Here is a 144,179-nt window from a genome sequence, read left to right as displayed (position 1 = left end):
CACAAAGATCACATGAAGAGACTCAGCGCGCTGAATAGTTGCCATGTGATAATTGAGTTTGCAGTGGCCGGTTAAAGCCCTGGTCAGCATGCCGCAGTGGAGCTTCGAAAAATGTAAGAGATTTTTCGAAACCACTGGGCATGGTTGTTCTAGAAACGCCTTTGTTTGGCGACACGTTTGTAGATTTCTCCAATAATTGCGGTGCTCGGACGAAGCCCAGGACCGTATTTTTTCCCGTATCCAACTTGTCGAAATTGGCAGCGCGGGCTCAGGACCAACGAAGTCAATCGCTGAACCTGCCCTGGCCAATTCGTCAGCCCATTCATTTCCAGTAATACCGCAATGTCCGGGCACCCAGACAAGGTAGATAGTATTGACAATGCTTAGTTCTTCGATTTGGATTCGGCACGCGATCACTAGCTTGGACCGGGATTTGTCTGAGCTAAGGGCCTTGATTGCAGCCTGACTATCGGAGCAGAAATTTATAACTCTGCCGGACAAACTCAGTTGAAGGGCCGATTGCACCCCGCACATAATCGCAAAGATTTCTGCTTGGAATACAGTACAGTATCTACCTAGTGAGTGAGATTGTTCCAATCTCATTTCACGACAGTAGACACCAGCACCGGCACGTCCCTCCATCAGAGAACCGTCAGTGTAACAGACTACTTGCGTTTGTTGTTGTCTTTCCATAAAGCCAGACAACCACTCCTCTCGAGAGGGAATCTTCACATGGAATGTCCTGTAAGGAAAACTACAAGTGAGTGTAATGTCGCTGGGAGCAAGAATATCTTGACCCCATGTAACCATTTGTGACCACAATCGTGTATGACTGGTAGCAAGATCAACATGATTACTGTTCCAAAGCCCAGTAACCTGCAGTCTGTATGCACATGATAGTGCTTCTTGTTTTAAGTGTATGTGTAATGGTTTGATATTTAAAAGTGCCTCAAGAGCAGCAGTCGGAGTCGTGGTGAAAGCACCAGTCAACGCCATGAGCGCCATTCTTTGCAGATGGTTTAGCTTTGACTGGACTGTCACCACCTCTCCCCTCTGTCACCACACAAGGCATCCGTATGACAGTATTGGACGTACAATTGTCGTGTAAATCCAATAGATGTATTTAGGTTTGAGACCCCAGGTCTTTCCAAAAGTTCGTCTGCACTGCCCGAAAGCCATGCACGCTTTCTTGACTCTGAACTCAATGTGAGCAGACCAATTCAGTTTGGAATCCAATATGACTCCAACGTATTTGACTTGATCTGCACACAGTAGCTCAGAATCAAAGAACTGCAAGGGACGAACTCCGGTTGTTATTCGCTTCTTCGTGAAAAGAACCATTGAAGTTTTGCTTGGGTTAACTGATAGTTTAACCTGTCGACACCACTGTTTGACGGCTCTTAATGCCTGTTGCATTAAGTCAAAGATTGTTCCGATGGAAAATCCAGTAATTAGTATTTGGTAATCGTCAGCAAACCCGTAGGTTGGAAATCCAAGCTCATTGAGTTTCTTCAACAAGCCGTCAGCTGCTAAGTTCCATGACAAAGGTGACAGAACGCCGCCCTGAGGACAACCGCAAATACTCAACTTCCGTATCTCAGCCTGTCGCAGTAACGAGCAAAGTATGCGGTTACTAAGCATTGCGTTTATCCAACCCGAGATACATGCAGGTATCCCATGACCGCGCGTCGCTTCCAGAATAGACTGGAAGGACACATTGTCAAAAGCACCCTCAATATCTAGGAATACACCCAAGCTAGATTGCTTGAGCGAGAAGGCTTTCTCAATGTTGTAAACAACATCGTGAAGCAGAGTGATCGTGGATTTCCCACACTGATATGCATGTTGCATTTTGTGCAGTGGATATTCAACTAAACTAACGTTCCTGATGTGATGATCGATTATCCGTTCCAAAGCTTTCAGAAGAAAAGAACTTAAGCTGATAGGCCTAAAACTCTTGGCTTCTTCATAGCTTGAGCGCCCCCCTTTGGGAATAAATCTAACAGTTATTTCTCGCCATGCTTTCGGGATATACCCGGTAGCAAGACTGGAAAGCAAAATCTTTTTCAAGACATGTTTAAGAATATCAAATCCCTTTTGCAGTAGCACGGGAAGTATTCCATCTTTTCCGGGTGATTTGTATGGAGCAAAGCTGTCAACTGCCCACTTGACTGATTCAGTGGAGACCAATGTGCGTGCTAACGCCCACGAGTCCGAATCACCAGAATGAGATCTGTGAACATTGTTCAACTCCGGATCGATACAACCTGGAAAGTGTGTGTCGAAGAGACAATTAAGAACATCTTTTTCGTCCGTCACATAAACACCATCTCTGGTTTTTAAGGAGTTCATCTGAAAATCATTCGATTTGGAGAGAATTTTATTTAATCTGCTAGCCTCGTTCAGACTAGAGACATTAGTGCATAGGCTTTGCCAGCCAGCCCGTTCTGCAGATCTAAGACATTTCTTATATGCACTACGAGCTGACCTGAAAGCCCTGGAGTCATCACGCTGACGCCGGTTCCAAGCTCTTCTCATAACTTTCTTCATTCTTTCAAGCTCAGCCCTCCACCAAGGGGTTCCCCTAGTCGATTTAACAGTACGAAGTGGACAAGCTTCTTCGTAGGATGCTAATATGAATGAGTTTGTCGTATCCACGACGTCATCTAAGTCGTCTAGTTGACTAATTGTTGGAAAATATCCATGAAATTTAGTCGCCAAGTTTTCCAAAAAGAGGTCCCAGTTTGTAGATTTAGGATTACGATATGTCACCACATTGAAGGTGGCATCAAAATGATCGAAAAATATATATTTATGATCGGATAGAGACGGTTCAGTTTCATTTGGAACCTGCCAATTTCCCAGTTCATGCAAAATTCTATCAGAGCAAAGTATTATGTCTAACACCTCCTCCCTCCCAGACCTCGCAAAAGTTGGTCGGTTTCCCACATTCAGAATATGGAGATTTGTACTACTTATGTACTCCATCAGTTCAGAGCCTCTTAGATTGATGTCCGAGCTGCCCCAAATGATGTGATGAGCATTCGCATCACTGCCGATAATGAGCGGAAGCCCATTTCTGCTACAATATGATACAACGCTTTTGAAATCATCAGAAGGAGATGATTCGTTATGCGGTAGGTATGCTGAACAATATATATATTTTTTGTCTACGTTTCCGACAGTCAGTGTAACTGTGACAACACAGATATCGCGAGTTGTGAGCTCTGATATGAGACACGCGTCAATAGCCTTATTTGCAAGAATGCAAGCACGAGGCATTTCACGTGGGTTAGTCATGCCTGTCTTGTTGTAAGCAATGAAGGCAGTGTTAAGTAACTTTCCAAAATAGAAGTTTCCTTTATGGAAATACGGTTCTTGAACCAATGCTATGGAAGCTTTACCTTCCTGCATTAGTCGAGATAAATTCATAGTTGCTGTACGTTTATGTTGGAGATTGATTTGTGCTATTCTAACCATTGTTGATTAGAGAACTGTACATTTCATCTCCAACACAAATTGCACAACAACTAGAGGACACCAAGCGAGTTGGGATGTTAACGCATATAGCGAGCCATATCAGGTTTAAATGGGACATGATCATTTAATTCCCACGATTTGCGAAGAAAATAATGGTCCACTGTGTCAGAGATTCGCATAACACAGTAAGGGCAAAACCCAAAATGCTCCGTGCGCGACTGGCATATTTTAGACCCTCCAGTCATTAAGTCCTCGGCACGGAACTACACCTTGACTTAGGGTCTCCTACTTTCAGTCGCCTCCTACGACATGGGAGCAGGACTCCAGTGGCTCAATTCTAGGCCGGATACCACACGGCCTCTGGGCAGGTTCATCTGTACACATCGAAATTTGATAATCGAAACTCAACAAAACTTCACCGAACTACAATCAGCTGAGAGTCTAAGCAAACCCCCAGCCAACAAAAATTCGGCAAAATTAAGTGGATCATCGGTGAAAAAAAATCGGTGTGTAGAGTGAACGTTCCGCTGCGTAATGCAGCATACTGGGGAGTTCGCCCAACTCTTCCCAGGCTCCGTTCGCCATTGAGAATGTTTTAAACCCCCTCAACAATTTTACCCATGGCACGGGTCGCATGACACTATTCCCTGTTTGGTAGATTTTTACCACTGAAACAGGTAGTCCGTAATGTAATGCTTAGCCGGTTGAAGCAACCACTACCGACACTACACGGCTTATCTAGGCTGTTCGGTGAAAGAAGCTGACATTGAAGAACAGCTTCCATATTTAGATGGGCAAACAGCCGCAGAAGGAAGGAAGGATAACGGGTGGAGAGGGATTTGGGATTTGGGCTAAGCGCTTATTTAAAGGCGGCGCTGGCTCGCCTTGTCAGGGCTGCTTTAGGGCATGTGGTATTTAGGCCTAGAACGTATAGGGCCCACTACCTCGTCCTACCACACCCGCAGTCAGCCCCCGCTGCTGGTTCGGGTCGCGAATCACAACTAGTTGCTATCGCGATTAAGCATTATCCACCACCTATGACCCGCCCGGTTGCTTGTAGCTCAGCTTCCCACGTAGCGTTCCTCCACCACCACGGGGCCCGGGATTGCAAAATAATATTGGGTAACGGGTGTTCAATAAAAAATTAAAAAAATTTCAGCCATGTAGTAAAAAAAAAATTCAACGAATTCAGTATTTTTTATTAAAAACATAATGTTTATTCATCAAAAAAGGTCAATGAATATTGGAGAAGGGGCCCTGGTCAGCCGTACGATGCAACTTAGTCGTGATGCTCTCACAAGTGCGCTGGACGGCACTGACGGTATCTTTTTGTCTGCTCAAGATACTCCAGCGTCTTCTTGACGTGATGGGAAGACGCCTTATCCGGCCAGAATACGTACTTCCCATCCACATGATGCTCCTTTAAGAACGGCGGAAGAATATTCTCAAGACACATCCCTGTGGTACACTTGTTGATTGATGGCCAGACCGCTCGGTTTGAATCACGGCTTTGAAATCCCTTTGTCCGATATGGCGATGTACAACATAACTTTTTTTCAAATTTATGCTTAAACTTATAGTTTTCTTCAGGGGGTGTGGGCGACTTGTCGCTGGAATAGTAGCTGTCATTTCCTGGAATGTTGGTCTTCGAGAGCAGAAAGTAACTTTCGTCGTCGCGCACGAACGACGTCCCGTGGTATTTCTTCGTCATCCACCAGCACTGCGATTTCACGATCACTATCTGCTCGTCCGTGTACTCGGGGGACCGAGTCTTCTTCCGACAGTGGATGTCATCCATCTTGAGGGTTCGGTGAATCAAGGTATGGGAGTAGTGATATTTTCGGTCGGCGTCACGCAAACTCGTTCCGTTCTTGTTGTTGAACAGCCCTTTCAACGCTTCCTTCTTCTTCTTCGTCATTATCTTCGCCGGATGGCCGCTACTGCTCAGGGATGCCAGGATCCGGTAAACTTTACTCACGGGCACGTTTTCGTCTCGAAAATGGTCGACCGTAAACTTTTTTCCACGATGACCATGCGTTTCGTAAAACCGCACAACACGCTCGCGGAGTGCTTGCTGTTTCGAGGCCAGTAATTCTCTTGGAGAGAAAAAAAATTACGCTCTTCTCTGTACTCTACTTACAGAAAGGTATTGAAATCATTCTCATTTTTTATTGAACACCCGTTAAATAATAATTTGATTTCTAGAGAAAGTTGTAGGGTTTTTGGGTTTTACCCAAAAATCCCTCAATCATTCCCCGCGCGTGATACGGCATCGCTAGACATGTTGTGTGCAATTGTATCGAAATAGTCAGCTTGAACATATTCGAACTGTTTTTTGATGGGTAAAACATTACTGGTTATGCAACTGTCATGTCGTAATCATAAAAGTGCCGACAAAAAACCACGTTTTTCGATAGTCTGTGAGTGGGTTAATGGAATTACTATCGAACCATTACTTAATGGACCAATATTGCTACGGAAATATATTGGAGTAGAATAGTAAAATGCTGAGGAATCAGTACATTAAAGGAAGTATAGAAAAAGCTTAAAAATGCGTAAAAGCTTTCTGAAGTCTCTATGACCAAAATGGGGCCAATATGTCGCACCAGCTTTTTACTTCAGTTGTTTGTCAGTTTGCATATGCTTCAATGCAATAAGTTGGTTAAATCTAGCACAAAAGAAGGCAACATATAGTGCCCTACGGATCTAACCTTTGTCGGTACTTATCGGAACACTTTAACCCTTTCATGTCCAACTTTTTTCGAGTGCACGTAGGGTTTTATAGAAAACACTTCCTTACCGATTCGTTATAGTGAAGACAATGAATCTTTATTTTCTCTACAAATAATAGCCTACTACATCTCTACTCTAATTTAAATAAATTGGGACTTTAAATTAATTTTTACTACATCTATAAACTTCGTAATCTTTTAGATATGACGGCCTTCGATGTTCTCTATTTTTCTATTCCCGAGCAAACGAAAATCCCATAATACCCCCATGGCCATGGGGTTTGATATGGGTGTGAATTTTGTCACGGACCATATTTAAAGTCTTTTCACGGGGCTATGTGGTGTTTAAACACATGATTATTTGCTCGGGTTTAACATGAGCTTTGTCCTAAGCATTGCTTTCAGATTTAGCTGAACACGGTGGAAGCATTAAATCAATTAAAGGTGCAAATTCCTCATGGGGCTTGTATGGACTACTAGATATAATCCGCTTAGCAAGGTTCACGTGGCGGTCGAGTTCGGTTCCACTAGAAAGGTTTTTCAGTTTCAACCTTGTACCATTCTTCTTAATCAACACGTGCGGTTGAGGGTTGGAGTTCGTCGTAAGCTTAGTTTTCTTCACAAAGTTCTTGATAGCTACATGGTCTCCTACATCAATTTCAGAATGCCTGGCACGTCCACGTTTATCAGTATATAGTTTACCCTTTTCCTTCCTTTCTTCATCTTCTTTTTTAAGTGCTTCGAACATTATCTTGTTACCATCGGTTTTTCCAGTCTCTGCCCATTGCAACACTTATTTTTATGGTTTCCAGCAGCGTTTTATTATATCTTTCCACTAGACCATTCTGGAACGGTGCGTAAGGTACTGAGTGATAGATCTCGATATCAAACACTTCACAAAATTTTGTGAATTCTTCAGATGCAAAAGGTGATCCGTTATCACATACCAACTGTTCCGGTAAACCAAACCTAGCATTAACATTAAAGGTAATTGTAAAATTGTTGCTTTAGCAGTTGTAGATGTCATAATCGCAACATCAGGATAAAATGAATCGTGATCAAATTTAATTGAAAATAGTTCATTCATTTTCGAAGCGTTACCGTGAAAAATAATCAACTACGGCCAGTAAATGTATGCTATTCAAAATTTCGGTAAAATCAAGGGCTAATTTCTTCCATGGGGCCTTCGGTAAGGTTGACCTATTCATTGGTTCAATGTATTCTTCAACCATTCAATCAATGAGAGTCCACCAAACTTTGGCTCTTAAACTCTCTTCATAGCTTCTCCACCAAGATGAGGTTCATGAGCTAGTTTTAAAATCTTAGACTGTAGTGATCTTAGTATTATAATTTTCTTGTTCTTAAGAACAATTTGACCGTCAGTTGAAAGATCGTTTGCTATTAATTTGTGTCTATATAAAGGTTTTGGCCATCTTTTTGGTGGATATGACATCCACTTAATTAACTCTATAAATTTAATATCTTCTTTGGTGGCCTCAACAATCTGTGTTATTGGCATAGCAATTGGGCATGAGTCATGAGAACCCAGTCTTACTATGCGTTCTAATTCTTCATCAAAACTTTTGCTACAAGGATAGCCATCTTGACATAACCTAGACAAATCTCCATAATTACATACAAATCTGATCTCCATAATTACATACAGAATCTTGAGATCGCAAGCGATGATCGGGCTTTTCGTGACGCTTGAACATCATTTGTCGAAATATAAACCTTTCGTATCACATAGACATCATGGGAGCGTAGTAATTGTCCAATACTTCCATAGCCAAGCGATATTCGTTATCTAGAATTTTTGTTTCACTAGCAGATACATTTTAAGTCACTTTCCGAACATCTGGGCCTTCGAAATACAAGAGCGCTCCATATCTTTCGTCGTGATCTTCTACTCCCTTCATCGCTAAATAAGCGACAAACTGGTCCTTCCATATATGCCAACGCGTGCTTGTTTGTCCATCACCATTTTCACAGAAGTACGGAATCGTATAATTGAGCTGAAACCGAATTTCATACTTCAGTATACAGTTCACTGTTATTCTGTTGCCATGGTGATAGCAAACAAACTTTCATTTTTCCATTGCAACTATACCTAGCAGACAGAGAAAACGTTATGTAATCTCTTCTGTATTATATCAGAAACGGACTGGAATTGATCCCTACGTTTCTACAGAGAATAGACTGAATTTTAAATAAAATTCCTATATTCACGTTAGCGAGCTCAAAAACCAGAAATGGACTGGAATGAATCCCTACGTTCATATCCAGAGAATAGGCTAAATTTTAGACAAATTCCTATATTCTCGCGAACTCGTCACAGTTCAAATACTGGAAACGGACTGGATTAAACTCTACGCTTCTATATCCAAGACATGGACCGTTCTTTCCATTACATTATTCCGAGTGGACTTGAACGTTTAGTTCACTACGCTTTCACATTTCAACTTGACTCTTATTTAGTCATAAACAAGTTAGAAAATTACTTGTGCTCCGTGCTAGAACCACATGTTTAATATTTCCATGAAAAGATGGACTCTTTTGCCAAATGAGGAAATACGTACCACCGACATTTTGATTTTTTTTTCCACGAGTTTCTTCAATTTAAAATAATTCGATCCGCGTCGCCCATGTAGAAAACACTTCCTTACCGATTCGTTATAGTGAAGACAATGAATCATTATTTTCTCTACAAATCATAGCCTACTACAGGTTTCAAAACTATTTTTCCTTAAAAACGATGTGATCAAGCAACACAAAAAGCCTTTTTTCAAAAAGATAGATGCGTCCCTCGCAGTGCTGGAAACTGCTGGGATTGAACCCAAACCTAGATGAGTGAGCAGTAGTAACATATACCACCTAACTACCACAGTAGCATTGAAATTCGGAAGCGCATAATGTGTTCACAAATTATTTTATTTGTTCATTTAATAACTGACCCTTTAAGGTATGAGGAGATAAACTCTGCTGGAATGATAAAAATGCTTCACACTGCTGACCCCGGCATATTCTTTATAGCCTAACCGGTAGATAAAGAAAAAGTGAAGAAAGGCAAATATTCCCACATAAAAACCGCGCTATCATCTACCTTTACACACCATTTACGTATATGTTAAATTGACTGAACCAGACGTCTGGGGTAAATGATACAGTACCGCTAAAATAACTGATGGAAAAAGTCTAGCACACACATATGCGAACATGATCGGAAAGTATTCTCCAATTCTCAACCATACATTTCGAAGTTCAGTTCTTTGTAGGTTTCAGAAGACAGTTCAGTCTCAAATAACCTTGATTGCTGTAAATATTATTTTGGCCACATACACACATGAACGAAAATTTAGAGAGCAAAGAACTTCGATAGTTAAAAAAGTTTTGCTCAAAGGTCATCCCCGTACCATCCGGATCGGTCAACCAACGAGAGGGAACAAATTTATCGCAAACAGATTATTCCATTTATGACTTTGTGTCAAGTTTGTGAAAATATGTTCCCGCAGCTCTTGCGTCCCCAACCGACCGATCCGACTCGGAAACACAGCAATTCAATTTTGTTCAACTCGTTTTCGTTTTCCCCCCAGCAAGGCGATACTTGTTCAACAGATGTTTCGTCCGTGCAACTTATAACTGCACTTCCAATTCGAAATCTCGGTAAGGGAAGGTGGGGAGTTGGGAACAAAGTTAACATGTTAACCATCGTGAACATCAATAGATTTTCTATGTCACAACAGGAAAAGTACAACTGGTAAATAAGTTATAGAAATTCATAACTCTCCGAGCTCTCGATCGAAGCAGTTCGTTTTCTGGTGCTGTGCATAAAGTGAACAAGAATATATATTGACAGTGAAGGTCAACTATTGTTTGAGGCAGTCTTTGTTCGCCGGTGCCCAGGCTGGTGAAGTGAATACCAGAATTGCCGGACACGCCGCTATATAAGCTAAGTATTATTTTTCTTTCTTTCGTTTCCCTTTCCCCGATCGGTCTACTTTTCCCTTTACCCTGAATACAAGTTTCATCTCTCGTTTACACCACGTGCTATCCTCGTGCCTAAATGGCCGAGGGCGAAGGAACATTGGATGGGAATGATATTCCCATGGATTTACCGGATAAACCCGATATTACTCCCTCCCCTGATCCCCCCAGTCCTCCCCGTATTAAAACATACCCAGCCAGTTCAAATGGACCCTGGGTGGTGTATTTCCGGCCCAACACGAAATCGCCCAATATTCTAGAAATATCACGGGAGCTGACTGCTAACTACCCGGCCGTAGCTCAGATAACACGTGTTCGAGCTAATAAGATACGCGTTATAGTAAATGACCTCGATCAGGCAAACCAGATTGCTCGCAGCGAGCGTTTTACGAAACAATTCCGAGTGTATGTGCCTTGTAGGGCAGTGGAGATCGATGGAATAGTCGCCGAACCGGGTCTAAAGTGCGAAGACCTGTTGAAGTACGGGGTTGGCTGCTTTAAGGACCCTTCACTTCAAAAGGTGAAGATTCTGGAATGCAAGCAATTGTATTCCGCAAAAACAGAAAATGATAAGACGATTTATTCTCCGTCAGACTCGATTCGGGTGACTTTCTCCGGGTCTGCTCTTCCCAACTATGTCCTCCTGGATAGGGTTCGCTTACCCGTTCGCCTGTTTGTACCGCGGGTAATGAACTGCAGCAATTGCAAGCAACTGGGCCACACAGCCACTTATTGTGGCAATAAAAAACGGTGCGGCAAATGCGAGGGAGAGCATGAGGATGACGCTTGCGGTGGAGAAACTGAGAAGTGTATTTACTGCGGGGGCCCTCCGCATGCTCTTAAGTCATGCCCGGCGTACAAGCAGCGCGGGGATAAAATTAAGCGCTCCCTTAAGGATCGCTCGAGGCACTCTTATGCAGAAATGCTAAAGAATGCTTCGCCATCTGTCCCTTCCGAAAATTCCTTTGCTCTTTTGGCTGGCGTTGAGCAAGAATCTGACGACCCACAAGAGGGAACATCATTGGTTAACCCAGGGGAATCCAGGAAGAGGAGAAATCCAGCCTCCCCTACATTGCCTCGTAAGGGTGCCAAGGTGTCGTCCACTCAGAGTGCGCCATCTACAACCAATAAATCCAACGGAAGTGATGCACAAAAGCCGAAGCAATTTGCTCCAGGACTTGGAAATATTAATTCTAACAAGGAGTACCCACCACTTCCAGGGACACCAAAAACCCCAAGTGTCCCCGTTTTTCAAACAGATACTCAGTCCAGTAACGGACTAATGAAATTTTCTGACATAGTGGACTTAATTTTCACAGCTTTCAATGTTACTGATCCTCTTAAAAGCCTTCTGATACGTTTTCTCCCTATAGTGCAAACATTTTTGAAGCAGTTGACTACTAAATGGCCCCTCCTTGCAGCGATCGTATCCTTCGATGGCTAAGTCATCAAACGAGGTCACCGATTCGATCACTGTTCTACAGTGGAACAGCAGAAGTATCCTCCCGAAAATCGATTCCTTTAAATTTTTACTAAATAGTTTAAAATGTGATGCTTTCGCATTATGTGAAACTTGGTTAACTTCCGATATAAATCTCAACTTCCACGACTTTAATATAATTCGTCTGGATCGAGAAAACCCCTATGGAGGAGTACTTTTGGGGATCAAAAAGTGCTATTCTTTCAACCGAATTAACCTCCCTTCAACACCAGGCATTGAAATTGTCGCTTGTCAAGTTTTAATCAAAGGTAAAGACCTTTGCATTGCTTCCATCTACATTCCTCCTAGAGCCTCGGTAGGGCACCGAACGCTTTGTAATATCACGGAATCCTTACCGGCACCGCGGCTAGTTCTGGGAGACTTTAACTCGCACGGTACGGTATGGGGTTGTCTTCATGATGATAATAGATCAACATTAATCCAAGATCTTTGCGACAATTTCAACATGACCATCTTAAACACGGGAGAAATGACGCGGATTCCTACACCACCAGCACGCGCAAGCGCGTTGGATTTATCGCTTTGCTCGACATCGCTACAGTTAGATTGCATGTGGAAGGTGATCCCTGATCCCCACGGTAGCGATCATTTGCCTATCGTGATTTCAATTGCTAACGGTTCAAGACCATCGAAAACAATCAATGCCTCGTATGACCTCACACGGAACATTGATTGGAAGAGTTACGCGACCGCGATATCCGTTAAAATCGAATCCACTCAAGAACTTCCTCCGGAGGAAGAGTACAGGTTTTTGGCTGGCTTGATTCTCGACAGTGCGAATCAAGCTCAGACTAAACCAGTACCCAGCGCGAATACCCATGGACGGTCTCCCACACTGTGGTGGGATAAAGAGTGCTCAGATCTGTACGCGGAGAAGTCCACTGCATATAAGGCCTTCCGGGAAGACGGGTTACCCGCTAGCTATCAACAGTACGCGTCGCTAGATAGGCGAATGAAGAGTTTAATGAAAGCCAAAAAACGCAGTTATTGGCGCCGGTTCGTCGACGGGTTAACGAGAGAAACAGCGATGAGCACTCTTTGGGGTACGGCTCGACGTATGCGTAACCGTAATAGTACCAACGAGAACGTGGAATATTCAAACCGTTGGATATTCGCTTTCGCCAAGAAGATCTGTCCGGACTCTGTCCCGGTACAGAAAACGTGCCGCGCCGCGTCTCCTCCCGATACCGCGAACGAAACACCGTTTTCGATGGTGGAGTTTTCACTTGCTCTCTTATCATGCAACAATAACGCCCCAGGGTTAGACAGAATCAAATTCAACTTGCTGAAGAATCTGCCTGACACTGCAAAAAGGCGCTTGCTGAACTTATTTAACAAGTTTCTTGAGGGTAACATTGTCCCTCATGACTGGAGGCAAGTGAAGGTCATCGCCATTCAAAAACCAGGAAAACCAGCCTCCGACCACAACTCGTATCGGCCGATTGCAATGCTGTCCTGTATTCGGAAGTTGTTCGAGAAAATGATCTTGTTTCGCCTCGACAATTGGGTTGAAGCAAATGGCTTACTGTCAGATACACAATTTGGCTTCCGCAAAGGCAAAGGGACGAACGATTGCCTTGCGTTGCTTTCTACAGAAATCCAAATGGCCTATGCTAACAAAGAGCAGATGGCATCAGTCTTCTTGGATATTAAGGGGGCTTTTGACTCAGTTTCTATCAACATTCTCTCAGAGAAGCTGCACCAGCATGGTCTTTCACCAATTTTAAATAACTTTTTGCTAAACCTGTTGTCTGAAAAGCACATGCACTTTTCGCATGGCGATTTAACAACATCGCGATTTAGCTACATGGGTCTTCCCCAGGGCTCATGTCTAAGTCCCCTGCTCTACAATTTTTACGTGAATGACATTGACGATTGTCTTGCCAATTCATGCACGCTAAGGCAACTTGCAGACGATGGGGTGGTCTCTGTTACAGGACCCAAAGCTGCCGACTTGCAAGGACCATTACAAAATACCTTGGACAATTTGTCTGCTTGGGCTCTTCAGCTGGGTATTGAGTTCTCCACGGAGAAAACTGAGTTGGTTGTTTTTTCTAGGAAGCGTGAGCCGGCGCAACTCCAGCTTCTATTAATGGGTGCAACGATCAACCAGGTTTTCACATTTAAATATCTCGGGGTCTGGTTCGACTCTAAAGGTACCTGGGGATGTCACATTAGGTATCTGAAACAGAAATGCCAACAAAGGATCAATTTTCTCCGAACAATAACTGGAACATGGTGGGGTGCTCACCCAGGAGACCTGATCAGGTTGTACAAAACAACGATATTGTCGGTGATGGAGTACGGGTGTTTCTGTTTCCGCTCCGCTGCGAACATACACTTCATCAAACTGGAGAGAATCCAGTATCGTTGCTTGCGCATTGCCTTGGGTTGCATGCATTCGACCCATACGATGAGTCTCGAAGTGCTGGCGGGCGTTCTTCCGCTAAAAAATCGATTTTGGGAACTCTCATATCGATTGCTCATCCGATGCGACATTCTGAACCCGTTGGTGATTGAAAACTTCGAGAGGCTCGTCAAGCTTAATTCTCAAACCCGATTTATGTCCTTGTACTTCGACTACATGGCACAGAGCATTAATCCTTCTACGTATACTCCCAACCGTGTTCGTTTCCTAGATACTTCTGATTCTACTGTATTCTTCGACACATCCATGAAGGAAGAGATTCGTGGAATCCCGGACCATATACGCCCTCAAGTGATCCCCAATATATTTTATAATAAATTCCGAGAAGTCGACTGTGACAAAATGTTCTACACTGACGGATCAAATCTCGATGGGTCCACTGGCTTCGGTATCTTCAACAATACTATCACCGCTTCATTCAAGCTCAATGATCCTGCTTCAGTTTACGTCGCAGAGTTAGCTGCAATTCAGTACACCCTTGGGATCATCGACACTCTGCCCACAGATCACTACTTCATCATTTCGGACAGCCTCAGCTCTATCGAGGCTCTTCGTGCGGTGAAGCCTAAAAAGCAATTCCCGTATTTTCTGGGGAAGATACAGGAGTCCTTGTGTACGTTATCTGAAAAATCTTATCATATTACCTTTGTTTGGGTCCCCTCTCATTGTTCTATCCCGGGCAATGAAAAGGCCGACTCATTAGCAAAGGTGGGCGCATTAAATGGTGACATATACGAAAGACCAATCTGCTTCAACGAATTTTTTAGTATTTGTCGTCAGAGGACACTCAACAGTTGGCAAACCTCGTGGAGCAATGGTGAACTTGGACGATGGCTACATTCGATTATCCCAAAGGTATCAACGAAACCTTGGTTCAGGGGGATGGATGTGGGTCGGGATTTTATTCGTGTAATGTCCCGACTTATGTCCAACCACTACACCTTAGATGCACATTTGCGGCGTATTGGGCTTGCGGAGAGTAGTCTGTGCGCTTGTGACGAGGGCTATCATGACATCGAGCACGTTGTCTGGGTATGCGCCGGGTATTTGGACGCCAGGTCTCAGTTAAAGGATTCCCTTCGGGCCCGAGGTAAACCACCCAATGTCCCAGTTCGAGATATGCTGGCAAATCGTGATTTCCCCTATATGTCCCTTATTTATACTTTCATAAAAACGATAAATATCCCAATTTAGCCCCTCTCTTTTTATTTCTCGTTTTTAGAAGTTTCCTCTTGCCGTGTGGAACCGATATGCTTCAGACTGCCACTATATAACCGCCGTCGCCCTTATCACTACGGAATCTGAAGCGAGAGCGACTCGAGGTCCGAAGGATTCCCTTTGAAGGATTCCCCGCGGGTCCGAAGAATACCATCCGCCAATCCGACCTACTAGACTGAGGCGCAAATTTGTTTCACTGATCTCCCGTTTGCCCGAAAGTTGCAAGTTTTGCTCTTCTCTACCGGTCACCATCTACGCCTTCTCTCCCCTGTCCTTGATACAACTACTTCTACAACGATTTTGGAAATGACCAAGCATAAGTATCAGATAAAAAATCAAATTTGTATTCCGTATTCCTAGTTTTAAGATAGTTGCAAATTCTACTCTTTGTTAAAACTATTGTCCCCCATCTTGTAAATAGAATTGTATCCCTAGTTTTAAAACATCTGTGAAATTTTTCATAAATATTTGTTCCCCCTTTTGTGTACCAAACTATATTGTTAGTTTTAAGATAACTGTAAATATTTCCTAAAAAACTATTACTATTGAATTCCTTGTTTTAAAATTTTTCATAAAAAAAATCCTTTGCCCCCTCTCTTATATATAGAATTTTTTTTTTCTAGTCTTAAGATAGCTGTAAATTTTTTCTCTTTTATAAAAAAAATATTTCAACATTGTAACCTCCTAGTTTTAAGATATTCAAAATGTAAAAACAAAAGAATTCGGCACCGCCAAGCTAACGCATTTGTGCCTATCAAATAAACGAAATGAAAAAAAAAAAAAAAGTTATAGAAATATACCAAATTGTGGGATTCGCAATGAATGAAGTGGAAGTCGATCTGCGCAAAGTCGCCAACAATCGGATCTTTAATTAAAGGACGTTGTGTTCATACACCAGTGTAATATGAAATGCTATGACATTTGTCGGTAGTTTGCAAAACTACGCATACAGAAGAGGTCTACATCTTCCTGCTATCCCCTACGTGTATGAACGATAGTGAAAGTTTGTCGAAGCATATTTGATCATTTGGCTTCCCCACAATCTGTCTGACTTAGGACCAAGATGTGCAGACAGACACATCCACTCAAATACTCCTTTTAGTAAAAGAAAAATTTCGTTAAAATTTAATTGATTCTTTTAAATGCTAACATGTATTTCAAAATCTACACGAATAAAAACTCAATTTTGTAAAGCCAAATTATAATTTGCCATATATCACTGATATCGCGTATCCCACTGTCCGCGCCACTCGCTCCAACTATGTAATGAACTTCAAAGTTAATTATTTCAAATATAATGTAAATTTTATAGTATCCAGCTCAATTTTCACCCCACACAGGACACCTCAAATAAAGACCAATTTCTACGATAATGCCGTCAACATCGTTACGTTAATGGTCCCGATCTATCCAGCATTAACCAGACTGCTATCAAATCCGTTAAATTGTCCTCTTTTATGGCTATTTAATAGATCAATATCCTGCTATGAGCACAAAAGTGACATCACTGCTGTGAGCATCCAGGAAAAATGGTGATGATGATGATGATTGCCATCACCGAGAAATATATTGGAACGTGGGGTGTAAACATTCCCGTATTGAAAAGATTTGGAATGACGAAGAACAAAAATCCAAATCACCGCCACGAATATCACATCTACACAAGTATCATAAGGACGAAAACTGCTACGTGAAACATTCGCAATCGTCGATTGTTCCTCACATGTTTGAACCCATCTGAATTCGCCCCCCCCCCATTTCCATCTCGTCATTGATCCATGCTCGGTGATGCGTTCGGGAAACACGCGTTCAGCTCGTTATAGATTCCGTGCATCAGGTTGAAGATTCTTCTCACGTTATGCGGCTTTTCAATGGGCACAACCTCTGCGATACATACTCCACAGACGTGTAGAAAAAGTTACCACCCAGAATGCTCCCCCTGCCTGTATACAGATTGAACATAGATACAGAAGACCCCCCCCCCCCCCCCCCATCCCCTCCGTTAAACATACTCCATTCACACATTCACCTCCTGCACATGTGGTGTCTAGCATATGGCACGAAAAGAAAAATGAGTATCGTTAGGCACTTGACGCTGTGCTTAGCAAGAAAAATGATACGAGAAGGAAAAACTGCTTCCGCTGATTCCTTCATCGCCTGTGCTGTAAATGATGCTATTGTCAATAGCAAAAGTGGTTGAGAATTGAGGACGAACTGGTTCAATTGCACATTGTTCGATTGCTACAATCGTGGGTATTCTAGGTTTCATGCAGAATTCGCGCTAGTATGGAGGATAGCTAGAACCGGTTTTCGATGTCATGTTATAAAACAAACACTACGTGAATCGGAAAATTTCTACGCGAAGATTGAGACAGACAGAATCATATAATTTTATCATAAAAGAGATTTTGCTTTTTGCTAATCGATTGTACGTGATTATTTGTCACAGCTTTGGCACTTACGGTGGTAAGCTCTAATTCGACTAATGCCGCATTTTGGTATCATTCTTAGTTTTAAGTACGAGTTTAAAAAACCAATTTAAATGTTTAGTATCTGTCATCGCAGCAATGGTGGCATCTTGCTACACTGCAACCTCCATTTACGAATTAAACCGGGAGTTCGTAAATTGAATTAGTTCGTAAAAAAGTGTTCATTATTTGGGATTTAGTTCGTAAAAAAAATTTGCTCCACATTCTTATTAAAATTCGTTGGTTGGTTGAGCAATATTCACGAGAACCCTAACAAATATGGGTATTTTTGGGCTTGACAAGTATACGATGAAAATGGATCCTTTTTGAAATCCATGATGGCGACTTCCGGTTCAGCAATATTCACGACAACCCTAACAATATGGGTATTATTGGAACGGGCTTGACAAGTAGATGATGAAAATGGACAATTGGAACCATTTTGAAATCCAAGATGGCGGCTTCCGGTTGAGAAAAATTCACCATAACCCTAACAATATGGAAATTTAAACCGGAATTCGCTATCTTAAGCTTAACATTAACTTCAGATATCGATTTTTGTCATGTACTAGTCAATCCCGTGCCGAAAATAACCATATTGTTGATGTTTTAGAAAATCTATCTAATCCGGAAGTCGCCATCTTGGATTACAAAATGGCTCAAGACATCGATCCCCGTCATGCACTCGTCAACCCTATTCCAAAAATACCCATATTGTTGAGATCTATCTAAACCCGAAGTCTCCATCTTGGAAAATTCATAATGACTTCAGACATCGATTTCCGTCATTAACTCGTAAACCCCATTCCGAGAAATACCCAACTTTTATTAGCAACAGTTAGCTAAAAATATGTAAAATTGTATGTAACTTCTTACTCAAACTTTTTTACGAACTTGGTTCGGTCTTCTCGCCTACTGCAACTTGGGGGTCAATTATTTTTCTATCGTCGCTCAAGTCAATGTAATCATCGCTAATGCTGCCTTGGTGCTCACGATCAGATGTTCTGCCTTACCTATTGCACTTACAGCTCATGAACGTAAACCTGCCGTTATTGGTGTTAACTTACTCACTGAATCTGCTGGGTGTTGATGTTGAAGCACTAATTACTGCTGTTTCAGTTGTCATTATACTCTAAACAGTTGCCACGTTTGTGCTTCAAGTGCCCAAATTGATCGGTCGTAGATAAGTTGGCAATCGATTGCGATTCAGCATCTTCCCCACAAGGTTTTCCGTGGTGTGTCCTCTTACTTAAGTACTTGCACGTAGGAATCTGCCTCTCACAGGTGGATACCGTGGTTCGTTAAATTTTGGTTCCGTTATGTTTGAATTGTACAGTTAAGTAGGAAATTACAGGTCTTCTTACCCGCATCCTCACCACAACAACACCCTTTTCTAATCCACGGAGATAAGTTTTTCCAAATACCAGCTGTCATGGAATTCCACTTCTCCGAATTGCGACATGCTTTCTGCAATTGGCTCACGGTGTGCGGGGGTATTCTAGGTTGTTCTGCAAAAAAAAAATCTTTCTGTTTAATGATAACGAGTATTATATTATTATACGGCATTGCTTGTACTGAAGATAGGTCACATGCTCACTATCAAAAACTATTCCAACCGACGAAGTTTCTGTCGCATAGATAGAACAATATGACATGTGAAGTCAACGATAGCGGAGTTGGATCGCAGTATCTCTTTATCGTCAACTTTACTCATAACTGTAAGAATAATACATTTTTTGATTTTTTTTAGATATATCAAATTAAAACGAGAATCTTTCGACCTAGTATTTCTGTCGGCTTAGTGTCCCTTTCGGCCTAGTGTCCCTTTCGGCCTAGTGTCCCTTTCGGCCTAGTGTCCCTTTCGGCCTAGTGCCCCTTTTCGGCCTAGTGTCCCTTTCGGCCTAATGTCCCTTTCGGCCTTGTGTCCCTTTCGGCCTAATGTCCCTTTCTGCTTAGTGACCCTTTCGGCCTAGTGTCCCTTTCTACCTAGTGTCCCTTTCGGCCTGGTGTCGTTTCAGACTAGTGCCCTTCCGGACTAGTGCCCTTTCGGACTAGTGTTCTTTCGGCCTGAAGAAGAATCCCAAATCTGATAGCCTCAGCAATCACAACATATCTAAGCATTGGATCTTTGCTTCTATTATGCCTTTTGAGAGGTTATTTTTCTGCAGCACAGTGCAAGTATTTTGAGTACACTACCTGTGACACCGACGGCTGGTTAATCTTTAGGTTGCATTGGTCCTTTGCATTTCACACATGTAGTTATCTTTGTGCAATTTTCAGAGGTTAACAAATGCGTGTTGATTCGAAAAAAACACCTCGAAGCAATTTGCAATATTTATGTCCATCCCATTTAGCCTACCGACTGTAATCTAATCAAACAAAGTCAAATCCAATTGAATATCTGTCCGAATAACACACATGAGTAACTTAAACATCTATGTTGTGCAAATAATGCCACTATTTTATTTTTGCTTGGCCTTCAACTCACCTACTCCCAGTCTGCCATGGCATGAGCAATCATCGATTGGAAACGGTCATGTGCCAATGCTATGCTTACGGTAGTGTTTCGTCACGCGATGTTCTATTTTTTCAACTTTTTCTGAGTTTTTTTTTTAAACAAGAAATGCGGAACGATGTGTCTGGCTGGAAAAATTTCACACCGATTTTGTTTTCTGTGGCTGTTTATGTTATCAATTTAGCAGTGACGTGAATTGAGGAAACTATCACTCAAACTGTTTGTTTTCCAGGATTGCTATATTTTTGTCGGAAACGGAATTAGGGAAAATACTAATGCATGAACATATTTGGTATACTGAAATAACTCTACAAAACAATAGAAAAATGTTCAACTCACTTAAATGAGAATTCGATCGGCAAATTTCAATCATTATGTTATTAGATAAAGAAATCACATTATCAAACAAAAAAGACAACGCCCGTACAACCTTAACCGTTTTTTGAAACATAACTTGGGAAGAGTTTAGTTTAGATATTTTAATAACGGGTAATTCGAAATCAGTGGCACTCTCATAAGAATCTTAAATTGAGAAGTACAGTAGTTAACTTTTTGTGTTAAATTTTGGTTCACTCTCAGTAAATGATAAGAGCGGTTATTGAAATTTAAAAAGGTTGTACCCCAGCTACCCTGTCAGACTCATCACTGTAAACTATAGTTTCGTTTTTCTAAGTTGCCACAAAACCAATAAAATTATAATTTATATGCAGAATATTCTTCTGCAGAAAATTCTTAACAAGACTTAATTTTTTCAGCGCTTCAAAAAATTTATTTCATAAAAATTATTAGTTGTAAAACTTGTAAAACAAAATGACTTTTTGTAGGCACTGCGGGTAAAACCGACACCCCATAGCGGTAAGATCGACACCCCCTTTAATTTATTTTCTCTCCACTTTATTAAAATCTTTATCTTTATTATAAATGAGATATATGCGTGATTAATGAAGGGTGAGTTTGTATGATGCAAATATGTGCTTTTTATTGCTTCATCATGTGGTGAGGGAAAGAAAGTTCGAAAGCGTAGTACTATAAATAAGAGTATTTTATGCTATAGGATTATTTATTGATATGGCTATTTCCAAATAATCCTTGCGCACATCATTGCAACCTTCAGTGTCATTTTATTTCGTAAGAGAAGATTTTCAAGCGTTCTACGTTCTACTAATTGGATTCATTCACTTATAAGTAACATACGCACTTCTTAGTTAAACTATCTTTTTCAGATTTGATTTTTCGGACTCTGATCATCAACGATCTATTGTGGTATACATGAGATCATTGTCTCATTGTGATAAAGTTCGTCTATGACAAACCAAGAGAACACTAGAAATTCGGTTTGATGAGCTTTTCGCAGAAATAGCAAAAGCTTCGATAGAATCAACTAAGCAAAAATTCCAATTTTTGATTAAGAGAGACTTACAAGAAATAAACACAATAAAAGTATTTCTGTGGATTTCTGCTAATACTATAGTGTTCTAATAGGCTAATTGAAGTGTCACAAAGATCCCCAGTATTTTGCAATGAATCGCAAGTATACACAACCATCTTAACAGCGCACAGTGGCTGTAGGCTGGCCAAAACCTCAAAAATTTATTTTTGAAATATTAATGTTTTATATTTTTCCTAAATTTCTCATGTATTGAATGATGTATATTCAAAATTTTATGATCATTGGAAAAGAACACGATTTTTAACATGGGTTTAAACGTAGCAAAGTCCGGACTTTTTAATGATTTTCATTTCCGAAACCACCATTGCTCTGTTCACTCCAAATTCATGTTGCTCTTTTGATTTTGGTCCGATTTTAGCACTACTAGTTTCATTGTGTAGAGGAACGAAAGAATTTGGTTAGTGAATAAAATACATTTGGTAAATTTGCTTGGAACTATGACTTTTTAGTTTAAATAGGTTTGAGGTGGTCAGAACAAAAATACTTTTTTCACTAATGTATTCTGTACAAATTTCGGAATCATTTCGGAACGGTCACATAGTATACATTCTATGGTAAATAACCTCTACTTTTCGAATATCATGGTCTCGTTCTGTGCCTAGGTGCGCAAAAAGGTTTAAGGAGATTTTGAAGCTTTGTTGCTGATATGGAGGCGCATGGTTTTTTGTGTAAAATAGTTAGACAATCTACAGTAAACCAACACGTTATACAATGGATTTAAAATAGTGTTCTTCATTTTTTATGATATTGCTGACATTGGTGAACAGTAACGGAAAATCTATCATGAAAACGGGATCATAGTTATAAGAAAGGTTCAATGACACTGTATGGAAAAATGCATTTAATATTTTACGACTTTTGACATCAAAAATGAGTTCAGTATCTCAAAATTTGCTTAAATTGTGATTTTCAGCCAAATTAAGTAACATTTGAGGTTTTGTCCGACTTTTGTTTGAAGACCCGCCACTGTGCAGCGTGTCGGTTTTACCCTAACCATAGGGTGTCGGTTTTACCCCAACGGCGCACATTTTTTTAAAAGCAATTAAAAATATTGAATTTCTCAAACTCGTCTTCAATGCCCCTAGTTGATCATAGGAAAGGCCAATAAAAATAGGTACTGAAAAATGTGGTGATTTGAAAAGCTTTTGTTCGGTTAAAACCTTAAAATCTACCAACGATATTTAACATCCAGACGAGTATGAACGCTATTGTCGTATTTGTTTATTTTTATGACATTATTTTTATGACATTCGGCGCACTAACTTAAATCCAATTTTTCTTGCTCTACATAAACGTACTAATAATAATGTGTCATTACGAAATGAATAAAAATTTGATTTCTAGGAAAAGTTGTGGAGTGTCGGTTTTACCCACAGTATCGGTTTTTCCCACAATTCCCCTACCCAGAAAGAAGTTTCTCCAAATATTAGGTGTAATGAAATCTTCCTTGTATTACAATATGTATTTTGTTATTGACTCACGGTGGTACGCGGTGTCAGGTCATGTATCATACCCTCTATATTGTCATGTTCCATGTACACGGGAATCTTAATTCCAACGCTTTTCCTTTCAACCACGTGTTTTAGATTGCTTTGAAAAACGAAACCTTCTGCTTGGCCTAACGAGTTGAATAATAACAGTTGTGCATAGCGCAGATGATGATTAACATGTATTGGACCGGGATAGTGCTTTTTGAGTACAGTTTTAAATGTAGTGCTCACATTCCGTAAATTTGGGGAAATGGCTAAATACCTTGCTTTCGAGAGTACCTGATATTTACCATCAGAGATAAATTCAATATCGCTGAAAAATACCAAAAAAAAAATATTTGAAATTGCGCAGGGCTTTATTGGTCTGGCAAGCAATCTACAGTGGCGGCAAATGAAGTCAGATTTATGTCACAACCGGTATTATGAATCAGTGTAGGAAACTTACCACATATAATCAACGTCGACTACCTCTGCTTGACCAAAGTGGTTCGTCGTGTGTGGCCTGTTTTGGCCTGATTCGACATCGTGCTTTTATGCAAAGTCAATTCTAAAGCTTTATATATTTATTAAGATAAATTTTGTGCCCAAAAACTGCAATACGCCAAACTGCTCGGAACTTCAGTAAATCTAAAGATACTGGGAAATTAGGTAGCAGCAACTGAAAAACATCAGTTGTTGCTAAAAATGTGATTAAGGTAGAAGAATGCTAGAGAGAAGTTACAGATAGTAGTGTGTCAAAGTTCTTAATTGACATGTATGATTGTTTTTTATATATTACATATAACAAAATTAATCTTTTTCTTAATTTGGACAATTTTTAATTTTTGGCCACGAATTCTAAGTGCATAGTGCAATAATTTCGTGGACAACCTTTATATGCAAAGCCAAAGAAATGTAATATACTAGAAGTGATGATATAAACTACATCAATACCACTCAGTTGGATGCGTTTTACTGCGGACTGAGCTAATTGAAAACAGAAGTGCATGTGCCGAGAGTTCGTTTGTCGGTTCCGTCTGGCCATGCATTATAATAGGGCTGACATAACGACAATTTACGGAAACCAGGTTACAGTATGCCAATAAAATTCAACTTTTAAACGAATGTATTACACAAAAAAGATCAAAACTACTGGGCTTACAAAAGTGTTATACTTAACATATTGAACGTTGAGAATCAGTAGCACGTTACTGATCTGTTAAAATTGGATATAATGTGGCTTCAGAAAAACCTCATTTTGTTTTCAATACGCATTCCACTCCGCTAACAGAAGGTTTTGAAATCAATCAATATAGTGTTGGTGAATCCACTTCAGATGATATAGAATCAGGATGATTCTTTTTCATGCTTCGCATCCCAGAATGCCCACCGAAATATTATTCGAAGCAAATAAAGATTGAATCGCTCTTTTCTTTTGAAATTCGGCGGACCAGTACAGACAGCTGGTATGATTTTATGCGCATATCCTCATCGCAGCTAAAAGCCCGACCCCCCTGACCTGGACTCTGTAAGCCCATGCGTAAAGACAGTACGGATTTTATCGTCTATTACGTTTGGATAAATCGTTACACCCAGACGACGTCACCTGCGAGAATCAAGTGTAAGTTTGAATAACCGCACGGAAAAAAATGTTCCTAAAGTCGTGAATAAAGTGCCATGAATTCTGGAACAATCACGTTTTTACGTTACGAAAACAGGATCATGAACAAAAATCGTGTGTTTTATAATTAGGTTCAATTTTCCACCATTAACGCCCGCATAACGTTTTTATTAGTGGAAATATGTTTTTGTTTTGTGAATTTCAGTCACGGTTTTCGCCAATTTTTACCACATCGATTTTCTGTACGTGAACTAGTTCACAACTTTATGAACATTATTCATAAAACCAAAGGTTGGCTCATGATGTTATTCATAAATTTGGGAACATTATTTCACAAAATTAAAACATTCTGGATATTTTTTCGTGAACTATTTCACTAAACTTGGAATTTTATTCACGAATCCATTCAATCCTCGTGAACTAATTCATGACTCACAATATATTAGCCACGATCTAATATCCGTGCTCGTGAAATAGTTCACAAAAGCAAAAAATATTATCCATGAATTCGTGAAACTACCTAGTATAAAAGTCACGACTTACCATTCATGATCGTGAAATAGATAACAAAATCATAAAATATTATTCATGTATTCGTGAACTGATTTTTTGATTCCTAGTATAACAGTCATGACTGACTGTGCATGCCGGTAAAATAAATAACAAAATAATCATGAAATAGTCCACAAAATCATAAAATATTGTTCATGTATTCGTGAACTGGTTCATGATTCCTAGAACAATAGTCACGTCTGACCATTCGTGCTCGTCAAATAGTTCACAAAATCATGAAATATTGTTCATGGACTCGTGAACTAGTTCACAATCTTAGTCCATGATTTACGATTCATTTTGTGTGTTTGTAATATTTAGAATATATTCCTAATCATTTTTGATTTCATGCAATATGGTAAAGACATTTTCAAGTCAACTCTTTCACAAATAGTAGGGTAATAGTCGTGAAATCTTTTTGTCCCATGCACTTTTCCATGAAATGTCGAGCTGCTAGCGATGAGTAGTAGGTACAAGAGGTCGATATAAGAAAACTATTCTGACCTCAAACATCGTTATTCATTTGATAAGGTTCAATATGATGTCTTGACAGAAAACGAAAACTGCATTGAGCACCACAAATCATGTTCGTGATATAGTTCACAGAATAAAACTGCTGATATCATGAACATGTACTTCACGTGTCAAATTCAAAAGTAAGCTCTAGAATAAAATATCACTATCACGTGAACAGTAATTACAAAAATCGTGACGAAGATCCTGAAATCATGAACATAAAACACACAACTCGTGACAAAAATGTCAAAAATCGTGAAATTATGAACATAAATAACCACAAATCTCTAGTCGTGACTAAAATATCACGACAACGTGAATAGAAATTACGAAAATCATGGGAAAGTTTCTGAAATCATGAACATAAATCACATTACTCGTGATTAAATTACCAAAAATCTCGAATAAGATCCTGAGAAGAATAGAGCTAATAGAAATTATGAAATTCGCGACCAAGATCATAGAATCATGAACATAAATCCCACCCAATCTGACAAAAAAAATCCGATAGTAAACTCATGAATAAAATAGGACGGTAACGTGATAAGAAACACGAAAATCGCGAATAAAGTTCTGAAATCATGAACATCGTTTGACTGTTGGCTGTGTATTCTCAAATTATGTAATTCGAATGTGATGCATTGTATATATTCGGGGCGAGCTAGTTTTTTGGAAACACAAATAGTTTCATGAATACGAGGTTTACTATTCGCAATCTCAGGAACTTGGTCACGATTTTCGTAAATCGTTTAGTTCACGAAATCGTGATCTATTGTTCATGGATTTATGATTGGATTTTTCTCCGTTTGTAAGAAGCCCTAGACAGTGTCTAACGGCCTCCTTTGCTAGCGGGATTACAAAAAAATCGAGCAAGACATTTGTTTTGACTACGCAAGGACTGTATCGAATCAGTTCATAATATATTGTCCTATATGGAATAAAGAATTGCTTTCTTAACAACAAACAAAGTAAAAATTCAATAAAGTCAAACGTCTTTACTTAAATCGACATTTCTTACTACAAGCACGTAAGTGCTTTAGATTAATGCTAATCAAATAGAGAAAAGATACTCAAAAAATCAAATAACCTTCCGCGACGTGTTTCTCTGGCAAAAAGAACCTAATTAGCATATAAATTGATGTTCTACAAGGCAAGTCGACGTTTGTTGTCGATGTGATATGCTTCCAGCTCCCGTTTTTCACGAAAGCTTCTTCTCCCTAATACTCTCCACTGCATGAGTCAAAAGGTCTGCCACAGCTCGTATCTACGCTTTTTCACCAAACCGACAGCAAAAAAACCAATGCCGTAAAGATTGATTTCACTAGTCTTTCTGCGTTTCTGTGCTTTTTTTTTGCTTTCAAACTCCGTTGCTCGGTTGTTACAACGAATTTCCCGTTGCTGCATTTGGTTAGGTATACAATTCTTTTGGGTTGAGTCGTGATATCAAAACAGCAGCACACGCGGAGAAAGTCAGATTTTAAATGGAGTCATTACCGGTCAAAATCGGCTCCATGGGAAATAAATAAATGGCTTTAAATAAATTTGCCGTCCACGATTTTTCCTTCCGAGTGGTCACAAAAGAACCGGTGTGGTTTTCCTTTGCTCCAATGTGGCGGTAGTAATGATAGTGCCTCTACCCCGTTTCACAGTGATTAGTCAATTTATGTATCGGCATTGCTATGGGAACACAATAAGATTAACTATTGAATATGGAAACTAGCCGATTTTCAATAACAGTATTTACATGATGGTTCTGATTCCCGATATGCTGGTTCTGAAAAAAATCCTTCCAAGCAAAGACTCATACGTTAAAAAAATCGAACGTTCCCTGTATCGCCCTCAACAAACCACTCCGGTGGGTGAGTGTGTAGTGCGCTCCAGTACACATTGTTCGGCTACACTTCCGTTTGCATAAAACCATTTTCCGACCGCGTGCAGCTGAAGCAATTTTTCCTTCTTCGCCAAATTTATTTGTTAGTCCCCGAAAATAAAACGGTACTTACCCACTTCAGACGAATGCTATTTTGAATTATATTCCCAAACACAACAGTGCGAGTAAACAAAAAAAACCAAAACTTTGCACTGGGCAAACGGTGAGCAATAATTTAAAATCCTCTTAGCGGAGTGACTAGTTAGTACAGAAAAAGTGTCATTTGAGGTTCACTTGCCATTATTCTTCCCTGCCCGGGCAAGGGCAAGAGTCGGTTGTTTAAGTTTTTTTTTGGTTGGAATTTCCTATTTGAAAAAGTCACTCTGGATTCGGGTGGGCTGACAGAACATTCGTTCCACTTCGTTGCAAAGCATAGCCACGATTGTTGAGCTTGGGAGAAAAAATCAACGCCAAAATGACTTTCCGTCCGAGTCAATTACTCTTCTTACCGTACAAAATGTACAATGATTGGGTAGAGCTGAGGGGGTAACCGAAAAGAACAAGGATATAAGCTTCCAAGTGAAAGCGAGATTCTGACGGTGAAGGAAATGGATTTCCCCACATTTGTGTTTGATAAACTACGGGGGGTTTTTTCTCCCGACCAGGCTGCCGCTCTGCGAATTCTGATGGGAGGCTAATTTAAGCGGAACTGATTTGATTGTTGTCGGAGAGGTAATATCGGCCGCAGTGAAGAGCGAAAATCTAAAGGCGTTAACTCAATTCTCCAGAGGGGAGACCATTTTCCGACAGCCCTGTCAGTATTATTTCGGAGGGAAGGCACATTCAATCATTTGCCAAAGTGAAAAATGAGCGTATCAATAAATGTCAATCCGGAGGTGGTTTGCGGGAAAGAGATTTTCATTTTCCATTGAGAAATAAGATTCCATTGTATTCAAAGGACACAATGGAAAGCAAAGTTTCTCCGCTTTGTTTTATGCAATGCAACAATTCAATCAGTATGCGAAAAATAGCAGAACGAATAAGTGGGCTTTCATGTTGTTGTTTATATATTCACTTATTGTATGATATCCAGTTAAAGTTATGTATTACGGTTTTAAATCTGAATTGATTATATGTTTTTCACTATTTTCCATTTGTTGGAATTTTTATTGTGAGTATTTCATAGGCTTTGCTGAGTCAAACTTTAATTTTACCAATACAATTTCATGAGATTTTGGTTAAAATATTTTGAAATATTTAGATTAGAAATAACTTGTAGTGGAACACATTAGATCTTGTACGCTATCGAAACCTGATCATGTCAGTAGAAATATTGTGAGTGAATGTTGAGAAAAGATCTTAGAAAACAAGTAAGATTTAGAAGGTACAAACTTTGACGGGTTACGGTTGAATCACCTCAACGCTCAAGAAAATGTCAACTGTTTCATTCATCATTTTTTTTATTTTTGACGTAAGTGCCAATACCTTAATTACGGCTTTTTGGTGGCATCCAACGGGGGAAACAGATCGAAATAATGAGTTAAACGAAAGTAATTAAAGTACTAAAAAATTTAATTCCTGCCTTTTTATGATAAAATTCCGTGTAATAACTGCAAAATGATATACATCGGTATGACGAAAAAGCACTTCACCAACCCACATTAACAATTATAAAGAACGGATAGAAACAGAAGTGAAGAACATAGATACCTATATGATTAAACTTGGAGAGAAAATTGCTCACTTTGTTTTGTTTGTTTGACACGACTCATTGCGTTATTATAACTGAGAAGAGGTATTGAGTGTTTTATATATTTACAATGCGTATATTATAAGATTTTATAGTCACCGCAACTTAGAAAAGTCAACAAGTCCATGAAATCAGTACGTACATTATATTTTATTTTTATATCGGATATATGATATAGTTATGTAATTTTATTACAGAATTGATACTTATTCACAAGGCAGCCAAGATCCGTCTACCAAGACTTCAGATTTTCGTAACACAAGCAATAAAAGTAAACAAAAAAACCTAAATGTTACCATGTTTATTTTTCTCCAGCCTCCTCTCTACTGCCTACTGCCACTAATTCTGGCTGGGTAATATTTCTTCCTATATGATTCAATCATTTTCACTTCACAGTCGTTTTACAATGCAATTGTACAATGGATACGCAACAAAGTGGTAGGGTAGAATTGATCGTTTGCTTAACTTATAGCTAGAGGGGAGCAATTTTTTGCTTCCGCGCTAGATAAGATTAAAAGGAAGACTGTGGCTGCTCAGATTTTACACAGTATCCCCAAACACCATCACTGTACAATGGATAATTAGACCAAATAGACATTAGATCAAATAGACATAAGACCGAATGTCTAGAAACCGAATGTTGAACAGAGAGAGGCAAGAGAAATAGAAATAGAAATAGAAGCTGCGGAGCTTTCGGGGTTTCTCGGTTTGAGTTAAATTTTCATATCTCTATAAGATCTATTATTGTTATTATTCTATCTATTATCTATACTATTCTATCTATTATTGTTTTATTGCCTGGAAAATAAAAATGTTTTCAATTCTTCCGAATTAATGCTGTAAGTTTGATTTTCGTTGCAATATATAGGGTGATGAGCCCATTTGCGCCATGTTTCTATTATCACCCTACCCATTTGACGTCGTTGGTTAGAGCAGTGTCTGCCATCTTTGTTCACCGCATTTATTCAAATGGTAGCGCAACAATAGGGGCACTCGATTCGAGTTTTCGTTGCATTCAAACACGATAATTTTACTGTTTTCAGCGCATTTGTGTTACCAAACTGGTTCTTAACAACGAAGCAAAGCTGTTGATGTCAATTTTTACGCATTTCATTGATTGTAGGCCGAAAAATTAATGAATTAGTGAGGCACCCTGCTTAGTATGGTGAAAATAGGCACTTTACCCTATGCTGTGTCAATTACCAAACATGCCAAACTAGTGTGCATTTCACGCGAAACTCATTTATTTATTTATTTATTTATTTATTTATTTATTTATTTATTTATTTATTTGTTTATTTATTTGTTTATTTATTTATTTATTTATTTATTTATTTATTTATTTATTTATTTATTTATTTATTTATTTATTTATTTATTTATTTTTTTATTTATATATTTATTCATTTATTTATTTATTCATTTCATGGCGGGCATAGTGAAGCTGGTAAAGCGCTTGCCCTGTACGCAGCTTACCTAGGTTCGATTCCCAACCCCGCACATAGGATTAGAGATTTTCCTAAAGAGATTTTTCCAACCCGAAATAGAGTCGAATGACCCCAAGCTTAAAACCTCTAAAGACTAAACAAAGAATATTTATTTGTCTTTTTATTTAATTTTTATTTATTTATTTACTTATCTAATCATTTATTTATTTATTTATTTATTTAATCATTTATTTATTTATTTATTTATTTATTTATTTATTTATTTATTTATTTATTTATTTATTTATTTATTTATTTATTTATTTATTTATTTATTTATTTATTTATTTATTTATTTATTTATTTATTTATTTAGAGGAACTGTTCGGGTCTACCTAGCAAAACGCTCCTTTAGGTGGATAGATATGAAAGAATTTATCGGTGAAAGGTTCTAATTGTTAGTTTGAAACCCCAACTACATTTTGGAGCCATAAAAATCATTTGCATCACTCCATGGCAGCGCTAGGCGAGCATTTGCAAAACTGTACGTTTTTCCATCCTTTTACAATGTTGGGGTAATTCGGACGAGGCAATTTAGTCCGCCATTTTTTTATTTTTAAAATAAATTTTGCAGAATGAGATTCATCTGTCAAAATTAATGTTTCACAAATATGTACGACAGCCAGAAAGTATTACGATTTTCTGAGAAATAAAGGAGATCTGAATTACCCCCATGGTCTTTATTTATTTATTTATTTATTTATTTATTTATTTATTTATTTATTTATTTATTTATTTATTTATTTATTTATTTATTTATTTATTTATTTATTTATTTATTTATTTATTTATTTATTTATTTATTTATTTATTCATTTATTTATTTATTTATTTATTTATTTATTTATTTATCTATTTATGTAAGGAATAACAAATCAAGTTTCCTTGGCGCAAAATTGTTCACAGTAGCAGTTTATTGACAATCATGGATTAAATATTCGCTGATACGATCAACATTGGACATGCGGGGCTAATCGTTTGGATTATGAAGCGTCATATATTTGAATTTAACTTATCACAAAAACAAATTTACTTGGAGACAGGATTGTATTTAGACAGCTTTAGAACGGCTCTTTGAAGCAATAAAATCCTATTCCGAGCCAATTTTTTTAGATAATCTTTTATCGGGTTTTATTCAGTTTATCAATATAAATTCTTAAAGTTACATGGTTTTTAATACCATTATATGCAATAGAACACTTGTTTGTCAAAATATATGATATCAATATTATATCAAATTTTAATCTCATTTAGCTGTGCATCCATTAGAGCAGTGCTGCCAGTTTCAGTTGACGATGAAAAATGAATTTTGATTTTGTTGTCTTGGAGGATTAGTGAAAACTGTTAAAACCAATCAATTTGCACTATCTTAGACTATCTTTTACAAGCAATTGAACCATTGTAAATATTCTAGAAATATTATATTCAGCATCGGAAGGTAAAAATTTAGCAACTTCCAACACTCCGAGGGTAAAACATAACTGGATCTAAATAGGTTTTTCGTGTTTCTTGTCTACAATAATCTTACGCAAAGGTAGTTTTGAAGCCTCAAAGGCAGTAGAAAAAAGTTTGGCATGAAAGGGTTAAACTGAATGCTTATTTGACTTTCAACAAAATATTTCAACACATCAATGAGTTTTTCTCTCACTGGTAGCAGATTTCTGTTGATGTTAGAAAGATGTCACAGGACTAATTTTCTTGATTTTGGTTTTTACCGTTAAAACGACCAAAACGATAACAACCTGAGCAATCATTGCCAGAAACATCACATCTAGTTTAGTTTCATATTAGTTTTTGCTGGAGTTGCCAAGCTTTAAGATAATATACCTCTCACATTTAGAGCTAATAAGAAATGGAAAAGAAATGAAGTTGCCATTATTTTCAAGGTTCATTACATACAATAGCTAAACGATTTTTGTATTTTTGTATACGATAAAATTAAATAATAATAACGGACAAACATCCTTTGGGTTATTTTTGCTCAACTATCCAACCTGGAACTATATTTGTGTGGGTTCCAAACACTATGTATGTATGTTAGACCTCTGTAACTGTGGTATTTATGAGACGATTTCCTTTGGGCGAACCAAACCTTCAACCTTAACCATGTTCAGAAAAATGCTGACCACCCAAAGAAAGCCTTCATCAAATCCAAAAGCCTGGGTATCTCAATGTCGAAAACACGCAGCTCATCCTGGATGGCCATAACTTCTGGATCCTCCTGGAATGATTAAAGACAATATATCCATAAAACTAAACCTTCACAGTTAATCCAGCACTTACAAAAGTCTCTGCAAGCAGTTGCTGATACTCCATTGAATTCACTTTTTCTGTCATCTCTTTATACAACGGATTCGTGTTCTCTTTCTGTTCATTGATTGGTTTCACTTCACTTGAAGTTACCGCTTCGATAACGGCATCGATGAACGAATTCACTCCACCTCTCCTAAGCTTGATAACTATAAGATGAGAAAAGAACATATTAGTTATGGATCGTTCCCATTTACCCATCAACAGCACATCTTTTGCTGAGTGGCTTCCTTGGCCGTTCCGCCCCAACGAAATCAGCAAACAGATTTAAAACCTCATCTACGGGCAGCTCGGCATCCAGCAGGAACGACAACAATTTCTGGGCTTTAGGCGTAAGCAGAAAATCGTTCCACGTTGCGGAAAATTCGCGCGATCGAACGTAGTGGATCGTGCGCCGAAATTCTGCATCTTGAACTAGATACTCTATGAATAGCCGGGAAATGAGGTCCATCGGGACGTGATTCTGTAGATCGATCAGCTCATCCCGCACACTGGTTGGTGCAACGGAATGTAGCGTTGAAATCAGTAGCAAAACAACAAGAACCTGCCTCATGCTGACAAACTGTATCTAACCGAAGAGTGATTGTGAAGAATGCATGATTTTGCTGCTATATATACGGTCGATGAAAACAAAGCTTGTTCTGTAGCACGGCGATACTTTTGTTCATGAGCATCCAAATGGTAGTCTGCATACATACAGCACAGGAATGTGTCCGGCAATCACTGAACTAGCTGAATGATCAACTGCCAAGTAGGATTTGAACCTTGCTGATGTTGAGCAAAGAAAGAGAACTGAAATAGGATTCGTACGTTTTACTATCAATTTGTCAATCATTTAGAACTGTTTGCAAACGTTGTGTTTTGAGTTATAATTAAAGAACCATCCATAACTTATGTCACATTTTTAGGCTTAGATAGGGTTTGACAAATTGTGATATTTTGTGTCCAACGGGGGAGGGAGAGTAAACTAGAAAATGAGGTAACGTGGTTTTACTAGTTTTTTTTAAATAACATACCGCGGAATTAAAAAGGGTCAATTTAGAGCAACACATTAATCACTTTTCAAGCAGAATAACGACACCAAAATGGTTCAGTAGTTTTCAAATTATCTGAACCCACATAGTCTACATGAACAATGTTATAAATATATGTGATGTAATATTTCGAATCTGATATGAGGTTTCATTTAAGAAATCAGATTTAAAAAAATACCTTTTCTTCTACTATGGAATCTCAATCTCAGTCTTATCGTGCGATTTTCATCAATCTATTGTTATTGTACCACCCTGAAGTTCGTTATGCTAAGCAGTTCCCCATTTACCACACCAAAATATTTCCCATGGTTTGTTCTTCCATCGTTTCTCAAGAGAATCTTCTGATCCACATAAACATGGAATGATTTATCCACCTGAACGCACTGCCCTTTACTTCTGTACGAACTCTTCAAAAGCTCACACACAGCATGACCCAAGTCTCATCGCTCAAGTGACCATGTGTCCGTCTGTTAGTGATTGTACAACTTTTATGTGATCGCATAACGATGATGATGATGATGATGACGGAAAAAGATCGCATATGTGAGAGCAAGCCCGTTTTTGTGTGGGGTGTGGTTAGGGGTGATGAACATTGCCTCCTCCAGTAGGATAACCCCAAAGAATAGCCCATCGTTATCTTCCAATGAGGCAGCAAAAACTTGGTCCGAAATAGTATCTCAGTTTCTTTTGCGGTATTCCGCACTATGGTAGAAAGGGAAACGTTCTCGTATAGGTGAAGTGTTTCGGAATTTCTTGTCGAATTTCCTTTTCCTTTCTCTCTCTCTCTCTCGTCTGATATGCTATCCAAACTATGGATGGTTTTTTTCTCTGCAACGTTTATCTATGACTGCTTCTCGCTTGTTAGTTTTTTCCTTGTCCGAGCGGAAAATTTGGGGGGATGGAAAAACTTTGTTGTGTTACACACACACAGCGGAAAGGAAAAGTTTGACGGTCGTTAAATTAAACGACATTTTTCTTTCTTTTGCCTTCCCGGCAAAATGGGAGGTCACAGCGGAAAATGGGTAGCACATGTGGCGATTTTCCGGTTCACTTTGTCGGGTGATTTGAGATCATTTCGGTTCGTGTAAGAACATGGTCATGAATCGAAAAGTTGTATAATATGCATTTGGGTTAAAATAAACATAATTCTCGGTATCAATAAAATAAGTCAAACGGCAAACATTTCAAACTGCAAGCAAAACAATCCCATCAAACCCCTTTGCTACTTTATTCGAATTGCATATTGTTCCGGTCCTCTTTGATGAAAAACTGCAGGCAATGCATCGCAAAACTGGTTTCACCGTAGAAAGTTAACAAGTAGGAAGTTGAATGTTTAACGATAAGCAGCTCACAGTACAAAATATAACTACTTCCATTATCAACAGGGCGCATATAGCACAAATAAACGTTTTTATCAGCGTGTTTTACGCATATTCATATTGGAAATGAAGTAGTTGATGAATAAGTGCATCATTTCAAAAGTTTGAAACATCAATAGCAATGTGTTATTCCGAACCAACTTTTTAAAATAATGGAAATATCGAGTTTGCTAAAAAGGTGTGTAATGAAGAAAATATAACTGTAAGTAATTTAAATATTCCAAAAACTTCTTCGCATCCACAACAGAATTCGACTGCAATTTTAGTCTATTGCCAAAATTTTAATCGATTGAAAAGCCCAGCCAAAATGAAAGAGATCCAACAAAAAGTAATTTCATCTTCTTTTAATATAATTCTTGGAACAGAAAGTAGCTGAGATGAAAGCGTAAGAAGCGAAGAAATTTGCAAGAAAAAGTCTGGAGGAGGAGTCATTATAGCCTTAAACGCAGACTTTCCTTCAGAAGAAATAGCAACCATGAAACATATAGAATTTGAACATATATGGGCAAAAGCAGTAATATTAGGAGAAGTGCACATATTCTCCTCTGTGTACTTTCCTGAAAATGCTCACAAAAAATCATTTGAACTATTTTTTCAAACTGTAGAATCTATCATGTCAAACATGGAACCTGAAGTAAAACTGCATATTTATGGCGACCTTAATCAACGTAACACCAACTTCATCGTAGACATTGAAAACGAATCTGTCTTACTCCCAGTCGTAGGCGAAAATGAAACAAAATATCTGAATTTGGCCTGCCCCAAATCAACCATGTAAAAAATAGACAAAATTCATATTTAGACCTCTTATTCACGAACTGCACTGAAAACTTCTGTGTTACTGCATCTTTAACTCCATTATGGAAAAATGAAGTATATCACACAGCAATCGAATATTCAATTTTCTTTCATCCAAACTCTTCCCCGAACGACTTGGAGTATGAGGAAGTGCCGGAATACCATAAAACTGACTTCGAAGAAGTCAAACGTAGACTATGTAGAATAAATTGGCAAACTGTATTGAGTATAGAAGGAAATTTCAACGAAACAGTGAATAAATTCTATTTAATTGTAACGAATTTAATCTCTGAAACAGTACCAGTAAAAAGAAGAAGAAGAGCTCATGGCGGTCAACAGCCAGTGTGGTTCAACCAACATCTAAAAAATTTAAAAAATAGAAAACAAAAGGCACATAAAATTTACAAGAAAGAACACAGCATTACAAATCGGCAAAACTAATTGGATATTTGCTACCAACTCGACGTAGCCATTAACATCAAAAGGACCAGGACCGAACGGAATAGCACCAATATTTTGAAAAAAATCTAGCAGAAGAATTCACTCTACCATTACTACATATTTTCAACATGTCACAGAAAAATGGAACATTCCCAGAAATATGGAAATCATCCTTTTTAGTGCCAATTTTTAAATCAGGCGCTAAATCGGACATCCGAAACCATCGTGGGATTGCCATTATATCATGCATTCCAAAATTATTCAAAAAACTAGTAAATGACAAAATATTTCAGCAAATCAAAAATCAAATCACAAACGAGCAGCATGGCTTTTATAAAGGCCGCTCAACAACATCAAACCTTTTAGAATTTGTAACATTTACTGTAAATGCAATGGACAATAGCAACCATGTGGAAACACTTTACACAGACTTTAGTATAGCATTCGACCGTATTGACATACATTTATTACTCTTCAAGCTGCAAAAATATGGCATGGAAAATAAACTATTGAAATGGCTCGAATCATATTTAACGAAACGTGAACAAACAGTTCGCTTTCAGAATATACTCTCGGAACCAATTTCTATGACCTCTGGCGTACCCCAGAGTTCCCACTTAGGTCCTCTTCTTTTTATTTTGTGCGTAAATGACATTACCTTTATACTCAAATATCTAAAAGTGCTTATATATGCAGATGACATGAAACTTTTCATGGAAGTAAGAAATGTCAAAGACACTGAAATATTCCAAAACGAAATCAATCTATTCTACACGTGGTGTAGCAAAAGTCTACTCCAACTTAACGTAAAGAAATGCAACTTAATAACCTTCAGCAGAAAAATTTCAAATGTGCCCATAGACATACACTTAGGCAACCAGCATGTAGAAAAATGCAAAATTGTACGAGATTTAGGCGTAATCTTAGACTCCAAGCTCACATTTGTGGAACATTATAATAAATAATAAATAAAGTAAATAGTATGCTGGGCTTTATTAAACGTTTCACCTACAATTTTGAAGACCCTTACACAATAAAATCATTATACAATACATATGTCAGGCCAATTTTGGAATATTGCAGCATTGTATGGAACCCATACACTGTCCTGTTCGAAGAACGCATCGAATCAGTCCAAAAACAATTTATTTTGTACGTACTTCGTAAGCTAAACTGGACGACATTTCCTCTTCCATCGTATAAAGCACGTTGCATGCTCATTAATATACAAACACTCAAAGAACGCCGCGAATTCGCCATGCTTTGTTTTATCAACGCCATTATTTCTCAACGTGTACAATCCGCATCATTACTTTCGCAAATAAAATTTTATGTACCTAGCCGACAACTAAGAACTCGTAATTTATTCCAAAAACAATCTTTTAAGACAAACTATGTCAAAAATAGCCCCATCAATAGAATGATGCGTCATTATAATGAAAATTGTGTAATAATTGACCTTTCCATGTCGAGAAAACAAATTAAATCTGAACTAAACCGTAGAAATAATGTATAGTATATAAGTAAATATTGTAAAACTGTTCTATGTAGTCTACATATGTTACTATGTTTTAATTGCCGCAAGGTTCTACTGTATCGATTTTGTTGGCTATTTTCGGCAAATTTGAGACTAAGAGAAACGAAAGCAATGAAATTGAAAGACGGATAGGTATCCTAGAGCGAATCAGTTATAAACTTAGAACGGAAAACTAGAGCTAGGCAGGCTCATGTGGGCATGATCGAAAGGAAATGTGAAGAATTCTTTGCCTTCTGCAGAGTAGGAGTTGGGCGTTTCACCCAAGTCTACCGCATAGTAACTCATCATCATGTTTTACCGCCGACGCCGGTCTTCACATTTCCTTTCGATCATGCCCATATGAGCCTGCCTAGCTCTAGTTTTCCGTTCTAAGTTTATAACTGATTCGCTCTAGAATACCTATCCGTCTTTCAATTTCATTGCTTTCGTTTCTCTTAGTCTCAAATTTGCCGAAAATAGCCAACAAAATCGATACAGTAGTCTACATATGCTTGACGAAAATAAATAAATAAATAAAAATGATAAGATCAGATTATTTTCTTCATTCATTTATTTATTTATTTATTTATTTATTTATTTATTTATTTATTTATTTATTTATTTATTTATTTATTTATTTATTTATTTATTTATTTATTTATTTATTTATTTATTTATTTATTTATTTATTTATTTATTTATTTATTTATTTATTTATTTATTTATTTATTTATTTATTTGACTTTTAGAGCTTAACAAGACAAATATTATTTGTGAACGCAGATTTGAGATAACTCAAAAGATATGAGCATTTTAGTAAAAAAACACAACCATTTCAATTGGTGATATCTCAAAATGGAGCAGGTGAAATTGAATTCTTCTTTTTGAATTCGGAACACCACAATTGGTTTTACTTAGTTTTAGGTTGAAGCTTAGAAATCAAAGAAGAGGTTAAAATATAGATTTTCCGAAAAAAAACTTTTTTTTCGATTTTATGGGTTATGGATTACAATTATCTGTCACGTTACAACTAGAATCAGTCATGTTACAGTTCTGTATTTTTGTTGAAGCAAGGATATCAAGACAGTCTTACACAAATCATCCTTGATATGGGAACTGAGTATTTACGGGTGTATGATACATAACAAACAAGTAGACACCACAAATACCCACCCAAAATAGATTCAAACCATTACCACTGCTTATATTGACCAAGTGCGAGTTCTCAGAGAATTATTTTATTCAATTGGAGCGATTTTAAATCAAATTTAGATCGACAAACTCGATGAGTAAACTCCGTAAGTTATACTGTCTCATTGCTACCAAAATCCATACTATACGATCCCCCAAACTATGATATGTCCCACAGTGAAAACACCCGATATTAACCCTCTCAGACCTGACAGTTTCTCGTATGCAAAATGAACCGTGACATTGTCGAATATTGTCGAGTGAGTAGCACTTCGCGAACATTATGTTTTTATGATTATTTGTGTAATACATGTAATACAACAGTTACTTTCCGCAATAAATTAGAAGATCCCAACTACGGATCGAAACGTCGGCGAGGATAAGTTAGAATCGACGCAAATTCTTACGTGACCGCACTGCTGAAAACATTTCCTGTTGCTCAAAAAAGGTTGTACTACAATTTTGTAGAACACTCTATTACTCTGTCTCATCTTATTTTAAACATAATTTCCAGATCATGCAAAAGATTAGTGTCATCCTAATGTCACCTATCTCAAAAGATGCTTCAATCGGTCATTGTGGATCAATCAATATCCTAAGGTGTAATTACCCACTCAAAATTTTAAACCAACCTATATATTTGAGAACTGTCACGCATGTATCTCGCTCACATAAAGGGTGTACGGAATTAAATTGCATCACTTTGAAATAGCTATAACTGTATTTTTCTGTTGAAATTGGGTGAAATTAGCTCAGGGAATTTTTTTCGCTGCCGTCAATTTTGTTCCAAATAAAAATTCTACTCATGAAATAAAAGAAAATGTGGCCATATCCCTGAAAAGTGTACTTTGACAGTGAAGTGAATTGTGATAAACAGCACAATGGATTTCTTCGTTGTAAGCTTTACTACATTTGTGCTCGAAGAAATTCAGACGCAGCCATCGATAATTGAAATCGCAATGCTTTGTTGTATCTGGACGGGTGTCCAGATACAACAAAGCAAGTGGTGTAGCTTTGGGCGACTAGGGTGTGCTATTGTGGAGCTAAGGCAGACTAAAAATTGAGCTTCTGGAGCTCCGTTCGTGCACAGACAGATTGTCGTGGATATCATCTGGTGAGATATTTCCAATTATTCTTAGTGAAAATGATGTTCTTATGTAATTTTATGTAATCTTCGTAAAGTCTATAATGGGATCGTGTTCTGTAGTAGTCTTATGAGTTTTCGCAGTGGCGTAAGAAGGAAGAATACTTCGAAGTATCGGAGAAATGTGAAACTGATGGATTTCATTTTGGTCATTTTGGTTGTTTCCTTGTTCCAGCATAGCGCAGTATTTAATAACATACAGGGTGTTTGGTTCATGGTTGGGACCCTCTAGAGGGATGATTCTCTGTCATATTTGAAGAAAATTCGAAAGAATTTTCATTCTACACATGCCTTCAAATCTCAACCATTGCTAGGTTATTGAATTTTTGTGTTAAAAACTTAATTGTCTTAAAATGGCTCTGACTCAAGAGGTATACTTTGTATTTCAAATCTTTTAGAACCATTGGATAGACGAGAAAATTTTCCATTGAAAAATGTCCTCAAATATTTCAGCTAATGAGGTTAAGTAACCTTTTCACAGTAATTTATTTAAAATTTAACAATTTTGAGCGATTTTTCGCTCATTTCGCGAAAATCTGAATAGTTAACATCACCATTTTAATAATTCAAATTTTTAGTCTTGAAGAGTTGCATAATTTGTTCTTTGACATGTTACACTTATCTTTTCTTGTTTTCATGTGTTTGGGTTATTGAACTTGGATATTTTTATCTCATATTCACTTATACCAGCTCTTATTGAAAAAGTATGGCACTTATTGTACCTTTTCTTATTTTTATTCGAAAGCCAGGAAAATTTTGTATAGAAAAAGGTATTAATACCTTTCAGCTATGTGAATTTAGCATTCTTTAAGAAGTTAATTAGTTTAAAGTTAGTGTTATTATTAGCATTTTCGTTATTTTTTAAAATAGTAAATAATAAACAGGACCATTATTGTCATGTAATTAATGCATCTCAGCAAGTTCTACAATTCTTTCTTTGGCTTTATTCGAAGCAAATTCATTTTGATCACCTCGTTCCATATGCAAAAACAACGATTTCGAATCCACAACATTTGTGATGAGGTCATGCTGTGTTAACTATTAAATTGCAGCCAAATGAAAAGCAATAGGGATAAAGTGTCAAATAACAAGTTATAGATAATATTAAGGAACACCAAATGAATAATAGTTTTTGCCTTTTGTCTTTATGTTTAGCATTAACTAACCGTTTTGGCCAATTTTCTCTATCATTATTTCAGAGAGCGAGTAAAGGCGCTATAACCTTGGCTCATTAGCCAGGACAGGGCTAATAACCTCTGCCCCATCCCAGGAACCCGGAACCAAAGGAGTGACATTAACCCTCTTAGCCAAGTCACTCTCAACGATTTATCAAACCCCTATCAAATTGAAACGGTTGTGTACGGTTGTCCACATTTCTTCATTATTCAAGGTTCAAAATGATTCGTTGATTAAATTATTCATTAAATGAATAGTTTGATTGCCGTATAATTTTGAATCATCTTCATTTTGTACGCTGCACAGTTGGCCTGGCCGCTTTAATGCTTGTGTCATATTCCATATGTGCCACAACCCGATCAGAAAGAAATAACAAGATTATAACAGAACGCAATTTTTGTAACATATCGTGTTATAAATTAGGTCTCGTTAGTAGTTAAAATAACAGAAATTTATAACAAGTAACAATGCGAGATATAGTTTTGAAATATTTCTGATCGGGAAACGTTAATAATGACAAGAAAAATTGTGGACGAACGCCTGCAATTTTCCAGGATCCCTACATGTATTGGCTGTGTATGTGTAGACTAGACTAGACTAGACTAGAAATTGGGTGAAATTAGCTCAATGTCAAACTCTAAGCTCGTCGTATCATTCACTACTGTTTACTTTGTCGCTATGAGAGAAGATTACTCCATCCAAAGAAGTACCGTCTTTGCGAATAGACTTTTAGGGCCATAAGCCCCGGACTCTGGCGGACCCCACGCTCAGAATATCATCGCAAATGGATTGCAAGGGGCCAATACAATATCATTTGTTTTCAAGTGATATAAGATTCGGCCTTTTGTAAGCGAAGTGAAATATTCATTGAGAAGCAAAACGAGACTAGCAGAAAAAGATTAGTTTCTTTACATCAAAGACATTGTACTGCTCACGTTCATGTTCAGAATAACACTGTTGTAAGTTCGGTTCTCTAAAAATAGAGAACGATCCTTGTGAAATGCATTCGGTATAGGACGTACAAAAGTTTAATTTTACGAACTTATTTTTACTTGATTTTCTAAGATTCTCATTCCAAATCACCGCATACAGGGCGGTCACAGCCAAATTTCGTTGTGTTACCGCTCTTTTCATTAATTTCTTTGACGCAGAAGAAAAATACAAAGGACGCGAATGAGGACTATATATATGATTTCAAGCCGAGGATCGATTTTATTTCAACATCCATTTCAGCGTGAGGGGAATCTTAGCTAAGGAAAGCCATTCTTGAGCGAGCATAGAACATAAACAGAAATGAAGGAATCGGAAATAGGAATGAAAGAGCACGGCGCTTAAAGCGAGTGAAATGGATTGGATAAAAAGCCGATTAGACCTACTCTTGCATGTGGCTTCAGAATAATTTTGAGTTTTGTTTGAAATGTCCTACTTCAGTACACGCGTGTTTAATTTAATTTTGAATTATCGTTTAGTTGCCTTGGTTTGACAGGTCAGAGGATCAGACAGCGATCTCATAATTCCCTGTTTTGTAAGCGATCCGTTTAAATATATTTTGTACAAAGTAAATTAAACTCGACATTTTATCTGTGGTTAGTTGTCTAGTATCCACTCGCACTATCACTGACGCCAAAGAAGTGACTCCACCATCTGTACCCAAAAATCGGCCCACCGACAGCAAAGACCGAGATCAACGGCTGACGTGAGCAGAGATTTTTCACCTCAGAAAATTGTAACGACCTGGGATAGAACCCGAACTCACTGGGGTGAGAAGCAGTCACGTTTACGACTCAAACAACGACGTTAGTGGTCCGAAAAGGCGTTAAAGAGCGTACACTGGATTTCGATTTTTTCGTGTATTCAATAGTGTTTCATGAAACTTGATTACGTATCTAAATCGGTTAGCACCTCAAGTTCTCTTAAGGGAGTGCTTCCATTTTTTTAAATCTTTTTTATACAACAACAAAAATGTATTTTCTTCTTTAAACCCTCCTACTCATTTTCCAGTAAGGAAGTTAATTTTTCTACCAGTGCATTTTTTCGGAATAAGCTTGCAACGATAAAGCATGTTGACAGTTACTAAAGGGTGTACGGAATCAAATTGCATGACTTTCAAATTGTTGTGACTCTTTTTATTACAGATTATCTATTTAAATATTAAGTGAGTTTAGTTTAATTCATATTGTTTACATTGTGTAAGTTTCGCCAAAAATTTTGCACCCATGGCGAAAATGAGTCAGAAGATCATCAGCGGTGTAAGCATTTTTTGCGCATGTACCTGGGAACCAGGGATGCCAGGTGCACAAATCAATCTAAGATTTTCAAAGTGCTGCTCAGATTGTTAAAACAGCGCAGATTCCCCCAGTTTTCTGTTATAATGCGCAGAATAGAACAGATTCCTCAATTTTTTCAATGTTTGACCTCGTGCTAAAACTAAAAAAAAGTTGCGACTTATTGTTTTGAGCCAAACTTTTATGGTTTCCCTTACACAGATTTTCACAGCAAGAAGACGGGAATGGTACAATTTACAGTAAGTTTTGCTTTGAAACGGTATAACGAACGTTTTACCGTCGATACGGAGGAAAAGTGGTCAAAATGGATCTTCGTACAGTGAGAAGGGTCTCAAACGGGTCGTCTAAGCTTTCAGGAGGAATCCCAATAGTTCAGTGAGTAATGTGAGGCAAAAACTGCCTTTAACCAAATCTTTTGAATAAGACACAAATGTGCAGGACTACACACATACATTATTCAAAAGGCACCGAATGGCGATAAACGAGAGAATACTGTGAGGAAATCACGTGCGTGGTAACTCTACACTAAATTGTTGATGAAACCGTAGGGCCTTGTTATGATTGACGAGACTTATGTGAAAGCAAATTTCCGATAGCTTCCATTTCTTTACAGTTCATCATAAGTTCCAACATTCTAGAGGATGCTGGAAAGCAAAAGTTTTTTAGTAAGCTTATACAAAGGCGACCCCCACTTTATGCTTAAATTACTACCCACTCGGGCTAAAAGTGTAACGCCGACCCTGAGAACCAGTAGTTTAGTCACAAATGGTTTTGTCATTCTACATTCTGGATATGGACCACTGTGCATTGACATATCCCACTTACATTTTTTTTACAATACGCCATCGATTTTGTCCGGGTTCTTTCAATAGCGTTCATTGATAAACTTCAAAAATATTTTAAAAAAAACAGTTCCGCCCCTAAACTGGTAGCAAAATGTATCGCCCTGATAGTTTGCATCGAGCATAGAGGACGAAACTTAAAAAAAAACAAATTTATAGGTCAGTTTGTTGCATTTCGAGGCCGGCATTTGCATGTACAGAACATACTCTGTTTACATTTGTAAGTATCGACTTTTCGCAAAAAAACAATTAAACTGTCGTTTTAAAATGACATAAGCTAATAGAAACTTGCCGCTAGCCGGCGCTACAACCGGTCAGCAAACTTCCTGTAATCAGTATACGGACCTTCCGTGCAAACTTGAATGCAGTGGTTATGAACAATTGAGTGCGATGATAATTTGTAATGTATGTATTTGTAATTATTCAAATTTTGACACAGGTTTTTCGATAAAAAGTGTTCAAACTTCACCAGGCCTTAACGTTACACGATCTTAGCTTGCCTTATTAAGGGTTAATGGAACGTTATTTTCTGATTTATATAGAATCAATAATTGCTTATCACACACTTCAGGGTATTTCACTTATTGAGTACTGATTGAAAGTTCTTTTAAATAAGTAAATGTAACGGAAAATCTATGTTCTCAAATAAACCAGACCATGCTGCGATCTTTTGCATCTATACAACCGCAGTGGGTGTCTATTCAGTACAGGATTAATGGCAAAAGAAGTGTTTGATTTTGGAGAACAATCGTGCACTTATCGTTTCGTAGTAAATTGTTAGTATAATCAAATAGTCTACGCACAACAAGACCAGATTATTGTAGCAATCACACAACCATAGACTCCGACCTCGTGGCACAGCAAATCGCGCTCCGTCCACCCACAGATGCGCTGACGTGGAGAACATTCGCTGCGGTAGCACATGGCGAACGTTCGATGATCACGATTCACACACGTTGATACAAAGAATCCGTATAACTCGAGCCAAACGAACAAACTTTTTCTACACGAAGGCCACAGTTGTGCCAAGTTTCTGTACGTTGGGCTTAAGTAACTCGGATACTTCCTATTTCGTTCGTTGGCGTAAACCATTGTGTCGATTGATGTCACTCTTCACAGTGGGATCACGTGCCCCGGAACCACGCGGTATTGACAACGCACTAGTTACTGAACTGCGAAACGGCACCGAGAACATTAAAACCGTTTAATTTTTAGGCACGAGGCACGACTTTACCGATACTATCCATATTGTGGCTGACTACTGAATGAAAGTAAGAACGAGTGATATTTTAAATTTATACAAACGTGTAGTCTTATCAAACAAATGGGTCTATAAAGAGAAAAGTATCGCCTTATACAAAGGTGTAACATTGATCGGTCGAAAGGCCCGATGAGCGCACACACACACCAAAGTGATGCGTTTGCATTAATTTTCCGCTTGACATTTTCCTAAACACTTCCTCTGCTGTACTCGTACGATATAGAAACTTCATCTATGCAGCATCTTTTGCCTTTTGAGACAGAATCAGCTGTACGACAGCTTTGACTCAAGTCGGTTATATAGATGTCCAATGAATCTATGTGAATGCCACGCCAGCTGTTTTCTCTTATAACCATAGTTAATGATTCTAAATAGCACAAGTACAACTGGCAGCAGTTGAAACTACACAAAATATTGTCTTCTCGGTAACCATGTTTACTTTTCATCTTCTCTGTTTGAACTAGATTCTCGAGTTCATCTACTATTTCGCTTAAAATGAGGACAATGCACGTTCAACTACTTATTACGTTGTCCAACATAACTGCGAACCAATCAATATACTGAAATATTATCAGCTAGATCCGGATGGAATTCCTGCAAAATCTATTCAAATTTTAAAAAAAACTGATTACGTGCTACTGCGGGATCCAACACCGCTCTGTTCAAACAGTGCGCCTAATGGGTGTCATCACTGGAAAATTATTATTACGTGACAACGACATACATCGTACCAGTACCAGGCAGTGCGTTTCCAAACTTTGTCTTTGTTTGGACAGTTGGGTTGCGTTTCAAAATAACAGTTCATTATTTTATGCGAGATACACGTTTACGGCTGTGTTAGGTCAGACAGTCTCAACTGGAATGGTTGAACAAAAACATTTATTTCTTAGGAACTTGCATAATTTATATAAACTATACCAGGAATATTTAGTGTTATTCGAGTTAACATTTGTTCGGTGTTAAGTCAGACCGGACTAAGTGACAAAATATTGATTTCGAGAAAAACGAGTTTAAAGTTTGAATCGCAGCATCCTTTACATTATGACTGGAAATTATTTTTTGCCATAATTCTTGTTTATTGTTCCATATTTCAAATCTGGCAAGTGTCGAATGTAGCTGACGAAATTCTTTATCCAATGCTATAATTATCTCATTTTTTGATGTTTTGCGACTTAGTCCGGTCTGACTTAACACCGACCATTTCACCTAAGTTAAACCATATTATCAATTTCATGATCGTTATGGGAAGTGGGGATAAATGAACCACTTTTTTGTTACTTGCAATAATTCTTTGACCTTTTTAAAGATGCAGTATTCTCTGTACATGAATTTGAAAGAGCAAGCAATGCCCAAACCACTCCAGAAAAAAAGTTGAACCATTCTTCCAACAAATATAAAAACACGTAGTCTCATATGAAAAACTATCGTTTATCCTTTTGTGTTTTGTTTTGAAAGTACGAAATATCATTAAATTTGTATGTTGTGGTATGACATCCGAAATGAAAAATATTCATAGCACCTGAAAGCGTCAACAAACGTTTGACGTCACAAACGTTTGAGGTTACCGAAAGAACCAACAAGAAAAATAATATGGGCGTAAAAATCATCAGGATATGGCGTAGTATACTTAGTGGTTCACCTACCCCCGTAGTTCATCTATCTCCCCTATTAAACGTTATGTCTCCGACAGGGAACCCGGGAATCTTTTCAAAATGTAATCCATAAAACTCTAATGTCCTTTCCCAGGCTTGAAATTGATGCCTCTAAGAGGCCACTAAACATGGTTTTTGGAGGAATAAAATTAATGATACTGTAAGCGAGAAAGAGCTTCTGGATTGTTTTCCCCTTTCCTCTTATTAGGCCAACTGGGTACTAGGACATCGCAATTTTTTTTAATTCTCAAACCCCCCTTATTGTGACAAATATACAAGTAAGCTCAGATGCCAAATTTCACATTATTTGGACAATTTTAGACCCCCGCCCACTTTACTTGATATATTTGAAATTGGAACTGTACTCAGAAAATTACAATATACAATTACAATTCATACCTGTTCTTAAAGGAAATAATCTTAGTATTTGAATGGCGATATTTTTGTTTCTTAAAAAATAAGATGAATTTGGGGTACTGGGTTATATTGTCTCCAAAATTCCCTATTTTCAAAAAAAATTCCGCTCCGAGCTGCAAATCATACATGCAGTTGTTCTAATGTGAAAAAATCTCAGAAATCAAACGGTACCTTTGCGACCTTTGTCCGAATACGAGAAGTTGGGGTTATAGAGCCTTTCGTCATTCATATTTTTTCATCCGTATATCTCTATTATATTATATTCTTCCATCAATTTTGTTAAAATGTACCTTATTAGGAACAAAATAAAAATAGAATCGTCAACGGTAAAATTCAGAAACATCATATTTTTTGACATTTAGTCTCTATTCCAGATTTTTAACGATGAATTGCACATATAAGCTCCATTTAAAAATAAATCACATGGAAAAGTTTCATTTCTGAGAAAATACAGGAAGTTGGGGAATTAGAACATTTAATGAAAAAATGTGGTATGTAAAGTTAATGTCATGTAAATTGATGTTTCTGAATTTTACCGGTAACTAATCTATTTTTATTTTGTTCCTAAGAATTTTCCACGTTAAACCAGATACGATTTATGAAAATTTATTGAAGAATAATAGAGATATATGCGTATGGGAACTTGGAGAATTCAAAAATGAGTGATTTCTTGGAATGTCCTACTGGGTACCCGGTTAACCGCAAAACTGAAATGTTCATAAATAAACAAGAGGGTAAATGTTTTGACATTTCTTTAAAAATGAATGAAGCCAACAGAAGCTGGTTTCCTGGCTCGGCTAGCTGCCAAAAATGGCAGCGAACGCGCTTTAAACAACGGTCACATCGCTACGAACCAATGTTGTTAACTCGACCTGAAACTTATCGAATGAATACAAACTTCATTTTGATGTGCTTACCGGGTACTCAGGTGATAAAAGCGTTCGGATTTTGTGGAGAAGAAGCGATGCTAGAGAAAGCATCATTTTTCATATATTGTTAATAAATACTTGTTTTGAATTCAACTTTTATTCAATATTGTACAGTTGATATGAACAGACCTTGAACATTTGAAACGTACCTAGCGCTACTGGCATTTGGTGGCAACTTCAGGAAACAAACAGTTGTCACGCGGCTGTAAATAACGCATTTTAGAACAAAAGAGATTATAACTACTAGAGGGAGCATAGCGCTGGCAACTCTGAAAAAATATAGGTTACGTATATTTTTGCTTCGCCGGGGTAATATATGTCAAATGCTTTGTGTTTACGAATATTTCGCTACGAGTGAATGAAGAAAAATTTCAATCATGGTGAGAATTTGCTGCGTACCTAATTGTCGAGTTAGTGAGCGGAAACCCGGACCGGGAGTGTCATTTCACAGGTAAGTTTGCTCCGCTTTAATTAAACGTGATCTAACTTTATTTTTATTAGAATTCCAGTAGAGGATACACGAAGCGCAACATGGCTATCGGCTTTGCGAACAGACGGAGTGAACATGCATTCTTTCGCCCCGAAATCAACGATATGCTCGCTGCATTTCCGCAACAGTGACTTTTTGCTTACGGGGAGAGGAAAATGTCTTCGTTCAGCTGCTATTCCTCGTATGTACAAGATTCCGGTAGATACGGGGTATGTATTTCACAAACAATTAGCTGTTTTTGTCACAATGTAATTATATTCATTTCAGCAAACATAAGGGTAACGGAAAAGTCGCTGCTTGTTCCGAAAATCATCCGGATATATTGAACAAGCCCACTCAGTTTTGTACTGCGTTGGCTGATGTCACAAATCACCAACATACCGATTCCACATCAAACAAATACCCTGTTAGAGCTTTACGATCAAATGATGCACCGAGAATAGATTCATCTTTCTTCGAAGAACATCATTCAATTACAGATGTTGCGGATAACCAACAGGAAAAAAATGCGTGTGTACTACAATAAGTAATGCCATCTGAATTCGCTACATTTTAATTTGTTTATTTTAGTTTACACGACATCTCCGAGCCTAGTTTATGCATACCCGGAGAAGCAAGCGATAAAATGAAACCAGCTATTCCCAAGCCACTGCTCATTCGGTATCCTGGCGATGTTAGTATGGAAAACTTGCGAAATCCTGTTTTTTCACAAATTTCGTATTCGCTAACTTATCGGAAATTAATTGAAACGAGAAAATCGAAAGAATCTTTAAAACAGCAGAACCAACGTCTCAAAAAAAAAACGGAAAAACTAGATGCCGATTTGAAGGCCGCACAGCAACAGCTTTCTGAAGCAAAATCTAGTTCTCAATCACTGCAGGTAAGCTCTTCATAATGATGCTGTTTTTTTCTTTTTATTATCAGTTCAAATTTTAGGCAATTAAACAACATAAGCCAAACGTTGTGTACAGGTTGGCAACGAATACCAAGGATGGATTACAATATAGCAAGGAGATCAGATCTTTTGCAATGGGCATGAGTTTTCATTCAGCGGCCGCCTATGAATACGCCAGAGAGTACCTCAGTGGTGGAACTGATCTACCACATAAGAAAACTATTGCTAAATGGTATAATATTGTAGATTGCGGTCCCGGAATTTCAGCAGCTGCTTTGAAATTAGTGGAAATTAGGGTGAAAGCGGCAGAGATCAAACAAAGAAAGCTTTATGCAAATTTGGTGATGGATGAAATGTCCATCAGAAAACAACTATTTACCGAAAATGATGGAACGGTTAGTGGATTCACTGACCTGGGATTTAATACGGGCGAAACGCGGGAGCTTGCCTCCGAAGCTTTAATGTTCCTAGTGACTGGTATCAATGAACACTTCAAAATCCCAGTGTCACATCATTTTTCTGCTGGTCTGTCAGCTGAAAAGAAAAAAGTCGTCGTAACTCAAGTCTTAATGGCTCTTTACGAACACAACCTCAACGTCCCTTCAATAACGTTTGATGGCACAAAAGCGAAGACTCCATATCAAGAAGACTGATATCTCTTTCCTTCCCCCATACAAACGAGAAGCGACAGAGGTTACAGCGCCTCTATTGGAAGAAGGGAGGAAGCTTTATGTAAAAATGTATATGTGTGTGTGCATCACTATGGAAAGTACCACCTTTACCCGCAAGTGGCGTTGCTGTTACTGTCTCCTGATTCTGGACAGAGTTGCCAGTCTTCTTGATATGGAGTCTTCGACAAAAGTAAACCTATCATGCATGGCTATGTTTGGAGCTGTTCTCAAAGAGCATAATATGCGTACAACTTTTCAACATCCAAGTGATGTCGGCATAGTATGCATTATAATGGATGTAGTTCACATGCTGAAACTTGTACGAAACACATTTGCTGCAAAAGGAGAGTTGCGAGATGACAGAGGACGCCTGATAAAATTTGAATATCTGATAATGCTAGAGCAATACCAGCAACAAAAGGGACTGCGTTTGGCAAACAAACTAAGTAAGTTACATATTGAGTTCAAGAAAAATAAAATGAAGTCGAAGTTGGCCATACAAATGTTCAGCAATAGTGTCGCCGATGCCATTGATCTATTAAGAAAGCAACACGTAGAGCAGTTTCAAGGGTCAAGTGCAACAACAGACTTCCTTCGTACATTTAACAACCTATTCGATATAATGAACTCAAAATCGAAGTTTGGAAAAGAATTCAGGCGACCTTACTGCGAACAATCCCATCCAGAGTTCTACCAGTATTTGCAATATTGTAAGAAGTACATCGCTCAATTGTCCTTTAATGATAATGGCACTGATAAATACTTACTAGATTCTATTAATCATACAGGCTTCCTTGGCTTTATGGTCAATATAGAATCGCTGAATGTTCTATATTTTGAGTACGTGTACCCAGCAAGGGGTCCCCTCGAGTACCTCCTAACGTACAAGCTATCGCAAGATCACATAGAGCAAACATTCGCTCTTATTCGTTCCAAAGGAGGATTTAATGACAATCCGTCGACCAAGCAGTTCTCGTATGCGTTTAGAGCCCTTTTAATAAATCGACAGACACAGATTTCGAAAGGTATGAACAGCCTTCCACAGGATGAAACGGAGTTCGCTATTTTTTCAGTACCTAGTACGATGAAAACTCAACCCGCAGCAGACAATAACATTGATACGATTGAAGATTGGCTTATTGATGAGCTTAACCTTGAAGAGTTAGATGCAATAGATGTCGACATTGTTGGATATATTGCCGGCTATGTTGAACGAAAACTGTACAAATCATTGAAGTGTGAGGAATGTCTGACAGGAATAAGCACGGACGATTTAGAGGTTTCTAATCTTATAGAGATTAAACGGCGAGGTTTCGGAGGACTAAATTCTCCACAGAGAGATATAGCGTTAACGTGTAAAATTTCAGAACAGATGATACGAGCAGAAAGGTTGAATATTGAGAAGGGTATTGTGCAGCCGACAAGCTTGCAGCACCAGATAGTTTCATTAACATTTGATCGAAAGCCGGACATTTTTGGTATCTTGGATGACCATGTAACAATGTGTCCACTCTTCGAAAATCATAAAGTTCTGTTGGTTAAGTTAATAGTTCGGTTTTATTTGACTATTCGAAGTCATCATATTTGTAAACAATTTTCAGAAAATTTAAAAAAAGAAAAAATTAGACAATTTGCCAAAAAAATGGTGATCTTTGCTGGTCAATAATTTTTATTCTCTAATAAAAAAAAGATTCCAGAAAACACTTGATCTTGTATCTTTCTTTCAATGTTACACAATCCGGGTAGACCAAAGAATTAATAACATCCAGGTGTAGGATGACTTATCAATCACATGGTTCTTTTCACAAACTGAAGGCGTTCCATTGTCAGGCGCAGACCAAATCACTTTATTTTCGGGTTCCACCAAAAAGGTAAATTGTCGTTCCACATGTGACATAGCATATGACAATGTCTTGATTATATAGAGTATAACCTGTCTGCTGAAATCTTTTTTTGCCATGAGAATCCTTCGTGCAGTTTTTTGAATTTCGATGCAATACAAAACATTCCAGTTTGTTTTAGTATTGGCAATGTCCGACAGCATTTCCATTATCATAATTACACTAAACTTGCTGGTTAGTACTAACCCTAGTCAATACGACAACAGAATGGTGCAACCGAAACAATAAAAACAATCCACCAAATACCGTGCATTAAACATTTAATCTTGTTTTGAAAAGGGAATCGCAAAAGTATTACTGTTTCCAAGTCTGAAATTTGACAGGTATATACCCAACCACGATCAACATTCTTCAACGTACATTCAATAGGAACAGTAGCGCTATGCGCCCTCTAGTAGTTATAATCTCTTTTTTTAGAACCGATTTGGACACGGTTCGATGTTTTAGATTCAGGAACTTTTCCACTTTTAGACCGGATGAGTCCATCTGATTCCCGGGAATCTGGATTTTCGGAGGTGTTGGAATTTTAATCGAATCCCAACATCATGGGTATCGGCATGGTTGAGTAACATGCTTAATTACTTCTTACCCAGTGAGTCTGGGTTCAATCCCAACCGAGGTCGTTGAGATTTTCTGAGTGAAAGTGCAGGCATTGGTGTTCTACCGAGGAAGGGAAGGAATGTTAGTATGACACTCGCTGTTGTCATGTTCATTGATTTGATTTGAATTCATTAAATCATGTTCATTACACATTTTTATCTCATTATATTGTATTGAGTGTTTTCATATAGTTTTGAGTACTGCCAGGTAGACCTCATATTTCATGAACATTGAACTGATTTTTGTGTTAAAAAGCGACAAAATCGAGAATCGCATCTTTATTTCTTGCATCTTCTGATTCTGGTACATTGTTGTTTCAATTTAGTAATTTGATTTTTCCTATTTCCATGTCGTAACAAGTGACAAAAACAGGACTATATTTTATCTCCTGCATCTTTTAGACTTAGAAGTTTATTGTACTAAATTAGTAAATTGTCCAATGAACATTTTGCGGTCTGAATTGGTTCTGTAGGGTAAAGAAGTGGCAGGCACAGGCGATCTCTCTTATGATTTTGTCGTAAATTAGTAGATTTCTGATACAACGTGTTTTCATTTTTTTCTGATCATTCTTCTTTTTATTCGTGATTTTCAGTTCGGTTAATTTTGTACCGCTCATATCCTTGTCACGAAAACAATCGATATTTCTCAGTTATAGCCACAGTTTGATTTCCACTCTTATTTTTTTCTATTAAATTTTTGTGGCTTTGCTTTTGGCTAGTTTGTCTCCTGTTAAAATGATATTTGAATTAAGTTTAATTTTAAACATTGTCCGACATTACGATATTCCTAAAACGTAATTTAAGCACATAATGAATCACCTGGTCACAGAGAACATACATCCATGATCGAACAAAAATATTTAAAAAACGTGTGTAAACATTTGAATTAATATATGATAAACACTAGCGCCGCCGCACCAACCTATCCCAACTATCCGTCAAATCCATCCCGAACCGGTTCGAAATCCTGAATGGATTCAGTATGGAATCTTGCTCAAAGAAAACAACCGATTCCGACTCTATCGGTTCATGCATTTAAGCTGGAATTCATGCTGGAAGTCCGAATCGGTTCTGGACTATTTTGACTGGGTAGAGGAATAACCGCTATCAATTCTGTCGAACTCAGCCACAAAACAACATGACGACAGTAGCGCGCCTGGTCTGGATATCCCAACTACCTTCGAAACCGTTAGAGATTTTACACAAGTTGAATGCTGAAGATGGACGTTTTTTCTCTGTGACCTGGTGGTGGGGTGCCCAGAGACTTCTAAAAGCTTGAATCACGCGTGAACTCCAGCATAATTTCCAATCATTGAAGATAATGATTGGAAATTATGCTGGAGTTCACGCGTGATTCAAGCTTTTAGAAGTCACTGGGCACCCCACCACCAGGTCACAGAGAAAAAACGTCCATCTTCAGCATGACTTTTGAAATTGAGTGCTCCGAACTCAAATTTTGAGTAGTTCTGAATGAGCGTGCGGTGCCGGCCAGGCCCAAACGAGGATCGCAATAGGAAAGAAAAAATGTCAGTCCGATTCTTGTTTTTACTAGAGGCCGTATATACTACTGCACACTCACAAGTGTGACGAGAGGAGGGAGATTGTTAGTGAAGATACTAACAATCTCCCTCCTCTCGTCACACTTGTGAGTGTGCAGTAGTATATACGGCCTCTAGTAAAAACAAGAATCGGACTGACATTTTTTCTTTCCTATTGCGATCTACGTTTGGGCCTGGCCGGCACCGCACGCTCATTCAGAACTACTCAAAATTTGAGTTCGGAGCACTCAATTTCAAAAGTCATAGCAATATGTCAAAAAAATGAGTTTGAATTTGAGTAGAACTAACTCATCTCTTGAGTAATCATTAAATTTTCAAAGTTCTGAGTGAAAAAACTACTTGTTCTCAAAAAAGTGCAGAGTCAGGCGTCAACTTAAACAAGAGCTGATCGTTCATAAAACTAGAAGGTAGGTTTCATTGAATTCTCTTGTTTCCAAATCTAACTTCCAGTTGTGTTTCTGCAATTTCTTCAAGATGCCGATCGGAATGAAGTAGATGTCGAGAAAGACCCTCGGATTATATTTCCTGTCATCGTAAACGCATGGACGGCCTGGAGGATCAGGTAAATGACATTTGAAATAACAATGAATATATTTGTAGTTTTATTAAAATGCGGAATGATTATTTTTCGTTTTTGCCTTTTGAGTAAAATGTACTCAAGTTTGACATTTTTATCCCAAACTCAAAACTGAGTAAAAGAGAAAAACTCAATTTTTGACTACGTGCACTTTTAATGAAATTGAGTGGCTGGCAACTCAAATTTGAGTTTTTATGAATGAGCGTGCGGTATGGATCAATAAACAACTTGGGATTACCAGGAATCGTGCATTGAAGGATGGCTTGCTACTCCCAGGCATTATCAGCTAGTCCCGATCAATGACAGCCAGGGGTATGGTCGCGCAAGCTCAACCTCAAGAGCAAATTTTCAAAAGGACGTAGACATGAATCGTGCGTGAATAGCTTTCAAAAAAAAATTCGATTATCGTATTTTATACAGCAAAACTATCTGAGAACAACCCGGTAAAAAAAATGCGGACGAACATGGTCAGGCGATTTAAACAGTTTGACGTTTGACTCAACTCGTCTGTGCTAATTGTCCCTAGGAACAAATGCAATTTGCGAATACGATTTAAAGGCAATTTCAACACTTAGACAAATTTTCTGGCGGCTGAAATGGACTTGGTTGTTTTTCGCGTTTTTCCAACGGCGGTTCATATTTGGCTTAAGCTTAAAATTGTTTTTTAACAACTGGCTTGTTCTCGCTTGAATTTTGTTTGTTTCGTGTACTTCATTAAACCAACGAATGTGGGAAATTGTAGAATCGTGTGTAAGTATAGTGGAACAAGATCTCTGACCTAAAGTCATGAAAGTCAGATTGTAGTAAGTTTTGGTATGCAATACCAATTTCACTACTGATTCTTCCTATAGTTTGGTGGTGATTACCTAGTATACTGATAAGTTTATGTGAGTTGATAATGATTCCGAAAATAAGTATTATTTGTAATTTTCATATTAGGCAATTAAGGGCGATTAAATAGCACGTTGCCTGGGCGATTTGGGGGCAATTTAAGGGCGGGTAGAGCGGCAAAAAATGACGGCGGTAAATCGCCCAAATGTTGCAATTAAAATAGCCCCCTAATTGCCATCAATTTGCTGACAAATTAAAGGGCAATTAGCGCATCCGAGTTGGAAAATAGCCCCCCGTTAGCCAGCAACTTGCCCTTTTTGACTGGGAAGTTACAGGAAATGAATAGGTTTGTTCCAGTACCAGGAGAAACTGGAAGTACTCCGGAGCAAACAGGGAGAAAATCGTTTCTGTATTATCCCTTCTCTTTTTTCTTCTTCTGGTGGCAAACCGGAGTGAAAAGGAGCAAGAGTTTTTTTTCTACGGAGCAACAGGGAGTAATTTCCATGTACTGGAACAAATCTAATACTTCTGCACGGATCAAATATACACTGAATAAAATGTAGGGTCATTTTACCCAAAAAACAAAAATTCATGTTAAAAATTCACAGAGAAAAAAAACCATTTTTGTATTTTTTTATATTTTGTCAACAAAAGCTTACTTAACAGATAAGGAACATTTTGAATGAGATTGCATGATGGAAAACTTATCAGTAAAAAAGTTTCTCAAACGATAACTTATACATATTATTGCGCACTTCCCACCAACCTGGACTCCGCACTTTTAAAGTGCGAGTGATCTCAAAACTGCGAGCTGTCAAAAACATGTATTTCAAGTGATAGAGATGGTACTTTCATAGACAGACCAGTCGAACTAACCGGTCTATGAGAAGAATTTAATGGAAGAATGGTAAGTGCGCAGTGCGGTTAGAATCCAGTTTTTAGTGCCACAAGCAATAATTACTTGTAATTGACAGACAATACTGTAATTTTGTTACAGAATATGGATATGTTATTTTAATTCAAAATGCATTTAAAAAATATTCCTAGATGCGTTAGTTTTCGAGATATTTGGAATTTAGCTCCAACAAAAACAATTGCTTCGTGGAATTCTGCTCTTTTTTAAAGTTATTCGCGTTTCTCCATCATAAACTATCAACAAACCAATGTTTATCGTTTTAAAGACGTAAAAAACCTTTTTAGTGTGTTTGGGTCATGGAGAAACTTTCAATAAAACAGTTTTCCTAACAACTTTTAACATAGGAAAACACGGGGCTATTAAAACCGTGGAGGTTTTTCAGACCCCCTCGAGTTCTCGAAAAATCTGACTGTCGTACATATTCGGAGAAACGCCATTTTGAAACATTAATTTGGACAGCTGAATCTCATTCTGCAATTTTTTAGAAAGGAGATACAACGTGTTTCATTTTTTTTGCCATCCACAAAACAAAAATCATTATAATGGCAAAACCGAGGGTAAAACCTTGATACAAGCAACGAATAAAAGGGAAAAATAACAGATAAGTATATTGAAAAGTTTGAGGATCCTATTTTATGCCAAGATTTCTGTTTGGGTGAAAACACAGCTATTTTCAAGACTCTCACCACTTTTGTGCGAAATGAGCGTACGGGGCTATTCAGTCCCCCTGTTCCATCAACCCCCTTGCAGCGGCTTGCGGCTGCGCACACTATTGCACACACCACTACAATACATGATGCGCCAATCGACAGCTGTGATTACCCCGATTATTTTTTTTTAAACAACGAGTTTCTCCAATAAATATTTCATAGGTAAACATAATTCTATTGCACAAAAAATAAAAAAAATGGCGCTCCAAATTGCCCCGTAGGGACCCCTACATTATAAAACGATGGAAAACGTAGTGTTTTCAAATCTTCACCTAGCGCTGCCATGGAATGGGGCAAATGAATTTTTATGGCTTTTTTTATTATAGAGGTTTTAACCTTAAGGTCATTCGCCTCTTCGGGTTAGAAAAATCTCTTATGAAAAATTTCCAACCCTATGTGCGGGGTCGGGACTCGAACCCAGGTGCGCTGCGTACAAGGCAATCGATTTACCAATACACAACGCCCACCCCAATTTTTATGGCTCTAAAATGAGCATAGGTTTCATACTAATAATATGAAGCTTTAACGATTCGTTCACATCTATCCACCTAAAAGGGCGGTTTTCTTAGGTCGGCCGAATAGCCCCTATTTTAAAATTCATATTATTTGCATTCAAAAACACAATTTTCTTATTGAATGTGGTTCTAAATGCCATTTTAAATAAAAAAAACAACTTAATCCCCCTAGCAGTGAGATGAGACATTTCTTACATATATCACTGTTAGATCATTCATTAGTTTTCAGAACTCACGCGAAGTAGGCAACCAACCGTTTCTAATCCTACACGAATAAAACCTCTAATAAATTGAAATATTATAGAAAATCAATAAAACGGACGGAATGAATAAAAATACAAAATGTTTAATATCTCCGACGCTCGTGAACGGATTTTGACAATCTATGGCTTGTTAGAAAAATATTTTCATAAGAGTCAAACCACGTCAAGAGGGGCGTCGAAATTTCCACAAATTCACCGATTTTCATGAAAATATTTTGTTATATAGGGGACATGGAGTAACTTACGGTATGAATATTTTGTTAAAATTGTTTTTTTTTGTTTAAATTATAGGTCTTTAAACTTTTGAAAACAATAGAATTGTATTTTTTTTAATTTTTTTGTTTTTCAAAGCCTACTCCAGATAATTGAATGAAATTTTGCCCACTTATAGAATGATTCTTATACTGTCATATAAATATATATTTATGGAATATTTGCATTTTACATACATTTCTAATAAACAATTTAAAATATTTTCGTATTCTCGGCGCTACAAAAAATCAAAAAATATGTCAAATGACGCGGAAAACGTTCACCTTCAATAATCTGTAACGATATTTTTGTCCTTTTGTTCCTGTCCAGAGATATGAAGCTTTATGTCACGCGCCGCACTCTTTCAACATGCGACGCATTTCGATGATGCCCACGATAACGCACTAGCCACAGCCCATGCGAACTCGACCAACGGGCATGTTCAAACTTACGCTCAGCACATTGCGGTATCTATCATTTAGCACGCGGCAACTTCTGTTGTATAGCAAATCGTAACTTCCATTGTTTATAATCTCGTCAGTTCTTTTGTTAAAATAGGATAGGTGGGATAGGATAGAATATCCAGGGTGGCCAGATAGAATTCCTTAATATCGGTAGGGTCACTAAAAGTTTATCGGTAGTTATCGGTAGGCCGGGTTGTTGTCCCAAAAACGTAGTATTGACATAGAATTTTAAAATACTGATCTCTGACCAAATCCAACCCAAAAAATGAATGTTGAGTAGGATGTGTCCAAAATCAATAAAAATCGGTAGTTTTCGGTAGGAATAACAAAATATCGCTGGTTTTGCCTTGGTCGTCCGTGAATCGGTAGGGAAGACTAAAATCGGTAGGACTACCGATAAATCGGTAGGTCTGGCCACCCTGTTCATATCAGTAAAATCCAGCTTTTCATTGAAAGTCATTTTTTAAAGTTTCGTGATGCATATGGAAAGCTTTCATTTTAAGCTTTTTATAGCACCGAATTCCATGGCAACTGCTTTACGATAAACAGCGGTTTTTCGCAGTTTGTGGTTTTTCATGTCGTATTGTATATCAAAAGGATCTTTTTTGAATTGTACCTTGTGATTTTGTACTTAAGGAAATGGGTAAAGAAATTGATTTTATTTCTGATGTTAATGAAAGATATGCGATGATAGAGTACCAACTAGACGAAAAATTAAAAGCTCTGTAAGTTGTGAATTATTTGTACCAATACCCGTCCTAACCCTTACGACCTTTTATATTAAACGCTATGCGACTAAATTGTTACATGTAATATGAAATCATGCTTAATAATTTTTGCAGCAATCAAAAGGAGCAAACCATATTAAATTCTGATCATCACAATCCCCCTGTTAAGAAAAAACAACCAATGCACCTAACACCGGAAACAGCCAGACAGCGAAACTTTGAGTTACTAAAATCTCTAGAAGTCTCAAAAGCACGCCTTCGTTCCCGTGCCACTTTCAGCCCATTGGAGACCATCTTGCAGAAAGCTATCGAGAAATACCTTAAAGAAACATCACTTATACCATGCACTACCAAAAAAGCATATGGGCCCACATACGTGTAATAGAAAATAACGGTTACAATATACAAAAGTGTATTAACTGCTGTAAAGAATATGTACAAAAATATATCACAACTTTTTTCTTAGTTCTGTTGCTTCTAACTTCTAAAACGTACATATCTGTCAAATCTCACCAAGCACTTTTTCTTTTCCCATCTTGATATATTTTATTGTGTCTAATTTAGGGTACAGTTTTGCTAGTTCGCTTAAGCGGCAGCATAGTGCGATCACATGTCTTATTTAACTTCTACTGAGAAGATCCGCTCAACGGAGAATATAGACCTTATTGGGTGCGCTGTGTATCAACAAGTAGGTATAAATACAGATAACGGGTAAAATGCTGTGCAGATAGGTACGGCTTGATTATTTTAAGCTACATTTTGTACACTTTGAAAGTTATTAGTTTCTATCCAGAAGAAAATCAGTCACATGCTGAGTTATCCGCTCGGGAGTAACTAAATGAAGATGATGGGTTCCTGGAATCTCTACATAAACAACCTTGCTAGCAGATTTCTTCATAGTCTCGATCACGCTGGGATAGTAAGCGGGATTATCGAAATGCAGTCCAGGTACCGCCCGAATATTGAGCACTTTACATTTGATACGCTCAGCATATGCGAGGATCTGTTCCAGCGAAAGCATCCCCATAAGAGCCACCTTCAATCGTAAATCTCTTGAGAAACAAAATCCGTCCAGGCCGGTATGAGCTGGCGCTGGAGCCATACCTCGTCGCATCATCACTTCCACCGATTGTAGATCTACCGAACCATCGTAAGCCGCTACCACCACATCGATAGCATCGTCATACTTATAGCAGGGCGTTTTCGATTCCGGGAGCGTTTCATAGCGCAGAAATCTGTCAATACTTTCACCCAAGTTGGCCGCCTGTTTCCGATGGTCACGGGCTGGTGGGCCCGCAATGTCAATACTGATAAAACCTTCCACGTCGTCCGGAAATGCCGCTGCATACATAAAACTCAGCGCACCACCAAGTGAATGTCCGAGCAACCAAATTCTGCTCCATCTGAAATACTTCACGATGCGTCGAATCAATGAAATACCATCCCAGAAAATGTAGTAGTGCATTCCCTTTGGATAGTGTGAAGATTTACCGTGGCCGGGTAGATCGATGGCCAGAATCGGTATGTCATCCGGGAGCAGTGGACACAAACGATCGAAGGTGCACGCATTGTCCTGCCATCCATGTAGAGCCAGCACTGGTTGTTTCTGTCGTGAGCCCCACCATTTGCCTGGAATGAATTACGACGCGTGTAAGTTGAATGAGTCTATTTTGGTACAGCAAAATTTGAAAAATGCCGATGTATGCACAGGGGTGAAAGAAGGAACGAAGTGTGCTGCAAAAAGGTGTGTAGCTTGCAAATTAAACGAATCAATTAGTTTCAGAGACAATGAGTAGCAACTATATAGTAGCTGTTTGAATACTAATGTTGCACTTCTACAGTGGGCAACGCGTACTTGTATGTGCGCGGGAAAGTGCTATTTAAATAAAATATAAAATCTTTGCTCACTAAGTGAACAGATTAGTACCTAATCATATTCATAGCTACTTTAACACAACCTGGTTGCCCGGAGGTGGTGACAGAAAAAAAAATAATAACAGACAACCTGCTTTAACCCACAATACCCATTCAGATCATAAGTCAAGTAGTTTTATAATCACGCGATAAATGCAGAGTAGTGTAAACGTGTGAATTACTGCATTCATGAATATTCCTTTCTTTAATATTACCAATGCAGTTTTTTATGAATATCGGCTCAAATAAGTATTAATTATTATTAATTGTTGCACTATGTTGCCATCCAGCTCTGTGCAAAACTACAACATATGACATTTAGCAACAGGGGCGCCCGGTAGGGTACGAGCAACCTCAGTAACAATCAAATAACCACCTGTGATGAAGAAATAAGTTTTTCAAATGGCACCCAATGATAAGGATAAGAAATCATTGTAAATTAGCAATTTATTAAATAAATTACTTATCATCAGAACGTAAACTTGTCAGTTACATAAACTTTGCTTCAAGTCAAGGAAAAATTTGACATTTTAATTATTACTTTTTCAAAAAAGTTGGCGGATTAGAGTGTAAATTAAATGCTGTTCGAAGTCCACTAAATGTGCAGTGTACTGAAACAAATGTTTCATCAGACGCTCATCGCGTGAACTGGTTTGTAGCGAGAAAGCCGAGTCTTACGTCACAAGTCATTACACAGCCAAATTTAATCAACTTTCAGCGCGTCATAAAATCCAATGACTAAGCGAAATCATACGATAAACAACTTTATAGCGATAAATACCAACATGTGTTAGAACCATGCTTTCCCCAACGAAACAGATAAAAAGGTCGTGGACCCTACCGATTAATATTAAGCGTTCAGTACATGTATCGATCACTCTTTGACCGGACATATTATGCCAATTCACGTGTAAACTAATTGAAACTGATAAGCAAAGCACGGCACAGCAGGCGTCATAGTTTTAGGGATTGTAACAACTCACCAGCTACAGTGCCCCACGGTACGGGAATTTCTATTTCTTCAGTAGACCTGTGAACTGCTGAGTCGGCAGCTAGAATGAAAAAAAAATCAATGTTATTCCGTGAATAAAACTGTGATTGCAAAAATAATATACCTAACGTCGTTGATGCATAACCATTTGAAGTGGAATTTGCTTCGTTGCTCATCATCAGCCAGTTTCAATTCCGGTTACTATAAGGCTATAAATCAGTTATATCGACGATTCCTAGTTTGACCAATAATTACGCAACCAATCCCGCTGGGTAGAGGGGAATAGCCACCGATATTGACCTTACCACGAGTTGGATGACAAATCGAAATGGAGCACTCACAACTTGTCCAAATTCCCCACAGGCACGAATCTTCTTTGCGAATTTGAGAGCGACTTAACCTGCCGCATAATGGGCAGAATCAAACCCGACTGAGCGGAAAAATCGAACACTTGAAAAATTTTGTGATATTTACTCGAAGCGATAACTTCGCTCGCTGCGAAGGGCTGACATCGAACACAAACAGGCTCCCGGCCGAGCTGCCATTTTTACAGATTATAAAGCAATTTTTAAGCAAAAGTAAAACAACCGACAGAATAAGTTCTTTTAACTTCAATTTAGGTACTTTGTGTTGCGCGTCATTTTCGCACTTATTAGTGTTGTCTAAAACAAAACGAGAGATTCGACTCAGTCGACGTCTTCCGTCCAGTAAGTTACTTTTGATTTGTTTGGGGTATACTTAGGTAAATTCAAAATCTTGGCCGTACATTCCTGGCTGGATTCTGGATAAAAGTGAGCAGCATCGGTTGGTTTAACCCTTCGGAAGTCGCCCTTTTGGCCCACTGAACGAGCAGCCGATGGTGCCCTAAGACGATTTCGCTAGATTTTCAGAGCAGCGTGCACTCAGTGCACTAGCGCGACTGCAGGAAGGTTTAAACGCTTCTGTCAGAAACGGTTGTTGCATTTGAGCGAATTCTTTGCCAGAATTCTCGCGCAAATTGCACGCAGAAACTCTGTCAGCATCAATTTCGCTTTGCTCAACTTTTGCTAACTTTCTGCTTGCCACGGTAACTGGGTATAAGCTCAGTTAAGGATCATTCATAAATGACGTAGAATTTTATGAGTGATTTTTAGCACCCCCCCCCCCCCTCCCCCATCGTAGCATTTCGTCACAAATCTCTAAATACCCACCTGGGAATTACGTATGTCCCTTTCTTCCCGCAAAAAAAAATTAAAGATAATAAAAAACGATGTTAGTTAGATGAAACAAGTAAGGTTATCGTGACATCAGATCAACCCCTCCCCGAAAAAAGAAGAAAATAACTGCGGAATACTAAATTTAGGTATCAATACCAACGACTGTTTACCACAATATGGTATTAATGAGCTCTACATAAGAGGTAAAATACCAAAAAAAAAATAACACAGGCATGTTCTACAAATAACTATTTGATAGTAAAACGAGTTATTATAATACCTGAATAATAATAAAACATTTTTCAACCTTCCAGTAACAAAATTCACTCTATAGAGGTATTCAATAAGGTATTGATTTGGTATTTGTAAAAATCACTAGAATACATAAATAATACTAAAATAAAGTATTATACCTCATTGAGGTATTAAGCAGGTATTGAAAAATGTTTCTTCAATACCTGCTTAATACCTCAATGAGGTATAATAATCAATTAATACCAAGTTTTGGTATGAATACCAAAAAATAGTATGCTCGGGTTATTGTCCAGTTATTTTCTCCTGGTCGGGCTATTCCCCTTTATAAAAGCTACGTAGCATGACATAACTCCCTAACCCCACTGTCGTCACACATCATCACAAAATACAAAACTCCACCCTCCTCCTTATAATACTACGTCATTTATGGATGGTTCCTTACCCTTGTTCTATACGTGGCTATAGAACCAAATTGATGCCATTTTTACGGCTTAGGGCATGTTCAGGAGCGTTTTACAGTCGTGATTCGTTGGTTGAGCCACAGCCTATGTCCAACTAACGAATTTAGTTTGCTAGTTGGACCGACTGACAAATCTCAAAAACGCTCCAAAGAAGACTTTAGTAGTGTAAAAGATTGTTAGATAGATTGTCAAAGTCAATTTGACATGAGATTTTGACGTTCAGATGCTTTTTAGTTGGACAATGGTCCAACTAGCGGAGGTCCAACTAAAAAGTGGTCCAGTTAAAGAGTGTCCAACCAGCGAATCACGAGTGTATTTTATATAGGAGTTTCAAAGTAGAACTGGAACTGAAACATTCATATCCCCAGCAGAGAGTTTTGTTTTATAATTTCGAAGTTTTGTTTTAAAATTTAAAACTGTTATACGACGCCGTTCTATTTGTTGCTGATTTTAAAACAAGTTTAGAACAGTGTTTTAAATACATCAGAGATTGCAGATACTTTTTTAAACGTCTGCAACTATAATTTTAAAAGTCTGGGAAGAACAAAAAATGTCAGGAAAACTATTCTTGACCGAAAATGATTTGATGATGTGTTATATTAAATGAAAATACAGTCGTGATTCACTGGTTGGGCCACAACCTCGATCCAACTAACGAATTTGATTCGCTAGTTGGACCGACTGAAAAATGTCAAAAACTCTCCAAAGAAGACATTACTAGTGTAAAAGATTGTTAGATAGATTGTCAAAGTAAATTTGACATGAGATTTTGACGTTCAAATGCTTTTTAGTTGGACAATAGTCCAACTAGCGGAGGTCCAACTAAAAAGCGGTCCAGTTAAAGAGTGTCCAACCAGCGAATCGCGACTGTAGTGTATTTATAGCCCAAGATAAGTAGAGAGAAATAGCTTATGGAGAAAAAACCTAAAGTGGATTTGAAACTAGTGTAACCAAAAGTCTTTATTTTCAAAAATCTGTAAATATCTGCAACCAAACTAAAAAATCTGTAAACATCTGTCACTAAACTAAAAACCTGTTTTAATCCACCTAGCGGTGCAATTGTGCCTTTCTCATTTCTCTATGGCACGGAGGCTTTTTATGTTCAACATAATTGTGGAAATGTCCATTACATTCTTAGTACACTTTGCACTTATACACAATGGCATGCCAGCCACGAACTTGATGAGCTACGTGTCGACGGTGAAACACTTGAAACAAAAAAATATCATACTCCATTAGCCTAATCAGCATTAGATCAATGTTATCTGCTTGCTAACTCATTTTGTCATGCGGGGGTGGGTATGTGAGGAGGGGGAAAGTCCCATGAACGAACGACTCCCCAGCTTAAATTGGTATGCTTTGTGATATAGTGGTGGTTTAAAGATGATGGGGTTGAAAGGGAGGGGTATGAGGGCTGGATGGGGTGGTGGTCTGAGGGGTGATTTAAGGAGATTTTTAAAGGAGGGAGTGAACAGTAGAGGGGGGGTGTAACCCCTCTCCGTAAACCATCAACTACGCCCCTGTTAAAATCCAGAAACCTTATGAGAGTCGTAAAAAAAATTTGGCCGGGATTAGGTTGACGTTTTTCAGAGTGATTGCATAACCTTTCTATATGAGAAAGGCAAAAATGTGCCAAAATCCAAAAAAGTGAATTGTCGTCAAATTTATTATCGAGTTTGCATCAAATCTCGACGTTTCATGCACCTTGAACACATTTAGCATCAAAAATAAAAATACTATTTTTAATTTTTCCTATAGTTTATATGAGAAATTTCTGTGTGGCCGCACCTTTCATTTGAGACTAAGTTTGGACAAATCGATCCAGCCATCTCTGAGAAAAATGAGTGACATTATTTGACACATACGCACATACATACACACACACATACACACACATACATACACACATACACACACATACAGACTTTTTCCGATCTCGACGAACTGAGTCGAATGGGATATGACACTCGGCCCTCCGGGCCGGGATTAGGTTGACGTTTTTCAGAGTGATTGCATAACCTTTCTATATGAGAAAGGCAAAAATCTGCAAATATCTGCGTCATCGAAAAAACCTTTGCTAAAATTAAAAGTCTGCGAATTTGCAGACATGTCTGCGAATTTGCAGACATGTCTGCAAATCTGGCGTCTCTGAAATACATGGAGAGTACTCAGCACAGACACTTATGTGGTTTTCGATTGATTGACACCGGTGTAGTGGAGTGCACTGAAACTGCACCGTTTTTGCACTTTCTAGCAGAAGTGCAGAAAACTGGGTATGTTCCATTGACACTTCTGATAGAAAGTGCAAAACCAGTGCAATCCACTACACCGGTGTCAATCAATCAAAAATCCCATTAGACCCGATAGACTGCACTGTAAATAATCCGCACATTGAACTTAAGTGTTTAACACTTAATTTTGCCGCAACTGCCTGTACACTTAAATTGTATGTGTCGAACACTTGATAACGCACTTCTTTGAGAAAACGTTAATTCCAATAGATGCAACACTTGACGTTCATATGAATGGCGTATTCTAATTATGTGTCTGACAAATGGTTATTAAATGTAATCCATATAGAATTTAAGCCTGCCTGCCTTATAAAACACATGTACACTATTCTTGATTTTCAAATGGGGATATTTGTATGTACATGACAATAGATATTTAAGTTTAGTAAAATATTTTTATTTATTATTGAAAAAATGCAGCTTAACTTACACCTAAATATATTTTCTTTAAAGAAATACGTTAGTATGTCATTTTAATATGCATTCAAATTAATAAAATGGTTTACCCCTAAAGCGTCTTCTCTTCGGTCCTGTCGGTCTTGCAGTCCGTCGATTTCATTACCTACAAGTAAAAAATTATGTATTAATCATGCAAACATTTTATGAAAATTTACTTACCATGCAAAACCTGAATATGCCATGCAAACCTCGAATAAAATATTCCTTCATGTATTTTCCGCCATGTTTCCTCAAATCAGTGTTGTGAAAAAATCAACTTGTCTTTAAGTGTTTTCACACTTAATGTTGCCTAAATTGTTAAAAATAATGGATTTCATGGGCAAAACATTTATGATTTAATAAGCTGACACATAACATTTATATGTGATGACAGTCAACCATGCCATCACGCAGGACGCTTAAATTTTAAGTGTAATTTTATTAAAGGGCAAATAGTAAATTCTTGCATTTTTAACGCGGTTTGAAACTTAAATCTCATGTGCCGAATGTCTTCATAAAAAGTGCACATTATTTAAAGTAATGGGAAAAACATTTATGATTCAATATGCTGACACTTAAAATTTAATTGACGTGGCACTTAATGTTGCCGCAATTGTTAAAAGCATGGATTTCATGGACAGCACATTTATGATTTAATACGCTGATACTTAAATTTTAAATGTGATAACAGTCGATCATGTCATAGAGTGGCACACTTAGTTTTAAAGTGTAATTTTATTAAGGATTAAATGGAAAGTTCTTGAATTCTCAGTGTGGCTTGAAACTTAAATTTTATGTGTCAAATCCCTTCGAAATAAAGTGTAGATTATTTACAGTGTGGGGAAAAATAAATTCGAATGCAGTAACACCAACGACACGACTAGACACTTGCATTTCAATACTGTATCAAAAATCTGACTACCCCTCAGTGACTGAGGTAACTGGTACTGTCAAATTCGATAGTTGGTTGCAAAATATATAAGACTAGCAACACTTAAAAATCTTTTGTTATTTTTCTCTAACAACCGTTTTGTTACTGTTGCAAGCCTTGGTTACGCAGGGTTTTATAAACAATGAAAAATGTTTCGCCGCTTTATCAAGCCCCGTTAGAAATTCTTGTGTTAAATTCACGAAAAATCAGTCTACCTTATGTGAATCGTGTCTACTGTTTAGCCTGTTTGCGTTCGGCACGGTAAATTAGCGGTAAGTTGTAAACATTATTCAAAAAGTTTGATTTTATGTCCCTTTATTATTTCCAGTGGCCACATTATTAAACAAGGAAGTTACCGCTCGTCATCACACTGCAATTTTTTTAAGCAACTTATATAGTTTCCTGAGCAATCCCCGGCTACGCGCAAAGTCCCTCTAAACTGTATAAGGACTTTGGGTTACGCGCTAATATTTTGTCATCCATTTGCTAATCAAATGGCGTAATCAAAAAGGTTTCGAATTTACAAGTAAGTATTTCACGTTGTTCGAATAAAATTGGAGCTTCCAATTAATTATTCTTTCTAACGTCGTATCAAGTGGTCTGTAATAGCTATGCGGAAAGCGAAATAGGGTCATCCAGCTTAAGTTCGAGCAAACCAGGAGCGTTACTTTGGTAGAAACGTTGATCGAACAGGACAGCGACTGGCCGGAAGTATTAATTCAATGCGTACAATTTCAACAAGTTGGGAAATTTGCAACAAAAAGATTGGCGACAATATGAAGAAAAAGACCCTGTTAGCTGTAATAGTTAACGAGAACATGCTTTGCAAGGTAGTAAGGAAAAGAATCATGGCACTACGAGAAAAGGGCCATCATCTGCACGAAAGTTTGCAGCAATGACGAGGACGAAAATAATGTCGAGGAAACGCAAGGGTGATTGCGAGAAAAGTTTGAAATATTTCCATATTGATCTGATAACTATGATCAACGGAAGGAACGGATAGAAAGGTGCTATAATTTCAGACGTAAGGGGATATTTTTGACGGGTCCTGCTGTCATGTTTGAACAAGCCCTGATTCAGCATGCTTTGCATACGTTATATGCAAAGGACAATATAGACCGCTTTACACTCCATTTTTCATTCTCAAGGAAGTAATGCAAGAAGTAGCCCAGCTTTCATAGTTCGACAATAAAATCGTCGAAAAAGGTAGCGAGAAAGTGGAAGAACAAAATATTGATGAGAAGTACCTAATCGCAACATCTGAGCAATCTATCGCTGCTGGATTGTCGTCAACCTGTTTCCGACAGGAGCTCGGTTCACATGGCCACGATACTCGGGGTGTTTTCCGAGTACATCAGTTAAGGAAGGTTCAAAAGTTTGTGCTGAATTCTCCTCATGACAATAAATCCTAGGCGATAACGCGGCAACGAGGAACAGTTTTGCCAGCTGCTAGTATACCGATTCGCTACGAACAAACTAAGAAAATGAACGCCTCTATCGATTACGTTCACATGCTTAACACAACTCCAGTTAAACTCATTCCGGAATCGGTTCGGAATTATGAGTAGAGTCAGTATGGTTATTAGCTCAAATGCAATCACCGATTCTGACTCAATCGGCTTCGGAATCAGTTGTTGCGATGTGTGCAACTACTTGAGTGGAAACGCATCAGACCAAAGCTGGTGTCAAGGTAATATGTAGCATGTTTTAGAACTATGGTGAGGGCAAATGGAAACTGGTCGATTTTTGTTTTTACAGATTCCGGAATCATTAAAAACGTATATGCTGGAAAAATACCGCGAAGACCTTTCGTGAAGCCAGCACCCATCGAGGTAGAAGCTGCCACTCAAGCTAAAAGGTTAAGAAAGGCACAAAGGAAAGTCCTGCTGCATACATTTCGAAAAAAATATATCTACCAATTTTCGATGGAAGAATTTTGTTACCGATATGCATTAATAAGGACGAAAAATAAATTTGAGCAAGATTAGTTCTTTCGTGTATTTTCAAATTTCTAATAAAATACAAACTTGGAGCATTCAATATTAATTATTCCTTTCCATTTTGGAACAACAGAAAGATAAACGCCTTACGCTAGCCGGGTGAGAAACAAATATAAAAGTAGAAATTGCTTCCTGGTTCGGGCAAGCATGGTACATCATCCACTGTTGATAAATCGCATATATTTTTCATCTGTGGTTCAAAGATATACAAATTTCGCACTTGTAAACTACTGCTACATCTGTGTCACTGTCTTCTGCGACTCGCTGAGAGAAAGTTGGCTGTCAATACCAACAGGGATCACTCGTCCAACTATTCGTTCAGTTTCGGTAGGCAAGCCGCTCTTTTCAATTCCAACTCTGATAACGTTGCATCGTTCGATACCTTGAGCTATAAGGAACCGCCATTCTTACCGATTTCCGGAGTACAGTATCTAGCACCAGAGCTGCTTCCTCGACTAACGGAACGAGAGCGGACTTTATCCTCCCTTCGTTTCTTTTTCTGAAAACAATAACATAGGTTTAAGTTTTACATACAATATAGAATTTTTACTTCATTACCTTGTTGCGCTGAACCTCGAGTGATGGATACTTTGAAGGATTACGTTTTTCGTTTCCACAACCGTTGCAGGTTCCTCATATGGAGGAGAACGAAAGGTCGTACGATGCCGATAACCCGTTCAGAGCCCGCTTCTTATGAAATTTATTTTTCAAGTTAGTTACTGGATTTGTATTGTGCACTTAACATGGTTGCTATACAGCAACTGAAAATCAAAAAAACAAAAGAAGTGTTGCTGAAGAAATAATTTTTTCGTTCGAATCAAGGGGTCACTCAATATACTGGTAACTGTCAGTAAATGATTCGGACCCTTTTTATTCACAATATTTCATTGAGTTTCAGGTCGTGTCGTTGGTAACACTGACGGCATGACGAGACATAAATTTTAAACTGAATTAGAACACCCGCTAAAACTGCTGCTAGGGGCAGCAAGTTCTAGTTTTAAAATTTTCAGTTGTATATTATAGAACTGTCAAAATTATGAAACTAGAACTGAAACACTCCTGAACATGCCCTTGGTTACTTGTGTTGACATTATGTCGTTTATCATCACATCCTTCGCCAAAGCATCGAGTACAATACAACCGAGAATACATCATTCTTCAACACATCCTTTTCATTACAATATTTTGCTTACGCCGTTCCACATAGCACACAGTGCTGTAATATCACACTACTCTATCTAAAGAGCGATGCGCATTGATTTTGGTATGATATCACAAGATTTTTTCTGTGCAAATCTGTTAATGAGCACAAAAATCTGTGGAATTCAGATATTGTCCGTGCTTTTCCAAAGGAGACGCGACGATTATTTTTCATCGCAGCAGGATTCGTAGCGCTATTCGACGCACGATTCGTCGCAATGTATGGTATTTCTTATGGGATGAATGACTTGAATAAAAGGTGGTGCAATGTTGTGTAAAAACATTATTGTAAATAAAACATACGAAAACCTGTAACTTTAAAAGCACAGGTTTCAGTCAGTTTTATTGACAAATTCAGTTAAAGTAAATTATTAGCGCACATTAAACCTGGGTAATACAAATTTTTCGATGTTTTTAAGTATTTATTATAAAATACGCCAATTCAATTTGTCGCCTCAAAATGATTGAATGGCTTGTTTCCATAATGAAACATACAATAAATATGTCTATACTTGGCAGCTCTGCCACAAGCTGCTCCTTCCATCCGACGAACATCTTTCGTTGATCAAACTCGTTTGATGTTGAATCGAATCGGCGATTTTGTCGGAATCGCGCCCACCGGAGTAACGTCAGCAGAGCTGCCATTTATACAGATTTATCTGTGTTATACAGATTTTTAAGGACGCAGAAACAGACCTGATACAGAATACAGATTTAATACAGATTTTCAATACACAATACAGATTAACACAGATTTTAAGAATTTTCAATAGGCGGACCCTTTCTGAAATCATTTTCATTAACTTTGGCCGTTTCTTTTATAAATAATTGTTAAATGAACCGTAACACTTAATAAATTAAAAACTTGAGTTAGGAAATGTACAGATTACTTTAAAGTACACAATTTAAATTCCGGTTCAATGCTTGAATTTATAGTAGACAATACTTGAGGCTTATAAATGGGAATCAATTATCAAAATTCGTTTTCTTCATTCAATAGAGACAAAAACAGATTTTTTGTAACGAGGATACAGATTTTCAAAAAAAAAATCTGGCAGCTCTGATCAGAAGAAACAAACAGAACAGAAACGTCTCATGAATTGCCTAATTCTCGACAAACATATGATTACGGCCTAAAAGCCAACTGTCAAAATCCACTTTGGATGGAAATTCCGGACAAACCGTTACACGCCAATCACAGATGTTGATAGTAAATGAAAGAGAAAAGTTTTCTCTTTCATAAACTGTTGTGAACTGTGTTCGACTAGTAACGGTGTTTCTGGAATTTCCATTCAAAGTGGATTTTGACAGTTGGCTTTTAGGCCGTAATCATATGTTTGTCGAGAATTGTCTTTGGTAAATGCATGTATCACAGGTATATTACTCAAATTATGATTAAACCGTATGCATGATGCATATAAAGTTATCACCTCTCACCTGGAAAGTGACCTTGGTTTATCGTATTTGACGTAATATACACATTTCGACATAGATCTTTCATTAGGGCTTAAATCGCAAATGTAAACAAACTGCGTTTTCGCTATTATGACATTATGCGACAAAAATACTACAAGATTGAGGTGAAAATTAGTTAAAATGGTTTTTAGTTCGATTTATAATTAAAGAAAACAAAACGGCGAAACATGCATTTTCTTCGAGATTTCGACTTAGGCCCTTCTTCTCATATGGAATATAAAGGCTAAACTTACATTTTTTGACAGAACCGGGCGTACGGTTATTATTCACAAAATTATTCTTTAAACGGCGGTTCTATTATATAAATGATAAGCAATATCTACTAGGATCATGTCTTCTCGATAGTTGTTGCACATAAACATTCGAATATTTCGATATTTTCATGAAATTCGAAGAAAAGATGCACGCGCCCTATCATTTACATTGGGTTTCTATGCGCCCATTTGCTGAGCCCTATTAAAAAGTATACTGTCAAGCTCGCCCATTTACCCAGCCCTACCCAGCAAGACAGAGTCAGTTTAGCCCTTTTACCGCGCCCTTCTGAAAATTATGTACACCGTTTAGCCCTTCCGCAAATGGTGGTTGCTGAAGGGCGAAATCACGACTGGGATGCAAATTGGGCGTAAGCATTTTTTTAGTTTCTACCCACTAAAAGCACATAGCAATTAAATTCTTTGTTATATTGTCATAAGGTTTAACCAAAGATGCTTCCGGAAAAACATGGTCGTAAAGTAATTTATAACTACAATAAAAACTACATTTAGAAAAGCATCGCCGTATATTGAAACTGATTTTTCTCCATTTGAGTACATTGCGACTTTGGCCCTATTGAAAGATCTGTGTCGATTTGTTTATAAAATAAAAATATAAACGCCATCATCAAATAAAAACGGGTGTTTGTGTTCTTACGGGTTTGGTGAAAGAATAGAAAACTAAACTGTAACACTCTACAGTACCATGGTTTTACAATAAATTGTTTTTGTTAGAATATATAGTTGATTAAAAACTTAAATGGACAAAATCCCATCGCAACTTTTAGCCAGTATTGAAAGTAACTCGCAACCATCATTAATTTTCAAGTGAGTTTAGATAATTTTCCTTTGTTCCATAATTCGTAACCAGTTCTTATTTTTACTACAGCTCAAATATAGAGAACGATCTACCGCTAATTATGGCAGCTCTCGAACAAAATCTCAACTTCAAAGAAGATCCCACCGACAGCCGTCGGGATAGCGAAGATAACGCGACAGACGATGAGGATGAAGATTCACCCGGGTGCAACTCGTCGCCAAGTAATCGCATACAGCGTCGAAGATCCCTTCGTTCAAAATCAGTTGACAGCAAACTACACAAGGTTAAGCGGCGAACCATTACAAAACCATCCCGACTACCCATAAATCTGAACGCATCGGAAAACGAAATCCGCAACTACTACATGATCAACAGCAAGGGAGTCGATCTCAAACCAACCAACCTTGAGACGATTTTCGAAGAAGGTTCACCATCAGTAGCGAAAGCAAAGTTCTTCGGTATACGTAAGGTTCGGCGTAGCCTCAACTGCTGCGATGGGTTCAACGTGAACAAGACAACCGCGAAGGCCAGAAAGAATCGTGTACGAAAGCTACTGGGCGGTTCCCCGAAGCTGGCAAAGATGACTATGGATACCTTTCTGGAGCGGCTCAAATCGATGCAGCATGATACCGATGACGAGGCGGGTCCAATCGGTGATCCTAGGTTGAATCAAACGGTGTGATTGTTATTGAACTGCTGTTTACCCACAAAAAGCAGATAGATCTCTCAATCTGTCGACTGAATTAACGAAAAACACCAACCTGCGTAAAGTTATCATAGGTTCAAGCATATGCATTTGTCGAGAATAATAAATATAATTAATTCGTAAACTTTAATATGTAGATACCAATTATGCTAGTTTGTTTTGCATTTTCCGAAAATTTTATTTATATATTACGTCTAAATTTATCTACTTCACAGCAAAAGCCTCCCCGTATTCCGAATAAGTGATATTTCCGAATGACTAGGCGTTTCTCAACAATTGATTCAACTGATAAATTTGTAGATTGTAATTTGTAGTTTTATTACGTACAAAAATCTGTTAGTTTAAACTGTACATCAGGTCAAGGAAAAGTAGTTTGGTTGAAGTTAACAATTAACATTAGGAGCGAATAAAATTTTCAAGCTAGCTTACACTAAAACTGTATGATTCTTCTCAGTATATTCTTGAAGGCATACTTCCGGGTTTTTGCTTGATTTCCATCTGTCCATAATTTTAATGCGAAAATAATTTCTTACACTATGCAAATCCCGCTAAGTAATTTCCAATATCATCACAAAGTTCCTTCAGCTCTTCATTAGATTTATATTCCACGGCTAATATCGCATTGCCAACCGCTATAGTTTCCTTTACTGTTTTTCCCTTGACCCAGATCCTTCCATTCATTCCAGCGGCCATTTCGAATGCTATTTCCTTCGCAAGCAGGTCGAGAAATGTACACTTTGGATTAAGGATTTTTCGTACCAAATTGATGCTGCAACCAAAAACGAATCCCTCATGAAGTACACCAAGCTTGCCTTTCTTCCCGTGGGAATCAACACAAATCAGTTCCGGTTCCAAATCCCGATTGGCTATCAGCAGTCGCGCACATATGGCATCTCCTACATTAACATCCGGACGGTTCTTCTTGGTGGCACCCTCGAAAGCCATGTATGATAAAGAGGCCGGTTCACTGGCGCTTATGTCGACCCGGAAGATATCTCCAGCTTTTTGGGATACAATACCGATAACAATTTCACCACGGTTCGGCACGTACCTCTTCTGATAGCAATCTACCCAGAACGTGTTGGGAGCTTTTTTCCGCAATACACCGCTTTTGCAGACCAGCACCGCGTCATCGTTGTCCTGTCGAAGTCCTGGACCTAGCACAACCTTTTTATTTACCTTCGCTATCTCAATTGCTTCTTCCACGCGGTAACCTGGCAAAACCGGCTGATCCACTACAGCGATCATTTCGTACGATTGCAAATACAACGTAACATTAATTTATTAACTATTTATTTCATACGGTTTTTTGTTTGAAATTATAATTTAGCGTGGTAATAGTACAAAATTAAGTTGAAAAATTTCTCGTTAACAGTAAGGGCATCTCCACTGTTCTCACTCAGTTCACAAACATTTCCATTCTAGCCAAATATTCGAAAAGAGTTTAACTACAAAATGAAATCAAATCTAGGACAATTTTTCAGAAGGGCGTTACCGCAATTGCATGCTTCCGAGAAAATCGGCTTTGAAATTTTTCATGATGTTTTATATTCTCTATTTAAATGGGGAATTGTTAGAAACCTAACTTAATTACTAAAATAAACTTGGAATGCTAATTATTCATTACGACCCTTCATTTTCTAGCAAGAAATTATTTGTGATCTTAAAAACGAGAAATTAACCTCTATGCCGTTTTCAAATACTGGTATGTATAACGCCCTACTTTACCGTCCTTCTTCGAGCGGCTTTTGCTGCTACCAGAGATGCCAGATTTGCAGACAAGTCGACATAGATTTTTCATTAGGGCTTAAATCGCAAATGTAAACAAACTGCGTTTTCGCTATTACGACATTATGCAACAAAAATACTGCAAGATTGAGGTGAAAATTAGTTAAAATGGTTTATAGTTCGATGTATAACTAAAGAAAACAAAACGGTGAAACATGCATTTTCTTCGAGATTTCGACTTAGGCCCTTCTTCTCATATGGAATATAAAGGCCAAACTTACATTTTTAAACAGAAGCGGGCGTACGGTTATTATTCACAAATAAAAGAATAAACGGCGGTTCTATTATATAAATGATAAGCAATATCTACTATGATCATGTCTACTCGATAGTTGTTGCACATAAACATTCGAATATTTCGATATTTTCATGAAATTTGAAGAAAAGATTCACGCGCCCTTTCTTTTACATTGGGTTTCTATGCGCCCATTTGCTGAGCCCTATTAAAAAGTATACTGTCAAGCTCGCCCATTTACCCAGCCCTACCCAGCAAGACATAGTCAGTTTAGCCCATTTACCGCGCCCTTCTGAAAATTATGTACACGGTTTAGCCCTTCCGCAAATGGTGGTTGCTGAAGGGCGAAATCACGACTGGGATGTAAATTGGGTGTAAGCATTTTTTTAGTTTCTACCTACTAAAAGCACATAGGAATTAAATTCTTTGTTATATTGTCATAAGGTTTAACGAAAAATGCTTTCGGAAAAACACGGTCATAAAGTAATTTATACCTACAATAAAAACTACATTTAGAAAAGCTTCGCCGAATATTGAAACTGATTTTTCTCCATTTGAGTACATTGCGACTTAGGCCCTAATGAAAGATCTGTGTCGAAGTCTGCAAATTCGCAGACTTTTAATTTAAGCTGCAGATTTTTTCGATGACGCAGATGTTTGCAGATTTTTCCGTTTGGTTGCAGATATTTGCAGATTTTTTAGTTTGGTTGCAGATATTTGCAGATTTCTGAATATAAAGGCTTTTGGTTACACTAGCTTGCCTCACATTTTTTGTTCTTCCCAGACTTTTAAAATTATTATTGCAGACATTTGAAAAAAGTACCTGGCATCTCTGGCTGCTACGGCTCTTGACGCAAGTGATCTGCCCCTAGACCACCGCCCAGCGGGCCTTCCGCCACCGCCCGGACCGGGTGCTGGGGAGGTTCTCCCGCGGCCCTTCTACAACCGCAACTCATCAGCCCAATTGCTATTAACGCCCAGTGGGGCCCTTCGCCACACCCGGACCGGGTGCTGAGGAGGCTCTCCCGCGGCTCTTCGACTGCGACAATCTGCCAGCTCACCAGTTAGGAACGCTCAGCGGGCCTTCCGCCACATCCGAACTGGGTGCTGGGGAGGTCTCTCGACTAACCGTAAATAGACAAGTCACCCACCACCATCGTTCAGTGGGTCCACTGACATACCAAAACCGGGCGCTGGGGAGGCTCTCCCGCGGCCCTGGCAAGCTGCCTTCATTCCGGAGCTCATCACCTCATCAATTCAATAGCCAATTGATCTCAAAGAAGAAAAACTAAATCAGTGAAATGCATTACAACTATCTCCTTTCTTATGGCGAATGACCCTGTGTGGTTAAAGCCCAATAAATAAATAATAATAATAATAATAGAAAATATATTTTACATGCTGCTTAGATGCATGTACATGCACAGAAACGAATATGAAAAATGCAACGACGGCAAGTGCAATTTTATTATTCTGCTCAACAGTTATTGTTAATGTTGTTTTACATAGCACAGAGAAACGATAACATAATTCGTGTCATGTATGAGCTCTATTATTTTCGGCACAAATCTGTACCTCATCGGCAGAAATCTATGCCTCATCGGCACAGCACTGTCATCGACATTTGCTTGAAATTATTTTGCAAGCTGATTTTTCCCTGCAAAATAACATTAATATAGGGAAGGAAAAAGAAGACCGTTTTCGCATGTCCCGTCCCAGGACCTAACCAAAGATATACTCAAGATAGAGTGGTCACCCGGATAGAAATGTACAGTAACAAAACCATATTTTTTACAGTGACATTACAGTAAATTTTAATGTAAAATCGACTTTTACAGTAAAAAAGGGGGGTATATGTATATGTATGTATCTTAACATTAAAAAAATCAACTTTTTTCCATACATTTTTTGCTCAGAAACAGTAACATTTAATGTAAATTTACTGTATCATTTTTTACTGGACAGTAAAATTAGTTGTTACAAGAAGTTTTACTGTAAATCTACTGTGAGAACTCTGCGTCGAACAATGCTGAAACAGTAATAACTATAATATCTATTGTTTGTAGGGTAAACGCTATTGTAGATTTTTATTCGGACAGGTATTTTCCATGTACCATTGAAGTACGACTCCTCGGTGAAACCGGTTCACCGTCAAAATGACAGATCAACGATAAATTGAAGCGATACTTTGCGCAACAGCAAGCAACGTCTGTCTATGCGTCGTTTCCATGGAAATGTTTTTTGTTATAAACAACGAAATATTTCTGCTGAATATAACAAAGCTTTTGTGGATTGGAAATAATTTCATACGAACTAAAATAATTTTCGATTATTGTTTGGTATGTATCCAAGGCATTTTATCGACGCTGTTTAATTTTCTGCGATGCGATCGACACCTACCAACGAGGGGACAGCAATCGCTTCACGGTTGCTGAACCATAGTTTATCAATCTTTTGTATATGACCTAGTAATCTTGAGTTTATCTTTGAACAATCTGCTTACAAACGGGCCGAACTGATTACAAAAGGACCTAACTGATTATAAAAGCCCCAAATTAATTTCAAAAGAATCTAACTGATTGAAAAGGGCCTAACTAGCAAAGCACTCATTTTAAAGGGATTATAACGTATTATTGAATTATAACTGATAGTAAACGGCTTATAACATCAGCGCACACACAGAAATAAAATGTTGGTAAAAATAAGATTTTTTCACTCTTAATAAAAAAACCAACGCATACTCTGAGTTTAAAAATAAAACTCTTATTATGATTACATTTCTTCATTAGCTTAAAAGGAAAACTTTTATTTTGATTATTATTCTTGATTAGTTTCAGGGGAACATTGGGAGACTTGACCCAGGCAGATACAAAATTTTTGATATTTACTATGTTATGGTACCTACTGTTAATGTCAATTACGTCACACAAAAATCCCACCTAAAACATCAGTCTATATCTTTTAGTACTTTTAGCTAGCAGTAATATGGCAGATTTCGTAACGTGTGAACATGCAATGCAAGCAGTACAGATAATTCTTAATAGAAAATACATTTAAAAAATCGAAGTGGTTAGACGACCAAAAAAAACGTTCACAGAAAAACTTTTATAACTTTTGCAAAAGCGAATTAACAATTGTGCAAAAAATCATGAAACCGTACAACACCTTTGCACATCATATCTTAATGAGTTTTGAAAGATTGAAAACGTTTTAGGGATTTATGCAGGTTTAGCTGTAAATCTGGTCAAGTCTCCCTCACACAGAAAAAAATTAGCATATTCAAACCAAAAATATGTGTTATTGAATCCAATCATTTATTGTTTATCACTTTAACAAACAAATTTATTGGTTTGAAAATATTTTTTTATTAGAACAACAACAAATTTTTGCTTTCAATAAATACATTTTTGGTATCAATAATTTTCTTTTAATTTCAATAAAATAATTATTGAAAAACGAAACGATAATTTTGTTTTATTGAAACAATAAATGAATTTTATTGAATTCAATAAATAATTTTATTGTCTCCCGACCAATAATTTAATTTATTGAATTTAATGCATAATTTTATTGAACCTACAAATCTTTTTTCTGCGTGTAGATTTCACTAATTCTTCTAACTTTCAATGTAATAGAGCTGAACAATATTTTTGTGCGAGGTATACAAGTAGAAGCAATATGCGCAATCAAACGAAATAAAATAGTATCAATTTTCCAAATAGGATTATAATGAAGCTGACCAAACCTTCCTTGACTGTTTTCACAATGTTCACGTTTTGCAGATAGGCCCTTTTCAAATGTTTGACTAGAAATGTTTTTTTTTAAATCAGGTATCTGCTACGCCGCCATGATTTCAAAGCCAACATCTAAAACGTCGCGTTAGGATCGATCCACAATAAACAAATTCAATTTCATTCGACACAATTTTGAGATAGTCAAGCTCGTTTAATTTGTTGGTGCTCCATGGTATAAAGTTTTTGTTATTCACGTACATGTCCAAAACAAAACATTTCTTCAATTAGCTGTCCAATCTTTTCACTTTTTAACAAATGTCTAAAAATTGAGTCGTGCCGTACGGTATCTGACTAGTGAAAATCGAGCTTCGAGCAACAAGAGCAGAACAATTTGAACTGTCAGCGGGGCCCATAATTTGTGTGCCCACTGAGATGTTGACTTATGTCAGTTCAATACAAATGGGATAGGGGTGCCATATACGTGTTTTAAATAGACATGGCTTCACATCTGGCTACACTGGTTGTAAATTAGTGATCTAACGTCGGTAAAACAGGTGTTCCCCTGTGTGACCTTTGCTCAGAATATTGGTAAAACATCGGTCTATCTTTACGAAAACTGGTAGGACATTTAAAAATGTCAGGTGAAATTAACGTCTGGATTTTTTTTTGACCTATTTGTTACCGACGTTAGATCCGTCAGGGACGTTTCGATATTAAAATACATCGATACTTAGAATCGATACTGGTATCTAATGCAAGTACTGATACTTTCGATATAATCGTAGTCGTAGTATCGATACTTGAAAGTATCGCCATTCGATTCCGCACTTCTACAATAGCTTAATTCTCTGAATTAGGTAAACTACAATCTACAGTTAACGTTTTGCTCTGCTCCTGTGAACAGAAAAACCCGTTCGACAAATATGTTTTATTAGTCTAATTCGTTTGATGTTGGATCCAGTCGACGATTCTGTCAGACGTCGAATGTCTGAAAAGATAAACAATAAATAATTGGCTGATCAGAAAGTCTCATGGACTGTCAAATAATCGGTAATGTTCGGAATCGATTTTTTCATCAAATGCGATTGGTGCTCCAGTTATTGTAGCAACTCAAATGCAACAACCGATTCCACAATGGTTTAGCCTGAATAGGAAATCTCATTTCACTCGGAAATAATTCCAAAATCATTCAGAATTCCGAATCGAATACTTCCAACTACTGGTTCTTTCGATTCTTTTCGATATTGTAAAGATTGTATCGATATCAGTAAAGTATCGTGCTTGAAGTATCGATACCAAAAAATCGAGTATCGGTAACAGAAGTATCGATTCCGTACTAGTATCGAAAATATCGCAACGTCCCTATCCGTCATAAATCTCAAAACGCTATGTCATTGTAGTTCGACGACTCGGCATCGCAAGTTAAATTTTTGTCTGGTTTATTTGCAGGTATACTTGAAAAATGGTAGAAATGGATTTATTAGTTATTGATAAGGATGAGTCAGATGCTCGTGCAACGAAGGATGCTCCGATCGATGAGCTAGACATGGAGGACTTGTATACCAAATATAAGAAACTACAAAAAATGTTGGAATTTCTCGAAGTGCAAGAAGAATACATCAAGGATGAACAACGAAATTTGAAAAAGGAATACCTTCATGCACAGGAAGAGGTTAAGCGTATTCAATCTGTGCCTCTGGTTATCGGACAATTTTTGGAAGCTGTAGACCAGAATAATGGAATTGTGGGTTCTACAACAGGATCAAATTATTTCGTAAGAATTCTTTCTACAATCGATCGGGAACTTTTGAAACCGTCAGCCAGCGTAGCACTACATAAACATAGCAATGCGTTGGTGGACGTTTTACCTCCAGAGGCAGATAGCTCAATTTCAATGCTGCAAGCGGACGAAAAACCGGAAGTCCAATACTCAGATATAGGTGGAATGGATATGCAAAAGCAGGAAATTCGTGAAGCTGTCGAATTGCCGTTGACGCACTTTGAACTCTATAAGCAAATCGGTATTGACCCACCAAGAGGGGTATTAATGTATGGACCTCCTGGTTGTGGAAAAACTATGCTCGCTAAAGCTGTTGCTCATCATACTACTGCTGCATTCATTAGAGTAGTGGGGTCTGAGTTCGTCCAGAAATATTTAGGAGAAGGTCCCCGTATGGTACGGGATGTGTTCCGTTTAGCCAAGGAAAATTCCCCTGCTATTATTTTCATCGACGAAATTGACGCAATAGCAACAAAGAGATTCGACGCCCAAACTGGAGCCGATAGAGAGGTGCAACGCATTTTGCTCGAGTTGCTCAACCAAATGGATGGATTCGACCAAACGACTAATGTAAAAGTTATTATGGCAACTAATCGTGCCGACACGTTAGATCCAGCTCTGTTGCGTCCCGGACGATTGGACAGGAAAATTGAGTTTCCGTTGCCCGATCGACGCCAGAAGCGGCTGATTTTTTCTACTATAACAACAAAAATGAATTTGTCTGAAGATGTAGATCTTGAGGATTATGTAGCCCGACCAGACAAAATCTCTGGAGCCGATATTAACGCCATTTGCCAGGAAGCGGGAATGCACGCTGTAAGAGAAAACCGATACATTGTGCTGGCAAAGGATTTCGAGAAAGGTTACAAAAATAATATAAAGAAAGATGAAACTGAACACGAGTTTTACAAATAAGTTTATTAAACTGTGTATTATTTGGAATCTAAGAGTGCATAATAGACATGTCATATTGCAACAAACCTAGTATTTTTTATTCATAAACGTCCATTTTTCCAAAAACGATTTGTCAAGCTGAATAAGTGTTGAGTCTTTTTGACGTTTTAGGTTGGTGAGGAACCAAATCGTTCACACGTCAAATTTGGATGCAACGATGTCAGATCTCAGTGTGTGCATTTCAAACGTCAGATATCTCAATTACAACTAGTGGCTTTGTAAATTATTTGTTAAATAGCTGTTAGCTATAGCTATACATCTATAAATTCTTGAAGTTTTAACACCAAAAACCTTTTTTCACCCAATATTTCTTTACTAGGTATCCTGCGAGCCGCGCTGCCGTTCAGTATTTTAATTGGTAGGTTTCAAATAGTTCATACATAAGTAAATTGCACTAACAATTTATTCTGAATTAAGAAACAATATGGGAAGAAAGCATTACTGTGACTATTGCCAGAAGCATATACAGCGAGATCCGGACATAGTACGTAAACATAACGAGGGAATTACACACCTTCGAAGTAAAGCTGCCCACTTCGAGAGATTTAAAGGTAAGCATGTATATACTGATGGGCAAATAGTTTGGAGTATCAACCAATATTAGCGATACTGCAACTTTCTGAAAATTTGATGGAGATGGGACTGGTATGCGAACAATGACTGTATATACTTTTTCCAGATCCTACTGCAATTCTCAAAGAAACGTTAAAGAAAAAACCATGCCGAAGGCTGTTTAGCTTAGAAGAGTGTCCATTTGGAGCAGCATGTCGCTATAGCCATTATCGTCCGGAGGAAGTTAAAAAACTCCAACAGCAAGGTTTGTTCATGATAATGCTTCCAGCAGTAAAAATATAAACTCAACGAATTAAACCCTGTTATTTCAGCTCGTTGGCTCGAGGAACACAAAACAAAACGCACTGCGGACATACTGGAGAAGCTGTGTGCGGCGGATGCTATAACAGAAAATTTTCTTTCCAAGCGCTCAGAAAAACAAGCGAAGGAATCTAGCGAGTTTAAACCATTCTGGACATACCGGAAGGAATCAAACGAGATAAATCTTCCACCCTCGTTGCAGGAGATCGATCCGGCTCGAATCGATTTCAACAGTTTTGTTGGCTGGGGCTAGGTGATATGTGTTGCAATTGAGTAAAGTATTTGTTTTTCTAGTAAAATATAGTAGACATCTATATATTTTAGATTAATGTCAGTTTCGTCAATATATCATTGCAAATATGCATATTTGTTTTCTTTTTATCTAGTCAATTAATTTTTAGTACATCCGATTAACGATATAGGATACGTTCTGGTCTATCGATCACAATTAGAATTATACTGAAAATATTCATCACTACAAGCTAATTAGTGTCCGTCGATCACCTTACCGGTATTTTAACGTTTGACTCAGGTCATCGTGTGCTGTGGTTTGCATAAATGCCCTTCTTAAACACAGTGTAACTTCGTTAATCCGGCATTTTAAAGTTCATCTAAATTGACCTCTTTTTCTTACATCCTGGGAATGCGCTTCTAAATATGTTTGTGGAAGTAACGAAGCTATCCTGCATAATATGATGAAGATACCTTCAAATCTAATAAAAATCATGTTGTTCAGTGCAATCAGAAATGTAATAAATAATTAAAATGTGCATCATAGTGGTTAATAAGAGGAGCACATGTTTAGTATTGCTAAGTGTTATTTCCTAATATTCTAAAGGGAAAGAGGTTTTGCATGGTGGGATCTAGTTCTAACTAGCAAAAACCCCCGGACCGAGTAACAGGAAGATAACGCAAACAAACTGCTACAGAAACTCCATCGATTGCTAGGGATATGATAGAACGGAAGGGTACGGAGTACGTACATTAATCGAACTTTGTTCCTTCTCGGCTAATTTTCCACGTGCACAGCACGCGTATAATCTTGGGTAGGACGTGCTGGTACCTGTATGTGAGTTTCAGTTTAGGATTCTTTTACAATGTCGTGGAAGTCACAGCATTTATTCCATGCACTAATATCGTGGGCGGTAGGTCGTACGTCAACTCGGTTAGCAGGTCCAAATAATGGTGACACTTTTCCTTGTAGTCTGCCGTGGACAACTTCGGAGGTGCTGGAAGATACATGAAAGTGACAGCCGTCGAATTCGATTTGTCCCGAATAGTTTGATTGATCCTTGAAATAAAAAAGTAATAATTAAAAAACAACCCATCGGCTTTTCCTGTTCGTGGCGCGTCTACCTTTGCATGTACAACTTGGACCGGTTGATGTTCTCTTCAGTCATCATCTGATTGCTGTCACTTTTGCTGGTGAACTGCTTGAGAATAGAGCGATGCCGTGGGAAGTCCATATCCTTGCTCCATTCAGAGATCTGAAAAAAATATTTTAACCATTACTCGTTGTTATTGACACGCTCGAAAAATCATTCTAACATAAATGTTTATACAAAAAAATTCAATCGGCCTTCATTCTCTCATGTGGAAATTGCTTGAAACTAGAAGATAGTATTGTGTTTCTTCCCTATATCAGGAGAATAATGCGCGATCGATAACATATAAAACACTATAATTATCGAGACAATAAACAATTTATTGATGTGCTTATCCAGCATCGCACATGGATAGCTATGCTACTGAATTAAAGCCCAATGAACGGAGAACTAAATTATACACCGTGAATGGGTTGTCCTCAACATTTCCCAACTTAATAGAGATAATACGGATCAAATCTGTTCGGCGGTCTTCGGGTTCGTGAAGAACGTCTAGGTAAATGTACAATCGATTCTACTTCAGTAGCGGATCCGAATTCGGTCGAAGTTGATGTTATTGATGGCGATGACGTCGAACGGTAACGAATGCTGGCGAGAGGTGGCTTGATTTGCTTCTGTGTCGAGTCCGAGTCAGCAGCTAGGCGACTACGGAGTGGGTGGAGCAAACGCAGCATTAGGCGGTAATCGAACCACACCTTATACATTTCATCTCCGATTTTCTCGACGATTGTACCAGGGGTCCACTTCCAGCCGTTACGACCAAAAGCTCAGCGTAAACGGAATCGTTCCGGCTGAAGAACCTCGTTGTATGTGGTCGTCGGATTGTGGTACTAGAATTCGTGCCGTTGGGGAAAGCAACAGCTTGAGACAGGTTCGCGTACTTTGCGACCAAATTGACCTCGGATGGCGACTTCTGGTATGACAGAACCCGGTTGGGCGTAGTTTGGTACGTTAACAGGAATATGTCTAGCGCTTGCCGTATCAATACCCTTCCTTCTCGATTTTTAACGGCTCTTTTGAACATGTCAACAAATCGTTGTGTGAGGTGTTTAAGACGTAGAAAACGGTGAAATCGGCACTGGCGAATGGGGTTCCATTTTGTCGCTGACTAGTCTAACAAGCATATCCATCCGAGCCACTGAGAATGTTGATGGCTCCCTGCGAGATTATACGGGACGCTTAGATTATCTCTGGCAACTCGGAGGAGTCGAAGGTAACCAAGTAATACTCGCCTTCGATTGGACTGGCATAATTCACATGAACGCACTGCCACGGAGCCGTCTATTCGGGCTACGGCACCTGTGAAGAACGAGGAGGTGATCTGGTTATGGTCGCACAGTGTTGACATGCATTGACGAAATTAACGATATCAGCATCCGAATTGGCCCATACACGTAGCTTTGATCGAGGGCCGTTATACGCTACATGCGGGATGGCCACAATAGAGCTGTTCGAGGCATCGTTTGCGACCGGATGACGAGCCGTTCGGCAAACATGGTGCACCGATCTACCACGAAGAGTAATTCCTGTCCGGCTTGGACTCGTTGGATATCGGATTCCGAAAGTTTAGATTGTGGCTAACTGTGCTGAACGTGATGGTAGACTTTTCGGAGCAGTGGGTCTGCTTGGGTACTTTGCTGGACGGGTCTGAAATTGAGAGGCTAATCTTTAACTGTATGAGCTACTACCGATCTGAGCTCCTCTTTCCGCTTGAGGCTGACGATGGCGTAGTCCTCATCGGGTTTGACGTGCTAGTTGATTGAGCAAGTTTGCGTCGCCGAACTTGTGAGTAGGCACGTACTCGATGTCAAAATCGTAGAGCAGCAGAATGAACGCAAACCGTTGGGGTGGTTGGCTGCACAGATCGATATACCCTTTTTAGAACTGAAGATACGGAGCAAAGTTTGGTGATCGGTTTTCAGATGAAAGTGCCGTCCGAATGTGACGGCGAAAACGATAGCCTTACGAACCGGCTAACTGTAGTCTTGTTCAGGTTTCGTGTGTACTGTGGAAGCATGTTGGACGACTTTGATTGTGCCATCGAGGAATTTGTGGCTTATGGTTGTCCTGAGCCCAACGGAATAAGCGTCGACAGAGACACTTCGGATCATAGTGTGTGAGAAGCAGATCCGAAGAGAGTATTTGTTTGAATTGTTCGAACGCTCTCTGGCACTCCCAAGTCCAGAACTTCGGATCATCCTTGAGAAGATTGTCGATTGTGGTTACCCCAAAAACGATCGCACTCCAGATACATCGGTTGAATGAGGCAGTTTGGATATCATTTCAATTTTGGCCGGTTCTGGGCGTAATCCGAAACTGTCGACAATAAGACCGGACTTGTTTGTGGAAGGTGCACTTCTTCACTCGAAACCTTGAATTCCTGTTAGAACAGCCCGTTAGTAACGATCGTAATCTCCTCAGTTTTTCCGCGGACGATGACGTCATCGAGATAACCACAGGTGCACTACAGGCCGGTTAGTATTGTGCCGATGAGCTGCTGGAACGCATCAGGTGCGATCAGGTCTAGAGGCCACGATGAGTATTGATGGTAAGCAACTTACGATACTGTTCATCGATTTCCACCTGCAATAAAGCGCCGGACAAATCGATTCGGATGAACACCTTACAGTTAGTCAGCTTGGTGCAGATATCGTCCGGCAGGGGAAATGGATATTGGTTTGATTGGAGTGTTGCGTTCAACCCCGTAGAATAGTCTGCACAAATTCGAGTGGAACCATTGGCTCTACGGACGACAACAATCGGAGCAGCGTACTCCGAATATTCGACCGGGGTGGCGATGTTCAACTTTTCCAGTCGGTTGAATTCCTTGTCAACAGCGTCGTACATCGCTGGCAACCGGTCGCTTCGGCCAAAAGACGGGTCGATTTTTTTTCAGCTCCAACTTCACTTTATTTTTGCCGAGCTGATCGCTGAACACGTTTAAAAAAATCGACTGTAGTGGGTGCCGCAAGAAAACCTGACACGTGGCAACAAAAGGTATCCATGGGGACGGAACAAAGGTTGAAACTATCGACCAAATCGGAGCCGAGCAGATGAAGTTGTTTCTCGGTCACACGGCTCTGGTGGTGTAGTTTCTCCGATTGTGGCATCATACTCTCCATCGTGCTACAAAATATTACAGGATGCTTTCCTTGCTTTTACTGTTCCTGGTAATAGTGCAGGACTACCGAGTTCCTGCCAACTCTGCCTGTTGATGTCGTGATTTCCTATCGGTATTATTCGAAGACAGTTGGTGACTCTCGGTGTTTTAATTTAAGAAAATGCGCTTACGGCCAGCTGCCCAAAATGGACGGCCCATGTGCGAGCCTCTTTCACTTCCGGACCACCGAACGGCCCAAGATGCAGTGTCATGCATATATTACCAAAGGTGCAGGAAGTATTAGAGAAATTGTGCAGAATTACCAGATGCATGACGTGGATTCCTCTCGGGGTAGCACCATTTGCGTCGTCGACCGTCGTTCGTGATGCGCGGTTTCATTGCGATCACTTTTTCACGGATCGTCTTCGGGCACGTCCGTAATATCGCTCAACCAGGAAATTAAAAAAAAATGTTCACGTCGCACACTTTCACACGTTTTCACGGATGGTGTTGCGGTCACGTTCGCGCTTTCGCACAGCCCGGTATTGTAAAGTTCAAGTAGCGCACTTTCACGCCGGAACCTGGTTGGCCCAACTGGCAAATTTAGTTCCCTTTTTGACAATTCCACGCGGTTTCACTCCCGATTCCTTCATTTTCACGAATCGTGTTACGGACACGTCCGACTTCTCGCACAGTCTGAAAAATCCGAATTCACGCCGCGCAACCGCACGCCGGGACCTGTTTTTGTCAGCTGGCTCAAGAGCTGCTCCAATGTAACTGTAACGTCATTGTCCTAAATTGTGAGGAGACAGGTACGAATCTCGACGTCAGCCAGTGCCAAAATATCTCATTGACTAAAAGCGATATGGTGGCCAGCAATAAACAGAGACAATCAGCACCTCTCAAACTACAAACTACTGCTTTTTTAGAGCCGACGAGATCAGTTACGTGTCCAGTCCTTTGATAAAGTTCCACAAGTGATTAGGTGGTATTGACTCATCTACCATCACCAGTCACCGTGCGTTTAAGCGGATTTGGTGTAACTTCAAGCCCTGTTTTTTTATCAAAACCGCTCTCATAGTCACCGTAAAAATATCTTCATCATTCGACACAATTTAGAAATAATATAAAACTATTAGCAACAAAACGAGAATAAGGAGTTGAGGACATTTGTCATAGTCACCAGTCACTGTTATATTACCGTACGCGAAGGATCCATTTACCGTTTATTTAAAATTTTGATTCAACTTTATTTAGAATGTTTCAATAAAACGATGAAATGAGAGGATTTGTGGTTTCGGGGAAATAATTCTTTCCATTTCGTGGTTTTGAAACTGCACGGCGACTGGCGACTTGACGGTACAGCTTCTGATAGATTTGTGTAGTAGGTTTATTTGGCTTTCTGGATGAACCTTTTTACTACTGCCCTTGCTTTTTGAAAATTGTGCTGGTTTGTTTAGGGTTTTGATCTCGCACAGCAACATTCGTTTTGATTTGTATTCTTCATCTATTTCTTTGGTCCACCACCGGTTAAGGTAGTTTGCTTTCTTCTCTTTCACCATGAAGCTGACTTCACGTATGCTTTCTTCGAATATAGACTGGTTGTATACTTGAGTTTATTGATTCGTTCTGCTGCTTTTGCTTTGTTGAAACGGATTGATTTTCTTTGGCCACGAAGATTTTTCTACAAATCTGTTATGATGGAGAAGTGATTAGTGAGACATGTGGCTTTGGCGGCTAGACCGATCGTGGCCACAGTTAGGTCTATTGCTGTGATGGCTTTACTGCCCATAAAAGCATAAGAGTCCCATATGGATTTTTGTCGAAAATGAGTTATCTGTTGGATTGTATTCTGCACCACCACTGAATCACTATGCACAAAGAAGATTACCAGGTTTGTTTAGAAAATATCGAAAAAAAAACACCAAAACATGGTTGTCCCATTCATTAGGCTCAATGAAAATGTAAATCTTGAACAGCGTTTTTCTCGGCTTGCTGTTTTTCAATATGGGACTCTTATGCTTTTATGGGCAGTGTATTCTCCTGGATGTTCCGAACAATCTCAATCAGCAACTGGTCTCTAACTTTGCTGTTTGAATCCTCGGTATAATTTTACTGTAAAAGTTTTTAGGAGGTATTATAGCTATCTTTTCACCCAGACTTCAACTAGAGATTTCTGTCTTCGTCAGGAGATACTAGGTTTCCACGGCATCCACCGCAGTATGTGTTATAGGCGTTGGATGTCGGTGTTGTTTGTATCTGGGAACGTCCCTTTCATAATTTCGACTTTCTTCTTGTCGGTTGACGGCTGGTCGACTTCTACATGCGATAAGTAGCCTTATTACCTCTTTGTTTGTTGGACCTTGAGGATAGAAAAGTCTGCTTCGATGTTGTTCAGCTTCCTCGTCAAAATTCTGAACAATACTATCCCTAGAACGTTGCACTTGCGTTTTCCACCGTAGAACGTTGTCCTGGGGTACAAATGTACCCCACGCGTTTGATCACAATTTTCGCAGGTAAAATGCAAACAAAGGAAATGTATAATACGTCATTTTATTCGCTTTTCAATTGCGAAAACAGCTGTGTAAGTGATAGTACGGAATTTATAAAATCAATGATATATAAATTGCCTTAAACAAAAAAAGAGTGAAAAAATCGCGGTTTTGACTTTTTTTATAAAAATTACTATAAATTTGAAAATTTTCAACTGATTTGAAAAAAAATCAAATGATTCCAAAAGTTGAAAGAATGGTCTAGAAACGATATGAAATGGAATTTCGATATTTTTGAAAAAGTGCATATATTTAGAAGAGAGAAAGTTTAAAAATCGGATTTTAGAAAATACCATGAAATGGGGTAGAAATTGAAATAAAAAAAAATATATACATTGGAAACAGGTAACGTTACTGTTACAGCACCTACTGTGCGCAAATTATACTTGCGAGCCACTATTTTGATAAACTATGAAAAATTAACAATAAAAATCAGCAAAACTGAACGATATTTTTTCTACTTCAAAATTAAATTAAATTAATTGAATAAATGATTAAAAACGATAACAGTAATTGTTACTTGCGTAGTAAAACAACCAGTATTTAAACTGGTATTGTCACGAGTCACATTTCCACTGATAGCACGAAACCTGACGAAACGCTAACGGCAACCGTACACTGGGGTACAAATTTACCCCACGCAAACTTTGACTCCTGCTTCCACGAAGGCTATAAGCAAACTGGCTATACCACCTTTTCCTACTCTTACTAGGGACTCTAAATTGAATTATGGTTAGGGGCCCAGGTCAGTAAATGCCGAATTCTCGTTTTCACACGGCTCCAAAGAAAGGCGTGGGGTACATTTGTACCCCATTGCAACGTTCTAGGGCTATTAATGTGCTAGTATACGTATTTACAGAGATTTTCCTCGACCAGCTTTAGCTTTATAAGTCGTTTTTCTTCATTTGTGTTAATATTGAAACTGATTTTTTCAAACTTCGTAATTTCTGTGAAGTCCTTGAATCCATTCTCTTTGAATACTTCATCTACGTACGATAAACAGTTCTGTCTCCCTTGCGATATTTCACGCGATATTCACACGGATACTAGTGCCACCAATTTTCATTTTTTCTTCTACTTTCTTTTTCTCCATAATACACAACAGAGACCGACCTGAAGTCAAACTGAAGATGAAAAAAAGTTTATGTTGAGAAATGTAATTATGGTATATTGATCCAATTATTTGCATTATTTTCCTTCAAGAAGCTCATTGTAGATCGAGAAGATAACAAATCCTCGTTCCGATGATAGTGTTCAAAAGTTCCTGTTGCTCCTATAAATTTTTTCTACTCAAAAATTATAACGATTCACTAGATTGTCAAGCGAACTGAGATATATTTAATTGTATATTTATTTCTAAGACTTCTTATAAATTGAGTGTTCTCAGAATACAATGACACATAGGAGAACTGGTGGTAAAAAGAACACGCTAAGCAAAGTCATTATTTTCTAACTAATAAGTGATTGAGATACTACAATCACCTTATATGTTTCTTGTTAGACATGTTTTTTTTACATATTTGGAGAAAATACTTTGACATAAACAGATTTTTTCAAACATTATTCTTGACTTCAAAACATGTTCAAAAATGAGACATGTTTATAGCGTGTGGGTTAAATAAACATGTGGATGTGGTGGTGGTAAAATGAACACCTTCTGGTGACCTACGAAATGTTCTGAATGCATTGGTTAGCGTTGGAAAGCATTTTTCGAGCAATGCTGTTGTCACAGAGGATCATCCCATTGCATACATACAGGGCATTTGGCAGGCAAACAAAAATTATCACGGAAAAATTGAATTTTCGCAACGTAATATTAACCAGTTTACAATCCTGTGGCATTCAAACAGATGCACAAACTTGGGGTTATCCATGGGTATTTAAACTTTCGGGGTCTGTTGGAGAACAGCAAAGATAGAGCAACCTGAAGTTAGCGTTCCGACTAATTTTGTGGCTTGGTACTTGGAGTGGCAAGATGGTTCATATTACCCCCACCACAGAGAACAGACATATAAGCTAGAACAAACTTTCCCGAAAAACCTGTGCAAACATTTAAATGAAAATACGTTGAAAATCACCATCGCATACAGGTTTGCATGCGTGAGTCACCATTGTATCCAAGTTTGGATACAAGTCCCGTAAAGCGATTGCTGGCCGATCGAAGCGCCGACCAGTGGCAAGTTGCTACTTGCTGTTGCCATTTCAAAGCGACAGTTTAATTTCTTACACAAGTTGAAAACTTTACTTGTATGTCAGTTCTTAGTGCCCCCACTACAACCTGTTAATTTTACCACTAAGACAATTTATTTTCAAACAACCGTTCCGATTGAACCATTTTGTCCTGATCCCTACTAATTGCGGTGAAATATCTGCAAGAGGTTCAATTACTATGATGTAACACCATTTTCAGAATAAAATTAAAATTTCACCTCAAAAGACCTTATATTCTACATGCCGAGTTTAACATCAGCGACAGATATGAATGCCGTTTTTGGTTTTTATCATATTTATTTCACATTAGATAGATTTTTATCAAAAGAAATGATTTCAATAAACTTTTCTACGGCTCATGTACGTACACGGCACATGACACAAACACTACATCACTAGCTGGTGGAAAATAATAAACAAAGACGGCAAAATCAAATGGGATTGTTTTCAACCAGGAAGCTGCAGAGGTGTTCGTGAGACCGGGCGACAAGAACTCAATATCCTTTGAACACTTGACAGGTTAGGTTTCAGTGAAGTTTGTTCAAAATTTAGCAAACATTGACTTGATTTGGCAATCTGTTCATTTTACCCCACCTGTTCATTTTGCCCACAATTCCCCTACTCAATAAGCCAGGCCATATCTCTACAACTGGAACGACTTACTGAAGAAGAAGCAGCTAGTGTCCGTTCATACTACTATTTTGAATTTCAACAGACCAATTATATATTTCTAACAAACTTTACCGAAGATCCCATATATCTAAGACATAAACCCAAGGAGTTATTAATTTTAATACGATAGATTTCATCTCAGCGATTGAAAAATATTCTACGGTCAAATTTATGCGGGCGAGGTAGTACATATTATCAAACAGCAGCTCTCACTCCAGGACGATGAGTAATCACCGTAGACGAATTATGTTCTTATCACTAACTTTCATCATTCTCACATCGCGTTGATACTCTTCAACTTTACGAGCACCATAGAGCATTTATTCTTTGTCTATCTTGTAACAGAGTACTAACGAGTGAGTTTGTGATGATGCCACCTTTCGCTTGGTACCTACCAAAATCGTAAGTTTATATTCAAAATTTGCTTTTCTCAGCTTTGAGCTTTTCTAGGGCACTGCCGATTCTTATGATTTCGGTGCAGGCAACCACCGAATACCACTGCATAGATTTCCCCATCGAGAACCAGTGTGTCATAGAGCAGATGTCCTATCATCCAGGACAGAAAATAACCTTTCCCGATGGATACCAGCACTTGCGAATCGGTTTCGCCAAAAGCTTAAATGGACTGGAATCAAACATTACAACCATGGATAACACGTTGTATGAAGCTATGCATCGTCCTGCGATCGTTGAGATGACAAATGTTGGAATGCAGCGCTTGATTGTGCCAACGAAGCTACTACTCGGCAATTTTGCAGATAATGCTATATTCAGTTTAGAAGTGGATCGAACTGAGACATACAAAATCACATTTCTGGATTTGGACAACAATCAGCTTCCCAACATTAACAACATCAGTGCCCTGATTAATCTCGAAACGATTCATCTGCGAGGAAATGCGATTGAGGCAATCGATAGATCTGTATTTGCTCCGTTGATTAAACTGAAGCGACTGTATCTCAGATACAACCAATTTAGTACTCTCCCATGGACAGTTCTTCCATCTACACTAGTTCATCTGGATTGTTACTTGGGCTCGCTGGAATCGGTTGACTTCAGGAATGTGTCATTACCGGCGCTGGAGTATCTGAACTTGGAGAAAAACGATATCACGGCTTTGAATGTTACGCAACTGTTACATGCTGCTCCAAAACTGAAGGAGGCATATCTCTCTTACAATCCTATCCATTCGGACCAGTTGGATGAAATCCTGCGAGTTCTTAAAGAGCGCAATATAACTCACAACGATGGTGACCAATATGAATACTGCTTCGACGATGATCAATATGTTGATGGAGAATGCGTGAAACAGGTAGCGCATGTGAGCAAGTGGAAGGCTGCTCTACTGACGGTGATTAGCGTAATGGTTGGGGTTCTGGTAGTTGTAATTCTCTATTGGGTCTTTAAACAGATAAATAGATAGCCATAGTTGCGCTATGTGTTAATATGAGAGCAAATAAAATTTGATATTTATTAAAAAATATTCTCGCAAAAATAGCTTATTTATTTGCTCTAGGTTCGCTCTGAGCTGTCACTTTTGTATGGATTTTGTAAATGTTAGAGCGAACCTAGCGCGACTCTGTTCTAAAACCTAAATCAGCATACAGCAACAGACAGCTTGACTCCAATGGGGGTGACATTTAAGGATACACTTTAACTTTGTTTAAATTGTATTTCTCGTCCAGTGGAAATCAAATACGGTGGTAATTCTGATGCAAATTCACTTAAGTTCGGCAAAAGCGCTCGAGCGACCGTAGTTGGTTCCCCTGAAAGGTAATCGCAACAGCGGATTGTTGCTTAGTGCTCGAATACGGGATTGAAGATCCTGGCGTTCAAGAATTGTAAAGCTATACACTCTGGCAAACAGACTGAGCGGAAGATATTTACTGTTGTAAGCTATCCATTAGCCATTGGATGATAGTTAACCGACCTGTTGAAGCTTCAAAGATGTTTTGAATGCCATCAACCATCTTCTTGTCAGTAGATGTTTTGCGACACGTCACATGATAAAGTTCCTCGATTTGGTAAAAGTGGCAACCAGAGTTAAAAATAATCGAATCTCTTTTTTGACTGCTGAAAATGAACCTGATGTGACTCGCGGTGAATAGAAAAAATATTCATTCAAATATCCATGTTATTCATTCAGTTGAATATCGTACAATATATTCATTTCACTAATTATCTAGGAAAATGTTTTCAAATGCCGGTAAAGCATATGAAACAACTATCATCATCGCTTACATTGTGCCTGGGCCTACTTTGATACGTTTGATTCGTTGCTGCACGGTCGCTTCGTGTAATAATCGGAGTCGAATGAAAATCTGCATGGATGAATGGCGGTTTGTTCGTTTGACGTTTTCAGCTGCGTCACTGAATATTGAAAATGAATGCGGCTGAATATGGTCAATTTTCATTCAATGAATTTGAATATTTTTAACTCTGGTGGCAACATTGCGGATTCACCGGACCTCAGTCTGCTTCATCATCTCGTACAGATCGGAAGTCAAAAAGCGCGTGAACAGCAAACAACCAAAAATGCTACCCGTACCGCTCCACTATAACGTGTACGTGTAAACTAAACTGCAAAGTCCCGTTGCTTCCAACTACGAATGAAGCGAGTGCATCACAAAATAAATTGCGCCCTTTACGGGAGAACACAATCGCGATCGATTTTTCGCAGACTAGTCATAGAACCACAGTGATCAAGATGAAAATGAAACTTTTGCTTACAGAAGTGTTACTCATACAGCTACATCATACGCGGCACATAGTACTAATAACGTTCAACTTCTTAGCCGAGTCAGAAAGCTTCATAGCAAAGAACAACATGCAACACGATGTCGAATACGAAAACGTCAAAATCAAGATCCCCGTGTACGGATAATGATCGTACGGAAATTCGCTTCCACGATTTAACAACACACACTAGTATGGATTGTATTAAGATTCATGTCTAAGTATAGAGTAGTGGAATCTGTCACAAATGACACTTGGAAAAAATTGTTCCCTGGCATTCTGGACAGATTTCGAGCGGTGCGAATGCGCCCTATACTTTCTTACATTACTTTCGAGGGCAATTCATCTAAGGTGTTTTCATAGTAAGGTTTAAAAAGCCTCAAAAGCCCGGTCTGTGGTGAATTGGAACTGTGTGGGACTCACGACTTACATCCGTGTCTATCCATTAATAACACCTCTTCTCTTTTCGCCCTTTTTCCCAAAGGAACTACATTAAGGTATCATTTAGTGGGTAAGGCTCGTTGTACTTTCGTTGCAATTCTTTCTTCTGTTCTATCTCGAAGCCTTACTGAGTCCATGAAATGGTTTGACCTTTGATTTAACTCTCGATTCTTCTATTGCTTTTTGTTTACATCTATTACGTAGCCGTTTAGCTCTCATCCCAGTGAGTCGTTTAGATGCTGATTTCCTGAGCCGTTTAGATTCTGTTTTCGTGAGTCATTCAGCACCAAGCGTGTCACGATCTACTCGGGTAGTCTCCGGCGGTGAATTCACTCTACTCCGACTGAGAGCTCTTCGAGCTGTTCCCACCACCGATACCCGCACCCTTGAGTCATATGACCAGCTTTATCGAGATCTACTTGAATATTATTAGGTGGTGGACTACCCTACTCCGACTAAGAGTTCCCTGGCAGCGGAATTTCTCTCGATAGCGATGTTTATTTCGTGAACTAATAGCTCCCGTTTTTGTTACGATATAGTCGGGTAGTACATAGCAGTGAGTCTACCCCACTGAATTCCCCGGCAGTAGATTTCTCTCGATATCGTTTTCGTGAGCCATTTAGCTTACCGCTGCGTTCCGATCTAGTTCCCGGTGGCAGAACTAGCCTCCTCAACGGGCCAGTCAGTAGGTACTGAGGTCTTTCCAGCGATTCCAGATGGAGCGTAGCTTTCGGTTCACTGGTGCCCCAACGACCCACTGCTAGCTATTCGACGCGATCTACTTGCTCCAATCCCCGGCAGTGGATCGATGAGCTACCCGGCAGGGACCAAGAATTCCGGTGAGGCCTGACTCCGGTTCATTGGTGCCCCGACGACCCAACCCCGGTGATACGTCGCATACTAGTCAATTGGTCTCGGCGGTGTTCCTAGTCTACGCCTACAGAGAGTTCCCTGGCGACGGAATTTCCCCCGAAACTCCATTTGTGATTTCACGGCGGCTATCTGGCCGACGATGCTACTTTGTTGGTCCCTTCGCCGCTCTCTCTGCAGCTCGGAGAGTATATTTGTAACCACTCTGTTGACAGCATCCCAGATGTACTCATCGAACGTAGGGTATTCGAAGACCACGTGTTCCGGTGTCTCTTGCACGTTCACGCACACCGGGCAAAGGGATGACGAAGCATGTGCAAACCGATGCAGGTACTTATGGAAGCATCCGTGCCCGGACAAAAACTGCATCGAATGGAAGTTCACCTTGCCATGCTTCCTATGCACCTACCTGATGCAGATGGGAATCATCCCGGCAATGACCCATACCGCCTCCGACGATATCGTTCTGTACGCGCTTGTGACACGAACAGCCATTAGGATGAGGATGAAACACCCGCCAGGAGACGTCTCGTGCTGCATCTTGCTCTTCTGATGTTCGGCATGGTCCTTTCCCATGCGTTAGTTGTCCTCGCAGCTTTCTTTCACACATAGTCGACATGGCTGTTGTAATTTAACCGATTGTCGACGATCACACCCACGTGCTTCAGCGCACGCATCGATGGGATGGATTGTCCCGCTATGCTAATCTCGACACGCTGGATTTTTTACAGTTGCTGACCAGCACTACCGTGGTCTTGTGATGAACCAGCTGCAACTTGACGTTAGCCATCCAGGTTTCCACGTTGCCTATTGTCTCTGCCGTCAACATCTCCACTTCCTCGAAGGTCTCGCCGGTTATCGTCAAGACAACGTCATCTGCGAAGCCCACGATCTCGACTCCCCTCAGCAGTTCCAGTGTTAACACTGCGTTGTACATTATATTCCAGAGCGTTGATCCGAGTACGCAGCCCTGAGGTACTCCCACCGTGACCGCAATCGACTTCCGCCCCATGTTCGTCTCGTAGACTAGTACTCGTTTCTGAAAGTAACTTTTCAGAACCTTGCACAAGTAGTCTGGGGCCTGCATTCTGTGGAGCGCTACGGCTGGCGCTTTTAAACGCGATTACCTCTTCTCTATTGCTTCAATGCTTTTCTCGTGCTCGCGATGACTGTACGGTTGACGTCCACGTCGAGATCCCTTTTCGGAATCCTAACTGCCTCAGCGATAGTCCGTTCTCTCTTTCAGCGTAGATCGTCAGCCTGTCGAGGAAGACCTTTTCCAGAAGTTTACGAAGGGCATGAAGCAGACATATAGGCCGATACGGTACTGGATCTCCTGGTGACTTCCCTGGTTTTGGCAGCAACACCAGCTTCTGGATCTTCCATCTATCCGGAAAGTAGGCTTCGTCCAGGCATTTAGGTAGAACTATCCTGAACATGTCCGGTAACGTCAGGATGCGGTCTTCAGCGCCACGTTGGGGGTGCCGTCCGGACCGAGAGCTTTCATACGGTTTAGGCGGCTGTGCGGTTAGGTTGTGCTTCAGGAAAGACCCTTCACGATAATTTCTAATTTGTCAGGGCACGTTTCAGTTAGCGTCGTTGGATCCATGATGTTGACCGTCGCGATAGGTAAGCGTTGCCCCAGAGGTTAGCGTCTACTTCTCTGCACAGCTCCTTGAAGCAGGTGCACTGGCTAAGCACTATCTCGCGGCTCTAGATATCAATCGTAACGAACACACTGACCATCCAACTATGATCTTACTGGTCTGGATGGTTGCAGTTGCCGATAAGCGTATCGCTGCTGTCTGTGTGCCTTCCTTAAACTGATTGACATCTGCTCTTTCTCCATTGTCCAGGTCACATTGCTCTATTAGCGCGCTCCTCACGTCGTGTTACGTTGTGACCTCGTCCAAATTCATGCACTCTACCACTGCTTCCTAAACTAACCGTTCTCACGTTTCCTTCTCCTCCTACCGCTTCTGCCACGAGTTTCCAATAGGTCGCGTTCTTGATGAATGGATCTTTCTTCAACTCGAACAGCATCTCGCCTTTCTGCGTGCGCATGGTTCTTACCACGTTCTCCCCCAACTCCTTCAGCTTGGGATCCTCTCGCACTCTTTTAAGGATCGCAGCGTACGTCACGCCGTCGTTTACTTTGACGACTAGCGTCTTCCTCATACCTCTACTGGCGCAGCCGAAGGTCCTCTTCCTTCTTTTTTCATCCTTTTCTTTTTATTTTTTCCTTTTCCACGGTTCGCTATTCACTCTCCATTCGTCAGCTATTTAGCTATCTTTTACCGACCTACTTTTAGTACGATGTGCTTTAGCAAATCCTACAAGTTCGAAAACAGTTTAGTGCCAACTTCTATGTTTTTATTTAATTTATAGCTACATTCAGCTTAAACAAGAATATGAAAAAATTATCCTCTAGTTTTGTAGAGGTTTCAAAACGATGTATTAAGACGGGACTCAAACGTCTCATATGATTAATTACTCTTATGAGAAATTGAGTTTTTGGAAGTATCTTAAAAGTCGTCAAACATATAAAACTAAAGCTCGTTATCGCAATGAACTATAAAACCAGATTTATATAGCAATGCTTTGATAAAAACTGCCATAAAACTTAAATAAAATCAATAAGCATTTGAATTGTTACTTGGGTAAGAATAATTAACACAAAAATTTTGACTCACCTGATGTATCGAAGCGGATATTCTCAGCGATTTCAATAGCTGGCTCAACCGGTGATCGGCAGGACGTTCGAACGATTCACTATCAATTCGGAAACTACTATTATTTTCACGGGCATCAGGACGACAGTAAGAAAAACATATAAAAATAGCATAAACACGGCACCGAAGCACAACCTACCTTGGCTCTGCTGGCGTTTCCGACTCACACAGGAACACCCTCAGTTCTAGTTTTTTCCACACCGGTAACATGTTGATAATACAGGCCAGCTGCATCATGAACAACGAAACTACATCAAACGGATCCTCATTCTTCGGTTCGAAAATGTTCACTGGCCACACATCAATGTACCGAATGTGATTGCTCTTGGCAATCAGATGCTTGTCCAACCGGTGAAAGTGTCGGCAGAGGCAAATATTTTTCTTCATCCGTAGCACGTCATCTATTATCTGCACGTAGTCCGTCGCCTGCAGAGCTTTGCGTTCTCCGTTGCGCCGATAAGGGAACAATTTTATGCCATTGCCATCGAATTCGCCAGTTTTGTAGGGGGAATTCTCGCTGAAACATAAAAAAAATTGGTGAAATATGCTATTGACTGATAATTATTAAAATACTCACTGTTCGAAGAAGTCCTTCGACATCTCCTCATCGTAGAATCCAAGAATGATCGTATTCGGCTTCATGGCCCCCATTCCGGAAATCCGAATAAGGTGCTGAATACCTTCACGAACACTTCTCGAGAGTGTCAGTTCTACAAACGCTTTCACCTTCATATGGTCGATCAACGAAAGCCACTGCGTGTACTCTTCGATGGTGGGATCATTCGTAGAATCATTCTCCGAAAACTCGCCTACTTTTACGTGGCCTATCACGTACAGACCACCTTTTTTCATATCATTCACGAAATGAATTAACGGACAGCACGATCGTGGACTGGATACGAGTAAAAGCATCTGCGGTCTCCAAAATTTAACATGATCCTTGCGAGAGTCCAACATGAGCAAATATTTTCGCACCTGATGGAACATTAGAGCTTGTGATATCGATCCCCACTGAGCTCCTTGTGACGCCGGGGAGAACAGATGCAGTGCAATCACCAACAGCAAACAAAGAATTACACTGGATGACGCATAGATCGGATTTATGACGAACATCATGACGGCAGTTCCGACAAGACCGAAGAATGCCGTATGCCAGGTGAAATATTTGTAGGTCGGACGGAAGTTAGGAGCTCCGGTGATTTCAATTCCCAAACATGCCAAGTTAGTTGCCAAATATGCTAACATAAATAACACGGAATTGATTTGAGCAATTGTATTCAGCGATCCAACCAATAAAATAATTTCAACCAATACCCAGCTCCCGATGACAGCTGCTATTGGATTACTCTTGTAGGTTCCTCTCACAACAAAGTTCAACAATGATCCAAACACTTTGTCTTTTGCCAGAGCTTCCAGGACTCGGCTGGACCCTATAAGATTGCTCAGTCCCGTCGAGAATGTAGCCGTTAAAATTCCAATCATTACAAACGTTGGCCATATGTTGACCGGACCGAGAAACAGAAAATTATTTTGCAGCAAAAAAGTTGACGTTGTCGCAGCCATAAATACTGATAAAGCAATGTAACATAAAAATGTAAACAGAACGGCTGAAAGGGTCCCCGATGGAATGCTTCGGGATGGATTTTTCAATTCACCGGACATATTAGCACCAGCCATTATTCCTGTCACTCCAGAAAACAATACGCCGAACACAACAGCGAAGTTGACTTCATTTCCGTTTGAGGTGTAATCTCGCCCATAATGGCTGTACAAATTTTCCTCTAATGTTGTAAGGCTCATCCCGCTATAATTTCCAAACACCTTATACGTCTCATTCTGAACTAGGCTGTTTTCATTGGGTATTGGGACCTGTATCGTTCCCTTGGATAGAAAGCTCACGTACGTCGAAAATAAACAAACGACGACCACTCCGAGAATCATCATTGACGTTTTGGCGAACATTTCAGCCCCGATCAGCACTACCAGCAGCATCAACGTATTAATGGTACTGCAATATAAAAAGCGCCACCAGCGACCATCCGGAATAGAGCCATCTTCGTGACCATCGGTGGGTCCAAAATTCTGAATGATTCCTTCAGCACAACCTGATATTGCCAAGCCGCAACCGACGACATTGGCTAAAAAGAACAACGTACCGATCGATCCTCCAAATTCAGGCCCAAGTGTGCGGCTGATCATGACTGAAAAAATTCGATAATTAAATGTCTTCTCCAAAAAAAACAAGCCACAATCAATGAACTCTTACAGTAAACTCCGCCACCCTCCACAGCACCGTTGGTTGAAATAGCGCAAACCGATGATACAGTAAACAGCAAAATCGCATAAGCAATCACAAATTGCAGCAATGTTACGTATAGACCAGCATTGCCGACGATAAAACCTGTCCGCGAAGAAAACATGTATCAAACAATGAGAACTTGCGAACTGATCATACACTCACCAACACGAATGAACACCAACGCGCTAAACATCGACAATGCTACGGGACAAAACACCCCGGCAAAAGTACCCAGCGTTCGGCCAGCACTGGCCTCCGGGTCGGAAATACTTCCGAATTCCACATAACCGGCAGGATCTGCTCGCGCAGCGGGGTTTGTCTGGAACAGGCTACCAAACTGGCGAATAATCCTGGACGAGCTTCCATTACCGGTGCCTGTTATTGGAGCTGATTCAGATGCTTGCACGGGGTCATTGTTGGTACTTCGGTTGGTGTTGGATGCTATCATTCTCCAGACTAGCAACTAGTCGATGTTCTCGCAGATGCGGACTGAAATGCAAAGAGCTGTTAGTCTATACTGAGGTATATGTAGGTCAAACAGCTGATTGTATACAGACTGAAAACGATAGGTATTTGTAAGGAAGTGACTGTATATATACCTACATAAATGACATGGATATGTACTAGAGATGAGACATTGGAAAAAATATTATCAGACGAGCAGGCACCACAGACGACAGCAAATATAATGTGAGCAAAACCAAAAACTAATGTACTGTATAATAGAAAGAGGTAACATGGTTACGACATGTGATTAATGCCTGTGAAACTGTTGAGTTGGAAGTAATCAAACCATTATGGAAAGTGAAGCAAACGTATGTGATTCAAGAAAAGTTTGATAATGCGTCAAATGGTACACAAAATAATCAGCATCAATGTGCTATTAACTAGTATTGAGAGAAAGGAACACGAAATAGCAAAACCAGATGCTTTTTAGGTATTTTCAGAGGATGACCCGGCTCTCGTGACTAGTTAAAATTTAAAATACTCCTTTGATCCTAACAAGATCAATATCTAGCTTATAATTACCGCAAAAAAAAGATATTTACACCTGATATGTTTACATACTTCTAGCGTTACGCCTCCTCTTTTGATTTTGGGATCCTAGTCGACCAGTATCAACCCCCTCCGGAATCGAAAAACTTTACACTTAAATTCGTAACATCTATTGGCTCATTATTACCAATCAAAACAACATTACAAAACAATTTCCACCCTACTGGACTTAATCGATTGAATATACCGTTTCAAAAACGATGACGCATAGATGTAGTAAGACAGAGCACAAAAACTGCACAAAAGAAAAACTGCACTTTGCAAAAGCAAACGAACGACTGACAACAAAATTGTTAAAACATCTGATAAAATGTCACACTACACGCTTATCCTCAGCTACTCATTGTAACAAAGATGGTTTTACTCAAAATGAGTAAAATTTGTTTGATAGTTTAATCAAATACAAATCTCGACAAACATATGATTACGGCCTAAAAGCCAACTGTCAAAATCCACTTTGAATGGAAATTCCGGACAAACCGTTACCCGCCAATCACAGATGTTGGTAGTAAATGAAAGAGAAAAGTTTTCTCTTTCATAAACTGTTGTGAACTGTGTTCGACTAGTAACGGTTTGTCTGGAATTCCCATTCAAAGTGGATTTTGACAGTTGGCTTTTAGGCCGTAATCATGTTTGTCGAGAGTTGTACTATTGATTCAGTCTATTCAGTGATCATACTATGCATTCTGCGTAACGATTCGATACCATGTTTACATACTGCTTGCAAGATCCATTTCCCGAACTGTAAACTAGCCTTAACCCATTCATGCCCATGTTGTTTGTGGACAACAACGTTTTTAAACAGCTATAACTTTTGATTGAGGCGAGATTTGCTTGCAACAACAAGTAAGGCTCATTAATGTGATTATTTCCTTTAATTTGAGTATTAACAGTTACAAGGATCAGCTCTAGAACTGAAGTTATTGCAATTAGTCTGATTGGATTCCTATGTAGCAGTGCTGCCAGGGACAGTTTACGTTGACGACGGGAAATAATTTTTTCATATATCTTCGTTATGGTGCAATATTATTGAAAACTGATAAAACTTCTCAATTTAGACTGTCGTTGGCTACGTTTTCCACGTAATTGGACTATTGTAATTATTCTAGGAGAATTGTATTGAGCATTAGAAGGTAAAAATTTACCAGCTTCTAGCACTGCCATGGGAGCACCTATCTTTATGAAAATAGGCTTTTCGTGTTTCTTGACCCAATAGTTTACAAGGAAAAATAGTTTTGAAACCCTACATGCACTAGAAAAAAGTCGGGCATGAAAGGGTTAAACCTGGACCCCGGTAAAATTCATCCGGAAATGAGCGGGAATTTCTAATTAGAATCGATTGTGTCGCTGGAGCCGGAATACTAATTAGAACCAGCCAGCATAGACTTTTCTACGGCTCATGTACGTACACGCCACATGACACAAATACTACATTACAAGCTGGTGGAAAATAATAAACAAAGACGGCAAAAGTAAATGGGAGTGTTTTCAACCAGGAAACTTCATTAGTGTTCGTGAGACCGGTCGCAAAGAACTCAATTCGGGCTGAGCTTAACTGGGCTATGCACGGTAAAAAAAACTTTACCCATTTTATGTATTCAAATTGCCCATTTTCGGAAGTTATTCGAGCTGTCAAAAAATGGGTATTTCGACATAGATCTTTCATTAGGGCTTAAATCGCAAATGTAAACAAACTGCGTTTTCGCTATTATGACATTATTCAACAAAAATACTACAAGATTGAGGTGAAAATTAGTTAAAATGGTTTTTAGTTCGATTTATAATTAAAGAAAACAAAACGGCGAAACATGCATTTTCTTCGAGGTTTCGACTTAGGCCCTTCTTCTCATATGGAATATAAAGGCTAAACTTACATTTTTAGACAGAACCGGGCGTACGGTTATTATTCACTAAATTATTCTTTACACGGCGGTTCTATTATATGAATGATAAGCATCTACTATGATCATGTCTACTCGATAGTTGCTGCACATAAACATTCGAATATTTCGATATTTTCATGAAATTTGAAGAAAAGATGTACGCGCCCTTTCATTTACATTGGGTTTCTATGCGCCCATTTGCTGAGCCCCTATTAAAAAGTATACTGTCAAGCTCGCCCATTTACCCAGCCCTACCCAGCAAGACAGAGTCAGTTTAGCCCATTTACCGCGCCCTTCTGAAAATTATGTAAACGGTTTAGCCCTTCCGCAAATGGTGGTTGCTGAAGGGCGAAATCACGACTGGGATGCAAATTGGGCGTAAGCATTTTTTTAGTTTCTACCCACTAAAAGCACATAGGAATTAAATTCTTTGTTATATTGTCATAAGGTTTAACCAAAGATGCTTCCGGAAAAACATGGTCATAAAGTAATTTATACCTACAATAAAAACTACATTTAGAAAAGCATCGCCGTATATTGAAACTGATTTTTCTCCATTTGAGTACATTGCGACTTAGGCCCTAATGAAAGATCTGTGTCGATTTTTTCGTTTCTAACAACGAGTACTTTTTATCCATTTCACAACTACTCGATGAGGTAATGTCAATGGGTATATTGATCTTGTTAATGGGTGAAACATCCTTAAGCATTATTTCAAGCGAGTTAACCTGCAAACTAAGGATCGTAGTGGAACCTGCAAATTATCGCCCTGTATCGGAGTCCGTGGCGGAAACGGAACATTTCGGCAATGCTCCGAAAACAACGTCTGTTTAGACTACTGAGGATGTTGAAAATATGCGCCAGTTCGGATTTTTTAGAACAGCCAAAAGCAGGGATGGGAATTATCATTCATTGGCATGATTCTTGGCGAATCCGCTCATTGCTTTGACAGCAGCCAGTCGTTCATTCACGATCCGACTAAAACTCTCCAAAAGAACACAACTGAACGTAGGTAGAGATGAACTTCCGAAGATGTGAGCCAAGTAAAAGAATGACACGTACTATGTTGAATGAAGAAGATCGTGTTCTTCATTCGCGGATTGATTCGGATGATTGTACTGTAAACATTCTCAAGTGAATCAACTTTTAGTTCACAAATGAATGTGACATTGTATTCTCTGGTTGGGTTAGGTCAACTTTATAGTGCAAATGTACACTATAATCAATGTTGAGAAGTAAATTGCACTACAATCCACTTGAAATTGATATTGTGATATGCACGGAATCGTTTTAAGTTATTTTTTTACACCAGCACATTGCAAACTACTTACTCAACAATAAGAGATCACCAAGTGAAAATTTCATAGGTCTATAAACAAGAACGACAAGTTTTTTTTATTAGAACGATCCGGTGAATGTTTTGAAATGAATCTTTGTGAATGAAAGAATGCATTCAATTGCGATCCTTTCTGCTTTCATTCAAAACACTACGTATGCGATGGAGAATGAATCATAGCCGGGCGCTGTCACTTTTTTTCAGTTCTGTGTTTTGCTTCTCGCTTTCGCACGAACGTATAACTCTGCACAAGAAGGGTTGCCGAGATAGGGTTTCACAGTAAGAGCATGTTGGTGAATGATTTCAAATTGATCGTTTCGTGAAATGATTTTTCCCATGCCTGGCCAAAAGATCCAGCCATCAAAAATATAACCAGTTGGCGGTTTTATTTTGTTAAGTATTATTAGAATAGGATTTCTATCTAGATTCCTATACCTTTATAAGGAAACAATAATGTGAAATGAATGTTATTTTATGTTTTTTTAATTCAGAAATTTTTTTATTAACAATATTTTTCATTCTGGCGCGAATTTCATGAACAGGTATTTTTTACGCATTTTTTTGTAACAGTTCTGCGAAAAATAATGGGTGAAACATACCCAAGTTGACGTACAAGGTCTGTACTCATTTGAGAGTACAAACGCTTTACCCATTTAATGGGTTATTCCACTTTTATTGAAAATGAGTAGTTTTCTACGCATTAATGGGTACTTGATTTTATCAGTGTGGTGAATCAAATTGCAAACTTTTATTCGGGTTACCTCATTGAACTTATTTTTAGTTACTTTTTCATTTCCGTGTTAAGTCGGTTTTTCGTAACTGAGTATTATTTCATGACCGTGTAACATATTGACAGCACTGTTATTTATTTACTCTGCTTCTTCATTATTATTTTTCAGCTTTTACATTTTGAACAGAAATCGCTTCGGTTTTTGTCGTAGAAAATAGTTTACAAAATTTGTGTTTAAATAGTGTTATTAAGCAGTGTTTTTTTGAGAAATGGATCCTCTCTACATTACTCATCGTAAAACCAGTTCCAACAGCTTCACTTTTGCGGAAATGCAGTAAGTCGAGTAGCTTTCTCTATACCGCGATCTAAACCGCAAACCAGGCGATAAAATGTTTTGTTTTATTTAGGCAAAATTTTGAACTTTTCTGTACAACATCATCGTGCAACGTACTTGCGTTTACCACAGCCAACGAACTAACGGAGCAGTCGCCGATTCAAGGCTGGGGTTTCCACATTTACGTGGTGGACCTGAATACACCGTGGTTTCCCTATAAAGTGTGTTCGAATAAGTATCCCGTATCAACTCTAGAATGGGATGTTCTGGGACGATTTCTGCTGATAGGCGACCGCAATGGAAATGTTCAGATTTATGCTCAGAAAGATAATTTGCTATCCGAATGGAAAGCGATTTATAGTGTAAGGTTTCCGGGGGAAAACATCATTGGTGCGGCTTTTTTTCACAACGGTCGGAAAATGATTCTACAGATGGACAAGAAGGATCAGTACTTGTACATGGAGAAGTTTCATAAAGTAAAGTTTGCGGCCAGTGTCCGTCAATTTGGGGGTGTCCCGGTAGATGGAGTCTTAATAATATCTGCTACTGGCATGTTGGGTGCTTTTATTATACCGTGTGAATCGAATGCCAACATACAGAAATTACAAGAACCTATCAAGCTGATACCGGTGACGGAGAGCTTAGGGGTGACCAGAAACTACTATACTACAGCAAGTATTTGCTATTCTAAGAGTAAGTTGAAGCAATTTTAACTTAAGTATCCAAATTTCAATAGTTCATTATTACAGATGGTAGCTTTATGATAGCAGTTGGGAACGGTGACACAAAATCAGCCAATTCCAGCATGATTCAATGCTTTCGGGTGTCAGTGAAAAAAACTGGAGAAAACCTAGATATTGATAGCGCTGCGTTACCCAGCTTTTTCTTAGCGGAAGGATTGGGTAAAGATCTGAGAGACCTCCGAGTGGTGTATGTCAAATGGGTTTTCAACGAGGATGCGGACTCGTTAATTGTTGCATCAAATCACGCTGCTGGAGGTTGCTTCGTAGAGCAGTGGGAACTAACCGAAGAGTCCACCCCAATTCATAAATTGTTTCAAAGTAACAAAAACGAAGCATTCAAGACGCTATTGTGGATAAGCAAAAATCAGTATCGATTTAACACGAAGGTGGTGAAAGTGTCGACTACGAGGTTGAATTTTTTGAGTTGCTCATTCATATACTTAGCAATGAGCGACAACAGCATTCATTGTCTACAAAGGGACACTTTCAAGCGTCTGACTTGTACAAATATCATTTCACTTCGAGATCCTAGCGATCATTCTAGCAAACAGATGAGGCTGGGTGTAAAAATAGGAGCTATTGATATATCGCAGTTGGGGCATCTGTTTGTAGCTCTCGACACATTCGGACAACTGTATGTCTATCGCTGTAATTTCATGTGTCAGGATCAACTGGGAACGCCAGCGTTAATCGTGCAAACCGTAAATCTTTTAGAATACTGTTTAGTTACCGGTTTTGACTGTTTGGATATATTTCTGACGTTGAAACCACAAATTCTTGACAACATATTGGAACGCCTTACCGAAAATTTTCACCGCCAGCCTCCCAATGTTCAACAGTATTACTATGTAAATTTTCTTACCATGAAGATTGCATTGTACAGATTGTCGATTTCGGGACAACAAAGAGCATACGATTTATCCAATTTGTTGATTTTACACTCAATTCTGACTGCTTTCAAAAGTTTGCTTCGACCATCGGATTTGACGTCGCACGAGAAAGGTCCTGCTGAGAATCTAGCCAGTAAGTAGAACTTTCATGAATTTTGTAAAACGTTTCCAATTACACCATCATTTGCAGTGGTTTTATCCGAATCCGTTCCGGATGTCGACAAAGTACTGTTGAACTTGGAAGCAAAAGACTTTACCATGGAACGTTCAACACTGCAAAGTTTGCAGCAACTGATTCAATGGGTGGCTGATTTGGCGCTCAACATCCTCGCCAAGTTACCTGAAAGTCGAGCGTTCATGTCCAACAAATCTCAAGGGGTAACTAGCACCGGTAACTAGTTGTGAAGTAGGTATTACGTTATTATTACGTTGCATTTCAGTATGACATCAGCAAAGACATCGTAGCATTGACGAATATTCGGGAGCTGCTGGTCATGATTCGCATATGGGGACTGCTGAATCCGCAATGTCTCCCTGTATTCTCCCGCTCGGCAGACAACCTGGATATACTGCTAACGTTGTTTCGTTTACTAACAAAGCTGTCAATAAACCCAAACGAACCGGATGACTTGTTGCTGGACGAATGTTGTCTACTTCCGAGTCAGGTTCTCATTCCGCAGCTACAGTTTGTACCATCGCGAACGATGATTGCATCGCCATTGTTGCCGCATGTCAGTTTGCCCGTGATGGTAAGGATTGGATTATTCAGGTCTCATTAGATTTCACATTGATCAACTCTGGCATCGTTCATTATAGTGCGATTATGGCGTCGAGAATGAATCGCTTAAATTTTGTCCGGAGGTACCAATAGTGGAAGGGGGTCTATCCAATGACAACGTGATCGATTCGGTCATGTATCTGCAGTTGGGTAGGAGACCGCCCTCGTTGCGTCGTTGTACCCGCTGCGGATCGAGCAGCAGTGTGATCAGTGTGGCCAAAACCGCTGCTATGAAGGCCTGGGAGCAGCGGTGGATTGATAAATGCCGGTAAGTGTTTGTATTAATTTTTACAAACTTATAATTGAGCGACCGAAAACAAAAATCGCAAAGACAGATCATGCTTCGTAAAATCCGTTTCAAATATATTAGATTATAAAAACCGGATATAAACTTCCAGCATGAAAATCGGACTGGGACATTCCTTTGTAAGAGTCGGGTAAAAAAACCTTCAGTAAAAAAACCGGAAAGAAATATATCCGATTCTTACAAAGTAATTTTTGTTAGCCGACTTTTAATCTTGAACATCAAGATATACGGATGCTCCTACGAGCGATTTATTTATTTTTAAACGATTTTTATACTGGAGGTTCATCCTTGCCGAGTTTTACGGGTGAGAACTTTTTATGAGATTCTTATGCTGAAGGATTTCTGTCCGATTTTTATGCTTGAAGTTTATTTCCGATTTTTATATTCTAATATGTTTGAAACGGGTTTTGCGAAGCATGTTCTATCCTTGCGACTTTTATTTTCGGTCGCTCAATTATGAAGGTAAGTTTGGTAGATATTGATCCAAGCAACATTGCTGAATTCCGAACACACCAACGAACAGTAAATAGTTTAAAACTCAAAGGATCACTAAATTCGTTGGAGATCTTAAACATGAATCTCAGTTGTCGATTGTTGCACAGAGGTGACGAGGGTAAATAAGCTGGTAATCCCAAATTTACACCAAACTCTTTAATGTGTTCGTGTAGTTGCATACGGTTTCCAGTGATATTGTAGTCATATTTGATAGCGTTTTCAGTGCAAAAAAGTTGATGAAAATGCAATTGATAATACACAAAACCATCATATTCTGCACACACCGGTCGTTGGGAGTATCCAGAATGGTTTGTAGTGCGAAGAAGTCAGACTGATTACGAATGACGAAATAAAATTTAAGAGAAAATAGCAGTGGTGCGAGTGTGCTGCCTTGAGAAACCGGAAAGTAGTGCTAACACAAACAGAAAGATCAAATTCAGTAACAGAACCTAGTCATGCAGCCACTTGGACCTTTGTGAGCACTGATGAAAGAATGTATATATTTCTCTAGACACTCCTGCTTATACAACTTCGACTCCATCGTGTTGACGGTTCTGAAAAACTCGGTTGAGTCCACAGCTACCAATTCTTTGTCAGATCATCAGTATCCGGACGAATTTATTGGCGAATATAAACTTGGATTTACTCAGGACATCACCTCGTGCTGCGACCGTAAAGACGATTGTCCGAGAATCTACAGAAACGGCGATGTTCAACTTTTCGATCAGGTCGGTTTTTCGGCGTGTGATTTATAGGAAAAATTTGTTATCTCGTCTACCATCTACAACAACTTTTTCAATAGTGTGCGTGACAAAACGATACAAACGATACTTTCCACACTTTTTCACTGATATGGGTGCTACAGAATACAGTGTCTAAATTCTAATGTCGTTTTTGATTGAGGCGAAACTTAGATAGGTTCGAACCCCAACTGCTGTCAAAATATTTGAACTGACAGCGGACAGTGATTTAAACCACCGTTTTGAGGTACTTAATTCATTCGAGTAAAAACTGTCCATATTAACGATTTTAAATTTCTATAGAATATTGTGTACAATTTTTTTATAGAATATTGTATACAATGTATGAGACGCCATCTTTTGGCAATGTAGAAGAGATAGCGCTTCGCTGTCTTCGACAAAGTAGTAGGGTAGAGTCTTTTCAAATATTATAAATAATTTAAAATTAATTTTAAATTAAATTTAAGTTAAATTATTTAAGTTAAATAATTTAAAATTAATTTAAAATATTTGGTATTTTTATAAAGTTCGCGCAAGACATGTCATTTCATCCAAAATTTCCATTTGGTTTATGATTTTTGAAAAAAGATGGGTGAAAGAAAACACGATGCCACAAAATAAAAAACCAAGTGAATGCAGCTTTAAAGTGGTCTGTTTCAGACTGTAGATCTCGTCAAATGCAACACAAAATCACGTGTAATCAATTTAATATACCCTCAAAATCGAAAAATTTTGCTACGCTGTCATTTTTCAACCGATTTTAAATTCTCTAAGAGTTTTGGAAAGAAGAAGAAATGACCTTTCTAAAGGTATGCTATGTTATGTTCTTTTGTTTGTATTTGTACTTGACTTATTTACACCAACAGGCATTACAAAGCCCCAATGCAATGGTGTCTTAATTTTAAACTTATTACTAACAGTCAAAATGTTAAAAAAAGTGTTTAATAATAAAAACGATGAACTCAAAAAAAAACAATGAAACAACAGGTAATGGAGGAATCAGTCGAAGTTAGCGGGTCCATCGAAGGTTCTAGAAAATCGACGACGAAGAGTTTGGTGAGACATATTATAGTCGAAGACTGAAGTGACCCGGTTGAAGATCCTTTGTAATGGCTCCATGCTTACTATAATTAGTGCGCGGAAATGATAGTCGGAGCAGAAGGTTGTATGGTATATGTTACTATTTCATGGTGGTATAAGGGTATATTTTACTATGCCTCCATTTTTTTCCAATAGGGCTCTTTCTACACACACAATCAAAGCATCTGTTGGGCACTCAATGCATGTTGACTAGACTGCCCAGAAAAATGATGAATTTTTGAAAACTCAATCGGCCCACCCCTGAGTCGATTCCTAGTCCCACCAGGAGTACTTGTACCAAATTTGAAGCAAATCGGACAAGTCTAACTACTGGACCAACGTGCCTAAAGTTTATATTGGATTTTTCAACAATTTACATGGAGAAAACTCACTAGCTCGTATTTTCGCCGCTAGGTGGCACTGTATACATCGTATTATCACTATAAGTGAAAATAAGAAAGATATTTTAATTATCTACAACTTTGTCGAAGACTCCTAGTAAATCCGGCTATGTTAAAAGAAGTTATTAAACTTTTAACGAAGTGATGTCTGAGTCAGTTTTGCATGGGGCCTAGCAGTGCATGGTTGTGTATCAGTACTCGAGTCCCGCGAACTATATATTTTTGTGAAATAATGATTAGATTTAGCCGAATAGTATGTTTACAAAAATTATAGTAAATAATACGAGTTATGTTTTGGTTAGAAAATTTTAGTTCCACCTGTGACCGCATAGAGGGCGCCACTACTAACTTTTCATAGAAGAGAGATAGAGTATCAAGATGTTCAGAAGAAATACTGAAAAATGCCTGTTCTATAACTTTGTAGAAGACACCAAATTTCTATCTCTCTCCGTTGAACAGTTAGTGTTGGCGCCCTTTATGCGGTAACAGGTGGAACTAAAATTTTCTAATCAAAGCATGACTCGTATTATTTACTATAGTTCTTCTGAACATACCATTGAGCTAAACCTAACAATTATTTCACAAAAATGTTTAGTTCGTGTGAATCGAGTACTGATACACAATCATTCACTATTAGACCCCATGCAAAACTGACTCAGACATCACTTCGTTAAAAGTTTAATAACTTCTTTTGACAAAGTCGGATTTACTTGCAGTCTTCGACTAAGTTGTAGACAATTCAATTATATTTCTTATTTTCATTTACAGTGATAATTCGATGCATACAGTGCCACCTAGCGGCGAAAATGCGTGCTGGTGGGTTTTCTCCATGTAAATTGTTGAAAATTCCCATACAAACTTCAGGCCCGTTGGTCCGGTAGTTAGACTTGTTCGATTTGCTTCAAATTTGGTGCAAGTACTCCTGGTGTGACTAGGAATCGACGCCGAGGTGGGCCGATAGGGGTCATTTTTTTCCTGTCACCCTAATGTTGACGTTCCATGCAGCAAGTTAAAAGTTCGAGCAAAATGATATTCTTCTCAACAATAAATCCACCCAGTTCCATAATAATCTGTGGTTATATACCAATAAACACAAAGGATTATTTGAAGATTTTTACATATAAACTCGCGTTTAGAACGCGTGTAGTTGATGGTTGCAAAAAGGACAATCGTTATGAGGCAGTATGGTTTCGCTTTTCGCTGGCGGATAATTGTCCAGAACTGCTCGGTTCAATCGTACGGAAATGTACAATACTTAAATGCACTGAAGTAGACCGACTTGGTATCGAACCAAATTTTTCAAACCCAAGCATGTAAACGTAAGAAACATTTGGTTTGCTCCTGTGGAATCTACAGACACAGACTGACACTCACTTCAGATATCATATTTGTTCACCTATAAGAATAAAACTTATATTTTTTACAAATTACATTTTTCAAATATGCATTTAAATAGCATAAAATTTTACCCTACTATTTATGATAAGAAAGCCAAATTCAACATGTTTAAAACTTGTATCAGAGGGTGGGAGTACAGATAAAGGGTTTCAGTATGAAAAAACACTTTTTTTGCGATTTTTTAGAAATTTAACTGAAGCGAATCGAGCAAAACTTTTGAAAAATTATCTCCAAAACTCAACGTAGGGGTTAGGTATTTTTTACATAGAATGTATATGCAAAGATTGAAATAACTTGTTATTTTTGCATAGAAAAATTACAGCATGTTAATGAAATGAAATATTATAATGTACAAGTTTTGATTAATTCGCTTCACTAAAATTTCTAAAAAATCGCCAAAAGAGTATTCTTTATACTGAAACCCTTACCCCCACTTAAGTCGTATAGGTCTTAAAACCATTGAAGTCTAGAAGCTTTTTTGTATGCATAAACTCTCGATGCACAAGATATTTCACAAATTTGAAATGAAAATAATTTTTTCTGCAAAAATCTTTTGGAATGCTCGTTGTTTCCATGGGTATGAAGCATAGCTTTGGCAATGCTTTACTTATTTTGTCCGCGCATCCGGTTCAAACGATAGAAAACATTATGTTACACAATGAATGTTTAATTGTATCTTATCTTAAATACGTTTATTTAGGCCCAAATGTTTTAGCTTAACGAGGCCGATAATTCATTTTTTTAATTACATGTCACATGTTAGTGGGGGAAGGGAAAGCCGTATTTAGGGGCGGCTTGCTCCTTTCTTATGTAAATAAAGGAAAAAGGTAGGAAGTGGGATACATATTGTGTAATTGACATCGTCGTTTGCTGATTGATCATTGTGGCGGATATGCACACTTTGTTGTAGTGTTGTAGTTTCCAGCCTGTAATCGCAGGGGCTAGGGGAGGGTCGATATTTCGGATAATTATTGGCACTCTATATCATCTGCATGTGAGGTATGTCATGATGTTCTGGGTAGACGGTTATCAAGAAGGGTATGCACGGAAGACTCGTGAAGCAATGCCATATTGTAGATGCAGGGATAGGTTGGTGAGATTCTACTGTGAATGAGAGAGGGGAAATGTATTAAACTTGGACATCAATGGTTTTCAAAAAGATATAGATAAGAAAAATATAGGGGTGGTCACGGCTTGCCAGGACGTCCCGGACTGGCACATAGGGTGATCTAGCTCGGGCCCGAAGGGAATCTATTAGTTGGGACCTGGCAACACAGTACTCTGCGCACAGCCAAACAACATGCTCGATGTCGTGATAGCCGTTCTCCCAAACACAATGATTACTTTCAGCAAGCCCTAAACGACGGAGATGCGCGTCAAACGAGTAATGGTTGGACATGATCCTTGACATTGTACGAATAAAGTCCCGGTTCACATCCAACCCCTTAAACCAAGCATTCGTTGATACCTTCGGGATAATGGAATGTAGCCACCGTCCCAGATGCCCATTGCTCCATGAGGTTTGCCAACTATCGAGCGTCCTCTGACGAGAGATACTGAAAAATTCGTTGAAGCAAATAGGTCTTTCGTAAGTGTCGCCTTCTAATGCGCCCACCTTGGCTAAAGAGTCCGCCTTCTCATTGCCCGCAATAGAACAATGTGACGGGACCCAAACCAAGGTAATCTGGTAAGATTTTTCAGATAAAGCACTCAGATATTCCCGTATTTTCCCCAGGAAATACGGTGAGTGCTTTCCAGGCTTCGCCGCACGGATGGCCTCAATGGAGCTGAGGCTATCCGAAACGATGAAGTAATGGTCTGAGGGCAGGGTGTCAATGATCCCGAGAGTATACTGAATGGCAGCGACGTAAATTGAAGCAGGATCATTGAGTTTGAATGAGGCAGCAAGATTTTCGTTGAAGATACCGAAGCCTGTGGACCCGTCGAGAATTGATCCGTCAGTGTAGAACGTTTTGGCGCAGTCGACTTGATGGTATATGTTATAGAAAATATTTGGGACCACTTGTGGGCGAATATGATCCGGAATTCCACAAATCTCTTCCTTCATGGATGTATCGAAAAATACAGTTGGATCAGAAGTATCTAAGAGATGAGCACGGATGACGTTATACGTAGCTGAATTGATGTTCTGTGCCATGTAATCGAAGTACAAGGACATGAATCGGGTCTGAGAATTAAGCTCGACAAGCCTTTCGCAATTTGCAATCACCAATGGGTTCAGAATATCGCATCGAATGAGCAATCGATATGAGAGGTCCCAGATTCGATTTTTCAGCGGAAGAACGCCCGCCAGCACTTCGAGACTCATCGTATGGGTCGAGTGCATGCAACCCAAGGCAATACGCAAGCAACGATACTGGATTCGCTCCAGTTTGATGAAATGTATGTTCGCAGCGGAGCGAAAGCAGAAACATCCGTACTCCATTACTGATAATATCGTTGTTTGGTACAGCCTGATTAGGTCTCCTTGATGGGCACCCCACCATGTTCCAGTTATTGTACGGAAAAAGTTGATCCTTTGTTGGCACTTCTGTTTCAGATACCTAATGTGACATCCCCAGGTACCTTTAGAGTCGAACCATACCCCGAGATATTTGAATGTTGAAGCCTGAGCAATAGTTTGATCCATTAATTGAAGCTGTAGTTGCGCTGGTTCATGCTTTCTAGAAAATACGACTAGCTCAGTTTTCTCCGTGAAGAACTCGATACCCAGCTGGAGAGCCCAAGCAGACAAATTGTCCAAGGTATCTTGCAGTGGTCCTTGCAAGTCGACGGCTTTAGGACCTGTAATAGAGACCACACCGTCATCTGCAAGCTGCCTTAGCGTGCAGGAATTGACAAGACATTCGTCAATGTCATTCACGTAAAAATTGTAGAGGAGAGGGCTTAGACATGAGCCCTGGGGAAGGCCCATGTAGCTAAATCGTGATGTCGATAAATCGCCATGCGAGAAATGCATTTGTTTTTCAGACAACAGGTTTAGCAAAAAGTTATTTAAAATTGGCGAAAGACCATGCTGGTGCAACTTCTCATAAAGAATGTTGATAGAAACTGAATCGAAAGCTCCCTTAATATCCAAGAATACTGATGCCATCTGCTCTTTGTTAGCATATGCCATTTGAATTTCTGTTGAGAGCAACGCAAGGCAATCGTTCGTCCCTTTGCCTTTGCGGAAGCCAAATTGTGTATCTGACAGTAAGCCATTTGTTTCGACCCAATTATCGAGGCGAAACAAGATCATTTTTTCGAATAACTTTCGGATACAGGACAGCATTGCAATCGGACGGTACGAATTGTGGTTGGAGGCTGGTTTTCCTGGTTTTTGGATGGCGATGACCCTCACCTGTCTCCAGTCATGTGGGACAATGTTACCCTCAAGAAACCTATTAAATAAATTCAACAAGCGTCTTTTGGCAGAGTCTGGCAGATTCTTCAACAAGTTGAATTTGATTCTATCTGGCCCCGGGACTTTATTGTTACATGATAAGAGAGCAAGTGAGAACTCCACCATCGTAAACGGTGTTTCGTTCGTGGTATTGTAAGGCGACGCGGCGCGGTAGATTTTCTGTGCCGGGGCGGAATCCGGACAAACCTTCTTGGCGAAATCGAATATCCAACGGTTTGAATATTCCACGCTCTCGTTAGTACTGTTTCGGTTTCGCATTCGTCGGGCCGTGCCCCAAAGAGTGCTCATCGATGTTTCTCTTGTTAACCCGTCGACAAACCGGCGCCAGTAACGGTGTCAGGCCATTTGGCATAAAGCCATTTGGCATAAGCCCGTTTGGCATACAATCGATTGGCATAAAAGTCATTTGGCATAAAGTCAACTGGCATAATGGCCATTTGGCATAACGTGCGTTTGGCATAATAGTCATTACAATTACAATTGGTAAGTGGTCACTATCGTGGGGATCAGATATTACCTTCCACTTGCAATCTAACCGTAGTGATGTCGAGCATAAAGATATGTCCAGTGCACTTGCTTGCGCAGGTGGTCTAGGAATCCGTGTCATTTCCCCTGTGTTCAGAATTGTCATATTGAAGTTGTCACAAAGGTCTTGAATTGTCGAAGATCGATTATCGTCGTATAGACAGCCCCACCCCGTACCGTGAGAGTTAAAGTCTCCAAGAAGCAGGCGGGGCGAGGGAAGGTGTTCAATCACGTTGGAGAATCTTCGATGTCCCATCATGGCCCTAGGAGGAATGTAAATAGAAGCAATGCAAAGATCTTTGCCTTTGATTGTTGTTTGACAAGCGACAACTTCAATGCCTGGCGTCGAAGGGAGGTTGATTCGATTGAAGGAGTAGCACTTTTTGATCCCTAAAAATACCCCTCCATATGAATCTTCTCGATCCAAGCGGATAATGTTAAACTCGTGGAAGTTGAGGTTTATATTAGAAGTTAGCCATGTTTCACATAGGGAAAATGCATCACAATGATTGTAATTTAGCAAGTGTTTTAATGAATCAATTTTGGGGATAATACTTCTGCAGTGTAAAACAGTGATCAGATCCCTGATTCCGTCTAATAAGTTAGCCATCGAAGGATACGATCGCTGTAAGGAGGGGCCATTGTTCAGTCAACTGTTTTAAAAATGTTCTTACTGTTGGTAGAATAGCAACCAGCAAGCTTTTCAGAGGATCGGTAATGTTGAAAGCTGTGAATATCCAGTCCACAATGTCAGAAAATTTAAGGAATCCCGTTTTAGGTTGAGTTTCTGACTGTAAAATTGGAGCACTTGGGATTTTTGGTGCCCCGGGGAGTGCTGGGAACTCCTGGTTGTATCTCAATTTCCAAAAACCAGGAGGTATTATCTTCGAATTTTTACCAGCACTTCCAGTTGATGAATTATTTTTATTTTGTACCCTTGTTTGGGACAACCTAGGACCCTTACGAGGAAGTTCTGGTGAGTTTTGATTAGGTCTTTTCCTAGAGTTTCCAAGCGGAGCCAAAGAATGCCCCTCGCAAGGGTCGTTAGAGGCGTTATCATCAGTCGGCAAGAGAGCGAATGGGTTTTCGGAGATAAATGGAACAGCTCTTTTAAGCATTTCTGCGTAAGAGCGTCTGGAGCTATCTTTGGCGGATCGCTTCAGTTTATCCGCGCGAAGTTTGTACGTTGGGCATGTCAAAAGTGCATGCGGATTCTCCCCACAGTAAACACACTTCTCAGCGGGCCTACTGCAAGTATCATCCGCATGGCGTTCCCCACATTTACCGCACCCTTGCTGGTGGCCGTATGACCTAGCTGCTTGCAATTGGAACAATTCATGACCCGCGGTACAAACAGGCGTACAGGTAGACGAGTGGGGAAAGTGGATCGACTATAACATCATCTGTCTCAGTATCAGATACACGTTCTTTTTCCCCATAATATTCGTCTTCGGAGGGTGATCCTTCTGTTTGTTCCCTTTTGTTGCGGGAGCAACACGCTCGACCGCACTATTTAATTTAAATCTAAATAAAAAATCAAAAACAATAATAAAAAAATCGATAAAAAAGTAAAAAACGAAACACTTCACCAGTTGGTTCCTGACGAGCTGGTAGGTGAATTGATCCTTCGTTTGTTTTATCCGTCACCCGCGTGACCTTCACACAGTAGAGAGCTGATATAGCTCGTCTAAACAAAGCCGTCTTTCAGGCAAGAAAACTGTTTAGTAACGCACTTCACTGCACTACCTTCACCGATATCGCAGGTAATAATTATCACTCGCGGGACTGTTTATTACACTCAAAAAAAAGTAAACGTTATGCCTATTGATTCTACACATAGATTTTTGCAATTAACGAAGGCATATAGACACTATTTGCTGGCACATAAACCTAATGTGTGTATTTACAAGAAATATTAATCTTACATTCACATTTCATAACTATTAGGCACATAAAACCCCATTCTATAACAATATGCACATATAACTTATGTGTGTGCTTACATAGTTTATACAGTTGACACATAGAAGGTATGTGTGCGCGAGATAACAATAGCATTTCTTCTTCATATGAATTTTAAGCGGTTTGAAGCAAATAGAATTAACGTTTGGATTTTTTTCAGTGTAGTAATGCTTTACTGCAGCCTCTGCCACAGCAAGCACCTTCGTACTACCGAAAAAACTAAACCACACCACTAAGAGAACAAAAAGCACTTGTTTCTCGGTACAACGTTCGGTTACGAATGAATTCATTCGATTCAAAACTGTCCATATTAACGATTTTAAATTTTCTATCGAATGTTGTATACATTTTTTATAGAATTTTGTATGCAATGTTTGTGTGTAAAAAAGGGACATCTTTTGGCAATATAGAAGAGATAGCGCTTCGCTGTCTTCGACAAAGTTGTAGGGTAGAGTCTTTTTATAAAGTTCGCGCAAGACATGTCATTTCATCCAAAATTTCCATTTGGTTTATGATTTTTGAAAAAAGATGGGTGAAAGAAAACACGATGCCACAAAATAAAAAAAAACAAGTGAATGCAGCTTTAAAGTGGTCTGTTACAGGTTGTAGATCTCGTCAAATGCAACACAAAATCACGTTTAATCAATTTAATATACCCTCAAAATCGAAAAAATTCGCTACGCTGTCATTTTTCAACCGATTTTAAATTCTCTAAGAGTTTTGGAAAGAAGAAGAAATGACCTTTCTAAAGGTATGCTATGTTATGTTCTTTTGTTTGTATTTGTACTTGACTTATTTACACCAACAGGCATTACAAAGCCCCAATGCAATGGTGTCTTAATTTTAAACTTATCACTAACAGTCAAAATGTTACAAATAGTGTTTAATAATAAAAACGATGAACTCAAAAAAAACAATGAAACAACAGATAATGGAGGAATCAGTCGAAGTTAGCGGGCCCATCGAAGGTTCTAGAAAATCGACGACGCAGAGTTTGGCGAGACATAGTATAGTCGAAGACTGAAGCGACCCAGTTGAACATCCTTTGTAAGCCAGTAAGGGCTCCATGCTTACTATAATTAGTGCGCGGAAATGATAGTCGGAGCAGAAGGTTGTATGGTATATGTTACTATTTCATGGTGGTATAAGGGTATATTTTACTATGCCTCCATTTTCTTCCAATGGTTAGAATTATCATAAACATGGTTATTTTGAAAATTGTAAGCTGGTTAAAATTACTAAAATTACTAGTGTTTACTATATTATAGTAATATTATAGTATTTACGATATGTTTTAATTAAATTTAAAACATTTTTTGTCGTATTCTTTTATTAATTCACGCTTAATGAATTTATAATGATCATTATATTTTCCTTTTAATTATGCTCCACAAAATTATCGTTCAACCTATTTGTAGCACTCGGTGGAAGCAGGTATCGCGTCACTAACTAGTTCATGAAGTTTTGTCAGTCGATTTCTAGCGGATGGAAAATGAAATTTTTAAAAATATCGGATTGTATTTGTAGTGTCATAATTTATTGCTGTAATACTTACCATTGCGGATATGAAACGTGCTCATTAACTATTATATCCACTTCATTCAGCTTTGTTTCATTTAAATACTGACATCCGTTTGTTTATGCACGTGAAGAGTTTTTTTCACAGCATATGTAGCATTGGGAATCACAGTAATTTCAAAAATGAATCGTGTTCGGTTCAAAAACACTGATAAATCCTTTCACTATTACTATGTTCGCGGTAAAGCTAATTCAAATCAGAAGAGCTATAGAAATTCTAGTCGAAAAGCACAGTGAGATTGAAAAGTTTAGTAGTTATTTTAACCATGAAATAAAGACTAACTCAAACACGCAAAAAAGTAAAAACTACCATGTGTTTCTCCAATCCACATGGTAGTTTCAAGCATACACCGATAAATTAAAAGTGATTTATGGTAAATTTTACTATTTCTTGACAATAGTGTTTTCTACCATGACTGCATAGTCAGAAATACCATGTCCTTCTTCTCAGTGTGGGTAGCCGAATAGAATCTCTCCACGGCAGTCTACGAACAGCAAAACGTAAAAAGCTTCGTCGCACGAACTCAATTCCCTCAACTCCGTTATTATAGCTTGGGCTCCAAACTTCACAGAAATACTCCAGAATTGTCCGCGATAGAGAGCAGTACAGCGATTTAAGACAATAATTATCAGTAAAATTTCTGGCTATCCTGAAGATGCGTCCCAATATACGGGATGCTTTGCTAACTGTATAGGAGACGTGCTGTTTGAACGTAAGTTGCGAATCTAGTATAACCCCCAAATCCTTCACGTGACTAACGCGTTTAATTTCTGTATCCAGTAGACGGTAGTTAAAACAAATCGGGTTTTTTTTCGTGAGAATGAGATCATCGAACACTTCTTTGGATTTACACACAAGGGGCTCTTGCTACACCAATCAGCGAATGTTTCAAACTCTCGTTGGAGTAATCTGCAATCTTCAGTAGAGCGGATGAGTAGAAACATCTTGAGATCGTCTGCAAAGGACAGACGTGGAGTTTTCAGAACTAGATGAACGTTGTTGAAGTAATGCAGAAATATCAACGGTCCCAAGTGACTTCGTTGGGTCCTCCTGACGATGAAATAAATGTGGGTGCCTGACAATCTCCAATGACAATCACAAATTGTCTATCTGTAAGATAGGATCGAAACAGCTGCAGCAAACTACCGTTGATGCCATATCGCACCGTTTTAGCGATTGTTATATAATGGTTCAGGATGTTAGGATGTTGGGGTTAGTCACAGTCGAACGCCCAGACGTGAAGCCATGTTGATCGTCACTTAGGTACTGCATGCAGTGAGCCTGAAGAGGTTCCATAATCACCAACTCGAACAACTTCGTTACATAGGAGCTATTTTAGATTTTAGAATGAGATAGTGGAGAAAGACTTTTCCAATGTTAAAAAATCGATGTTCAAGTGCCACAGAAGGCATCGTACCATGTAGACGAGTGTACGAAAAATCTTTTAAAAAAATCAATTCATTCATTTGAAGACAATTCTTCTTCAGAAAAATCTCGTTGAGTACTTATATACAATCAATCCTACGTGTATATCTGATATTACCCACCTATCATTTTATTGATTGATCCTAATTATCTGATTTGCATACTCATATTCTATTCCAGATTTCTTTGCTGAAACAAACATCTTAAGCAAACTTTTTGTTAAACATGCTGACACCTGGGGCATCCAATTCTAGTTCTATTGAATGACAAGGGGGGATGTTTTAGCATTCTTGCTATTACCTGGAGGATTGTATGTCGTTTCCCGGAATACCATTTCCCGCAATGTACTATTTCTCGGAATATCATTTCCCGGAAGGTCCCATTTCCCGGAATATCGTTTCCCGAAATGTGCCATTTCCCGGAATACTATTTCCCGGAATGTACCATTTCCCTGAATACCATTTCCCGGAACGTACTTTTTCTCGGCAATTTGTTATACTATTGAAATCTGAAGTACTTTGAGAACATTTACATTTAGAACTATGTTGCTACTCAAATATTTGTTTGGTTCCCTTCACAGTTTCTCTTTGCTCGCTGATCATGTTAATGAATTTAAAAAAAAACTAATTCTTATGCATATGTTATTTTATTTGAAATCAATAGCAATCGAAGGTCCAGAAATCAGCTTATGCTAAAAAGAACATTAACGACATATATAACATTTCAAAGATATACAACGAAAATCCATTTCATTGTATTTATTGTATTTGAATCAATGAAATTCTAAAATTATTTTCATTGATTTGCTCTTGTTCCAAAGAAGTCTAATTCATATAGAAATTTTTAATACGAAGTGAATTTTAAAATACTGAAGGTGTCTTAAATGCACTATTACTGTAAGCAAATATTAGTGAGAATAAAAATCAATAAAAGTCCAAGAGTATTTTCAGAGAAACTTCATGTAGATTAAAATAACATTCTACAAAAAATTCCAAAGAAGAATGCATATTTATAAGAAGGCAACATCTCAGACAGATACATTCACAATCTATAAAATTTCAAAGGTTTCAGGAATATTTATAACTAAATTTTAGGGAATGTTTATATTTTTTCGTTGCCTTTGACCTAATTTTCAGGGCATTTTTAGAGTAATAGTGATTGGTTATCATACAAATGGTGCCAACGTTGTGGAAAATACTGACTTTTCAATTTCAAAGATGGCCGCATTTCGAGGCGTTCTAAATTGATCGTACGAATTTACACCATTCTAGAGTACGGTATAAGCTTATTTTCTTTGCGCAATAAGGAGATGAATCAAGATCCCAAAAATGGGATACATAATACGATTTATGTAGCACCAAAAATATTAATGTCAGGTAATTTGTTCAGCATTTTCAATATTACCACGTGACGAAATCGATTCAAAATAGTAAAAGATTTGAAAATATACCATTTTAACTGAATCCGCAAAATTTGCAACAAATATCAGGCAAAATATAGGGCCTGTTAGTCAGGAATTAGACGGTCATGAATTTATTCACCCCTTCACTACCTGCGGTGGGAAAATTGTATAGTATTTGTTACTATTTTGGTACCCATTTATATCATTGCTATCCCTTTTTATTCCCCACTCGATTTTTTTAAATTCTCCCAAGTTTCTTTTTGGTTCAAAACCAAAAGTCGCTCGTAAGCTGTGCATATAACGATCAATTTAAATAAATTTTCCTAACATCGCGGAATCGAGAAGATTAAATCTTTAAAATGACAGTTTTGCAATCTTGTCGCTATGTTGTTTTTTACCACAATAAACATCAAAGATAAAAAAATTAAAAATATTTTCAAACAACTTTTCATGTTCTAAAGTAGGTAAAATCTCCTAAAACACAATTAGCTGCATAGCAGGTCTTCAAAAAATAAGTGTGGTCGGTGAGGTACGAGTTTTTTTTATTTTCCGGGAAATGGTATTCCGCGAAATAGTTTTTCCGGGAAATGATACATTCTGGGAAACAGTTTTCCGGGAAATGATACATTCCGGGAAATGGTTTTCCGGGGAATGCTACATTCCGGGAAACGATATTCCGGGATATGGTAGATTCCGGGAAATAGTTTTCCGGGAAGTGGTATTCCGGGGAATGGTATTCCGGGAAATGACGTACAACCTACCTGGAGTAAAGCCGGTGTAGTGTAAAAAAGAGATTAACTGATTACAGCCAAGTTAAAATGAGTGAATCACTGACTACATCGGTGTAGTGCACTGTCGAAAACAAAAATGCTTTTTTACATTTTAGTAGGCAGTTAAAGTCGAACAAGCACAACAAAAATATAATTGGAACGAGGCGAATTTAGCCTTTGTATATTAATTGTTATATGTGCAACTGGATATCTAGATAAAACATCACTTTCCAAAATTGCGACCTATGGTTTAAAAGGATAATGTTTTGATTCCTTGAGCCACTCCAAGTAGACAGATCGTTTCGGTTCTACTAATGATTCTAGCACATTAAGATCGCTCTGAGTTAGATTAAAATTGAACACGTCCAAGTTCTCCTTCAATCGGTTATAATTTTTCGATTTCGGTATTGGAACAGTTCCAATTTCTATCTAGAAGTAGCAGTAATTAGTCAATATCAAAAACACTATTTTTAAATTCACTCACCAAATATCGTAACGCAATTTGTGCAGCTGATTTTCCATATTTCAAAGCAATTGTTTTCAATCCCTCCGAATGCAGAAAAGCAGGTTTCATTTCCAGTGGCTTTGGTTTGCCCAATGGACTGTAAGCCATCACGAGAATCTGCTGCTCTTTTTTTTTTTTTGTAAAACATTTATTGTCCTGATTGTTACAAACTAGTTACATGTCCCATAAAACTTATAATTAGCTATGTTCTTTTCGTTTGCTGGAATACTTGTCATGTACAATAACATTGTAGAGAATGCTTGGAGAATATGCTGGCGAGTATGTCTGGATTGATTTTGGAGAACCGGGTATATCCAGTCCTCCTGATGAAGTTGTGAAAGCCGTCGATCTAGAGCCAGGAAGGCGCTACGTTGAAATGTCCATATGGTCCTGTTTTCGCTGCATTAGAATATGTGATGCTCGATGGTGTCTGTCTGGCCGGGGCACTGGCTGCAGTTGGAGTCCGCTCTCCTGTTCATTCTATGTAGAAGCTCGTTGGTTAATATTTTACGATGCGCCACCGAAAACCACACTGATCGTTGGCGTGAGCTTAATTGCTTCGAGTGTATGTTTTTGAAAATTTTCCTCCAATCGCGTTGTGGATTTTCCCTGATTATTTTGGGCTCTTTCAGCTGTTTCAAAAAGTAGTTGTATATTACACTAGAAGAAGGTGCCCTAGCTATTTCGTCCGTTAGGAATGCTGTCTCTTTGACCACCGTACGGATGTGCTCATATTTTCTTGGAATGCATGAGAGATTTGGAGGGTTTGCGTTGTGCTCTAGAAACCCCCACAAAAAGGGTAGATCTGAACCGATTTTCATCATGCGATTTGTTAATAGGGCCTTGGATTTAATAGGCGGCGAGTGTAGGTTTAATCCTCCTAGACGTTTAGGTAGAATTAATGTTTCGAAAGCAATTCGGGTTTAATTCTTCCCATACCACAGAAACGAGCCGATTCGCGAAATAAATTTCCCGCCGTATTTGTTTGGTAGAGGGATCACTGATGCTGTGTACCATATTTTTGACGTAATGAACGTGTTCAATAAAGTTATTTTCTGTATGATATTAAGATTTCGCGAGTTGTTCATCCACATACCTGTTTGAACGCCTCGTAGAACCGCATTCCAGTTTTGCTCAACAGTGCTTGAGAAATCTTCGGCAAAATGGATTCCGAGGATTTTCACCGATGACTGCATTTGTAACCACTCGCTACGTGGTGTCAAGTTCAAAGTGCCGATCTTTAGGGCGTTAGTTTTCTGCGTGTTGAGTATTGCTCCAGAAACAGTTGTGAAATCGGCAAAGATATTTCGAATTGCAAGTAGCTGAGTTTCACTTCCGACGAACATAGATATGTCATCCGCATATGCGTTAAGTACCGCATGAGGAAAATGTCTTCGCAGTTTATCGAGCAAGGGTTGTATATATATAACAAACAAGATCATTGAAATGGGATCACCTTGACGCACTGACCTTTGAATTTTGATTTCGCTTCCTAGCTTCCCATTGATCAGAACTTTGGAGAAGCTGTTGTTCATGCAGAACATTAAGAGATTTATCAATTCCTGGTTGAAGTTCATTTTTTCCATCGTTCTTGCAAGGAAGCTGTACTCCATTCTATCGAAGGCATGGTCGAAGTCGAAAGCTACTAACATTTCGTTTTCGCGCTGTTGTTTAAGTTCGCAGATGCGGTCCAGTATTCGGGCGGTAGCTTCAAAGATATTTCGCTTACCATTGCAGCATTTTTGGTTTTTGGATAGCACCAGTGGAAGCAGGGGACTCATTCTATTTTTTAATATCCTAGCGAATATTTTATAGTCGGTGTTTAATAGTGAGATCGGTCTGTACGATTTTATACTGTTATCACTTTTCTTCTTTTTTACTAGCACAATAACGCCATCAAAGAATTCCTTGGGAGCTTGGGATGACATAGCTTCATTTATGATGAATGTGAACTCCCGCTGGATCACATGCCATGATTTCAAAAAAAATTCCTTCGGTAGACCATCCACGCCCGGCGATTTACGTGAGCTGCTTGCTTTTATTGCTTGTAATATCTCATTTGGTGAAATTTCATTCAGTATGCGATCGTTGTCTTGATTCTCGTTTGGGATGCGTTTTGCTGGATCGAAGGTGTCGTTTACTGTGGTGTTTGTTGAGGAGTACAGGTTCGCAAAATAGTCCTGCACGCTCTGATGTATTTCATTTGGATCCCTTATTATGGTAGCTTCATTTTGTAGCGTTTTGATCGAAGTTTCAGCTCGTCGGGTCTTTTTATTTGCTACGTGGAATATTGATGTGCTTTCTCCGCCGATGTATGCTTCGTTCCAACACCGCGTTTGCTGCGCATAGTTCCGTTGAAGAAGCAGCATTTTTCCCTTTATGTGGTTAATACTTCGTAGCTGTCGGGGATCGCCATAGTAGCGATCGTAGGATGAGCGAAGCAGAGCGTAATACAGTTCCATTGTGTCACAGAAGGAACGTCTTTTTATCGAAGCTTTCCATTTTAGGAAGGAAATAAGTTTTGGTTTGACAAATTTGATCCACCATTCAATCCATGTACGGAAATTCCTTCGGTTCCTTGTCCAATACACCCATTTGACTTGAAGTTCGTTGATAACTGTTGGATCATTCACTAAATTTGGATGCATACGCCATACACCCCGACCAGGTGGATTCCCAAGTGTGGGAAGCACAGTGCGGATAATGTATGCTTTATGATCCGAGAAAGCCGTTGCTGCAAAATGTGCTGTTCTTATCCACCCGCGTATATTTGGAGTGAGAAGAATTCGGTCTATCCTGGAGGCAGAGTCAGATCTAATAAATGAAAATTCTACATGTTGTCGATGTATAAGCTCCCAGCTGTCGTCAACTCCTGAGGCAGACATGAACCTTTTAAGCATTGGACTGTGTGCATTAGAACCGGTGGCGTCTTTTTGATTCACTACAGAGTTGAAATCACCCCCAATAATTGCAGTGTGTGTCGCATTGTAGAAGTAGTATGGTAGCACATTGTTATAGAAATTCTCCCGAGCGTTTCTATTTTGCGTTCCTGACGGTGCATAAACGTTGATGAATGTAACGTCATTTATCCGTGCGCTAATAATTCTTGAGTCCATGCTTCTATCAATGTTAGTGAGGGGGAAAAAGCTTCGTGCTGCAATCGCTGTTCCTCTTCTATGCTCGTCTACATTGTACTCAATGCTGAAACCTGGTATGTTGAGGCTTGTCGTTGCCACCTCTTGCAGGAAGATAATATCTAGTTCAGCAGACCGGATGAAGGAATTCAGGGCATCGAGTTTTGTCCCGTTTGTCACTGCGTTCATGTTGATTGTAGCAATCTTGTAGCTCATCATATCAGCCATTTCCACCGTATAGAAGGCAGTTCGTTGACATGTTTGCTCGACCAGCTAAAAGTCGTCGCGATGTTGGCAGGAACACGAAGACCAGCGAAACACCTTATGGAGGTGGCAGTAGTAGCGAAAGCTGAGAATGGTGAAATCTTGCTGAGGGTGGCAGTATCATATGTTGCTTCGGCGGGACATATACTGCCCAAAATGCATACCGAGAAAGCTGAAATCGATGCTGGCATACTCGTTCTATGCAAAATTCCATCACAGCAGGTAGACTCTTGCAGATTGATCAAATGATTGCTCCAAAAGTACGGACAGCTGATGGGCGCCGTTGCAGTGGCGACGTACACTGAGACGGAAAGGAGCAGTGAAGCAAAAGGCGCTGCTTGCACCTTCAGTTTGTTGCTGCAGTGGTGACACGAGTAGCTAATCAAAATTTGCCTGGCGACGAGCACTAGCGTAATCATTTGAGTGTTGTACAAACTGGACGGATGGTTGACGCGTGCAAATGCAGCAACGCAATACTGCATACTGCATTTATTTATGTTTCGCCGACACGACGAATGGCAGCAGGCAGCAGGGTGAGCTGGGAACGGTGAAAACTTGCTGAAGGTGGTAGTATCTAAATTTGCTTCGGCGGGACATATACTGTTCAAAATGCTTACCGAGGAAGCTGAAATCACTGCTGGCATAATCGTTTTATGTGAAGTTCCATCACAGCAGTCGGACAATTCCAGAGACATCGATTGATTGCCCCGACAGGATGGACAGCTGATGGGTGTTGTTGCGGTGGCGATATAAGCTGGGAGCGATAGAAGCAGGAAAGCAAAGGGCGCTGCTTGCACATCCAGTTCGTTGCTGCAGTGTTGAGGCGAGTAGCTATTCAAAATTTGTCTGACGACGGGCGCCTGCTTAATCATATCAATGTTGCACAAACTGGGCCGATGGCTGACGAGTATAAATGCTGCAATGCAATATTGCATTTCGCATTTGTTTATATTTTGATGACTCGACGAATAGCGGCAGGGCTCAGCGGCGTCGGGGGGAGCTAGAAACGTTGAAAACGGGGCAGCCAGACGCTCTGCTTGCAGATTCGTTTTGTTGCTACGGTGATGAGACGGATAGTTTGTCAATTCTCCTTCGAGAGGGTAATTGCGAACTACATTGGCGACAGGAGCAGGTAAGAAGATAATACTTTTTTTCTTGCAGTGACGGGCCCAACTATAGGTAACACTGGCGGAAGGATCTTGCAGCGGCGTATTATTGTTGTATTGACGAGAACGGTGCTCGCCGGGTACATCAGCAGCGGCACAAACTGATGAAGATAAAATTTTGCTGAGAGCGGTAGTATCGAGATTTGCTACGGCTGAACATATACTGTTGAAGGTGCTTACCGGAGAAGAAAAAGTTTTCACATTCGTTTTTTTTTCGTTGCTATGATAGGGCTGGTTTAGGTTTGCTTCCCTACTTATTGTTTGTGGCGTGAAGTTGAACGAGTGAGATGTGGCTCTAGTCTTGTGTCAGGCCGGGACGGTCTTTTTTCGTTGTTTCTTTTATTTTCAAGAGGTGATGCCGGTCTTTTTGTGTTCACTGTGCTGGTTTTGTTTTTCTCTGCAATTAAATCGTTGCTTTCGTCTGCGAAGCCGGCAAAGGGGCTCGTAACGTTTACGATTTGGTGATCATTCGTGGTTTTGGAATTACTAATAGTCTCTTGTTGTTGCTGATCACTGTTCTCTGGTGCTGGTTCGGCTACCATTACGGTATCACTTCCAGCCAGCGATACGTTTGACCCGTGGTGAGGCATACCCTTTTTTAACCCTGCGGAGCTGGCGCTATTTGGCTGACGAAAATTCTGCTGCGGAGATGACCGACTGTCGCCGTTTTTCACGATTTCGGCTAGTGTCAGACGACCGCTAACGCTCGGTTTCAATGATTTTGCAAACTCAGAGCACTTTTGTGCATAGTGAACTCTACGGTTGCAATGTTTGCATGTAGCAACTTGACCTTTGTAGGTTATGAGAGTCATAGTCGTGTCCACCATTACATATGACGGTATCGGTTTTACGAGCTTCATGCGCATGATCCTCACTCCATTTGGGACACCGGGAAAGAAATCTTTCCAGATTTCATCACGGATTGAGAGGATTTCACCGTACTCACGCATCCGATATGCTAGCTGTCTGTTAGTTGTGCTCGGGCGGAGGTCATGAACTCTAACCTCAATAGATCCATCTTCCATTGACAGTGGAATGCTGTAGGATTTTCCGTCGTGTTCTAGCTGGTGTTTCATGTTGTGTTCTTGTACTATGTCCTGTGCTGTTTGAGCGGAATCGGTGCCCACGAAGACACGCCCGTTGGTGACTTGCAAGTGCTGTAGCTTGGTCGCTTCGATAGCGAGATTTTTGGTTATGAATTCCGCGATCGCGGGTAGGTTCAGTTTAGTCGGTACAACTTTAAAGTTGATGACAAATGTTTTGTCAATCGATGATGCCATTATGGCAGTTGCTAGTTCCGAATATCGGAGTATTAAATTGTATTAATATGCCGGACTAAGTCCGCGAACTTCGTTGTAGAAAAACCACTATTGTCGTTAAAAACGCGTGTGCTCACGACAACAGTTTGCTGTCAACTGACTCTTCGCAATACCGCCTCATCTCGGGTTGATTAAAACCTATCGAACATTCAATCTGGTGAACCGCCGGACGAATTACGCCATTATCAAGAATCGTTTGTATTTGTTGTATGCTGAAATTGGAAACTCCAATCGAACGAACTAACTGCTTCCGCTGACATTTCTCCAATGCTTGCCACGTTTCCAAGGGTAGCACGTCATCATCAAGTTCCATGCGATTATCTGATTCCTGTTCCACACCACTCCCGCTATATTTCAAAAAAACAACCGGCGTATGCAAAAGATACAAGTCGATATAATCCAATCCTAACCGAAGCAATGACAACCGGCAACCTTCCTCGACTCTTTCTGCGCGATGATAGCACGGACCCAGTTTGGATACAACGATCAATTCTTCTCGTTTCACTTTTCCTTCGGAAACCATTTCTCGAATTTGCTTGACCGACGATCGATTCATTGCCGTAGACATACGCTGTATCAAACATGCGATATCCCGCATCGATAGCAGTTTTTATGGTAGCTATTCCATCGTTCCCGGTGGTTCTGTACGTTCCTAGTCCGTGGAAAAGATTTGTTGGCCGTTGTTTAAAGTTCGCATTATTTTAAAGTATATTCACTACACGATGCTGTGACTGATAAGATAAAAATAAATGTGTTGGCGCGAGAAAAATATCAATTCCTTAACCTCATTTTTTCTACGGTTCTTATTCTCTTCCTCAGATGTAACGGCTTCTGGAGACTGGAAGTGGCATAGCCTTCCCGGAAAGGCTAATTATGACAAGAAACAGGTGAAATTTCACTAATCGGCAATAGTTAAGTTTCTACAGTGTACGTCGCTTATACAGAACATCAATGAACTGGCTATATTTATTGATTTATCAATCATTTCCTCATACATCGCTGCTCAATCTCCGTTTTCACAATGCAATCGTAATGGAATAATTGTGTAGACCACAGCATAATTATTACTTAATAAAAAGTTTATAGCTTTAACACTAAAATGCGTCCTTGTTTTATTAAATTCACCGGCAGATCCGCCGAATACTTATTTGAACTGAGACGCGCTAATCCTCAGTCCAATGACATCCTTGCCTACTTCGGCCACCTGACAAACAATACACGTCACACCTTTATAGGCTGGCTGGTAGGATGCAGAGCAGAGCGAACACTTTTCCTCCGGTTTGCCCCGATAGATGGGCTTGTAGGTGACGGCGCACAGCGTGAACGGATTGTGTTCATCGTACTGCAGCGTGTGTTCGTCGGCTTCGTTCACTTCGCAAGCTGACAAAATTTTTCTAGCCTGAGCTGCAACCTCCGGCCGTGGTCCTAAATCGATTAGACGACGGGCGAAGGAAGCTGCTGTTTTGTAGTTTTTCAATTTGAAGAACAGATTCAGTGCCGTTCGTAGGGTGAGAATTTGATGCACCGGCTGGAGATTGACGTGGGTGAAGTAGGCTGCCAACTCGCAGATTCGTTTCTGCTCGTCCAGCGAGTTCTTCGGTAGACCCTTGCGAAGTGTTTCCATTTGAAGACCAACGACGTATTCTCGGCAAATTGTTAGCAGCTGTTGAGCTTCCGCTATTTCCTGTCGGGATTCGACAACTAACAAAGGAATGCACAGTATGATATATTGCAGCTTTTCGATGGCTTCGGTAAACTTTCCAGTGGTAGTCAATTGGTAGCAAGATTGAAGCATCTGAACTAAATCGTTCAGCTTGAATGCTAATGTGGGATGAGAATTTTTAACGTTCAACTCTTTCCAGTTGCGACTTGGGAATGCTGACAGCGGGCCAATGTTCGGTAGACACGTGTATGATGTTTTAGAACCGATGTGCGATTCCATGAAGATATTTTTATACGGAGCAAAGTTGACGACTCCAATTTGATCATGCAACAATCGGAATGCGGTTTCGAAAGACCCAGCACGAACGTGATCCGCCGCTAGCTGCGAATTGATTGTCCAGAAATGCGAAGGTGGTAAACCCTTAGGCGGAACAGCATAGAAGCCCTTGTCCCCAGCAGTGCTCGCCGTTATCTTCGACATGAGTTCCTCTGGGAGTTCCAAATCATCATCTCCTACATCCCAACCCGCAGTTTCTGCTCCTTCAGCCTTAATATCTCCATCCTCTTTTGCATCTTCGAACTTATCATCGTCCCGCAGATCGTCGTCAACACCCCAACCATCCTCGTCGGCAGCTTCGACGACGGTCTCGGTAGCAGCTAGCGCTTGGTGAACGGTTGCGGCTCCACGCGACATCATCGTACCTTCGAAGAATCCCTTCGAAACCGTCAATAGTGGCCAGTTGCTTTCAGCCTGTTGAATCGGCACTGGCGGACGTAAAAACTTTGCATTTTCATTGACCTGCGGCAAATCCTTTCCAGCGCTTACAATCGTTTCAGCCAGCTGAGTGGCATCCTCCTCCAGACCATGCGTCTTAGCAGTCAAATAAGCCAACGATGTTTGATTGCAATTCTTCAGAATGGAAACACGTTCCTTGACGTCACCAAGTAGCAGAGCACCCTGGTACTGAGCGGACACATCCTTACGGATTTCAGCTATTTTGTTCATCTTTTTAAGCTTTTCCAAATTGCCAGTAATCAAGTAAAGGAAGGACAACTTATCGAAGTTTTTGGTACGTTGGTAACACATTTCCACTACCTGGTGGTTACCTTGCATGAGGGCGGTCTAGAAAATAAACAGTAAATAAATATCCCGATCCGAAGTAGTACACTCAACTCACCTGCGCAAGTCGCTCCCAGCACTGTTTGTCATCCAGAGCTTTTGCAGCTTCCAGTGCCACCTCGATATTGCCGCACTCCAGTGCTAAACCAAACCGAGTCTTCTCGTCCTTGACAAAGTGTAAGGCTACCTCTGGGTAGCCTTTCTGCTGCAAATATGCAATTATACTTTGTCCAACAAGTCGCGCATTGCGCACCATGTGCAGCACTTCCTCGTACTTGCGATTGATCAGCGCCAACTTAAACTTGTACTCGGTAGTGTCAATGTTCAACACCCGGGTTCGGCATTCGCGGTCCAGGCAGAAAACCTGACTGTTTTTCACACGAGCGATGTAGATCGGAAGATCTAAAGTACGAATTATGCCATGATCCCCATTGATGATAGCATACTTGATGTGGTTAGAGGTGGTGTAAATAAACACCCCAGAGTCGTCCCAAGCTCCACTTTTGATGCGAGCGCTTTCATGGATAGAACAAAGCAAATCCAGCCGACGGTTACATATGTTCAGAGTATGCTTCGCGAGTAATGCCACGTGGCTCATGTCCGCTGACCAGACCACGTATTTGCACTTAGCTATTTTGACCTGCGCCAGAGTACGAAGCTGTTGTACATCGAACAGAGTTACGTGTTCCGGTTCACGCAACAGCAACATCCCGGTTCCAGCGTAGAATATCTCATCGCACACTGGTGTTTGAATCTTTTTGGTAACTTCATTCTTAAAGTTTTTAATCACCAGTTGGTTGGATCTGTCCAAAACGGCAAATCGGTTACGTGCTACCCATACAGCGGTAACGCCCGATGATCGCTTACTATCAGTTTCCGTATTCTGTGATCCGCTGTCCTTTTGCGGAATACTGTACAGATCATATGTGCTGTTCTCTAGATTTGATGTTCTAGTACACAACAGTACGGCATTCAGTGCTGGGTTGTACGACATATTGTACACCGGTGTTTTTCCTCCACCTCGAATGGTCATCAGAACCGCATCATTCTTCGTGTTAAAATCCAACTCTCGAAGGAAACGTTCCTTGACATAGTACAGACAGTTACCATACACTGCGTAAGCTGGTCGTTCCCGTTCCAACTTAAACACAATCATGCCAGAATCATGGCCAGCAGCGAAAAGGTTCAAATTAGGATGCGCAGCCATAATCCAGAAACGCTCGTGTTCCCTCCGGAACGTATGGATGCACTGACGCTTGGTCATGTCCCACACGCGAATGCTTTTATCCTCACTATTCGAAACGATAAGCTCCGCTCTGGGGTGGAACAGAACGCACGAAACATTGTTGTAATGTCCCCGACATGTATCAACCTCCCATGCCTTATACTCGTTCATTCTCCACAGCTTGATCTGACGATCGTCAGCTCCGGACACGATCAATGGCAATGTCGGATGGAAACTGGCCCAGTTCACACCCCGATCATGTCCCTCCAGAACATGCTTCACAACTGCATCGGCTTGTCCAAACAAATCCGTTGCTGTTGGATTCTTCAGATGATCCTCTAATCCAGTCGAACCGGGTGCTACATTCTTCTTTCTCAATCCCGAAATGTCCCAAATCCTAACAGTCTGGTCCAACGAAGCCGAAACAATTATGTCGTCGGTCGGATGGAATTGAGCACACATGACGTAATGGTTGTGTCCAGTCAGAACACAAATACAAGATCTCGACTGCCAATTCCAGATGCGGATAGTTTGATCATCAGAAGCACTCAGAATCCACGGATACTCATGGTGGAACATGGTCGTACGTACGTAATCCAAGTGACCTAGCAGTGAGAAGATGCACCGACGCTGTTTGTAGTTCCACACTTTTATCTTGAAATCATCGCCACCAGACACAAATAGTGGCTGCTGACTGTGGAAAGCGATGCCACGTACCGGCCCATCATGTTCATCAAACTTCTCGATCAAGGTGCTAATGCGATAGTCCCACAGCTGAATTACTCCGCTGTGTAAGCTGATAATCATAAAAAATGAGAAATATATTGACCCTGCCTCATCATTTTTGTATCTACCGAAATATAATTACCTTGCCAAAACCCACGGCCTTTTCGGGTGAAACGATAGTCCCTTCACCCGAGCAGATTTCGTTTCGAAATTAGTCAACATCACTGCTCCGGAAGCTTGCTCTTTCGCTTAATTTTTTTGGTTGTATGTATTTCCACACTTTAAACAGCTTTATCCGCACTAAATTACTTATTTTATGCTATACGTTACGAAAAGATGGATGCAAAAATTACTCCACTGTCTAGCTCTTTTCGTTTTTTCACTTGACACGTCTAACAAAATCTGTCATCTTTTCATCTGATCTAGACAGGTGTGTCCCATCGAATTTGAAAGCAATATATTTGAAACGTGGGTCGACGTCGTTGATTTAACCAGAGATGATGTTCATAGAGATGCGCGAAGCCTGAAGCCAAGAGTTCCAATCGTTCCCAAAACAACGGTTACATCACTCAAAAAAAAATGTTAACGTTATTCATTTTGCACCTAACAAGACTCCTGCGTTGAAAATATTTGCACAGTGCATTCCCCTCACAACACATACGCATATACGTTCCGTTTTCTCGTACCCTATCTGACAGTTCTTTTTGTTTTGTGTTTGCAATTTGCTGCTGCTAGATTAGGTAGATATTTTTCAAAATTTCATAACAAAAGACTAAAATATGTGATATCATCATACTATGTTGCGTTTCGGCTTCGCCTCATCAGAAACCGACACTAACACATTGTCGGAATAGATTAGCGCCGGCTTGACGCAAATCCCTTAAAACTAAAACACACTATGTGTTTCAATCAAACGACTGATCAAACGTGATGTCCCGTTCGAGCAGAAGTTCTGTTTATGTCGATGAGACACAAGTGAAGCCGAAACTTGTCTTGGCTTAGCAGGCCTATGCGAAAGCACTATGCTATATTTCACCCTAAGGAGGAAAATTTGGTAAAAAACAAAATTTCTCACTAGGGTGAAAATTTGTTGGTAAAAACCAGTCTTTGTACAGGAGGGCACAAATCCTTATTTCATACTATGTTGCGTTTCGGCTTCGCCTCATCAGAAACCGACACTAACACATTGTCGGAATAGATTAGCGCCGGCTTGACGCAAATCCCTTAAAACTAAAACACACTATGTGTTTCAATCAAACGACTGATCAAACGTGATGTCCCGTTCGAGCAGAAGTTCTGTTTATGCCGATGAAAACAGAACTTCTGCTCGAACGGGACATCACGTTTGATCAGTCGTTTGATTGAAACACATAGTGTGTTTTAGTTTTAAGGGATTTGCGTCAAGCCGGCGCTAATCTATTCCGACAATGTGTTAGTGTCGGTTTCTGATGAGGCGAAGCCGAAACGCAACATAGTATGAAATAAGGATTTGTGCCCTCCTGTACAAAGACTGGTTTTTACCAACAAATTTTCACCCTAGTGAGAAATTTTGTTTTTTACCAAATTTTCCTCCTTAGGGTGAAATATAGCATAATGTGATATCATGTTTTTACAGAACCGTTTTCAGTCTCGGCAAATACGGATTAAAACAACAATGAATACGGACGATTCACTACCCCCGGATTCGGAAGTTGAAGAGTGTTTAAATCGAATCAACTATTCTCGGGAGGATCTTTTGGTTGACGATGACTCTCTTGGTGCTGTATTGTCAACTGAAATGATTGAATACAGTTTAAGCTTGTCCGACATCGGGATGGATATCAGCAAAGCAGAAAACGTTGATCATCAACAAAGTGAAAGCAGATTTTCTCAGAACAAATTGCCAGAAGGATTGCTTGGTTGCTGATTGCGGTACGGGATTTTAAGGGTCATAGTTCCGGCAAGGAAGTGGGTAAATGGGGAGTCTCCGGAAATACTGCCGAGCAATTCACTCATAGTTTTTTTTTATATCTTAAATACGTTTATTTAGGCCCAAATGCTTTAGCTTAACGAGGCCGATAATTCATTTTTTTTATTTACATGTCACATGTTAGTGGGGGAAAGGAAAGCCGTATTTAGGGGCGGCTTGCTCCCCTCTTATGTAAGTAAAGGAAAAAGGTAGGAAGTGGGATACATATTGTGTAATTGACATCGTCGTTTGCTGATTGATCATTGTGGCGGATATGCACACTTTGTTGTAGTGTTGTAGTTTCCAGCCTGTAATCGCAGGGGCGAGGGGAGGGTCGATATTTCGGATAATTATTGGCACTCTGATACTGTCATGATGTTCTCTATATCATCTGCATGTGAGGTATGTCATGATGTTCTGGGTAGACGGTTATCAAGAAGGGTATGCACCGAAGACTCGTGAAGCAATGCCATATTGTAGTTACAGGGATAGGTTGGTGAGATTCTACTGTGAATGAGAGAGGAGAAAATGTATTAAACTTGGACATCAATGGTTTTCAAAAAGATATAGATGAGAAAAATATAGGGGTGGTCACGGCTTGCCAGGACGTCCCGGACTGGCACATAGGGTGATCTACCTCGGGCCCGAAGGGAATCTATTAGTTGGGACCTGGCAACACAGTACTCTGCGCACAGCCAAACAACATGCTCGATGTCGTGGTAGCCGTTCTCACAAACACAATGATTACTTTCAGCAAGCCCTACACGACGGAGATGCGCGTCAAACGAGTAATGGTTGGACATGATCCTTGACATCGTACGAATAAAGTCCCGGTTCACATCCAACCCCTTAAACCAAGCATTCGTTGATACCTTCGGGATAATGGAATGTAGCCACCGTCCCAGATGCCCATTGCTCCATGAGGTTTGCCAACTATCGAGCGTCCTCTGACGAGAGATACTGAAAAATTCGTTGAAGCAAATTGGTCTTTCGTAAGTGTCGCCTTCTAATGCGCCCACCTTGGCTAAAGAGTCCGCCTTCTCATTGCCCGCAATAGAACAATGTGACGGGACCCAAACCAAGGTAATCTGGTAAGATTTTTCAGATAAAGCACTCAGATATTCCCGTATTTTCCCCAGGAAATACGGTGAGTGCTTTCCAGGCTTCGCCGCACGGATGGCCTCAATGGAGCTGAGACTATCCGAAACGATGAAGTAATGGTCTGAGGGCAGGGTGTCAATGATCCCGAGAGTATACTGAATGGCAGCTAATTCTGCGACGTAAATTGAAGCAGGATCATTGAGTTTGAATGAGGCAGCAAGATTTTCGTTGAAGATACCGAAGCCTGTGGACCCGTTGAGAATTGATCCGTCAGTGTAGAACATTTTGGCGCAGTCGACTTGATGGTATTTGTTATAGAAAATATTTGGGACCACTTGTGGGCGAATATGATCCGGAATTCCACAAATCTCTTCCTTCATGGATGTATCGAAAAATACAGTGTGATCAGAAGTATCTAAGAGATGAGCACGGTTGACGTTATACGTAGATGAATTGATGTTCTGTGCCATGTAATCGAAGTACAAGGACATGAATCGGGTCTGAGAATTAAGCTCGACAAGCCTTTCGCAATTTGCAATCACCAATGGGTTCAGAATATCGCATCGAATGAGTAATCGATATGAGAGGTCCCAAAATCGATTTTTCAGAGGAAGAACGCCCGCCAGCACTTCGAGACTCATCGTATGGGTCGAGTGCATGCAACCCAAGGCAATACGCAAGCAACGATACTGGATTCGCTCCAGTTTGATGAAATGTATGTTCGCAGCGGAGCGAAAGCAGAAACATCCGTACTCCAACACTGATAATATCGTTGTTTGGTACAGCCTGATTAGGTCTCCTGGATGGGCACCCCACCATGTTCCAGTTATTGTACGGAAAAAGTTGATCCTTTGTTGGCACTTCTGTTTCAGATACCTAATGTGACATCCCCAGGTACCTTTAGAGTCGAACCATACCCCGAGATATTTGAATGTTGAAGCCTGAGCAATAGTTTGATCCATTAATTGAAGCTGTAGTTGCGCTGGTTCACGCTTTCTAGAAAATACGACTAGCTCAGTTTTCTCCGTGGAGAACTCGATACCCAGCTGGAGAGCCCAAGCAGACAAATTGTCCAAGGTATCTTGCAGTGGTCCTTGCAAGTCGACGGCTTTAGGACCTGTAATAGAGACCACACCGTCATCTGCAAGCTGCCTTAGCGTGCAGGAATTGACAAGACATTCGTCAATGTCATTCACGTAAAAATTGTAGAGGAGAGGGCTTAGACATGAGCCCTGGGGAAGGCCCATGTAGCTAAATCGTGATGTCGATAAATCGCCATGCGAGAAATGCATTTGTTTTTCAGACAACAGGTTTAGCAAAAAGTTATTTAAAATTGGCGAAAGACCATGCTGGTGCAACTTCTCATAAAGAATGTTGATCGAAACTGAATCGAAAGCCCCCTTAATATCCAAGAATACTGATGCCATCTGCTCTTTGTTAGCATATGCCATTTGAATTTCTGTTGAGAGCAACGCAAGGCAATCGTTCGTCCCTTTGCCTTTGCGGAAGCCAAATTGTGAATCTGACAGTAAGCCATTTGTTTCGACCCAATTATCGAGGCGAAACAAGATCATTTTTTCGAATAACTTCCGGATACAGGACAGCATTGCAATCGGACGATACGAATTGTGGTCGGAGGCTGGTTTTCCTGGTTTTTGGATGGCGATGACCCTCACCTGTCTCCAGTCATGTGGGACAATGTTACCCTCAAGAAACCTATTAAATAAATTCAACAAGCGTCTTTTGGCAGAGTCTGGCAGATTCTTCAACAAGTTGAATTTGATTCTATCTGGCCCCGGGGCTTTATTGTTACATGATAAGAGAGCAAGTGAGAACTCCACAATCGTAAACGGTGTTTCGTTCGCGGTATTGTAAGGCGACGCGGCGCGGTAGATTTTCTGTGCCGGGGCGGAATCCGGACAAACTTTCTTGGCGAAATCGAATATCCAACGGTTTGAATATTCCACGCTCTCGTTAGTACTGTTTCGGTTTCGCATACGTCGGGCCGTGCCCCAAAGAGTGCTCATCGATGTTTCTCTTGTTAACCCGTCGACAAACCGGCGCCAGTAACTGCGTTTCTTAGCTTTCATTAAATTTTTCATTCGCTTTTCTAATATCGCGTACACTCGATAACTAGCAACTAACCCGTCGTTCCGGAAGGTTTTATACGCGGCAGCTTTCTCCGCGTACACGTTTGAGCACTCTTTGTCCCACCACGGGTTGGGAGAACGTTTTTGGGTGTTCACGTCGGGTACTCGTTTCGTCTGAGTTTGAATCGCGCTATCGAGAATCGAGTTGGACAAAAACTTATATTCTTCCTCCGGGGGAAGTACCTGTGTTGAATCGATAGTTTTGGATATCGCAGCAGCGTAGCTCTTCCAATCAATGTTTCGTGTGAGGTCATAGGGAACATTGATTGGTGCCGATGGTCTTGAACCAGTGGTGATTGCAATTACAATTGGTAAGTGGTCACTACCGTGGGGATCAGATATTACCTTCCACTTGCAATCTAACCGTAGTGATGTCGAGCATAAAGATATGTCCAGTGCACTTGCTTGCGCAGGTGGTCTAGGGATCCGTGTCATTTCCCCTGTGTTCAGAATTGTCATATTGAAGTTGTCACAAAGGTCTTGAATTGTCGAAGATCGATTATCGTCGTATAGACAGCC

At 39.3% G+C, this 144,179-nt stretch overlaps 11 protein-coding genes, 1 long non-coding RNA gene and 1 pseudogene across 14 annotated transcripts; 7 read left to right on the top strand and 6 right to left on the bottom strand.

Moving 5' to 3' along the window:
* Positions 1-31,930: 31,930 nt before the first annotated feature.
* On the bottom strand, positions 31,931-33,918 carry LOC131678762 (protein G12-like). Its single transcript, XM_058959047.1, has 3 exons — positions 33,562-33,918; positions 33,325-33,500; positions 31,931-33,262 (listed from the first exon to the last, which is right to left on the bottom strand). Exons 1-3 carry the CDS (start codon positions 33,902-33,904, stop codon positions 33,152-33,154), a joined length of 630 nt encoding a protein of 209 aa, XP_058815030.1. The 5' UTR covers positions 33,905-33,918; the 3' UTR covers positions 31,931-33,151.
* Positions 33,919-60,612: 26,694 nt separating this feature from the next.
* Positions 60,613-61,236, top strand: LOC131678765 (uncharacterized). Its single transcript, XM_058959050.1, has 2 exons — positions 60,613-60,784; positions 60,902-61,236. Exons 1-2 carry the CDS (start codon positions 60,699-60,701, stop codon positions 61,167-61,169), a joined length of 354 nt encoding a protein of 117 aa, XP_058815033.1. The 5' UTR covers positions 60,613-60,698; the 3' UTR covers positions 61,170-61,236.
* On the bottom strand, positions 61,183-64,184 carry LOC131678757 (probable serine hydrolase). Its single transcript, XM_058959044.1, has 4 exons — positions 63,998-64,184; positions 63,817-63,901; positions 63,685-63,753; positions 61,183-62,416 (listed from the first exon to the last, which is right to left on the bottom strand). Exons 2-4 carry the CDS (start codon positions 63,869-63,871, stop codon positions 61,566-61,568), a joined length of 975 nt encoding a protein of 324 aa, XP_058815027.1. The 5' UTR covers positions 63,872-63,901; positions 63,998-64,184; the 3' UTR covers positions 61,183-61,565.
* A 5,200-nt stretch (positions 64,185-69,384) lies between these two features.
* On the top strand, positions 69,385-71,296 carry LOC131678760 (serine--tRNA ligase, cytoplasmic-like; annotated as a pseudogene).
* A 131-nt stretch (positions 71,297-71,427) lies between these two features.
* LOC131678767 (uncharacterized) lies at positions 71,428-72,055 on the bottom strand. The gene is made up of 2 exons (XR_009303731.1): positions 71,823-72,055; positions 71,428-71,763 (listed from the first exon to the last, which is right to left on the bottom strand). It is a non-coding gene; the product is annotated as an uncharacterized LOC131678767 (long non-coding RNA).
* A 2,736-nt stretch (positions 72,056-74,791) lies between these two features.
* Positions 74,792-75,862, top strand: LOC131678761 (protein tantalus). The gene is made up of 2 exons (XM_058959046.1): positions 74,792-75,019; positions 75,081-75,862. Exons 1-2 carry the CDS (start codon positions 74,952-74,954, stop codon positions 75,691-75,693), a joined length of 681 nt encoding a protein of 226 aa, XP_058815029.1. The 5' UTR covers positions 74,792-74,951; the 3' UTR covers positions 75,694-75,862.
* Positions 75,863-76,010: 148 nt separating this feature from the next.
* Positions 76,011-77,311, bottom strand: LOC131678759 (exosome complex component RRP40). The gene has a single exon (XM_058959045.1). It carries the CDS (start codon positions 76,963-76,965, stop codon positions 76,252-76,254), a length of 714 nt encoding a protein of 237 aa, XP_058815028.1. The 5' UTR covers positions 76,966-77,311; the 3' UTR covers positions 76,011-76,251.
* A 5,531-nt stretch (positions 77,312-82,842) lies between these two features.
* On the top strand, positions 82,843-84,234 carry LOC131678754 (26S proteasome regulatory subunit 6B). The gene has a single exon (XM_058959041.1). The coding sequence runs from the start codon at positions 82,937-82,939 to the stop codon at positions 84,167-84,169; it is 1,233 nt and encodes a 410-aa protein (XP_058815024.1). The 5' UTR covers positions 82,843-82,936; the 3' UTR covers positions 84,170-84,234.
* Positions 84,235-84,414: 180 nt separating this feature from the next.
* On the top strand, positions 84,415-85,443 carry LOC131678763 (zinc finger matrin-type protein 5). The gene is made up of 4 exons (XM_058959048.1): positions 84,415-84,566; positions 84,626-84,759; positions 84,888-85,025; positions 85,093-85,443. The coding sequence occupies exons 2-4, from the start codon at positions 84,633-84,635 to the stop codon at positions 85,332-85,334; spliced, it is 507 nt and encodes a 168-aa protein (XP_058815031.1). The 5' UTR covers positions 84,415-84,566; positions 84,626-84,632; the 3' UTR covers positions 85,335-85,443.
* Positions 85,410-105,415, bottom strand: LOC131678752 (solute carrier family 12 member 9). Of its 3 annotated transcripts, none has more exons than XM_058959036.1 (8): positions 105,148-105,415; positions 104,242-104,568; positions 104,047-104,181; positions 102,358-103,981; positions 101,920-102,297; positions 101,742-101,838; positions 86,438-86,568; positions 85,410-86,372 (listed from the first exon to the last, which is right to left on the bottom strand). In XM_058959036.1, exons 2-8 carry the CDS (start codon positions 104,525-104,527, stop codon positions 86,174-86,176), a joined length of 2,850 nt encoding a protein of 949 aa, XP_058815019.1. In that variant the 5' UTR covers positions 104,528-104,568; positions 105,148-105,415; the 3' UTR covers positions 85,410-86,173. The 3 variants fall into 3 exon arrangements, with proteins under 3 accessions (XP_058815019.1, XP_058815021.1, XP_058815022.1); XM_058959038.1 differs by having other exon boundaries at positions 101,742-101,835; XM_058959039.1 differs by having other exon boundaries at positions 101,742-101,820.
* Positions 95,184-96,458, top strand: LOC131678756 (uncharacterized). Its single transcript, XM_058959043.1, has 2 exons — positions 95,184-95,388; positions 95,452-96,458. The coding sequence occupies exons 1-2, from the start codon at positions 95,369-95,371 to the stop codon at positions 96,422-96,424; spliced, it is 993 nt and encodes a 330-aa protein (XP_058815026.1). The 5' UTR covers positions 95,184-95,368; the 3' UTR covers positions 96,425-96,458.
* Positions 105,416-109,247: 3,832 nt separating the features above from the next.
* Positions 109,248-134,828, top strand: LOC131678753 (mediator of RNA polymerase II transcription subunit 16). The gene is made up of 7 exons (XM_058959040.1): positions 109,248-109,418; positions 109,492-110,111; positions 110,168-111,184; positions 111,242-111,429; positions 111,492-111,800; positions 111,868-112,097; positions 134,548-134,828. Exons 1-7 carry the CDS (start codon positions 109,354-109,356, stop codon positions 134,579-134,581), a joined length of 2,463 nt encoding a protein of 820 aa, XP_058815023.1. The 5' UTR covers positions 109,248-109,353; the 3' UTR covers positions 134,582-134,828.
* On the bottom strand, positions 134,657-138,881 carry LOC131678751 (coatomer subunit alpha). The gene is made up of 3 exons (XM_058959035.1): positions 138,604-138,881; positions 136,569-138,531; positions 134,657-136,513 (listed from the first exon to the last, which is right to left on the bottom strand). The coding sequence occupies exons 1-3, from the start codon at positions 138,681-138,683 to the stop codon at positions 134,873-134,875; spliced, it is 3,684 nt and encodes a 1,227-aa protein (XP_058815018.1). The 5' UTR covers positions 138,684-138,881; the 3' UTR covers positions 134,657-134,872.
* Between the last annotated feature and the right edge of the window lie 5,298 nt (positions 138,882-144,179).

The sequence above is a fragment of the Topomyia yanbarensis genome, chromosome 2 (assembly GCF_030247195.1).
Source record: "Topomyia yanbarensis strain Yona2022 chromosome 2, ASM3024719v1, whole genome shotgun sequence".
NCBI classification, from domain to species: Eukaryota; Metazoa; Arthropoda; class Insecta; order Diptera; family Culicidae; genus Topomyia; species Topomyia yanbarensis.
Note: the sequence above shows the minus strand (reverse complement) of the source record. Positions and strands in the feature narration are given on the sequence as shown.

Excerpts from the sequence above, each read along its gene's own strand:
- LOC131678762 (XM_058959047.1), bottom strand. The coding sequence starts at position 33,904 with ATGAGGCAGGTTCTTGTTGTTTTGCTACTGATTTCAACGCTACATTCC. Across the intron at positions 33,501-33,561 it reads GAAGCCACTCAGCAAAAGAT|TTATCAAGCTTAGGAGAGGT; the intron begins GTGCTGTTGATG and ends CTCATCTTATAG. Across the intron at positions 33,263-33,324 it reads AACTGCTTGCAGAGACTTTT|GAGGATCCAGAAGTTATGGC; the intron begins GTAAGTGCTGGA and ends TAATCATTCCAG.
- LOC131678765 (XM_058959050.1), top strand. The coding sequence starts at position 60,699 with ATGGGTAAAGAAATTGATTTTATTTCTGATGTTAATGAAAGATATGCG. Across the intron at positions 60,785-60,901 it reads GACGAAAAATTAAAAGCTCT|CAATCAAAAGGAGCAAACCA; the intron begins GTAAGTTGTGAA and ends TAATTTTTGCAG.
- LOC131678757 (XM_058959044.1), bottom strand. The coding sequence starts at position 63,871 with ATGATGAGCAACGAAGCAAATTCCACTTCAAATGGTTATGCATCAACG. Across the intron at positions 63,754-63,816 it reads TTATGCATCAACGACGTTAG|CTGCCGACTCAGCAGTTCAC; the intron begins GTATATTATTTT and ends TTTTCATTCTAG. Across the intron at positions 62,417-63,684 it reads ACCGTGGGGCACTGTAGCTG|GCAAATGGTGGGGCTCACGA; the intron begins GTGAGTTGTTAC and ends AATTCATTCCAG.
- LOC131678761 (XM_058959046.1), top strand. The coding sequence starts at position 74,952 with ATGGACAAAATCCCATCGCAACTTTTAGCCAGTATTGAAAGTAACTCG. Across the intron at positions 75,020-75,080 it reads CAACCATCATTAATTTTCAA|CTCAAATATAGAGAACGATC; the intron begins GTGAGTTTAGAT and ends TTTTTACTACAG.
- LOC131678759 (XM_058959045.1), bottom strand. The coding sequence starts at position 76,965 with ATGATCGCTGTAGTGGATCAGCCGGTTTTGCCAGGTTACCGCGTGGAA.
- LOC131678754 (XM_058959041.1), top strand. The coding sequence starts at position 82,937 with ATGGTAGAAATGGATTTATTAGTTATTGATAAGGATGAGTCAGATGCT.
- LOC131678763 (XM_058959048.1), top strand. The coding sequence starts at position 84,633 with ATGGGAAGAAAGCATTACTGTGACTATTGCCAGAAGCATATACAGCGA. Across the intron at positions 84,760-84,887 it reads CCACTTCGAGAGATTTAAAG|ATCCTACTGCAATTCTCAAA; the intron begins GTAAGCATGTAT and ends TACTTTTTCCAG. Across the intron at positions 85,026-85,092 it reads TAAAAAACTCCAACAGCAAG|CTCGTTGGCTCGAGGAACAC; the intron begins GTTTGTTCATGA and ends CTGTTATTTCAG.
- LOC131678756 (XM_058959043.1), top strand. The coding sequence starts at position 95,369 with ATGATGCCACCTTTCGCTTG. Across the intron at positions 95,389-95,451 it reads ATGATGCCACCTTTCGCTTG|GGCACTGCCGATTCTTATGA; the intron begins GTACCTACCAAA and ends GAGCTTTTCTAG.
- LOC131678752 (XM_058959036.1), bottom strand. The coding sequence starts at position 104,527 with ATGATAGCATCCAACACCAACCGAAGTACCAACAATGACCCCGTGCAA. Across the intron at positions 86,569-101,741 it reads TATCCGCTTCGATACATCAG|ATCTCTGAATGGAGCAAGGA; the intron begins GTGAGTCAAAAT and ends TATTTTTTTCAG. Across the intron at positions 86,373-86,437 it reads TCCAAGTTGTACATGCAAAG|GATCAATCAAACTATTCGGG; the intron begins GTAGACGCGCCA and ends TTTTATTTCAAG.
- LOC131678753 (XM_058959040.1), top strand. The coding sequence starts at position 109,354 with ATGGATCCTCTCTACATTACTCATCGTAAAACCAGTTCCAACAGCTTC. Across the intron at positions 111,430-111,491 it reads TGTCCAACAAATCTCAAGGG|TATGACATCAGCAAAGACAT; the intron begins GTAACTAGCACC and ends GTTGCATTTCAG. Across the intron at positions 112,098-134,547 it reads CGGTGGATTGATAAATGCCG|ATGTAACGGCTTCTGGAGAC; the intron begins GTAAGTGTTTGT and ends TCTCTTCCTCAG.
- LOC131678751 (XM_058959035.1), bottom strand. The coding sequence starts at position 138,683 with ATGTTGACTAATTTCGAAACGAAATCTGCTCGGGTGAAGGGACTATCG. Across the intron at positions 138,532-138,603 it reads AGGCCGTGGGTTTTGGCAAG|CTTACACAGCGGAGTAATTC; the intron begins GTAATTATATTT and ends TATGATTATCAG. Across the intron at positions 136,514-136,568 it reads GCTGGGAGCGACTTGCGCAG|ACCGCCCTCATGCAAGGTAA; the intron begins GTGAGTTGAGTG and ends TTTATTTTCTAG.